The sequence below is a fragment of the Cherax quadricarinatus genome, chromosome 35 (genome assembly GCF_038502225.1).
Source record: "Cherax quadricarinatus isolate ZL_2023a chromosome 35, ASM3850222v1, whole genome shotgun sequence".
NCBI lineage: Eukaryota > Metazoa > Arthropoda > Malacostraca > Decapoda > Parastacidae > Cherax > Cherax quadricarinatus.
The window spans coordinates 23335107-23477875 of record NC_091326.1 but is presented as its reverse complement, the minus strand read 5'-3'; the positions used below and the strand labels follow the sequence as shown (position 1 = coordinate 23477875).

Below are 142769 nucleotides of genomic sequence, written 5' to 3'. Positions count from 1 at the left end.
CTGCCTCCAACCGTCTCCTCGCTGCTGCATTTACCACCCAAGCTTCACACCCATATAAGAGTGTTGGTACTACTATACTTTCATACATTCCCTTCTTTACCTCCATAGATAACGTTTTTTGACTCCACATATACCTCAATGCACCACTCACCTTTTTTCCCTCATCAATTCTATGATTAACCTCATCCTTCATAAATCCATCCGCCGACACGTCAACTCCCAAGTATCTGAAAACATTTACTTCTTCCATACTCCTCCTCCCCAATTTGATATCCAATTTTTCTTTATCTAAATCATTTGATATCCTCATCACCTTACTCTTTTCTATGTTCACTTGCACCATCTGCCACATTGCTCCCCTATCCACTAAATCCATAAATGCAATAAAAACTTCCCTGCCTTTATCTAAATACTGTTCACATATATGTTTCAATGTAAACACTTGATCTACACATCCCCTACCCACTCTGAAGCCTCCCTGCTCATCTGCAATCCTACATTCTGACTTACCTCTAATTCTTTCAATTATAACCCTACCATACACTTTTCCTGGTATACTCAATAAACTTATTCCTCTATAATTTTTACAATCTCTTTTGTCCCCTTTCCCTTTATATAAAGGGACTATACATGCTCTCCACCAATCCCTAGGTACCTTCCCCTCTTTCATACATTTATTAAACAAAAGTACCAACCACTCCAACACTATATAACCCCCTGCTTTTAACATTTCTGTCATGATCCCATCAGTTCCAGCTGCTTTACCCCTTTTCATTCTACGTAATGCCTCACGTACCTCCCCCACACTTACATTCTGCTCTTCTTCACTCCTAAAAGATGGTATACCTCCCTGACCAGTGCATGAAATTACAACCTCCCTTTCTTCCTCAACATTTAAAAGTTCCTCAAAATATTCTCGCCATCAACCAAATACCTCCCTCTCCCCATCTACTAACTCCCCTACTCTGTTTTTAACTGACAAATCCATACTTTCCCTAGGCTTTCTTAATTTGTTTAACTCCAAAATTTTTTCTTATTTTCATTAAAATTTCTTGACAGTGCCTCTTCCACTCTATCATCTGCTCTCCTTTTGCACTCTCTCACCACTCTCTTCACCTTTCTTTTACTCTCCATATACTCTGCTTTTCTTATAACACTTCTGCTTTGTAAAAACCTCTCATAAGCTAACTTTTTCTCTTTTATCACACCCTTTACTTCATCATTCCACCAATCACTCCTCTTTCCACCTGCCCCCACCCTCCTATAACCACAAACTTCTGCCCCACATTCTAATACTGCATTTTTAAAACTATTCCAACCCTCTTCAACCCCCCCACTACTCATCTTTGCACTAGCCCACCTTTCTGCCAACAGTCGTTTATATCTCCCCCGAACTTCTTCCTCCCTTAGTTTATACACTTTCACCTCCCTCTTACTTGTTGTTGCCACCTTCCTCTTTTCCCATCTACCTCTTACTCTAACTATAGCTACAACTAAATAATGATCCGATATATCAGTTGCCCCTGTATAAACATGTACATCCTGGAGCCTACCCATCAACCTTTTATCCACCAATACATAATCTAATAAACTACTTTCATTACGTGCTACATCATACCTTGTATATTTATTTATCCTCTTTTTCATAAAATATGTATTACTTATTACCAAATCTCTTTCTACACATAGCTCAATTAAAGGCTCCCCATTTACATTTACCCCTGGCACCCCAAATTTACCTACTACTCCCTCCATAACATTTTTACCCACTTTATCATTGAAATCCCCAGCCACCATTACTCTCACACTTGATTCAAAACTCCCCACGCATTCACTCAACATTTCCCAAAATCTCTGTCTCTCCTCTACACTTCTCTCTTCTCCAGGTGCATACACGCTTATTATAACCCACTTTTCACATCCAATCTTTATTTTACTCCACATAATCCTTGAATTAATACATTTATAGTCCCTCTTTTCCTGCCATAGCTTATCCTTCAATATTATTGCTACTCCTTCTTTAGCTCTAACTCTATTTGAAACCCCTTACCTAATCCCATTTATTCCTCTCCATTGAAACTCTCCCACCCACTTCAGCTTTGCTTCACTTAAAGCCAGGACATCCAGCTTCTTCTCATTCATAACATCCACAATCATCTCTTTCTTATCATTTGCACAACATCCACGCACATTCAGACTTCCCACTTTGACAATTTTCTTCTTATTCTTTTTAGTAATCTTTACAGGAAAAGGGGTTACTAGCCCATTGTTCCCGGCATTTTAGTTGACTTTTACAACACGCATGGCTTACGGAGGAAAGATTCTTATTCCACTTCCCCATGGATATAAAAGGAAAAGTAATAAGACCAAGAACTATTAAGATAAAATCAAAGAAAACTCAGATGAGCGTGTATAAATAAACGTGTACATGTATGTGTAGTGTGACCTAAGTGTAAGTAGAAGTAGCAAGACATGCCTGTAATCTTGCATATTTATGAGACAGACAAAAGACACCAGCAATCCTACCATCATGTAAAACAATTACAGGATTTTATTTTACATTCACTTGGCAGGACGGTAGTACCTCCCTGGATGGTTGCTGTCTACCAACCTACTACATATATATATATATATATATATATATATATATATATATATATATATATATATATATATATATATATATACATACATACATACATACATACATACATACATACATACATATATACATATATACATATATACATATATAGATCGAAACCTGAACAAGTAAGTTTAATTGTGATGAAACAGCCTGTTCTGAAAGAGGTCGCCAAGCAGACCTGCATTAGTCAGAGTGAAAATTGTGACATAAGCCTAAGAAAAGACAGTAGCTACTTTGCTGATGTGCGCCACGTCTGGGTGGCGATTGCAGTTGCCTTTATTGGGGTGTATCACTCTGAAATCTCCCAGAGCATTCAGGCAGTTAGTCAACCAAGATTTCAGGTGCTGGGTGAGGGCAAATAGTGTCAATAGGACTTTTTCATAACTTGTCACACCACGGTTTCCAAACCTCAATGAAAGACACTCAATCGAAAAGAAACAGAAGCTTGTTCTCCTGGCAAAAGCCAGACATGTTCTGGTCATCTCTGTTATAAGAGCCATTTTGTCGATTACGCCATTAATGAGTTTTTTCCACAATACCTTTCTGCAGCTCATGACTGTTATAGCCATTCTGCAAACTTCAAAACTGCACACAAAAGCCTCTGTGCCTGAGTGCTTTGTAGTGACCAGAGTCAACTGACTTCCAAGAGAGTATATATTAATCTTTAACACCAATTGCAAACCCATAGTAAGGCTGGGAGGAGGATCACAGCATCTGAACTGTCCGTGACAGAATGCGTAGATAAAGGGAAGGGCTTGAGGCTGTCCCCGAGGATCATGCCACTGAGTAGTTCCACAGCACAGTCTCGCTGAGGTTGCGGGGAGTGATGAAAGAGTAATATTATCCGATGAGCCGATGACCAATCTTCAAGCATAAAGAAGTCGGCATTCCGGAGCCCGAGTAGGAGAGGCAGTTAGCTGCTCACCACAAAGACCAAAAGAGTTCGCAAAGCGGCTTGAGCGCAAACCGATGAAAACACACACAGTTATTGCAAGTCGCGGTTTGGCAACTCCGCACACGATAATGCCAGAAACACTTTGTGAAGTCATAAAGACGAGAGTACACACAGATGAGGCAAAGCAAAGAAGTCCAGCGACCGAAGCCGGGATTAAAATTGTTATGCGGGGGTCCACTGTATATATACAGTGGACACCCGCATACCGATTTTAATCCATGCAAGAGGGGTCATTGTTATGCGAAATAATCGGTATGCGAATGAATTTTCCCCATAAGAAATAATGGAAATCAAATTAATCCGTGCAAGACACCCAAAAGTATGAAAAAAAATTTTTTTTACCACATGAAATGTTAATTTTAATACACACAAACTGAAAAAGGCATGCACACTTACATGACACTTACTTTTATTGAAGATCTGGTGATGATTGATGGGATGGGAGGAGGAGAGAGAAAGTGTTAGTGTTTAGAAGGGGAATCCCCTTCCATTAAGACTTGAGGTGTCGAGTCCTTTTCTGGGGTTACTTCCCTTCTTCTTTTAATGCCACTAGGACCAGCTTCAGAGTCACTGGACTTCTTTCGCACAACATATCTGTCCATAGTGGCCTGTACCTCTCGTTCCTTTATGACTTCCCTAAAGTGTTTCACAACATTGTCAGTGTACAGGTTGCCAACACGGCTTGCAATAGCTGTGTGAGGGTGATTTTCATCAAAAAAGGTTTGCACTTCAAGCCACTTTGCACACATTTCCTTAATCTTTGTAGTAGGCAACTTCTTCAATTTCTCTCTCCCCTCCTCTGAACCAGTTTCCTCAGGTCTGGCCTCTTGCTGTTGAAGTTGATCTATCAGCTCATCAGTGGTTAGTTCTTCATTGTCCTCCTCCACCAACTCTTCCACATCCTCCCCACTAACCTCCAACCCCAAGGACTTTCCCAATGCCACAATGGATTCCTCAACTGGCATAATCCTCTCAGGGTTAGCCTCAAACCCTTCAAAATCCCTTTTGTCTACACATTCTGGCCACAGTTTCTTCCAAGCAGAGTTCAAGGTCTTCTTAGTCACTCCCTCCCAAGCCTTACCTATAAGGTTTACACAATTGAGGATATTAAAGTGCTCTCTCCAAAACTCTCTTAGAGTCAGTTGAGTTTCTGAGGTCACTACAAAGCACCTTTCAAACAGAGCTTTTGTGTACAGTTTTTTGAAGTTTGCAATAACCTGCTGGTCCATGGGCTGCAGGAGAGGAGTGGTATTAGGAGGCAAAAACTTCACCTTAATGAAGCTCAAGTCCCCATAAAGTCGCTCTGCCACGTCTGTAGGATGACCAGGGGCATTGTCTAACACCAGGAGGCACTTAAGTTCTAATTTCTTTTCAGTTAGGTAATCTTTCACATTGGGGGCAAATGCATGGTGTAACCAGTCATAGAAAAAGTCCCTAGTGACCCATGCCTTACTGTTTGCCCTCCACAGCACACACAAATTCTCCTTGAGGACATTCTTTTACCTGTACGCTCTGGGAGTTTCAGAGTGATACACTAATAAAGGCTTAACTTTGCAATCACCAGTAGCATTGGAACACATCAACAAAGTAAGCCTGTCTTTCATAGGCTTATGTCCTGGGAATGCCTTTTCCTCCTGAGTAATGTAGGTCCTGCTTGGCATTTTCTTCCAAAACAGGCCTGTTTCATCACAATTAAACACTTGTTCAGGTTTCAGTCCTTCACTGTCTATGTACCCCTTGAATTCCTGCACGAACTGGCAGCCTCACCATACCTTATCACACTATGTATGCCACTACGCTTCTTAAATCTCTCAAACCAACCTTTGCTGGCCTTAAATTCACTCACATCAGCACTAGTTGCAGGCATTTTTTTTAATTAAATCCTCATGCAACTTCCTAGCCTTTTCGCTTATGATCGCTTGAGAGACGCTATCTCCTGCTAGCTGTTTTTCATTTATCCACACCAATAAGAGTCTCTCAACATCTTCCATCACTTGCGATCTTTGTTTCAAAAACACAGTTAAACCTTTGGCAAGAACAGCTTCCTTGATTGCCTTTCTGGTGCCCACAATAGTAGCGATGGTTGATTGGGGTTTCTTGTACAACCTGACCAGGTCGGCGATACGCACTCCACTTTCATACTTATCAATGATCTCTTTCTTCATTTCTATTGGAATTCTCACCATTATTGGTGTAGGGTTGGCACTAGAAGCTTTCTTGGGGCCCATGGTCACTTATTTTCCAGAAACAGCACCGAAAACACTGTAATAATACGAAATATTCCGATTGTATGCTTGGATGTTACCGCGGAGGCTGGCTGGTAAACAATGGCACGGGCGGCACATGTGAGGCTGGCTGAGGGCGCACACTGGACGCGTCTCGGACGAAAATCGGTGAGCGGGTTTTTAAGCGGTATGCGAGGCAAAATTTTTGCGATTAAAGCAAGCGGTATGCGGATTAATCGTTATGTGATGCCATCGGTATGCGGGGGTCCACTGTATATATATATATATATATATATATATATATATATATATATATATATATATATATATATATAAATATATACATATATATATTATATATATATATATATATTTATTTATTTATTTATTTATTTATTTATTAACAATTTGAGCACACATACAGAGGTACAAAAAAATACAGATAAGAGCAGCATGCCAAAGCCACTTATACTATGCATAGCATTACGGGCTGGTTTAAAATTAACTTAAGATTAACTAAGCAATGATGAAATCAGTGATAAAACATTAATGTAAACAGATTACTATAAAGCACAAGTGAGTATTACAAAGACAGGTCATATGGTTGCATGCATTGTTGTACATTCAGTCGTATGGAGTATTCTGTTAGGTAGTGTGTTTAAAAAATAATAAAGTTAAATTGGGTTTTAGGTTTAACATTTATGTGATATAATTGTGAGAAACATTTAAGATATACAATTTATAAGGTTCATTTATTCAGTATTTATTTGGTTTTGGGTGAGTAAGTGATCTTTGAGAAGAGACTTGAATTTATAAACAGGTAGTGTTTCTTTTATATTTACAGGTGGGAGACGACCGACTTGTTGACGATTCCCACCGCAGGGTGGCCCGAAAAAGAAAAACTTTCACCATCATTCACTCCATCACTGTCTTGCCAGAAGGGTGCTTTACACTACAGTTTTTAAACTGCAACATTAACACCCCTCCTTCAGAGTGCAGGCACTGTACTTCCCATCTCCAGAACTCAAGTCCGGCCTGCCGGTTTCCCTGAATCCCTTCATAAATGTTACTTTGCTCACACTCCAACAGCACGTCAAGTATTAAAAACCATTTGTCTCCATTCACTCCTATCAAACACGCTCACGCATGCCTGCTGGAAGTCCAAGCCCCTCGCACACAAAACCTCCTTTACCCCCTCCCTCCAACCCTTCCTAGGCCGACCCCTACCCCGCCTTCCTTCCACTACAGACTGATACACTCTTGAAGTCATTCTGTTTCGCTCCATTCTCTCTACATGTCCGAACCACCTCAACAACCCTTCCTCAGCCCTCTGGACAACAGTTTTGGTAATCCCGCACCTCCTCCTAACTTCCAAACTACTAATTCTCTGCATTATATTCACACCACACATTGCCCTCAGACATGACATCTCCACTGCCTCCAGCCTTCTCCTCGCTGCAACATTCATCACCCACGCTTCACACCCATATAAGAGCGTTGGTAAAACTATACTCTCATACATTCCCCTCTTTGCCTCCAAGGACAAAGTTCTTTGTCTCCACAGACTCCTAAGTGCACCACTCACTCTTTTTCCCTCATCAATTCTATGATTCACCTCATCTTTCATAGACCCATCCGCTGACACGTCCACTCCCAAATATCTGAATACGTTCACCTCCTCCATACTCTCTCCCTCCAATCTGATATTCAATCTTTCATCACCTAATCTTTTTGTTATCCTCATAACCTTACTCTTTCCTGTATTCACCTTTAAAAATACCAAAATCCACCAATCTCTGCAACTTCTCTTCAGAATCTACAGTGTCATCAGCAAAGAGCAGCTGTGACAACTCCCACTTTGTGTGTGATTCTTTATCTTTTAACTCCACACCTCTTGCCAAGACCCTCGCATTTACTTCTCTTACAACCCCATCTATAAATATATTAAACAACCACGGTGACATCACACATCCTTGTCTAAGGCCTACTTTTACTGGGAAAAAATTTCCCTCTTTCCTACATACTCTAACTTGAGCCTCACTATCCTCGTAAAAACTCTTCACTGCTTTCAGTAACCTACCTCCTACACCATACACTTGCAACATCTGCCACATTGCCCCCCTATCCACCCTGTCATACGCCTTTTCCAAATCCATAAATGCCACAAAGACCTCTTTAGCCTTATCTAAATACTGTTCACTTATATGTTTCACTGTAAACACCTGGTCCACACACCCCCTACCTTTCCTAAAGCCTCCTTGTTCATCTGCTATCCTATTCTCCGTCTTACTCTTAATTCTTTCAATTATAACTCTACCATACACTTTACCAGGTACACTCAACAGACTTATCCCCCTATATTTTTATATCCCCTTTGCCTTTATACAAAGGAACTATACATGTATCCATACATTTATAAATATGCACCAACCACTCCAAAACTTTCCCCACCTTTTTTTTTATCAACAAGTCGGCCGTCCTTCCCAAGATGTTACCGAGAAATCACAGCAGGGTGACCCAAAAAAAAAAAAGAAAGAAAATCCCCGAAAAGAAAATACTTTCATCATCATTCAACACTTTCACCACACTCGCACATTATCACTGTTTTTGCAGAGGTGCTCAGAATACAACAGTCCAGAAGCATACACATATAAAGACACACAACATATCCCTCCAAACTGCCAATATCCCAAACCCCTCCTTTAAAGTGCAGGCATTGTACTTCCCATTTCCAGGACTCAAGTCCGACTATATGAAAATAACCGGTTTCCCTGAATCCCTTCACTAAATATTACCCTGCTCACACTCCAACAGATCGTCAGGTCCCAAGTACCATTCGTCTCCATTCACTCCTATCTAACACGCTCACGCACGCTTGCTGGAAGTCCAAGCCCCTTACCCACAAAACCTTCTTTACCCCCTCTCTCCAACCCTTTCGAGGACGACCCCTACCCCGCCTTCCTTCCCCTATAGATTTATATACTTTCCATGTCATTCTACTTTGATCCATTCTCTCTAAATGACCAAACCACCTCAACAACCCCTCTTCTGCTCTCTGACTAATACTTTTATTAACTCCACACCTTCTCCTAATTTCCACACTCCGAATTTTCTGCATAATATTTACACCATACATTGCCCTTAAACAGGACATCTCCACTGCCTCCAACCGTCTCCTCGCTGCTGTATTTACCACCCAAGCTTCACACCCATATAAGAGTGTTGGTACTACTATACTTTCATACATTCCCTTCTTTGCCTCCATAGATAACGTTTTTTGACTCCACATATACCTCAACGCACCACTCACCTTTTTTCCCTCATCAATTCTATGATTAACCTCATCCTTCATAAATCCATCCGCCGACATGTCAACTCCCAAGTATCTGAAAACATTCACTTCTTCCATACTCCTCCTCCCCAATTTGATATCCAATTTTTCTTTATCTAAATCATTTGACACCCTCATCACCTTACTCTTTTCTATGTTCACTTTCAACTTTCTACCTTTACACACATTCCCAAACTCATCCACTAACCTTTGCAATTTTTCTTTAGAATCTCCCATAAGCACAGTATCATCAGCAAAAAGTAACTGTGTCAATTCCCATTTTGAATTTGATTCCCCAAAATTTAATCCCACCCCTCTCCCGAACACCCTAGCATTTACTTCCTTTACAACCCCATCTATAAATATATTAAACAACCATGGTGACATTACACATCCCTGTCTAAGACCTACTTTTACCGGGAAGTAGTCTCCCTCTCTTCTACACACCCTAACCTGAGCCTCACTATCCTCATAAAAACTCTTTACAGCATTTAATAACTTACCACCTATTCCATATACTTGCAACATCTGCCACATTGCTCCTCTATCCACTCTATCATATGCCTTTTCTAAATCCATAAATGCAATACAAACTTCCCTACCTTTATCTAAATACTGTTCACATATATGCTTCAATGTAAACACTTGATCTACACATCCCCTACCCACTCTGAAACCTCCTTGCTCATCCGCAATCCTACATTCTGTCTTACCTCTAATTCTTTCAATTATAACCCTACCGTACACTTTTCCTGGTATACTCAGTAAGCTTATTCCTCTATAATTTTTACAGTCTCTTTTGTCCCCTTTCCCTTTATATAAAGGGACTATACATGCTCTCCGCCAATCCCTAGGTACCTTCCCCTCTTTCATACATTTATTAAACAAAAGTACCAACCACTCCAACACTATATCCCCCCCTGCTTTTAACATTTCTGTCATGATCCCATCAGTTCCAGCTGCTTTACCCCCTTTCATTTTACATAATGCCTCACGTACCTTCCCCACACTTACATTCTGCTCTTCTTCACTCCTAAAAGATGGTATACCTCCGTGACCAGTGCATGAAATTACTGCCTCTGTTTCTTCCTTAACATTTAAAAGTTCCTCAAAATATTCTCGCCATCTACCTAATACCTCCCTCTCCCCATCTACTAACTCCCCTACTCTGTTTTTAACTGACAAATCCATATTTTCCCTAGGCTTTCTTAACTTGTTTAACTCACTCCAAATTTTTTTCTTATTTTCATTAAAATTTCTTGACAGTGCCTCTCCCACTCTATCATCTGCTCTCCTTTTGCACTCTCTCACCACTCTCTTTACCTTTCTTTTACTCTCCATATACTCTGCTCTTCTTATAACACTTCTGCTTTGTAAAAAGCTCTCATAAGCTACCTTTTTCTCTTTTATCACACCCTTTACTTCATCATTCCACCAATCACTCCTCTTTCCTCCTGCCCCCACCCTTCTATAACCACAAACTTCTGCCCCACATTCTAATACTGCATTTTTAAAACTATTCCAACCCTCTTCAACCCCCCCACTACTCATCTTTGCACTAGCCCACCTTTCTGCCAATAGTCGCTTATATCTCACCCGAACTTCCTCCTCCCTTAGTTTATACACTTTCACCTCCCTCTTACTTGTTGTTGCCACCTTCCTCTTTTCCCATCTACCTCTTACTCTAACTGTAGCTACAACTAAATAATGATCTGATATATCAGTTGCCCCTCTATAAACATGTACATCCTGGAGCCTACCCATCAACCTTTTATCCACCAATACATAATCTAATAAACTACTTTCATTACGTGCTACATCATACCTTGTATATTTATTTATCCTCTTTTTCATAAAATATGTATTACTTATTACCAAATTTCTTTCTACACATAGCTCAATTAAAGGCTCCCCATTTACATTTACCCCTGGCATCCCAAATTTACCTACTACTCCCTCCATAACATTTTTACCCACTTTAGCATTGAAATCCCCAACCACCATTACTCTCACACTTGATTCAAAACTCCCCATGCATTCACTCAACATTTCCCAAAATCTCTCTCTCTCCTCTACACTTCTCTCTTCTCCAGGTGCATACACGCTTATTATAACCCACTTTTCACATCCAATCTTTATTTTACTCCACATAATCCTTGAATTAATACATTTATAGTCCCTCTTTTCCTGCCATAGCTTATCCTTCAACATTATTGCTACTCCTTCTTTAGCTCTAACTCTATTTGAAACCCCTGACCTAATCCCATTTATTCCTCTCCACTGAAACTCTCCCACCCCCTTCAGCTTTGTTTCACTTAAAGCCAGGACATCCAGCTTCTTCTCATTCATAACATCCACAATCATCTCTTTCTTATCATCTGCACAACATCCACGCACATTCAGACTTCCCACTTTGACAATTTTGTTCTTCTTATTCTTTTTAGTAATCTTTACAGGAAAAGGGGTTACTAGCCCATTGTTCCCGGCATTTTAGTTGACTTTTACAACACGCATGGCTTACGGAGGAAAGATTCTTATTCCACTTCCCCATGGATATAAAAGGAAAATTAATAAGACCAAGAACTATTAAGATAAAATCAAAGAAAACTCAGATGAGTGTGTATAAATAAATGTGTACATGTATGTGTAGTGTGACCTAAGTGTAAGTAGAAGTAGCAAGACATGCCTGTAATCTTGCATATTTATGAGACAGACAAAAGACATCAGCAATCCTACCATCATGTAAAACAATCACAGGCTTTCGTTTTACACTCACTTGGCAGGACGGTAGTACCTCCCTGGGTGGTTGCTGTCTACCAACCTACTACTACTACTACTACATACATACATACATACATACATACATACATACATACATACATACATATATATATATATATATATATATATATATATATATATATATATATATATATATATATATATATATATATATATATATATATATATATATATATATATATATATATATATATATATATATATATATATATATATATATTGCATTTATGGATTTAGAAAAGGCATATGATAGAGTGGATAGAGGAGCAATGTGGCAGATGTTGCAAGTATATGGAATAGGTGGTAAGTTATTAAATGCTGTAAAGAGTTTTTATGAAGATAGTGAGGCTCAGGTTAGGGTGTGTAGAAGAGAGGGAGACTATTTCCCGGTAAAAGTAGGTCTTAGACAGGGATGTGTAATGTCACCATGGTTGTTTAATATATTTATAGATGGGGTTGTTAAGGAAGTAAATGCTAGGGTGTTTGGGAGAGGGGTGGGATTAAATTATGGGGAATCAAATTCAAAATGGGAATTGACACAGTTACTTTTTGCTGATGATACTGTGCTTATGGGAGATTCTAAAGAAAAATTGCAAAGGTTAGTGGATGAGTTTGGGAATGTGTGTAAAGGTAGAAAGTTGAAAGTGAACATAGAAAAGAGTAAGGTGATGAGGGTGTCAAATGATTTAGATAAAGAAAAATTGGATATCAAATTGGGGAGGAGGAGTATGGAAGAAGTGAATGTTTTCAGATACTTAGGAGTTGACGTGTCGGCGGATGGATTTATGAAGGATGAGGTTAATCATAGAATTGATGAGGGAAAAAAGGTGAGTGGTGCGTTGAGGTATATGTGGAGTCAAAAAACGTTATCTATGGAGGCAAAGAAGGGAATGTATGAAAGTATAGTAGTACCAACACTCTTATATGGGTGTGAAGCTTGGGTGGTAAATGCAGCAGCGAGGAGACGGTTGGAGGCAGTGGAGATGTCCTGTTTAAGGGCAATGTGTGGTGTAAATATTATGCAGAAAATTCGGAGTGTGGAAATTAGGAGAAGGTGTGGAGTTAATAAAAGTATTAGTCAGAGGGCAGAAGAGGGGTTGTTGAGGTGGTTTGGTCATTTAGAGAGAATGGATCAAAGTAGAATGACATGGAAAGCATATAAATCTATAGGGGAAGGAAGGCGGGGTAGGGGTCGTCCTCGAAAGGGTTGGAGAGAGGGGGTAAAGGAGGTTTTGTGGGTAAGGGGCTTGGACTTCCAGCAAGCGTGCGTGAGCGTGTTAGATAGGAGTGAATGGAGACGAATGGTACTTGGGACCTGACGATCTGTTGGAGTGTGAGCAGGGTAATATTTAGTGAAGGGATTCAGGGAAACCGGTTATTTTCATATAGTCGGACTTGAGTCCTGGAAATGGGAAGTACAATGCCTGCACTTTAAAGGAGGGGTTTGGGATATTGGCAGTTTGGAGGGATATGTTGTGTATCTTTATATGTGTATGCTTCTAGACTGTTGTATTCTGAGCACCTCTGCAAAAACAGTGATAATGTGCGAGTGTGGTGAAAGTGTTGAATGATGATGAAAGTATTTTCTTTTTGGGGATTTTCTTTCTTTTTTGGGTCACCCTGCCTCGGTGGGAGACGGCCGACTTGTTGAAAAAAAAAAAAAAAATATATATATATATAATATGTATATATAATATATATATAATATATATATATAATATATATATATATATATATATATATATATATATATATATATATATATATATATATATATATATATATATATATATATATATATATATATATATTTATTTATTTATTTATTTATTTATTTATTTATTAACAATTTGAGCACACATACAGAGGTACAAAAAAATACAGATAAGAACAGCATGCCAAAGCCACTTATACTATGCATAGCATTACGGGCTGGTTTAAAATTAACTTAAGATTAACTAAGCAATGATGAAATCAGTGATAAAACATTAATGTAAACAGATTACTATAAAGCACAAGTGAGTATTACAAAGACAGGTCATATGGTTGCATGCATTGTTGTACATTCAGTCGTATGGAGTATTCTGTTAGGTAGTGTATTTAAAAAATAATAAAGTTAAATTGGGTTTTAGGTTTAACATTTATGTGATATAATTGTGAGAAACATTTAAGATATACAATTTATAAGGTTCAGTTATTCAGTATTTATTTGGTTTTGGGTGAGTAAGTAATCTTTGAGAAGAGACTTGAATTTATAAACAGGTAGTGTTTCTTTTATATTTACAGGTAATGAATTCCAGATTTTAGGGCCTTTTATGTGCATTGAGTTTTTGCAGTGTGAGATGGACACAAGGAACATCAAAGAGTGATCTGTGCCTTGTGTTATGGTCATGTGTTCTGTTGAGGTTGGCAAGGAGATGTTTGAGCGGAGGGTTAATATCAGAGTTAAGTGTTCTATGTATGTAATAGGTGCAGTAATAAGTATGGATGTTTTGTATGGTGAGTAGGTTTAGTGTATTGAATATTGGTGGAGTGTGCTACCTGTAGTGAGAATTTGTTATCATTCTAACTGCAGCCTTTTGTTGGGTAATTAGTGGTCTGAGATGGTTAATTGTTGTTGAGCCCCATGCACAAATTCCATAGGTGAGATAGGGGTAAATAAAAGAGTGATATAGGGCCAGGAGGGCTGACTGTGGAGCATAGTACCGTATCTTCGATAGTATGCCTACAGTCTTGGAAATTTTCTTAGAAATTTGTTGTATATGTGTATGAAATTTGAGTCTATTATCAAGGTGGATTCCTAAGAATTTTCCCTCTGTTAGCTTTGAGATAGGTGATCCATTTATCATTATGTTAAGAGGGACATCTGTAGCTCTGTTACCAAACTGAATGAAGTAGGTTTTGTCAATGTTTAGTGTAAGTTTGTTAGTCCTCATCCAGGTAGATATTTTCTGTAATTCGGTATTTACAGTATTGGCTAGCGTGACTGGGCTCGGGTGGGAGAAGACGTATGTAGTGTCATCTGCAAATAGTGTGGGTTTGAGTAATTGCGAAGCATTTGGTAGGTCATTTATGTATAGGAGAAAGAGAAGAGGGCCAAGGACACTTCCCTGTGGGACACCAACTGTAATTGGTTGTGCAGAAGAGTTTGCCCCATTTGCGTACACATGTTGGCTTCTGTTGCTGAGGTATGACTTGAGGTAGTTGAGGGAGTGCCCTCTTATACTATAGTGTGACAATTTTACGTGGAGCAAGTCATGGTCAACTGTATCAAAAGCTTTACGTAAATCAATGAAGATCCCCAGTGGGACTTCTTTTTTCTCTATTGCAGTGTATATATGTTCTAGCATGTGTATAATAGCATCATTAGTATTTATATTAGGCCTGAATCCAAATTGGCAGGGGTTAAGTATGTTTTGGGAGATAAGGTAGGAGTAGATTCGTTTATGAATTAATTTTTCGAAGATTTTTGAGAGAGGGTGTAAGTTGGATATTGGCCTATAGTTATTCAACTCTGTTTGGTCTCCTCCTTTGTGGATCGGGGTGACCCTTGCTATTTTGAGAACTGTAGGGAAGGTGGAGGATTCAATGGATTTGTTAAAGAGGGTTGCAATGATTGGTGATAGCACTTGTGACACTTTTTTGTATATAAAGGGTGGTAAGGTATTTAAATCTCCTGCCTTGTTTTATAGTGCGTTGATAATAAGGGAGACTTCGTATGGGTTAGTCGGAGCTAGGAACAGTGTGTTCGGGTAGTTGCCGGTGAGGTAGTCATTTGGTGGGGTATCTGAGCTTGGGATTTTATTGGCAAGGTTTTGTCCTATAGTGGAGAAGAAATCATTGATTCTGTTTGCTGTTTCTGTTGGTGGGAGTTGGGGTTCATCTGATTTTGCTAATTTTATTTCGCTATTTCGTGATATCTTTTTTGTTCCCAGAATTTCTGATAGGGTTTTCCAGGTCTTTTTTATATCACCTCGTAAGTTGGATAATCTGTTCTCATAATACATATATATATATATATATGTATGTATATATATATATGTATATATATATATATGTATATATATGTATGTATATATATGTATATATATGTATGTATATATATATATGTATATATATGTATGTATATATATATGTATGTATATATATGTATGTATATATATGTATGTATATATATGTATGTATATATATGTATGTATATATATGTGTATATATATGTATATATGTATGTATATATGTATGTATGTTAGATAGGAGTGAATGGAGACGAATGGTACTTGGGACCTGACGATCTGTTGGAGTGTGAGCAGGGTAATATTTAGTGAAGGGATTCAGGGAAACCGGTTATTTTCATATAGTCGGACTTGAGTCCTGGAAATGGGAAGTACAATGCCTGCACTTTAAAGGAGGAGTTTGGGATATTGGCAGTTTGGAGGGATATGTTGTGTATCTTTATATGTATATGCTTCTAAACTGTTGTATTCTGAGCACCTCTGCAAAAACAGTGATTATGTGTGAGTGTGGTGAAAGTGTTGAATGATGATGAAAGCATTTTCTTTTTGGGGATTTTCTTTCTTTTTTTGGGTCACCCTGCCTCGGTGGGAGACGGCCGACTTGTTGAAAAAAAAAATATATACACACACACACACACACACACACACACACAGATAGAGAGACAGCCACATTCAGTCAGCCAATCACCCACCCACCTGGCCAGCCAGCCAGCCAGCCAGCCAGCCAGCCAGCCAGCCAGCCGGATACGCATTACACGTTCCAGAGTTGTTTCTCTTTACTTAGGGTAGGTTATAGTACATTCTGGCAGGATGACACTGCCAGTGGTATTCTCCCATTCCACTGTGTCAACAATACTGAAAGATAAAAGTAACATATGATACTGTATGAAATGTAAAATTTACAATACAGTTCACTACCATGTATACATATTATACAGTACATAAATAATTAAAATATCTCAATAAAAGTAAATTATGGTAAAAAGAATGAAATAATGATTGTACATTTCATTACAGTACTATGTAGGTAGTTTATACAGGAAAGGTTTGACATTATGCCCTACCCAGTATGGCGGCAATTTTCAAAGGTTCGACTTCGTCCATATTGACTTATGACTGGTTGGTCGGAACCAAACTTGGTTGTAAGTCGGATGGTACCTGTATACATAGTGTAAATTACTTAGGATAACCCAAAAAATCCAGACAACGTACTATACTCTGCTTCAAGATATGAGTAAAGGTGATGACCCAGTCTTATGGCTCTCTCTGCGACAAAGAGTTAGATGGATAGACAGGGAGCTTGACAGACATGTTTGCATACCAGCGAAAACAAAGCAAGGTCCAATGCTCATCAAATGTCATCTCTAATCTTTTCTTATCAAGTGTTATCACTGCACCCTCGCATATGCTCATCAAACGTCAGCTCTTATCAGATGTTATCTCATCTTATCATGTCACTGTCAGGGGTGGACTTTGTTTTTCATGCTTCAAGGGAACTTATTATTACCTATTATTATTACAGTATTACTTATTCTTCTTCTCCTCCTCCTCTTCCTTCTCCTCCTCCTTCTCATTATTATTATATACCTCCACATATCCAAAACAATGCTGGGATCTATAAATACTTTGTATATATTCCAGACAATAGTAAATGACCAAGGCAGGTGTAAATGTCCACCTGTCAATGTGTTTGTGACAATGCAAGTACAATTTCACTACCTAATACTAGTGTCAGAACAAAGATTGGTCATAAAATGGCAAGAACTACTATAAACTGTAATTATCAGAACATAAAAATTATATAAAATAATATGAAAATAGAAAAAAAGGTATATCGACAACACTTCTGCAAGCAGCAGGACTTCATGTTGCTGTCACGTGAGCATCCAATGCCAACTTCTCAGCTTCATATCTCTGTAAGTACTGACCCTAATTTTTTTTTTTATCCTATAACACTTAGAAAGTACAACGAAAGCCTGTAATTGTTTTACATGATGGTAGGATTGCTGGTGTCTTTTGTCTGTCTCATAAACACGCAAGATTTCAGGTACGTCTTGCTACTTCTACTTGCATTTAGGTCACACTACACATACATGTACAAGCATATATATATATGCACACACACACACCCCTCTGGGTTTTCTTCTATTTTCTTTCTAGTTCTTGTTCTTGTTTATTTCCTCTTACCTCCATGGGGAAGTGGAACAGAATTCTTCCTCCATAAGCCATGCGTGTTGTAAGAGGCGACTAAAATGCCGGGAGCAAGGGGCTAGTAACCCCTTCTCCTGTATATATTACTAAATTTAAAAAGAGAAACTTTAGTTTTTTCTTTTGGGCCACCCTGCCTCGGTGGGATACGGCTGGTACATTGACAGAAAGAACACTTAGAAAAATGTGCTCTTTATTTTCATTAAAAAAAAAAAACGATTGTTTTATTTTTCAAAATATTCGGGGCACTGGGGTAGTGAACATATATATACGTTTGGACCGTTAACAGGTTAAGGATGAAAACTGGGATATTACTGTACATCATAATCTACACCTGGAAAATCCTAGAGGGACTGATCCCTAATCTGCACACAGAAATCACCCCTTACGAAAGCAAAAGACTTGGCAGGCGATGCAACATACCCCAATGAAAAGTAGGGGCACTATTAGTACACTAAGAGAAAACACAATTTGTCTTGGGCCCAAGACTGTTTATCCCACTAGCCATAAGGGGAATTACCAATAGACTCCTGGTTGTCTTCAAGAGGAAGCTGAACAGATATCTAAAGTCAGTGCCAGATCAGCCAGGTTGTGGTTCGTATGTTGAACTACATGCGGCTAGCAGTAACAACCTAGTTGATCAGGCCCTGTGAACCGGGCCACAGGGGTGTTGATCCCCGGAATACCCTCCAGGTAGAATGAATGGAAGGTAAACAATTCAGAATGCCTCAGTACAGATATAGAACTTAGCACTTAGCAGCATTTTTAGTATTCTGTTAAGGTAATATCAATGGATAGGATACAAATAAAGAGGCTTTCTTAATACAGATCCTGAGCAAAGCCCTACATCTTTACATAGGAATAGCCGTGGACTTCTCCATATTAGGCAGTGAAGTCCTGGACATTGTATACATGCTCAGTCCATTTTTTTTTTTTTTTTCTAGATTCAACCATCCAAGCAAACTTGAATAATCACAAACAAATACCTAAGTTTCATACATGCCTGTGGAATCCATCTATGTAGACATGTGACCTCTGATTAGTTTTGGTACAATATTCCTTGGTTATCCTAATGTGGGCCACATTACACAGTTCAGACTTCACATGCAACCCAAATCACTTGCAACCATTTTAGGGTTATATTGAACTGGATGCCCGTAATATTAGTGTGAACCTGTTCATAGCCCAGCTAATGTCTATAGACCTCTTACGGAATGAAGAATTAACAATCAACTTATTTTCCAATTACAGTACATGCTTAACTTTGTATTAATAATAATAATAATAATCAAATTAAGTGCTAAACCCAACAGGGTTGTTACATTAATGAAAAATTTCAAACATTTAGTTATTTCTTTGAGGAGTGACATTATTATTGCAATCCTTGAATCTTTACCCATTCAGTCTGGAGTCACCTTGTAAGTGTATTGGTGAACCTGGAACTATTGGTAGTCAATTTTTTTTTTTTTTCAGGTTTATTATCCAGGGTGGTTCTTGATACAGGATCCCAATGCCACCAATACAGCATTGAGCATTTTACAGAAAGCCAAGATGGCTCCAACAAAATGGGTCCTAAATTTGCATCTAATACAAGTTTTTAGATGGTTCAAACACACACACCTACAAAGTTAACTTTAATACCTTTTGCAACACATACAGGGCAGAAAAACTCATAATTGAAGTTTGTATGTGTTCAAGCTGCATTTAACTTGTTACAAAATATTGTAATAATCTGGCACTGATAATGAACCTTTTCCTCAAAACAAATTGGTAACTACAATATAAAATTATAAATATGAATAGCAATAAAAATGGTTGAGATATAAACAGAAATATATATATAGTTATAAATAGTATGGTGATACCAGCAAGCTGTGGATAAAGACACTTACGTACAGTTTAGGACATTTATTAAATAAAACATTTTGCCACAAGTGGCTTCTTCAGGCCTAATACAGAGTACACTACAACAGAGCATTTTATAGAGCATCATAGGTGACTAGTACTGAGGGTGAGCTGAGGCAGGAGGTGACTCAGGTTGGTGTAAATAAGTTGGACAAATATATGAGAAAGGATTGGAGTTGAGAAGCATTGCATCAGGGGCCAAAAGGCCTGCTGCAATGCTTCTCCATTTTTATGTTCATTGTTTTTATCACATGACAACTGATCCTAATATGAGTAACAATATTTTGGCTAAATGTCTAGAAACACTGAAGCACCCACACCTCTGTGGGATTATGTTGGTGGTGGCAATTAAGGCAACTTCCATCTCTGTGTCATTTTCATGGATGACTAGTTGTTAGGCCTCATTAAACTGCATCACATGTCCACATTCATCATGTGCTGTACACAGTCATCGTTGCAGTCATCTTTGCTACAGGCATTTGTGTTTGCAAACTCTAATTTCTGAAGATCTAGCAGTCTTCCTCATGAATTTCCTGTTCCTGTTTCTTGCACTGAACAAAGATTCACTTTTGTATTTCTGCTCAGTGTTTCCAATTGATGATGAAAAGTTGGTAGCTATTCTCCAAGGGTGATTCTTAAATAGTTTAGCCACACTTCATATCACAATGCTGACTGGCAAAACAATGTACTGTCTGGTTGGTGTTGTGTTGATGTTTCACTCTGTAGAGTATATCTGTGGCATGTTTCCTGCACTCTTGTATAAAGTATAGGGGAAATTGTAGTACACTGAAAGAACATGTGAATTATACACATTCCTCCTCTTAAGAAATGTTGACTGGAGAGCCTGAAGAAAGAAGTCTATGACTACCTACCTACCTCTTCACATCATGGTCAGAGTAGGAAGTGTAATACAGTAGGGCCCCACTTATACGGGAGGTTAGGTTCTGGGCTACCGCCGCAAAGCAGAATGCCATTTTTTTTCCACTTATAAATACATATAAATGCCAGACAAAAAGTTTACCCTAACATATATTAAGCTAGCAGTAGAACTAGGAATTAAAAACAATAAAATGTAAAATACATGCAGTACATTCATTATTTAAAATATTTGTCATCTTAATGTAGGGCAAGAAGTGAGTAGTATAGTAATATTGTTGAAAGTCAGGTGTGGTAGGTATGGTAGCCCACCTGGCTACTATACCTACCCAGAGCAGTGTTATTATTATTACCATCGACATACCTTGTTCACTGAGTGTACTCATTTCAAACAACTACCTTGAGATGCATTATAAATGAAGGGAGAAGTGATGAGAACAAGTTATGCCAAGCCATACCCCCGGCCAGGATTGAACCCGCGGTCATAGAGTCTCAAAACTCCAGCCCGTCGCGCTAGCCACTAGACCAGCTAGCCACAATAAGATTCATCCAACTAGGTATATTTCTACACCATAGGAAAGTTAGCACAGGCACCTCTGTGACCACAAATGCAAGTTTTTACAGACGAATCTCCAGCTAGCGTGGCCGTGACGAACTCTAGCTCAAGTCCCTTCACTGCCGTCAACATGACTTAAGAAATCGTAATGACACGATTGCAAATAAACCATACCCCCGGCCGGGATTGAACCCGCGGTCATAGAGTCTCAAAACTCCAGCCCGTCGCGCTAGCCACTAGACCAGCTAGCCACAATAAGATTCATCCAACTAGGTATATTTCTACACCATAGGAAAGTTAGCACAGGCACCTCTGTGACCACAAATGCAAGTTTTTACAGACGAATCTCCAGCTAGCGTGGCCGTGACGAACTCTAGCTCAAGTCCCTTCACTGCCGTCAACATGACTTAAGAAATCGTAATGACACGATTGCAAATAAACCATACCCCCGGCCGGGATTGAACCCGCGGTCATAGAGTCTCAAAACTCCAGCCCGTCGCGCTAGCCACTAGACCAGCTAGCCACAATAAGATTCATCCAACTAGGTATATTTCTACACCATAGGAAAGTTAGCACAGGCACCTCTGTGACCACAAATGCAAGTTTTTACAGACGAATCTCCAGCTAGCGTGGCCGTGACGAACTCTAGCTCAAGTCCCTTCACTGCCGTCAGTGACGGCAGTGAAGGGACTTGAGCTAGAGTTCGTCACGGCCACGCTAGCTGGAGATTCGTCTGTAAAAACTTGCATTTGTGGTCACAGAGGTGCCTGTGCTAACTTTCCTATGGTGTAGAAATATACCTAGTTGGATGAATCTTATTGTGGCTAGCTGGTCTAGTGGCTAGCGCGACGGGCTGGAGTTTTGAGACTCTATGACCGCGGGTTCAATCCCGGCCGGGGGTATGGTTTATTTGCAATCGTGTCATTACGATTTCTTAAGTCATGTTGACGGCAGTGAAGGGACTTGAGCTAGAGTTCGTCACGGCCACGCTAGCTGGAGATTCGTCTGTAAAAACTTGCATTTGTGGTCACAGAGGTGCCTGTGCTAACTTTCCTATGGTGTAGAAATATACCTAGTTGGATGAATCTTATTGTGGCTAGCTGGTCTAGTGGCTAGCGCGACGGGCTGGAGTTTTGAGACTCTATGACCGCGGGTTCAATCCCGGCCGGGGGTATGGTTTATTTGCAATCGTGTCATTACGATTTCTTAAGTCAAGTTATGCCAAGAATTGTAAACAATTCCAAATGAATATGGGGAGTCACTGGATCAAACATACATTGATGAACATTTTCTGTGGTGTTGGACTAGAGAAAACAGAATTTTTTCCCTCTGCCTGGCTACATCTCATTTTTATGTGATTTTTTCTACTGTAGGTGTCTGTATTGTGGTTATATGCTAAGTAATGTGTTTCTTATAAAATTTTGAAGAAAATATCATAGATAGATTAATGAAAATGCCTATATTAACGTAAAATAAGACATTTAATGTGCCGAAGTGATTATTGTGTATTATAATCATTATTATTAATATGGCATCAAGACTAGAGGGACATTTTTGGTGAGTTTAGCCCTTGAATGGTCCAAACGTATATATACATTCACCTGCACAGTGCCCCAAATTTTTTGAGAAAAAAAAAATTATAGGAAAAAAGAGCACGTGTTACCCAGGCATCCCCAATTTTTTTCATATGGCACACATTTGAGTGCGCACACCCATTCTCTCATGTCTAGGTGACTCAGGCCTATCGTGCCAATGTTGAATGAATGACAAAGGAAACGTATATATACATTTGGACTATTTAAGGGTTAATGTGTACCTGCACTCCAGCACAGTGTGTAAGTTTATTTAGATACAGGTACAGTAGAGCCCCACTTATACGGCGGGTTAGGTTCCAGGCTGTCGCTGGAAAGCAGACATCGCCGGAAGGCTAAATGCCATTTTTTTCCATTTATAAATGCATATAAATGCCAGACAACAAGTTTACACTAAATTATATTAACTTAGTAATAGAACCAGGCATTAAAAACACAAAGTAAAATACATTTTCAGTACATTCATTACTTATCTTAAAGTATTTGTAATCTTAATGTAGGGAGAGAAGTGAGTAGTACTTATTAGGAAGTCCAAGCCCCTCGCACACAAAACCTTCTTTACCCCCTCCCTCCAACCTTTCCTAGGCTGACCCCTACCCCGCCTTCCTTCCACTACAGACTGATACACTCTTGAAGTCATTCCGTTTCGCTCCATTCTCTCTACATGTCCGAACCACATCAACAACCCTTCCTCAGCCCTCTGGACAACAGTTTTGGCAATCCCGCACCTCCTCCTAACTTCCAAACTACGAATTCTCTGCATTATATTCACACCGCACATTGCCCTCAAACATGACATCTCCACTGCCTCCAGCCTTCTCCTCGCTGCAACATTCACCACCCATGCTTCACACCCATATAAGAGCGTTGGTAAAACTATACTCTCATACATTCCCCTCTTTGCTTCCAAGAACAAAGTTCTTTGTCTCCACAGACTCCTAAGTGCACCACTCACCCTTTTCCCCTCATCAATTCTATGATTCACCTCATCTTTCATAGACCCATCCGCTGACACGTCCACTCCCAAATATCTGAATACATACACCTCCTCCATACTCTCTCCCTCCAATCTGATATCCAATCTTTCATCACCTAATCTTTTTGTTATCCTCATAACCTTACTCTTTCCTGTATTCACTTTCAATTTTCTTCTTTTACATACCCTACCAAATTCATCCACCAACCTCTGCAACTTCTCTTCAGAATCACCCAAGAGCCCAGTGTCATCAGCAAAGAGCAACTGTGACAACTCCCAATTTATGTGTGATTCTTTATCTTTTAACTCCACACCTCTTGCCAAGACCCTCACATTTACTTCTCTTACAACCCCATCTATAAATACACATATATTGAACAACCACGGTGGCATTACACATCCTTGTCTAAGGCCTACTTTTACTGGGAAATAATCTCCCTCTTTCCTACACACTCTAACTTGAGCCTCACTATCCTCGTAAAAGCTCTTCACTGCTTTCAGTAACCTACCTCCTATACCATACATCTGCAACATCTGCCACATTGCCCCCCTATCCACCCTGTCATACACCTTTTCCAAATCCATAAATGCAACAAAAACCTCTTTAGCCTTATCTAAATACTGTTCACTTATATGTTTCACTGTAAACACCTGGTCCACACACCCCCTACCTTTCCTAAAGCCTCCTTGTTCATCTGCTATCCTATTCTTCATCTTACTCAACAGACTTATCCCCCTATAATTTTTGCACTCTCTTTTGTCCCCTTTGCCTTTATACAAAGGAACTATGCATGCTCTCTGCCAATCCCTAGGTACCTTACCCTCTTCCATACATTTATTAAATAATAGCACCAACCACTCCAAAACTATATCCCCACCTACTTTTAACATTTTTATCTTTATCCCATCAATCCCAGCTGCCTTACCCCCTTTTATTTTACCTACTGCCTGACAAACTTCCCCCACACTCACAACTGGCTCTTCCTCACTCCTAGAAGATGTTATTCCTCCTTGCCCTATACACGAAATCACAGCTTCCCTATTTTCATCAACATATTTCATATTTATTATAAAAAGCACTAAACCCACAAGGGTTGTGTATTGCTATATATAGAGTAAAGGCATACAAAAAGAATATTTTTCTAAAGGTATCCCCCAGTTTGACTAGAGAAAACGTAATTCTTCCGACACTACCTATACAGCTGCTTTGTAAACAAATCTCATATTTACGTCAATTTTTATTCTGTGAGTGTATGTATCATGTTTATATGCTATGTAATAGGTTTCATATATAATTTTGAAGAAAATATCATAGATGGATTAATGAAAATGCCTATATTGATGTAAAGTAAGACATTTAGTGTGCCCAAGAGTGATTATTATTACGTAGTATTGGCGTCATGAGTAGAGAGAGACTTAGCGATTTTAATGTGTACCTGCACACCAGCACAGTGTGTAAGAATATTTAGGTACAGGTACACTTAAGTATAATTATCAGAGTACATATAAAATATGCAGTAGCTTTAAAACACTTGAAATTTTGGAAAGTTTCCTGACAAAATAGATGAGGTCACAGAAAATGTAAGCAAACCGGGTGGGGGCGCCGTATTTGAAAGACCGCTTGCCGTATAGCAAATTTTGGTCATAATTTGACATTGCCGTATTAGCAGAACGCCGTAAGGCAAAACGCCGTAAAGCGGGGCCTTACTGTACACATAAGAACATAAAATAAGAAAGGAGGAACACTGCAGCAGGCCTGTTGGCCCATACTAGGCAGGTCCTTTACAATTCATCCCACTAACAAACATTTGACCAACCCAATTTTCAATGCTACCCAAGAAATAAGCTCTGATGTGCAAGTCCCACTCAAATCCAACCCATCCCACTCATGTATTTATCCAACCTAAATTTGAAACTACCCAAAGTCCTAGCCTCAATAACCCAACTAGGTAGACTGTTCCACTCATCTACTACCCTATTTCCAAACCAATACTTTCCTATGTCCTTTCTAAATCTAAACTTATCTAATTTAAATCCATTACTGCGGGTTCTCTCTTGGAGAGATATCCTCAAGACCTTGTTAATATCCCCTTTATTAATACCTATCTTCCACTTATACACTTCGATCAGGTCTCCCCTCATTCTTCGTCTAACAAGTGAATGTAACTTAAGAGTCTTCAATCTTTCTTCATAAGGAAGATTTCTAATGCTATGTATTAATTTAGTCATCCTACGCTGAATGTTTTCTAACGAATTTATGTCCATTCTGTAATATGGAGACCAGAATTGAGCTGCATAATCTAGGTGAGGCCTTACTAATGATGTATAAAGCTGCAGTATGACCTCTGGACTTCTGTTGCTTACACTTCTTGATATAAATCCCAGTAATCTATTTGCCTTATTACGTACACTGGCCTGGTCTCAGACCGGGCCGCGGGGGCGTTGACCCCCGGAACTCTCTCTCTCTCTCCAGGTAAACACTTAGGCATTGCTGTCTTGGTTTAAGGTTGCTGCTTACCATAACCCCCAAGTCCTTTTCGCAGTCTGTATGGTTAAGTTCTACATTATTTAACTTATAAGTGCTAGGGTTATGGACACTCCCGAGCTTCAGAACCTTGCATTTATCTACATTGAACTGCATCTGCCACTTTTCTGACCAAGAGTGGAGTTTGTCTAAATCCTCCTGAAGTTCCATAACATCTACGTTTGAATCAATTATCCTACCTATCTTCGTGTCATCAGCAAATTTGCTCATATCACTAGTAATTCCTTCATCAAGATCATTGATATATATTATAAACAACAACGGGCCCAAGACTGATCCCTGTGGAACGCCACTTGTTACTGATCCCCACTTGGATTTAACCCCATTTATGGACACTCTCTGCTATCAAAGTACATAATGAATGATGAAAGTTTTTTTTCTTTTTGGGTCACCCTGCCACAGTGGGAAATGGCCGACATGAAAAAAAATATAGTATATTCAGTGGACCCCTGGATTTCGTAATATTCGAAAATAGTAACTTTTTTTTTGTCAAAATATTGGCTCGGTGATCATCATTTAGCTTGGTAATAGTCATTCATCCTGAATGCGTCCGAGCAGCCTGACCATTTACAGTCAGTGTGTCATTGTTTATCAGCCAGTGAGCACGATCCCACGCATTCATACATTTCGAATATACAGTGGACCCCCGGATAACGATCAGCTCCCAACTCGACCAATTATGTAAGTTTATTTTTGTAAGTGCTTTTGTAGGTGTATTTTTAGGGGTCTGAAATGGACTAATCTAATTCACAATATTTCTTATGGGAACAAATTCGGTCTATAACGGCACCCAAACAGACTTCTGGATTGAAATAATATCGTTATGCGGGGGTCCACTGTATTCAATTCGTTTTAGTGCTTGCAACTGCTAAATAAGCCACCATGGGCCAAAAAAAAGCTCCTAGTGCCAGCCCTTTGGTAAAGAAGGAGAATTCAAGAAAGAACATATCAGCCTGGGTACTTCCCCAAACACACCAGCCATGGCATTTTCCCACACACCAGCCAGGGTACTTCCCCACACACTAGACAGGGTACTTCCCCACACACACACGATTTTATTTGAGTGGGACTTGCACATGAGTGAATAGAATTATCAAAGCTTATTGCTTGGGAAGCATTGAAAATTGGGTTGGGCAAATATGATTCTGTTAGTGGGGTGGTTTGTGAAGGACCTGCCTAGTATGGGGCAATAGGTCTGCTGCAGTGTTCCTGCTTTCTTATGTACACCAGCCAGGGCATTTCCCCACACACATGATTTGATTTGAGTGGGACTTGTGCATGAGTGATTAGAATTATCAAAGCTTGTTGCATGGGAAGCACTGAAAATTGGGTTGGGCAAATACGAGTCTGTTAGTGGGATGGTTTGTGAAGGACCTGCCTAGTATGGTCCAATAGGCCTGCTGCAGTGTTCCTGTTTTCTTATGTACACCAGCCAGGGTACTTCCCCACTCACACCAGCCAGGGCATTTCCCCACACACATGATTTAATTTGAGTGGGACTTGTGCATGAGTGATTAGAATTATCAAAGCTTGTTGCATGGGAAGCACTGAAAATTGGGTTGGGCAAATACGAGTCTGTTAGTGGGATGGTTTGTGAAGGACCTGCCTAGTATGGTCCAATAGGCCTGCTGCAGTGTTCCTGTTTTCTTATGTTCTTATGTACACCAGCTGAGAAAATTGCTTCAGAGAAGAAGAGAGAGGGAAAAAGGTGCCTTCTTCAAAGATTAAGGACATTTGTGCAAATTGGAGTGAGGTGCAAACATTTGTGGAGGAACATCACCCTAACCCTCTCCCCTCCCCCCATCTTACATACACCAAAAAGAATTTTCAATAAAGGTAAGTGTGATATTATTGTTTTATACTCAATTTCTCATTCTTTTCTATATGTAAATCTATATTTAATCTATAAAAAATAATTTTTGTTAATACTTTTGGGTGTCTGGAATGGATTAATTGGATTTACATTATTTCAGTGAACTTGGGGTCCACTGTATTTAAAATACGCAATAACTTTAAAACACTTAAAATTTTGGAAAATTTCCAGACATGATGGAGAGACGTGGAGCTCATGGAGAGTATAAACAAACCAGGTGGTGCACGGTGACCATATTGGGGAGTCAGGTGGGAGGAGCCGTATAGCGACTTTGTCATAATTTTAAATGTCCGTATTAGCGTAATGCCACAAAATGGGGCCCTACTGTATGGACCATTTATGCAAGTAGGTTTTTGGTAAGCCTTGATTATTATTATAATCAAAAGAAGCACTAACCGGAAGGGTTATAGAGCGCAACAGGGCAGGGAAGGATGCAGGGAAAATAGGTGGCAAGAGGGAGAGGGATGATTATTAGGGTATGGAGTGCAGCAGGGCAGTGGATAGTGCAGGGGGTAGAGGGTAGCAAGAGATTTAGGTAGAAAGGATGGAGGAGAGTGCTAGAGGCATCGTCATCAGAGTTTGTGTAGCAAATCAGTCGCTGTCAAAGTCAATGAGAGAGTCTGGATTAAAGGAGGGTCCATCAGCAAGAAGGAAAGGTAAAGAAAGGGCAGCAGAGCAGAGATGATCTTGCAGGTAAATTCTGAGTGCTCGTTGATCGAGTAGACAGTCCAACAGAATGTGGCTAACAGATACTGGAACGTGACAATTCTCACAGAGGAACAGGGCACCTCTCCATGAGATACCCATGAGTAAGAAAAGTGTGGCTGATGCGAAGACGGGAGAGAGTAGTCTCCCAACCCTGACACTGATGACAAGACGACGGCGAGAAACCTATACTCGGTTTAATAGAATGGAGTTTGTTATGGAGCAGATCAGACCAACGCTGTTGCCAACGGGTGCGAAGGTGGGTAACAATTTCAGCAAAATAGTCTGCGAATGGAACACCTCTATACGAAACTGGGAGGTCATGTAATGCTGACCGTGAAGCAGTGTCTGCCTGTTCATTGCCCTGTATGTCAACATGACCAGGGACCCAGCAAAAAACAGTATCTAGTGTTTGCTAGAGATACGGCGCAGCCAAAGTTGGATATGAAGAACTAGGGGGTGAGGTGTATCAAATTTTTGTATAGCCTGTAAAGCACTAAGGGAGTCTGAAACGACCACAAATGGTGACACAGGCATAGATGCTATACTGATAAGTGCTACAAGAATGGCATACAATTCAGCCGTAAAAATGCTTGCTGAAAATAATAAATGTCCTCGCACGACACTGTCCAGAAATACTGCTGTGAATCCGACGCCATCAGATGTAGAACCATCATTGTACAGTGGACCCTCGACCAATGATGGCATCGTATAACTTTAAATCCGACTAGCGATACATTTTAATGCAAAAATTTTGCCTCGACTAGCGCTAAAAAACTCGACCAACGCGATTTGTTCCGTTCGAGACGCATCCATGTGTGGCCTGAGTGCGCCTCACTTGTCCCGTGGGTGCCAGTGTTTACAATTCAGCCACCGCGGTCGCATCCAAACATACAATTGGAACATTTCATATTATCACAGCGTTTTTAGTGATTGCACCTGCAAAATAAGTTACCATGGGCCCCAAGAAAGCTTCAATTGCCAACCCTGTGGTAAAAGGGGTGAGAATTAGTGTGGAAATTAAGAAAGATTTTCAAGGGTTTGGGGCTAACCCTGAGATGCCTATGCCAGTTGTGGAATCCATTGTGCCTACTTCAAAGATTAAGGAAATGTGTGCAAAGTGGGTTGAACTGCAAACCTTTATGGATGAAAATCACCCTAACACAGCTTTTGCAAGCCGTGCTGGTGACTATTACAATGACAACGTTATGGCCCATTTTAGACAAATCTTAAAGGAACAGGAGGTACAGAGCTCTATGGACAGATATGTTGTGCGACAGAGGTCCAGTGACTCTTAAGCTGGTCCTAGTGGCATTAAAAGAAGAAGGGAAGTAACCCCAGAAAAGGACTTGACACCTCAAGTCCTAATGGAAGGGGATTCCCCTTCTAAACACTAACACCATCCACACTCTCCCCTCCTCCCATCCCATCAATCCTCACCAGATCTTCAATAAAGGTAAGTGTCATGTAATTGTACATGTATTCTTCAGTTTGTGTGTATTAAAATTAATATTTCATGTGGTAAAATTTTTGTTTTTTCAATACTTTGGGGTGTCAGGAACGGATTAATTTGATTTCCACTATTTCTTATGGGGAAAATTAACTCGACTAACGATAATTTCGACTGACGATGAGCTCTCAGGAATGGATTAATATCGTTGGTCGAGGGTCCACTGTACACTGTGATGGCACAAGAAGAGAGCGGAAGTGGTCAAGAAAAAGAGAGCAGGAAGCCTCTGTAGGGAGTTGGGCTTTTGTGCATGGCAGTGGGAAAGAACAGACTCCAACAGCTGGAACTTCCCAAGTGGGCAGGAAAAAGTGAGATGCTACATGAACAGACAAGAGCGAATGGAGGCAGAGAGAAAAGGGACGGAATAAGCAGGGGCAACAAACAAATAAAGAACGTCTACTAATATCAGTGACCATCCTATATATGGAAGGATTGTGGAGGTCATGAGATCGAACATAATAGCAAAAGCAATGAGCATCACGGCAATCGGACAAAGATGGAATATTTGCTTCTGCATAGAGGCTCTCAACAGGGGATGAACGTAAGGCACCAAGGCACAAACGGAGACCTTGGTGATGAATGGGATCTAACTCAGAGTTGTGGGAGAGGCTGCAGAATAGATTTGGTCACCATAATCCAGCTTGGACAAGACTAGAGTGGAATGCAAACGGAGGAGAGTGCGAAGATCTGCTCCCCATGAACGATGAGTGAGTGAGCGAGAACTTTAAGGAGATTTAGCCAACCATGGCAAGTTGTCTTTAAAGAAGAAATGTGTGGTCTCCACATCAGCTGGCGATCAAAAAGCAGGCCCAGAAATTTGACTGTATCACATATTGGAATACGTGAACCGTGTAAGTACAAGGAAGTATCCGGAATAAGAGGACGTCTAGTGAAGGTAATGAACTGGGTTTTATTACTAGAAAATTGAAAGTCGTGAGAAGTGGTCCAATGGGAGACTTGGTCTATCACAACCTGAAGAGAGGCTGCTAATAATCAACAGGCAGTGCCCAAGTAAGCTATAGCGAAGTCATCAACATAAAGTGATGACCAAATATGCGAAGGAAGAACGGAAAAGAAGTTATTTATAGCCAAGAGAAAAAGAGAAGTGCTGAGGGCACAACCTCGTGGAACTCCCTCGGTTTGTACAAAGTCTGAGGAAAGTGATGGTCACATCAGTGACCATCCTATATACGGAAGGATTGTGGAGGTCATGAGATTGAACATAATAGTAAAGGCAATGAGCATCATGGCGATTGGACAAGGATGGAATATTTGCTTCTGCATAGAGGCTCTCGACAGGGGATGAACGTAAGGCACCAAGGCACAAACGGAGACCTTGGTGATGAATGGGATCTAACTCAGACAGAGTTGTGGGAGAGGCCACAGAATAGATTTGGTCACCATAATCCAGCTTGGACAAGACTAGGGTGGAATGCAAACGGAGAAGAATGCGATGATCTGCTCCCCATGAACGATGAGCGAGAACTTTAAGGAGATTTAGCCGACCATGGCAAGTTGTCTTTAAAGAAGAAATGTGTGGTCTCCACATCAGCTGGCGATCAAAGAGCAGGCCCAGAAACTTGACCGTATCACATGTTGGAATATGTACATGAACCGTGTAAGTACAAGGGAGTATTCGGAATAAGAGAACGTCTAGTGAAGGTAATGAACTGGGTTTTAGTACTAGAAAATTGAAAGCTGTGAGAAGTGGTCCAATGGGAGACTCTGACTATCACAACCTGAAGAGGGGCTGCTAATAATCAACAGTCAGCTCCCAAGTAAGCTAGAGCGAAGTCAGCAACATAAAGCGATGACCAAATATGCGAAGGAAGAACGGAAAAGAAGTCATTTATAGCTAAGAGAAAAAGAGAAGTGCTGAGGACACAACCTCGTGGAACTCCCTCAGCTTGTACAAAGTCCGAGGAAAGTGAGGCGCCAATATGGACTTGAAAATGTCTATTGGACAAGAAAGCAGCGATGAAGTTTGGTAGATTACTGCGGAGGCCTAAGGAGTGGGCTTGGGCTAAGATGTTATACAGTGGACCCCCAGTTATCGGCTGTAATCCGTTCCTGATAACCAAATTAATATTTCCCATGAGAATTAATGGAAATACAATTAATTCGTTCCAAACAAAAACATTCACAAAAAAAAAATAATTTTTTTACAATTATGTATTACATACCTTTATTGAAGTTGCTAATGCTGGCTTCTGGAAGATAGGGAGGAGGAAAGAGGGAGGAGTTAGTGTTTGGAAGGGGAATCCCCCTCCATGAAGACTTTAGGTAGCAAAGCCTTCTCTGGGGTTACTTCCCTTCTTTGTCTTTTAACCCTTTCAGGGTTTCTGACATACCAGTACGGCTTACGCACCAGGGTTTTTGATGTACTAGTACGCCTAAATTCTAGCGCCCTCAAATCTAGTGAGAGAAAGCTGGTAGTCCTACATATGAAAGAATGGGTCTATGTGGTCAGTGTGTGCAGTATAAAAATAATCCTGCAGCACACAGTGTGTAATGAGAAAAAAAAAAACTTTGACAGTGTTTTTGGTTTAAAACAGCGACTTTGCACTGTATTTTCGTATGGTATTTATGATGGTATTCTAGTTTTCCTGGTCTCATTTTATAGAATGGAAGACATATTACAGAAATTGAGACGATTTTGATTGGTTTTACAATGAAAAGTACCTTGAAATTGAACTCAAAGTAGCAGAAATCTTCGATTTTTGCCAAAGTTCAAAAGTAAACAAATCATGCTATGCGTCCAATACACGTCAACTGGTGAGTCTAATATTCTTTCACAAGTGCGTTGATATTATTTATACCATTTCTACACTAATGCAGTAGTCTGCATAACAGTAAATCTTCTATTTTTTGTGAGAAAAATTCAAAGTGGAAAGCAAATGAATGTAAGAGGGGCGTGGGGATGTGACTAATGAACAGAGGAAATGTTATTTTAGTGCCAGGAATGTCTTTCTTGTTTATTCTGGTCCCTATTTGGAAATTGGCATCTTTTGAAATTTGTGTGAAATTGGCAAAATTGCTAAATTCTGACCACTGTATTGGATAGTTGAAATCAGTAAATGGGTGGTTTCTTGTACTCATTCGATAGAAAAAATGGAGTTCTAGCGAAATAGTTATGATTTTTGTTGACTAGTACACTGGAATTGGCTGACAATAGGGCTTAAAGTGGGCAAAATCGCCGATGCATAAACATCGTCGAGACTGCTAACTTCGCGAGAGCATAATTCTGTAAGTTTTCCATCAAATTTCATACTTTTGGTGTCATTATGATCGGGAAAAGATTCTCTATCTTTTCATAAGAAAAATAATTTTTTTCTTTTTTTTGAAAATTTGTTGACCCTGAGAACAAGTCTGGGAGAGGGCCTGTCGACCCTGAAAGGGTTAATGCCACTAGGACCAGCTTGAGAGTCACTGGACCCCTGTCTCACAAAATAACTGTCCAGAGTGCTCTGTTTCTGGCATCTCTAAGATTTCCCTAAAGTGGGACAGGGTTTTGTCACTAAACATGTTGCAGTATATATGGCTTGTTTCAGCTTTGTCAGGGTGGTGTTTCTGTACAAAAGCTTGCACCCTAGTCCACATTGCACACACCTCTTTAATCTCTGAAGAAGACACCTCCTTCACTCCCTCTTCCTCCTCTGAAGCAAGTTCCTCAGCTGCAGTCTGTTGCTGTTCAAGTTGAAGCTCTTGCAGCTCATCAGTGGTAAGCTATTCCCTGTGGTCCTCTACCAATTCTTCCACATCCTCGCCACTCACCTCCAACCCCTTTTGCAGCATTAGCGTCTTTGATTTGTTCTTTCTTTGCCAGGATGGATGTACAGTGGTCCCCCGTTTTTGGTATTTAATCCGTTCCTGGAAGTGTGACTATTATCGAAATTGATGATTTTCGAATCCATTTTCCCCATAAGAAATAATGTAAATCCAATTAATTCATTCCAGACACCCAGAAGAATCAACAACAATTTTTTTTTTTTACCTTAAAGATAGATTTACATGCACAAAAGAATGAACATTCAACATGACAGTTACCTTTTTTGAAGGCTGTTGCTGATGAATGGAAGACAGTGAGGAGAGAGGGAAGAGAGGTTATTGTTTGGAAGGGGAATCCCCCTCCATAAGGACTCTAGGTCACTTCAGGGGTCACTTCCCTAACTTAAATATAGATTTACATGCAGAAAAGAATGCCAAATAAATGTAAAGCACTAATAAAATGTATAAATGAACATTTACCATCACACTTACCTTTACTGAAGACTTTTGTTGGTGTATGGCAGAAGGGGCAGAGGGAGGGGAGGCGAGTTTATTGTTGGAGAATATGACACTAATATCAACTCTACAGCTTATTTGCCCCTCAAGGAAGGTTCCTTGATGTTGGTGAGGGGCTCTTGATTTAGGGAATTAGATCTGTGCTCCAGTTCCCCGAATTAAGCCTGAATGCCTTCCACATCCCCCCCCCCCAGGCGCTGTATAATCCTCCGGGTTTAGTGCTTCCCCCTTGATTATAATAATAATAATAATAATACAGCTTATTTATCTATCACAATTCAACTAATATGACATAATAAACAATATTAATAACATAGAAACATGGAAAATACTTTAGAATGAATCAAATAAGTCATTATGTATGTCACAAGAGGTGTTGTTTTGTGTTGTTGTTGGGTATATAAGGGCCACTGAAAGTAAAGCCGTCCATAATGGTGGTGAAGCAGCAGCTGAGGCGGCGGTGTTTTCTGTAGCCCTATATAACTCCAACAACATTGGAGGAGTTAGTAGAATCACTGAATCACTGAAGAAGGCACCCTCTACCACCATCACAACCACCTTTTGCCACTAGCATAACTACCACCACCATCACTACCACCTTCTACCACCATCTACCACTATCACTACCACAATCTACTACCATCACTACCACCCACTACCACTATCACAACTGCTAGCACCCTCTACCACTGTCACAACTGCTACCACTCTACCACCACCACCTTCATATTTTTCTACAAACTTTTTCTTAAATTATGTGTTTCTCACATTCTTTACCAAAGGGCTGGCACTAGAAGCTTTCTTTGGAGCCATGGTGACTTATTTAGCAGTTGCAAGCACTAAAATGAATGGAATATTATGAATTGTATTGTATGAACTCATGGGATCATCCTCATTCACTGATAAACAATGGCACACTGGCTGGGAATAGAGTGTGAGGTGGCTCGGAGCTGTGTGTACACATCCCAGACAAACGACTATCTGCGAGTCAAACGACGATTCGCAAGTCAATGTTTTGATGAAAATAATGTTACGATTTTCAAAAATTACGACTTTCGAGCCTTACGATTATTGAGGGTCCACTGCACAGGGGTATGAGAAGAGTCGAGAGAATGAACCGACAATGAAGCCAGGTCAGAACAGGGTGTGGGATCAGAAAGGGGTCTGGGAGGATGGAGGGTTTCATTAGGGGAAGATTCCATAATAAAGGTGCTTCTTCTGTGATATCTCCTTTCTTGTTATTTTTAGAAAAAAAAAGAAAAAAGGAAAGGAAAAAAAAAGAGGGACAGTGGAGGGGCAGTCACTAGGAGGCACGGAAGAGCCGGAAGTTCACTCCCTCATCCAAGAGGGCCTCGAGCCCACAGGCAGTGACGATGCAGCGTGGAACCCGTGCCATACCCTACCCTTCACACCAGTAAACCAGTGCTCCTGGATAGCAGCCTCACATCTACCAAGCCATCTCAGTGGACAAAAGAAAGGCAGTCGGAAACCTGCCACAAAGCATACCTCCTTCGGCTGCCACCTCTCAGAACCGACAGGCAGCTGCTGGAGATACACCCATTATCTGTAGGGCACCCCATTCACTTCATGTAAATCCGGGAAGGAAGCAGGGCACCTTCAGACAATTCAGATTCCATGGCAAACCACACCACCCCCGAGGGACCCCACGGAGTGGGATGAACCACAGCACACTTCCCCCTACCTAGAAACCGTAATGCCCGAGGGGAGGACCCCAGAGACTACAAATGGGACGGGAAACAAGGGGAGGGTGAGGAGAGGAGAGGAAAGGGGGAAAAAAGGGGGAGGGCATTAGGAGGGTGGGGTAGGGAAGGGAGGATTGGTGGGGTAATTAGGTTCGGTCTGAGAAAGGAGACCAAAAGGACTAATTCCTCAGACCAAGAGCCTCTCCACCATGCCAAGGAGCCCCCATTGAAGAGGACTACTTTTACATATTTCTTGTTTCCATGATTTTCACCTGTCAAGATAGTGTGATGAGGCAACTTTTTTCCAAATGTCAGAGTTTCTGCCACATTACATGTATCAGCAATCATGACCTTGGCAATACTGTACAAATGGTCAAATGTATGACTGAGTAAATTAGAGTACAAAGTTGGTACATACTTAATTTTAGTGCTTCTCTCTTTGACTTCCTTCTTTATGGGAATCTTTTCCAGGTTCTGATGGTCTGACATATTCATATAGTGCATCAATGGCAAGGAAAAGCATTTGTCACCTTTTGACTTTCCATATCATAAGCATGTTTGTTCACCACACTGATCTCAAGACACACTGTTCTAAAAACCTCCTCTGTGTATACACATTTGTGAACCCTGAAGTAGCATCACTTCAGCATCTTCACACAACACAGTCTTCACCTCAATAAGGTGCCAAACAATATATCTAGAATAGTGTCAGTGACCTGCTTCAGAGAAATAGGGAATCATCTGTTCAAAGCAGTGCTGATCTTACCTGCTTTAGATTTTTAGACACTGTAGATAATGAGTAGATTGAGAGAACTTGTATGACAAAACAGAACATAACTGAGTATGCCATAATTGCCTAAACTCATTGTTTGGAGCATTTCATGAGTTCTCTGCAGTTGCAGTCAAACTAATACAGTTATGCTGTCTGTCCTGAACAGCTTTCTGAAAATAAAATGAGATGTAGAGTAACATTTAAACAACATTTATTATAACATATATATAGTAATGTTATAAACTGTAACATAGTTACAATTTTAACACAGGGTGTAAGAAAGGAAGAGTTGGAAGGAAGGGGTAAAGGAGGTTAAGAGTGCTAGGGGTTGAGCATCCAGCAAGCTTGTGTGTTAGATCAGACTGAGTGGAGACAAATGATTTTTATGCTTGATATGGTTTTGGACTGTGAGCAATGTAACCTTTATGAAGGGATTCAAGGAAATTGGTTAGTCAGACTTAAGGCCTGGAGGCGAGAAGTATCATGCCTGTAATCTGAGAAAGGTGGGGAATATTGCAGTTCAGAAAGTCATCTGAATTGTTATGTCCATGCACTTCAAGCAAGACAACTATTGGGCCACCCTAGCTTGGTGGGAGATGGCTGGTGTTAAAATTTTTTAAAAAAAATATAAGGTCCATGAGATATATTATTTTGTAGCACATTTATCTGTTTATCCCTGGAAAATTAAATTTACGAATACGAGATTCTATACTTTTGGCGATTGCAAATCTTTCTGATTAATTTGCAAAGATTGGAAATTTATTCCCCAGAAGGGAAAACAAGACAAAAAAATTCTGAACCATCTAAAACTTTACATTAGCAGAAGTTTTGGCCAAAAATGATACACAGCATTACTGTATACCCATTTTTGAGGTGACCATCCCGGATTTATGCAAATAATGAAAATTTCTCAGGGATTCCTAAAAATAAAAAATGGACTACCATCAATTCCAGGTTCACCCTCTTAGCTGCTGAACTAATTAGGAATTCTTTCACTCTGCAGATGCCTGAATTAACTTGTCCTTTTATATAGTGTGCTATGCTGAGGTCCCACATAAGCTATTTCACAGGCTAAAGGCACTGCAATTGTGACTCATAAAACTGTAATAACACGAATGCAAACAAATTAAGGAACGGGTGGGGTTTTAACCCTTGGCAAGTGTGCAATTTGTTTGTAAAAACCAGCATTTGTGGTCACAGTGGGGCTCCATGCTAACCTCCCTATGGTGTATATAAATGCACCTCATCAGGTGAATCTTATTAGAGCCACCCCTCAAGGAAGGTTCCTTGATGTTGGTGAGGGGCTCTTGATTTAGGGAATTGGATCTGTGCACCAGTTCCCCGAATTAAGCCTGAATGCCTTCCACATCCCCCCCCAGGCGCTGTATAATCCTCCGGGTTTAGCGCTTCCCCTTGATTATAATAATAATAATTATTAGAGCCAGCTAGCCAAGTGGTTAACATATTGGCCTGCTAGTTTTAGAACTCTCTTGCCATGGGTTCAAGTCCCACCTGTTCTGTGATCTGCATTGCACTTACACAATGGTAAAGCATGAATCAAAATACAGTGGATCCCACATAACAACCTACATAGAGACTGAAGGAATGGCTTGTTTAGCAACAAATACATTGACTGAATCTTATTTTCCAAGAGAAACTTGTGCTATAACTCAAGATTTTTACCAGGATGTTAATTTCCACATCTAATTCCTATTAAAACATTTAACATGAAATTTAAAAAATATGCACTCTACAAATGAATCCATTGAAAGGTTGCAACAGCCCTTCACAAATCCTCAGTTCAATATCACAAAACCATGCTGTGATAACTTTTTCAATATTCTAATATTTTGTTCATATTTTACATTACATACACTTACAAAATGGCTGGAAACCACCACTAGGTATCTAATAAACAATGCACTCATCTCTAGTGAAGGGAGGGAGAAGTGATGGCATCACTTCCCTCTCACAGACAGGATCAGACTTTCACCTGGGGTGATAATTTATATATATAAAAAAAAGACATACCAGTTTCTTCATATTTTGACTAATGATTTAGAGGATATGAACACACTGCATGTTGATTGCTGTTCAAGGAAACAACTGATTTAATTAGTTTATGGAGGCCTGTGAAAAATTTGAAAGTGAACATAGAAAAGAGTAAGGTGATGAGGGTATCAAATGATTTAGATAAAGAAAAATTGGATATCAAATTGGGAAGGAGGAGTATGGAAGAAGTGAATGTTTTCAGATACTTGGGAGTTGACATGTCAGCAGATGGATTTATGAAGGATGAAGTTAATCATAGAATTGATGAGGGAAAAAAGGTGAGTGGTGCGTTGAGGTATATGTGGAGTCAAAAAACGTTATCTATGGAGGCAAAGAAGGGAATGTATGAAACACTCTTATATGGGTGTGAAGCTTGGGTTGTGAATGCAGCAGCAAGGAGATGGTTGGAGGCAGTGGAGATGTCCTGTCCAAGGGCAATGTGTGGTGTAAATATTATGCAGAAAATTCGGAGTGTGGAAATTAGGAGAAGGTGTGGAGTTAATAAAAGTATTAGTGAGAGGGCTGAAGAGGGGTTGTTGAGATGGTTTGGTCATTTAGAGAGAATGGATCAAAGTAGAATGACATGGAGAGCATTTAAATCGGTAGGAGAAGGAAGACAGGGTAGGGGTCGTCCTCGAAAAGGTTGGAAGGAAGGAGTGAGGGAGGTTTTATGAGCGAGGGGCTTGGACTTCCAGCAGGCGTGCATGAGCGTGTTCGATAGGAGTGAATGGAGACGAATGGTATTTGGGACCTGACGATCTGTTGGAGTGTGAGCAGGGTAATATTTAGTGACGGGATTCAGGGAAACTGGTTATTTTTATATAGCCGGACTTGAGTCCTGGAAATGGGAAGTACAATGCCTGCACTCTAAAGGAGGGGTTTCGGGATATTAGCAGTTTGGAGGGATATGTTGTGTATCTTTATACGTATATGCTTCTAAACTGTTGTGTTCTGAGCACCTCTGCAAAAACAGTGATTATGTGTGAGTGAGGTGAAAGTGTTGAATGCTGATGAAAGTATTTTCTTTTTGGGGATTTTCTTTCCTTTTTGGGTCACCCTGCCTCGGTGGGGGACGGCCGACTTGTTGAAAAAAAAAAAAAAATTACTTGGTCATTGAACAAGGCAGCTTTTGTTAACTGAGGGAATGGGGGCAGAGACAGCCTGCAGTCTGGAATTTGGTTGTTAAAAGAACAGGAGCTGGGCATTAACAAGAGGAAACAATCCTAGATCATCTACTCCATTGCACCACCACTAAAAACTATGATGCCTGCACCTAAAATTATAATCATCCTTATCTAAATCTGCATAGGCAATGTGAAATCATTCACCACAAAAGGCACAATTAAGTGCCTTAGCATTCTTTCCAACTTTAACCTCATATATAGGACATCTATCTTTACCTCTCACAGCCATAGTTAACAAGTCCTTGACCACAACAAGCGGGGTAACCACAGAGGGCACTGCCCTTGTTTGCGCCACCCAAAGAAAGGTATTTGTGAGGTTACCAGAAGCAGGTGGAGTGCAGCTTGATTACAGTATATATTTAGTGTAACCCCAAAAAACAAAGAGCATCAATAGTGCAAAATTTTCCCTTATAAATTATTATGAACTTAAGACAAAGCAGAGGTCAACCTCATTGTTTATGATACAACACTATACAGAGGACTGAACTGATGGAAGCCTTAATTAATATTCTGTGATTTGTCAGGAAACCTGCATTCTAAAATGTACTGGTTATTGCCTTGAGAGCTATGGACATCAAGAGTGAAATCAACTACATCATTTGGACATTACTAAAATAATTGAATATTAACAAGCCCTATGACCTGAGTCTGAGATAGCCTCATAACGAACAGAGGAATACAAGAGCACTGCAGTAGGTTTACTGGCCCATGCTAGGCAAGTCCAATTCATATACCAGTCCAACGTATATTTAAAGTTACCAAAGTTACCAATAACGCTACTTAGGAGTTGGCCCCACTTTCAAAAAAAAAAACTAGTGCCAAGCCAGTACTTCCTTACACCCTTTCTAAATAGTTTTTTTTTTTTTAACACATCAGCCATTTCCCACCAAGGCAGGGTGACCCAAAAAGAAAGAAAGAAAAAACTTTCCTTATCACTGTTGTAAGTCTTATCTTTAGATACAGTGGGGCCCCACTTATACGGTAGGTTAGGTTCCAGGCTACTGCCAGAAAGCAGACATTGCCGGAAAGTAGAATGCCAGATAACAAGTTTACACTAACATTTATTTAATTCATGTTAAGCGCTAGACCCATGTGGGTCATTCAGCGCAAGACGTAATAGAGGCTCAATCCTCCGTCTGCTGAGTGCCAGACAGACGCGCTTCCTATCTGTACTCACCTATATACTTTTTAATCTTTTTATTGTAGTTCGTCCGGGTTTCGAACTCCTGACTCAAGTGGTGAGAGGTGCTACATTCACCATTAGGCTATGGAGTTGGGTACTTTTTTTTAAATAGTGTGTCCAGTTATCGTACTCTGGACACCAGTGGTGAGAGGCGTGACTCTCACCACTGGGCTATAGGTTTTTTAGTAGGGCCTCTGGTTCTTGTACCCCCGGACAACAGTGGTGAGTCGCACCTCCCTCACCACTAGCCTACAATCTTTTTATTGTAGTTCGTCCGGGTTTAGAACCCCTGACCCAAGTGGTAAAGTAAAATACACACACAGTACACCCATTACTTACCTTAAAATATCTGTAGTCGTAATGTAGAGTGAGAGGTGAGTTTTATTTGTAGGAAGTCAGGTTTGGGAGGTATGATAGCCAGCCAGGTCAGCCCACCCCACCCACACGTAATATGATACGACATTTATTTAAAGCACCCCAGAGAGATAAAATACATATACAGTACATTCATTAATTTTTTTTTAACACGTCAGTCATCTCCAACCGAGGCAGGGTGACCCAAAAAGAAAGAAAATCTCCAAAAAGAAAATACTTTCATCATCATTCAACACTTTCACCTCACTCATACATAATCACTGTCTTGGCAGAGGTGCTCAGATACAACAGTTCAGAAGTACTTCCAAACTACCAATATCCCAAACCCCTCCTTTAAAGTGCAGGCACTGTACTTCCCATTTCCAGGACTCAAGTCCGGCTAACCGGTTTCCCCAAATCCCTTCACAAAATATTACCCTGCTCACACTCCAACAGCTTGTCAGGTCCCAAAAACCATTCGTCTCCATTCACTGCTATCCAACACACTCACACATGCTGGAAATCCAAGCCCCTTGCCCACAAAATCTCCTATACCCCCTCCCTCCAACCTTTTCGAGGACGACCCCTGCCCCACCTTCCTTTCCCTACAGATTTATACGCTTTCCAAATCATTCTACTTTGATCCATTCTCTCTAAATGACCAAACCACCTCAACAACTCCTCTTCAGCCCTCTGACTAATACTTTTAGTAACCCCACACTTTCTCCTAATTGCCACACTCCAAATTCTCTGCATAATACTTACACCACACACTGCCCTTAGACAGGACATCTCCACTGCCTCCAGCTGCCTCCTCGCTGCAGCATTTGCAACCCAAGGTTCACACCCATATAAAAGTGTTGGTACCACTATACTTTCATACATTCCCTTCTTTGATTCCATGGATAACGTTTTTTGTCTCCACAGCTACCTCAATGCACCACTCGCCTTTTTTCCTTCATCAATTCAATGGTTAACCTCATCCTTCATAAACCCATCCACTGACAAGTCAACTTCCAAATATCTGAAAACATTCAATTCTTCCATACTCCCTCTCTCCAATGTGATACCCAATTTTTCTTTATCTAAATCATTTGATACCCTCATCACCTTACTCTTATCTATGTTCACTTTCAACTTTCTACCTTTACACACCCTCCTAAACTCATCTACTAACCTTTGCAACTTGTCTTTAGAATCTCCCATAAGCACAGTATCATCAGCAAAAAGTAACTGTGTCAACTCCCATTTTGTATTTGATTCCCCATAATTTAATTGCACCCTTCTCCCCAACACTCTAGCATTTATTTCTTTTACAGCCCCATCAATAAATATATTAAACAACCATGGTGACATAACACATCCCTAAAACCTGCTTTTACTGGGAAGTAATCTCCCTCTCTTCTACACACCCTAACCTGAGCCTATTTTTACAGCATTTAGTAACTAACTACCTATTCCATATATGTACTTGCAACATCTGCCACATTGCTCCCCTATCCATTCTATCATATGCCTTTTCTAAATCCAAAAATGCAATGAAAACTTACCTACCATTATCTAAATCCTGTTCACATATATGCTTCAATGTAAACACTTGATCTACAGATCCCCTACCCACTCTAAAGCCTTCTTGCTCATCTGCAATCCTACTCTCTGTCTTAAAACTAATTCTTTCAATAATAACCCTACCGTACACTTTTCCTGGTATACAGTAGGGCCCCACTTATACGGCGGGTTAGGTTCCAGGCTGTCGCCGGAAAGCAGACATCGCCAAAAGGCAGAACGCCATTTTTTCCATTTATAAATGCCAGACAACAAGTTTACACTAAATTATATTAAGTTAGTAATAGAACTAGGCATTAAAACACACAAAGTAAAATACATTCACAGTACATTCATTACTTATCTTAAAGTATTTGTAATCTTAATGTAGGAAGAGAGGTGAGTAGTACTTATTTGTAGGAAGTCAGGTGTAGGTAGCCCAGGTGTAGGTAGCTCTGGCTCCCTGTCTCATACTTAATATACGATATTTAAAACATCCTAGAGAGTTAAAATACACATACAGTACAATCATTATTTATCTTAAAATATGTGTAGCCTTAATATAGGAAGAGAGGCGAGTATTATTTATTTGTAGGAAGTCAGTGTAGGTAGCCGGTAGGTGTAGCCCGCCTGGGCTACACCTACCAGCTACCTACACTGTGGCCCAGAGCCATATTATTAGCATCGACATACCTTGTTCACTGAATTTAATCATTTCTAACAACTACCTTTAGATGCCATCATAAACGAAGGGAGAAGTAATGAATAATTCATGCCAAAAATTGTAAACAAAAGTAGAGTGGGGGAGTGGCTGGGCCAAACGCAGATTCATACACGTTTTCTCTGATGGCTGAGCAGAGAATACGTAATGTTGTCCCTCTGCCCGGCTACCACACAGGTCCACAAGTATTATTATCAGAGCACATATAAAATATGCAATAAATGCCAGACAACAAGTTTACACTAACTTATATTAAGTTAGCAATAGAAATAGGCCTTAAAAACAATAAAAGGTAAGATACACACAGAGTACACTTATTACTTGCCTTAAAATATTAATATTAATGTGTGAGAGGTAAGTGGCAGGGTGTTTATTGAATAAAATCAGAATGGCACACCATCTTCTAACTTGGCACTTAAAGCAAGAGTCTTACGACTCCACTTTTTATCACAGCTAAGCTTAGATGCCATCGTCAATGAGAGCCAACTAGTTAACGAAAGAGTAAACGAGAGAGAGAACAAGATACAGAGTTGAGACAATGTAAGAATACAAAGTGAACAGGTAGTGGACGATCACTTGGCCAGGCGAAATAAATGCGTATTAATATGTGTCTACTTTTAGTTCATTCAGGTACGTTTGTAAGAGTTTGTAAAACATTTACCTCAATATTTTTTTATTATAATAATAATTACCTCACAATACAAATACTCTTACATTGTGTACAAGTTAGTACAGAATAAACAAACAGCAACACACCATTTTTAGAGTGAATGAAGATATTATTATTATTATTATTATTATTATAATAAAAAGCACTAAACCCACGAGGGTCATGAATTGCTATATATAGTGAAGGCATACGAAAAGAATATTTTTCTACAGTTATCCCCCAGTTTGACTAGAGAAAACGTAATTCTTCCGACACTCCCTACACAGCCGCTTTGTAAACAAATCTCATATTTACGTCAATTTTTATTCTGAGTGTGTGTATCATGATTATACGCTATGTAACGGGTTTCATATATAATTTTGAGGAAAATATCATAGATGGATTAATGAAAATGCCTATATTAATGTAAAATAAGACATTTAGTGTGCCCAAGAGTGATTATTATTATGTAGTACTGGCGTCATGAGTAGAGAGACTTAGCAATTTTAATGTGTACCTGCACACCAGCACAGTGTGTAAGTATATTTAGGTACAGGTACACATAAGGATAATTATCAGAGTACATATAAAATATGCAGTAACTTTAAAACACTTGAAATTTTGGAAAGTTTTCTGACATAATAGAAGTGGTCATGGAGAATGTAAACAAACCCGGTGGGGGGGCGCCATATTTGAAAGACCGCTTGCCGTATAGCAAATTTTGGTCATAATTTGACATTGCCATATTAGCGGAATGCCGCCGTAAAGCGGGGCCCTACTGTACTCGGTAAACTTTTTTTGTTTTTTCAACAAACCAGCCATATCCCACCAAGGCAGGGTGGCCCAAAAAGAAAAATGAAAGTTTATCTTTTTAAATATAGTAATTTATACAGGAGAAGGGGTTACTAGCCCCATGCTCCCAGCATTTTAGTCACCTCATACAACACGCATGGCTTACGGAGGAAGAATTCTGTTCCACTTCCCCATGGAGATAAGAGGAAATAAGCAAGAACAAGAACTAGAACAAAAATAGAAGAAAACCCAGAGGGATGTGCATATATATGCTCGTACATGTATGTGTAGTGTGACCTAAGTGTAAGTAGAAGTAGCAAGACGTACCTGAAATCTTGCATGTTTATGAGACAGAAAAAAGACACCAGCAATCCTACCATCATGTAAAACAATTACAGGTTTCCATTTTACACTCACTTGGCAGGATGGTAGTACCTTCCTGGGCAGTTGACTCAGTAAACTTATTCCCCTATAATTTTTACAATCTCTTTTGTCCCCCTTTCCTTTATATAAAGGAACTATACATGCTCTCTGCCAATCCCTAGGTACCTTCCCCTCTTTCATACATTGATTAAACAAAAATACCAACCACTCCAACATTATATCTCCCCTTGCTTTTAACATTTCTGTCATGATCCCATCAGTTCCAGCTACTTTACCCCCTTTCATTCTATGTAATGCCTCATACACCTCCCCCACACTTCACTCCTAAAAGATGTTATACCTCCCTGGACAGTGCATGAAATTACCGCCTCACTTTCATCGACATTTAAAAATGCCTTAAAATATTCTGCCATCTTCCTAATACCTCCCGCTCCCCATCTACTAACTGCCCTACTCTGTTTTTAATTGACAAATCCATTCGTTCCCAAGGCTTTCTTAACTTGTTTATCCCACTCCAAAATTTTTTCTTATTTTCATCACAATTTCTTGACAGTGCCTCTCCCACTCTTTCATCTGCTCTCCTTTTGCACTCTCTTCACCTTTCTTTTACTCTCAATATACTCTGCTCTACTTATAACACTTCTGCTTTGCAAAAACCTCTCATAAGCTACATTTCTCTCTTATATCATACCCTTTACTTCATCATTCCACCAATCACTCCTCTTTCCTTCTGCACCCACCCTCCTATAGGCACAAACTTCTGCCCCACATTCTAATTCTGCATTTTTAAAACTATTCCAACCCTCTTCAACCCTTGTACAAATAGGAAGCGCATCTGTCTGGCGCTCAGCAGATGGAGGATCGAGCGTCTATTACGTCTTGCGCTGAATGACCCACATGGGTCTAGCGCTTAACATGAGTTAAATAAATAAATTCAACCCCCCACTACTCACACTTGCACTAGCCCACTTTTCTGCCAATAGTGCTTATATCTCACCCTAACTTCCTCATCCCTTAGTTTATGCACTTTTACCTCTCTCTTATTTGCTGTTGTTATTTTCCTTTTGTCCCATCCACCTCTTAGTCTAACCGTAGCTACAACTAGATAATGATCCGATATATCAGGTGCCCCTCTATAAACATGTACATCCTGAAGCCTACCCATCAACCTCTTATCCACCAATACATAACTTAACAAAATGCTTTCATTACATGCTATATCATACCTTGTATATTTATTTATCCTCCTCCTCATAAAATATGTATTACTTATTACCAAACCTCTTTCTACACATAGCTCAATTAAAGGCTCCCCATTTTCATTTACCCCTGGCACCCCAAATTTACCTACTACTCCCTCTACAACATTTTTACCCACTTTAGCATTAAGATCCCCAACCACAAATACTATCTCACTTGATTCAAAACTCCCCGTGCACTCACTCAACATTTAGGGCTAGTGAGTTTTATTTGTAGGAATTCAGGTTTTGGGAAGTTTGGTAGCAAGCCAGGTCAGCCCACCCCACCCACATGTAATATGCTACGACATTTAATTGAAGAGCCCCAGAGCAATGAAATACATTTACAGTACATTCATTAATTACTTTAAAATATATGTAGTCTTAATGCAGAGTGATATGTGAGTTTTATTTGTAGGAAGTCAGGTGGTAGCCAGCCAAGGGAGCGCTCCCCGCCCCACCCCATTAACACACAATGTAAACAAACCAAGCAAATGCATCAGGTTTTCGTCACTTTACATTGTGTACAAGTTGTCTCCATGCTGATACAGTAGAATAAATAGAGAAACACTTCCATTCTCCTGTAACACCATTTTTAAAAGAAATGACGCTCTGAGTGAAGGCATATGAAAGGAATAATTTTCTAGTTACCCCCAGTAATATTAACCCCTTCAGGGTCCAAGGCCAAAATCTGAAGTGGTGCTCCAGTGTCCAAGAAATTTTGAAAAAAAAAAAAAAAAAAAAAAAAAAAAAAAAATTATTTTTTCTTACAGAATTAAAGAGTATATTTTTGTGAAGGTAATAAGACAAAAAAAAATTCTGATCAGTACTTATCGAGATACAGTGCCAAGAAGTTTGTCAAAAATGATGTGGTGGCGGCAACATCGACGAATTCCACATACGCGCATTACATTATTTTGCGGTTTTTATTGTTTTTTCTTTTCTTTTCCAATTTTTTTCTATTCCTACTAACATTTGGGGCCTGAGAGACCAATACTGTATATAATGTATATATATAAACTCATTGTATTGAACACAATAACCACACTAAAGTTATTATCATATTATTGTTTACCACTGTTGTTTATTACAATAAACATGCACAAATCTTGTATAATACTAATGTTCTATCATATATTTACATATTTACAATCACTGGACATGGTTTTAGAACTGCTGGAGCTTGTGGAACTCCTTGAAACAAGGCACCATGCACAGAGGCACCTTACATTCCTCACACATAAACCGAGTGTCTTTGCGTCTTTGTTGCCGTCGTTTTGTTTGTGCACAGACGATGCATCTCTTCTGAGCAAATTTCTTCTGAGTTGAAGGAAGTTGTATTATGAAATGATCACCTTCCCTCCTCAAACGCTTGGGTATATCCTGAGGAATTCGAGGACCGTGTTGTATAGCAGGTGTTCTTACCTGGTACTTCATTATGAGTTGTCTGACAACAGACAAACAAAATTCACCATACGGTGGTCTGTTGCCAGTCTTTATTTGGTACATATTATATGCATTGAGCATTGAAATGTCCATGAGATGGAAGAAAAGTTTCATGTACCACTTGTAACTCTTACGAACACAGTCAACAAAACCAATCTGCATGTCACATTTGTCAACCAAGCGCATGTTTTGTGTATAATCAATCACTGTCACTGGTTTTCGAATACGTTCATTAGTCACTCGATCAACATTGCCACTGTCTTGCATTTCATTACGGTGAATGGTTGTCAACAATGTGACATCTCGTTTGTCATGCCACCATAATGCCATGATGTCATTGGCAGTAAACACCTGCACGTCATCACCACGAGCACCTGCGTTGAGCCTGGGCATATGTTTACGATTAGAACGCACTGTGCCACACACATCTGTCTTGTTCACTCGCATGAAATCACTGAGTAATGGGCTTGTGTACCAGTTATCGGTATATAATGTATGCCCCTTACCAAGATAAGGTGCCATCATGTTTCTCACTACGTCACCTGAGATACCCAATAACATCTTGGTATCTTTCAATGTTTTACTACCCGTGTATACAACAATATCCAACACCAGGCCACTGTCACAATCACAGAGTACAAACAGTTTCATACCAAAGCGTTTCCTCTTGCTCGGTATATACTGCTTGAATGACAGTCTACCTTTGAACAAAATCAAAGACTCGTCAATTACAAGATTCTTGAATGGATAAAAGTATATGCTGAACTTTTGTTTGATACATGAAAAGATTTCTAATCTTGTATAACCTGTCACTTCTGTCAGGCCTGGTTTTGTCAGAGAAGTGCAACATACATAAGAGTAAGATAAACCTGTTCACTGGTATGATTTCACTGAAGACCGGGGTAGAAATTAGCCGATCTGTGGACCAGTATGCTTTTATATTATGCTTATAGACGTGAGGCATAAGCATTATTGTTGCAAAAAGCAAATACATTTCTGCAACAGTCGTCTCTTTCCACCTGTGTAGTCTTGACTGTGGTGATAAGATCGTATTTGCCATGGTGTACTCAAAATACTTATTACTTTCCCTGACAATAATTTCCATCAATGGCTGGTCAAAGAATAATTCAAAGAATTCCAGTTCATTGGCCGTGGTTCCAAGGGGACAAGTAGGTAGAATTCCACTTTGAGAGTCATCAAAGTGGTGAGGCTTGGGAACAAAATTGGGATTTTGCTGCCAATTCCACATACGGTTTGCTGGTGGATACTGGACATCATAGGCTGGTTGTGCGGGTGGTTGTGGTGGGCTGGTGGCTGGCGCTCCGCTTTGTCCTTGAACTGACGAGTCAGCAGCGTGGGTCCCAGCGTGGCCTGTTGAGTCACGCATGGCGGTGCCACTACCATCACCACTAACACCATCCACTGATGTCTGTGGTCTATCCATGCCAAGTGTAGCCACATCATCCTCACTATCACTACCTAAAACTGGTGTTGGGCCACGGGATGTACTCCGGGATGTACTCCGTCCCCTGGGCACAGCATAGGGTACACTACCCGAGCGCATGCGGCGGCGAACATACCGACGCTTCACTGGTGAATATGATTCCTCACTATCACTACTCGAATGATCGTCGAGCGCAATAAAATCACAGTCCACGTCACTATCATCATCATTACTGAAGTCAGAGGCCTGGCCACGCGAAAATATTAGTTTTCTCTTGCGATGAGGAACAACCGACTGTGAGTCACGAGTGCCCACACCAGAGGTAGAAGGTTGAGGATCGTCAGGGTTTTCTGCACTATTATCGATATCCTGGTCATTCTTTTCGGTCACTAACTGATCAAAGCCGTAGAATTCGTCTTCATTTCCACTTCCATCAGTGTCAGAACTATCAGATAGGAAGAGGAGAGTCCCAATTTTCCGGGGAGTGAGAGCTGACTTGCGACGAGGCATGGTGAACAAGGGTAACTGAGCCGGCGTTCCCACAATGCTATGCGGGCGTCTAGATTTTTTGTTTATGGCGCACACCCACCATGCAGACCCGTTCTCTCACATGTAGGCCTATGAGCGTTTTCGCACTAAATTTGACGGCGCTAGAATTTTGGCATAGATCTATGGTTTGGACACTCAGCGTGAAGCCGTAGATCTATGGGACGGACCCTGAAAGGGTTAAAGTGACAAATTTTCTCTGATGTTGGACTACAAGTCGCCTGGCTACCATGTCATATATTATGTTAATTTATTCTACTGTGGGGTGTATTTATCATGTTTATATGTTACGTAGCATCTTTATTATATAATTTTGAAAAAATATCATAGATGGATTAATGAAAATGTCTATATTAATGTAATATACGACATTTATTGTGCCCAAGAGATTATGTATTACGTCAAGAGTAGAGAGACTCTTAGTGATTTTAATGTGTGCCTGCACGCCAGCACAGTGTATAAGTATATTTAGGTACAGGTACACATAAGTATAATTTTCAGAGTACATACAAAATATGCAATAACTTTAGAACACTCGAAATTTTGGAAAGTTTTAAGACATAATAGAGAGACGTGCTCACAGAGAATGTATACAAACCGAGTGGGGTGCGCCATATAGCAAGTTTTGGACATAATTTGAAATCGCTGTATTAGCGGAATGCCATAAGGCAAAACACCCTAAAGCAGTGCCCTACTGTATTTTCAGCACATTTAAAGTCCCTTTCATCGTTTTCCATCATATGCTCCCTAATTCTACATCTTTCCAGAATGCAAATTTAGTGCCTTCAGTCTATCTTCTTAGAAAAGGCTTCTGATACATGAGATGAACTCTGTCATCCTTCTCAGTATATTTTCTAGTATATCTAGATCCATTCTGTAATATTCAGACCAGAAATGAACAGCATAATCTACATAAAGCCTTACCACAGATCTATAAAGTACAGTATAACCTTATGACTTCTATTATAATTATACTTTTTGATATGAAGCCAAGAATTCTATTGGCTTTATTGCAAACACTTTTGCATTGTTATCTTGGTTTTAAATATGATAACCAAAATTCCTGAAGCTTTTCACATTCAGTTTGACTAACATCTACAATATTTGGCTTATATGTGCTAAAGTTATGTCCTAGGATTAGTTTATTCTTGTCAGAAGAAAGGTGACGTAACTGCAAAGCTCACAATGAATAGTTACATGAATGAATGCCTTGTAAAGGTTTATGAAGACTGCCAAACTTGGGTAGAGGGAGAGGAATACACAAACTTTTGAAATAAGTCTCCATCCTAAACTTTTTGTGGGGCACAAAAACATTAAGCTCTCATAAGTCCAAAATGGGACAGAACTTCTGTTTAATTAGGAATACCAGTGGAACCTCGGTTGTTGACTGCATTGCTTGTTGAACAAGTTGGTTTTCAAACAAGGAATTAGAGAAAAAAATGTCCTGGTGTCTGTACATTCTCTTGGTTGGTGAACGACAAAGCGAACAGCTCAGGTCACAAGCTCACAGAATGTGCCCTGGACAAAGAATTGACAGCATGGGTCAATGAGAGGACACAAGCCAGTGAAAGACAGGCTCACTCTGTTACTGTGTGGTAATGCAAGTGGAGACTTGAAATTGAAGCCCTTACTTGTTTATCATTCCAAAACCCCACAAATTTTAAAGAAGAACAATGTTATGAAAAACAAAATGGCTGTAATGTGGAGGGTCAACACGAAAGCTTGGGTAACGACAATTTTTTATTGAGTGAGCTCATAAGGTCTCTGTTCCCACTGTCAAAAAGTACCTCATTAACCCTTAACCCTTTCAGGGTCAGCACGCCCTCTCCTAAACTTGTTCTCAGGGTCGGAAATTTTTCGGAGAAAAAAATAATTATTTTTCTTATGAAATGATAGAGAATCTTTTCCCAATCATAATGACACCAAAAGCATGAAATTTGATGGAAAACTTACAGAATTATGCTCTCGTGAAGTTAGTGGTCTCGATGATGTTTACACATCGGCGATTTCACCCACTTTGAGCCATATTTTTGGCCAATTCCAACGTACCAGTCGACAAAAATCATACCTATTTCGCTAGAACTCCATTTTTTCTATCGAATGAGTACACGAAACCACCCATTTACCGATTTCAACTATCCAATAAAGTGGTCAGAAATTGTCAATTTTGCCAATTTCACACAAATTTCAAAAGATGCCAATTTCCAAATAGGGTCCAGAATAAACAAGACAGACATTCCTGGCACTAAAATAACATTTCCTCTGTTCATTACTCACATCCCCAGGCCTCTTACATTTCTTTTGCTTTCCACTTTGAATTTTTAGTCTCACAAAAAATAGAAGATTTATGGTATGCAGACTACTGCATTAGTGTAGAAATGGTGTAGAAATTATATAAATAATATCAGCACACTTGTGAAAGAATATTAGACTCACCAGTTGACATGTATTGAACGTATGGCATGATTTGTTTACCTTTGAACTTTGGCAAAAATGGAACATTTCTGCTACTTTGAGCTCAATTTTAAGGTACTTTTCATTGTGAAACCAATCAAAATCATCTCAATTTCTGTAATATGTCTTCCATTCTATAAAATGAGACCAGGAAAACTAGAATACAACCATAAATAGCATATGAAAATACACTGCAAAGTTGCTATTTTAAACCAAAAACACGGTCAGTTTTTTTTTTCTCATTATGCACTATGTGCTCCAGGATAGTTTTTATACTGCGCACACTGACCACACAGACCCATTCTTTCATGTGTAGGCCTACCAGCTTTCCCTCGCTAGATTTGAAGGTGCTAGAATTTGTGTGTACTAGTACGGCATCAACCCTGGCGTGCAAGCCGTACTAGTACGGCACCAACCCTGAAAGGGTTAAACTGTATACAGTAGATACACATGCACAGTGCTCTGAACGTATATCGACGTTTTATTTTTCCTTCAAATTTGGCGTGATAGGCCTGATTTGCCTAGACGTGAAAGAATGGGTCTGTGCACTCAGTGTGCACACTATAAAAAATCAGGGACCACTTAGTACCTTGTGGGAGCACCAGTTCAACTGAGCGCCAGCTAGAGCAAATAGCATAGTAAACACCAGTTATTCACTGATGTCATGTCATATTAACACTCACATTTAAAGAGGAAAGTAAAAATAGGTTAGATAAATGAATGAGTGGTTGTGGGTAGGTGTGAGTTAGACCTGACTAGCTTGTGCTGCTATGTCAGATGCAGTGCTCCTTCTTTCAGTGGATGTGACCTGACTAGGTGGGTCACTGGTCTAAGCTGGGGGTGACACGGACCTGCCTCGCATCGGCTAGTAAGCCTCCTGCAGTGTTCCTTCTTTCTTATGTTCTTATGTATTTGGCTGGCTAGCTGGCTTTGACTGGCTTTGGCTGTCTGTGTCTGACTATATCTCTGTCTATCTATATGTCTGTCTGTCTATATCTCTATCTATATCTCTGTCTGTATCACTGTCTATCTGTCTATATCTCTATCTCTCACATGTACTCATATATATAACTATACATAATGTAAATTACCTAGGATAACCCAAAAATTCCATGCCAAGTGCTATACAGCATTTGTAGATATAAGACATAAATAAACATGATGCAAGTAATAGCAGTGTCACTTGCTCAGCAATCAGGGAGCAGCACATAAACCACAAACCAACAGGTTTACCAGCCCTCCCTGAGACGGAGACAAGCAGATGGAAAGACACACACACACACACACACACACACACACACACACACACACACACACACACACACACACACACACACACACACACACACACACACACAGGCAGACAGAATGACAGATAAGCAGAGCTAGACAGACAAACAGATACAGATAGACAGACATACAGAGACATGTTTGTGTGCAAGAGTAAAAACATATAAAGGCAAGGTTCCCTCCTCCAGCAGTGCACATTCATCAAATGTCACTTGTTATCTGATGCTTGTCATAACACCATTCTTCAAGGAGTTCATATTATATGCCAGGCACACACACAAGACAGAAGGACAGATAAGCTGAACTAGACAGACAGATAAGCAGAGCTAGGCAGACAGACAGATAGATGTACAGATAGACAGGCAGACAGACTGACAGACAGACATACAAAGACATGTTTGTATGCAAGAGTAAAAACATATAAAGGCAAGGTTCCCTCCAACAGCTCACATTCATCAAATGTCACTGGCTTTCACTTATCTGACCCTTGTCATAACACCATTCTTCAAGGAGTTTCATACTCCAGCATGTCTAAAACATTGCTGGGACCTATAAATACTTTGTATATATTTCTAGACAATAGTCGATGACCAGAACAGGTGAAAATGTTCACCTGTCAGTGTGATTGTTACTATTCAAGTACTATTTCAGTACATAATATTAGTGTTAGAACAAAGATTGGCTATGAAATCACAAGAACTATTATAAATTGTAATTATCAAAACATAAAAATTATATAAATTAAAATAAAAAGGAGAAAAAAAGGTAAATTGGCAACACTTCTGCAAGCGGCAGGACTGGATGTTGCCGTCAGGTGAGCATCCAGAACCAACTTTGAGGTCTTATATCTCGGTAAGTATTGGTCCTAAAAAAAATTTTTTTTTTGGTCTTATACCACACGGAAAACTGCCCTCTTTAATTTAAAAACAAAAAACAATTTTTTTATTTCTCAAAATATTCGGAGCGCCACACAGGTAAACATGAATCTACATTTGGACAGTTTAACCTCTAGAGGATCCGTGCCGTAGATCTACGTTGAGGGTCCAAACCGTAGATCTACGTCATTAGCTCAGCTCACTCTGATAAGCTGTGAGCAGTAAATTTTGACCTTGATATGAGAGAATACATCTATGTGGTATGTATGCACCACATAAAACAAATCCTGTAGCACACAGTGCATAATGAGAGAAAAAAACTGAGACCGTAATTTTCGATTAAAACAGTGGCTTTGCAGTGTTTTTTCGTATGTTTTTTATACTTGTATTTGCAATTTCTTGATCTCATTTGATAGAATGGAAGACATATTACAGAAATAGAGATTATTTTGATTGGTTTTAGTACTGGAAATGGCTTGTAACTGAGCTCAAAGTAGCGGAAATGTTAAAATTTTGCCGATGTTCAAGAGTAAACAAATGACCTCACATGTCTAATACATGCCTGCTGGTGGGTCTAATATACATTCATAAATGTGCTGATATTATTTATACAATTATTACAATACTGCATAACAGTAAATCTTCTATTTTTTGGTTTGAATAAAAATTCATTATATGAATAAAAAATCAAAATGGAATTCATTAGTAAAGCCTGAAAACATAACTAATGAACAGAGGAAATGTTAGTTTAGAGCCAGAAATGCCTGAATTGTTTATTCTGGACCCTATTTTGAAATTGGAGTATTTTGAACTTTGCATTAAATTGGCCAAATTACCAATTTCCCATCATTTTATTTTGTAGTTGAAACAGTTGACTTGGTGAATTCTTGTGCTCAGTCGATAGAATAGAAGTAATACTAGTGAAATAGCTAAGAATTTGGTCGACTGGAATAATGTAATTGACCTAAAATGGGAGTCAAAGTCTGCAAAATCGCCGATGCGTAAATATCGCTGACACATCAAAATTTGCAAGAGCATAATTTCATCAATTTTCCATCAAATTTCGTACTTTTTGTTTTATTACCTTCAGAAAAAGATTCTCTACCATTTCATAAGAAAAAATAACAAAATTATTTTTTGAAAATTCTTGGACACTGGTGCACCCTTTGAAATTTGGGCTCTGGACCCTGAAAGGGTTAAGGGTTAAAAAAAAATTGCCACTTATGGACCTTTACTCATGGATAATGCTCCTGCTCACCCTCCTAGCTTAAAAAACAAGTTGCTGGAGGAGTTCAGTGATATAAATGTGAAGTTCTTGCCTCCTAACACCACTCCTCTCATCCAGCCCATGGACCAGCAGGTCATTTATAGCTTCAAGAAACTCTACACCAAAGCACTTTTTGAGAGGTGCTTTGAAATCACTTTAGAAACAAATTTAACCCTCAAAGTTCTGGAAGGACCATTTCAATATCCTCACCTGCTTGAGGCTTATAGACAATGCCTGCGGAAATGTGTCTTCCAGGACCATGTAGTCAGAATGGAAGAAACTGTGACCTGACTTTGTGGCAGCCAGGGATTTTGAAGGCTTTGAAGATGACCCTGAGCTGGTAGAGGATATTGTGTCCCTGGAGAAGATCTTGGACCTAGAGGTAACTGAAAATGATATGGAGGAGTTGTATAGGAGCATAAAACTGAACTCACCACAGAAGAACTTGTAGACCTTCAAAGAGAGAGCAGCACAAGATTGAAGCAGAGGAACTGTCATCAGAGGAAGATGAGGGAAGAGATGATGTGCCCACTGCACTTGTTAAGGAAATGTGTGCTAAATGGCATGAAGTGCAGGAATTTTCTGAAAAATACCATCCAGACAAAGCAGTGGCCATCCATCTCTCTAACATGTACAATGACAGTGTATAATTTCTCAATTTAGAAAAGTGTTAAAACGAAGCCTGAAAAAACCTCACTGGAAAAAGTTTTTAGTGAGACAAAAACTAGTGAGCCAGACCAGAACAAGGTGTTAGTGGTGAAAAAAGACAAAGAGAAACAACACCAGGACAGTTGCCTGACATTAATAGGTGACTCTCCTTCCAAGCAGTAACATACCCCCTCCTCTCCTCCACCTCCTGCTTCCAGCATGCCATTTGCTCTCCTCTGACAGGTAAGAGGCAGTTAAATTTTCATTTAATGTACAGTATCCCAGCTAGTTTCTTTTAGTATTGCCTTATATACTGTAGTCAGGTGAGGCGAAGCAGGAGGCGGGGTCATAGTGGAACCATCCACTAGTCTAAATAGGTCTTCATCCTAAGATTGGACAAGTTTTGAAGAATTCTTTGTATCAAGATCCCATGATGATGCAGTGTCTGACATGTGATGAATGGTTTTCAAAACCGACAAGTTGAAGAATTGAGACACTTATGCAACATATGGGAATCTTTATTAAAGAAACTTTTTACCACACAGTGGCTTCATCAGTCTTATACAAAGCAGGAAGGTATAAGGAGAGGAGGAGTTTGAGGTAATCAGTCCCTCAGCCTGGAGTCGATGTGTTCAGTTCATCAATCTTGTAGAAAGTACAACACAGGGCCATAGCAGTGGCTTATATACTGTAGTCAGGTGAGGCAAAGCAGGAGGAGGCAGGGTCATAGTGGAACCATCCACTAGTCTAAGTAGGTCTTCGTCCTAAGATTTGACAAGTTTTGAAGAATTCATCACATCTGTCAAGACACTGCATCATCATGGGATCTTGATACAAAGAATTCTCCAAAACTTGTCCAATCTTAGGACGAAGACCTACTCAGACTAGTGGATGGTTCCACTGTGACCCCGCCTCCTCCTGCTTCACCTCACCTGACTACAGTATATAAGCCACTGTTATGGCCCTGTGCTGTTCTTTTAGTATTCATTTATAGTTTTATGTAGTAGTTAGTACATTTTTAATAAATTATTATGCTGCCATTTGGGGACTGGAATGGATTAACCCTTTGAGGGTCGACAGGCCCTCTCCGAAACTCGTTCTCAGGGTCGGCCAAATTTCAAAAAAAAAAAATTATTTTTTCTTATGAAAAAATAGAGTATTTTTTTCTAAACATTATAGGCTAAACAAAAAAATTTTAACGTCAATACTTACCGAGATATGGAGGTGTGAAATTTGCCAAAATTGAACAACATATGGTAACATCGCCGACTGCCGTCACCCGGTATTTTTCTATTTACTTTTTTATGTACTATTTTCAATTTTTTTTCAATTTTTCTTTTTCTGAGTAACTTTTATGGCCTCTGAGGCCAACATGATCAGTATTTTGTAAGTTATTTCTTTTTCAATACTACACAATAAGGGCGTAAACACTGTTGTCATTATTTTGTTTACAGAAAATATTTACACAAACAAACAATATGAAATGTTGTTTATTACTATTTTTCTATATTTTATATACACATATACAGTCACAGGACATGTTTCTAGAAGTTCTGCAGCCTGTGGAACTCTTTGAAACATGGTGTCATGCACAGTGGAGTTTTGCACTCCTCACACATAAAACGAGTGTCTCTGCGTTGTCGTGGGCGTTTTTTTGTATGTGAACAGACGTAACACCTCTTCTGAGCCTTTTTCTTCAAAGCAGTAGCAGGCAGTTTTACCAGGAAGTGATCACCATGCTTCAGACGAGCAGGTAGTTGTTGATAATTTGGTGGGCGGTCAATTGCAGGTGCATTTCCTTGGTACTTGAATACTATTTGTCTGATGACAGACAAACAGAATTCGCCGTACTGTGGTTTGTTTCTGGTGCTCATCTTATACATATTATAAGCATTGAGCATGGAAATGTCCAGAAGATGGAAAAACAGTTTGATGTACCACTTATAACTCTTGCGAACACAATCAGCAAACCCAATCTGCATGTCACATTTGTCCACTGAATGCATGTTGAAGGTGTAATCAATCACAGCTGCAGGTTTTAGAATGGGTTCATTTCTCTCTCTATGCTGCCTGCCACTGTCTGCCATTTCATTAGGGTGAATTGATGACAACAGTGTGACATCTCGTTTGTCATGCCACCGAAATGCCATGATGTCATTGGCAGCAAACGCCTGCACCTCACCTCTGCGAGTGCCAGCATCAAACCTGGGCATATGTTTTCGATTTGCACGCACTGTGCCACACACATCTGTCATGTTCACTCGCAAAAAATCACTGAGTGAGGGGCTTGTGTACCAGTTATCTGTATATAATATATGCCCCTTACCAAGGTATGGTTCTATCATTGTTCGAACCACATCACCTGAGATGCCCAATAACTTCCTGGTATTTTGCAATGTATAACTTCCAGTGTACACAATAATATCCAATACCAGACCACTGTAACAATCACAAAGCACAAACAACTTTATACCAAAGCGTTTCCTCTTGCTTGGTATGTACTGCTTGAAAGAGAGTCTTCCTTTGAACAGAATCAAAGACTCGTCAATTACAAGCTTCCTGAAGGGATAAAAATGAGTACTGAATTTCTGTTTCAGATACACAAACACATTCCTAATCTTATATAACCTGTCAGTTCTGTCAGGCCTGGTTTTATCTGAGAAGTGAAGCATACGTAACATTAGCACAAATCGATTCACTGGCATTATATCACTGAAACCTGGTGTTGCAATCAGGGGGTCTGTTGACCAGTATGATTTCACTTTGTGCTTATACACATGTGGCATAAGCATTATTGTGGCAAAGAAAAGATACATCTCAGCCACAGTTGCCTCCTTCCATTGGTGTAGACGTGATTTTGGTGAAAGTATTGTGTTTGCCATGGTGTACTCGTAGTATGTGTTGCTTTCCATGACAATACTTTTCATCAGTGGTTCGTCAAAGAATAACTCGAAACATTCCAGTTCAGTGGCATTGTTCCCAAGTGCACAAGATGGCCGTATTCCACTTTGGCTGCCATCAAACTGGTGGGGATTTGGAACAAAATTGACAGCTTCCTGCCAATCCCAGGTGCGGTCTGCTGGTGGGTACTGGACAATGACAGGTGGTTGTGGTTGTGGAGGTTGTGGTTGTGGAGGTTGTGGTTGTGGAGGTTGTGGTTGTGGAGGCTGGTGTGGTGGGGGAGTGGGGGATGGTGGCCTTTGTTCTAGATCAGCTGAGGCAGCGGCGTGGCTGGCAGCGTGGGTGGCAGCATGACCCACTGCTGGTGCCTCACCGCCGGCACCACTACCACCACGCACATTTTCCATCCCAATTGCAACAGTATCTTCGTCATTTTCACTGTCTGTTCCTGTTGTACAGCCACGGGATGTACTCCGAGATACACTCCTTCCCCTTGGTATAACATATGGCACACTTCCAGAGCGCATATATCGTCGTATATACTGACGCTTCACTGGGGAATATTGCACTTCACTATCACTACTGGAACTAGTTTGAAGAGCTTGTAGTTCATATTCACTATCACTATCATTACCCATGCTCTCATCTGAGTCTGGGATTTGGGAAAATAGAAGTTTCCTCTTGGGTTCTGGAACAACTGAACGTGAACACGAGGGCCCAGCACCAGAGGTGGAAGGCTGAGGGTCGTCTGGGTTTTCTTCACTATTACCGATATTATGGTCATTAGTTTCTGTCAAAACCTCACTAAAACCACGAAACTCATCTTCACTGGCACTTCCATCACTATTAGAACTGTCACTGGGGAACAAAAGTGTCCCAATTCGCCGAGGAGTGAGGAGCTTCTTACCGCGAGGCATGGTGGACATTGTTTACTAAGAGGGCATTCCCACAATGCACCACTGGGTCACAGATTTTTTTTCTACCGCGCACACTGACCACGCAGACCCATTCTCTCACACCTAGGCCTATCAGCCTTTTCGCGCGAGATTTGAGGCTGCTAGAATTTATGCGTACTAGTACGTCAAAAACCCCTACGCGTAAGACGTACTAGTACGACGAAAACCCTCAAAGGGTTAATTCTATTTACATTATTTTTTATGGGAAAAACTGCTTTGGTTGTTGTCCATTTTGGCTGTCAAATCGACATCTGGAATGAATCAAACTGAACAACCGAGGTTCCACTGTACGAGTTAGAAAATCTTAAGGAGTATGTCTAGCACACTCAAGTCATTTTTTTTCCCTGTATCAGTTCCTGTACGACCAGTAACAAATGGTTCAGTGCAGTTATGTGAGGAAGTGATTATCCGTGGAAAGTTTGCCTTCAAATAATAACTTTAGTCCCTAATGAGATACTGATAGAGCAAGGGGAACATTTAATAACTTCTAAAATGTGTGGTGCCTCCCTAGTCACCCTTCTATATCATCTCATGACCTCAATCTTTAGGGGTAACTACTTTATGTGGGGCCCCTGACAGATGCCCCTAGTACCCACAAATGGTACAGTGTGTTCTGAAATGTAGACAAAACTAGTGTATTCAGGTTAAAATTATTCACTAGCCAAACTGCAGCTGTGACCCTGAACTTGCATGTTACAAGACTGTTCTATCTGTCTGAATAATCTTAGCTCTAGATTAGAAGAGCCTTTGTGTCATCAATGAAACCGTGCCAAATAAATCACTTGACAAAACAGGGGCACTATTGTTTAAAGCATCTTTAACTTGAAGTTTACAATGGCTCAAACAAATACCATAAATGCACCACACAAAGATTTGATACAACAAACCACATCCACTGTGTCAAGATTTTGTCAGCTAGTGGTGAAATATGTCTGGTAGGCTCCCCATGTCTGGTATGTCAGGATTTTTGTCCGTAGCAGAGGTGTGTGCCCAGAAGGCTCCTTATACAATGGACTATGTCTGCAGTCCTACCTGCCTAAGCTCTTGGGAGTTAGCGTGGGCTGTTACCAAGCACCATGGTTTGTTGTAGTGTTTTAGAATCTCAGGTTCAAGTGTTGAAGGAGATTCTACTTCTTCAGGAGGAAAATAGGAGGCTGAAGCTTCGCATAGATGAGTTTGGGAGCGAGTGTGAGAAGGATTTAGCTGGTAAGGAAGGAATGGTCTCCAGCAGTGATAGTGGCAGCTGCTCTAAGTGGCAAGTGGTTCACAGTTCAGGAAGAAGGAAGATGAGGAGAGTTAACAGAGAAGATGTGAAGGTAGGAAATCGATTCTCTGTTCTCCAAGACGAGTGTACTTCAGTGGTTAGTGAGGTTGAAGGTACCACTGATTCCCCTGCTAATCAAGGTAAGAATATTTTAATAGTAGGCGATTCTCAGGTAAGATATATGGACCGTGCATTTTGTAACAGAGACAGAAAGGTCAGACAAAGAGTGTGTCTTCCTGGAGCTGGTGTTGGTGACATAGTCAGCAGGTTGGATAATATTACGGCAGGTGACTTAAGAAATCGTAATGACACGATTTGCAATCGTGTCATTACGATTTCTTAAGTCATGTTGACGGCAGTGAAGGGACTTGAGCTAGAGTTCGTCACGGCCACGCTAGCTGGAGATTCGTCTGTAAAAACTTGCATTTGTGGTCACAGAGGTGCCTGTGCTAACTTTCCTATGGTGTAGAAATATACCTAGTTGGATGAATCTTATTGTGGCTAGCTGGTCTAGTGGCTAACGCGACGGGCTGGAGTTTTGAGACTCTATGACCGCGGGTTCAATCCCGGCCGGGGGTATGGTTTGATTACGGCAGGTAATGGGATCAAGCCCATTATCTGTCTTAGTGCTGGGGGTAATGACATTGGGAAGGGTAGGAGAGAGGAGCTGCTGGATAAGTACAGGTCAGCCATAGAAGTAGTTAGGTCTAAGGGAGGGATCCCAGTCATATGTAGCATCTTGCCTAGAAAGGGAGTGGGCAATGAATGGATGTCTAGGGCAATTGGTATAAATTGCTGGCTAGACAGGTACTGCAATGAACTTGCAATCCCATTCATTGATAACTGGGACCTATTCTTTGACAAACGTGATATGTATACAAGGGATGGGGTTCATCTCTCTGGGGATGGAGTGGTTGCATTAGCCAATTCAAATGAGAGGGTAATTGATGACTTGTCTAGGAATTTAAACTGATAGATTATAGAGGTATGGGTGTTTGTGGGAAACAATCAGGCAGCAGCATTAGGGTTAAAAACAGTAGTTATTACCGGGATACCTCAGGGATACGTTTAAAAGACAATATTCAAAATAAAGTTGCTAATAATGGCAAATCTATTGATCAACAAACAAAGAGGGATAGTAGAGGGCAACAAGTGACTAGCTCCCTTAAAGTTTACTATACAAATAGTAGGAGTCTAAGAAATAAGATAGATGAGCTAAGATTACTTGCAAGTGTAGGTAATATAGATATTATTGGTATAACAGAGACCTGGTTCAACCTGAAAGATACAGGGTTATAAACTATTCCACATTGACAGGGTCAACAGGAAGGGTGGTGGGGTGGCGATGTATGTCAGAGAAAATTTAAATTGTTGTCTTAGACATGATATAAGATTAGAGACATCGAACATAGAATCTGTTTGGCTACAGTTTCTCGAGGGATATGACAAATTAATTTTGAGTGTGATTTATAGGCCCCCAAACCTTGATAGGGAGGGCAGTAAGCTGTTATGGGACGAAATTCATAAGGCATCTAGATATGAAAATGTTGTTATAATGGGAGATTTTAACTTTAGACAAATTGATTGGAACAATATGACAGGAAATCTTGAGTCTAGTGACTTTCTTGATACGGTTCAGGATTGCTTTTTAGAACAGGTTGTGACAGAACCAACTAGAGGAAACAATCTGCTTGACTTGGTTCTTGCCAACAAAGATTCACTAATTAATAATCTTGAGGTTAATGATGAGCTTGGGGAAAGTGATCGCAAATTACTTAGTTTTAGTATATCATGGAATTACCCAGATAACTGCAATCAAATCTCTGTCCCAGATTTTCGCTTGGCCGACTTCATGGGACTGAAAAATTACCTGGGTGGGCTAAATTGGGATGTCCTGACTATGGGCCAGGTAGGTGATCTTGGTTGCCAATATGACGTTTTTCAGAGCATAGTTCTAGCTGCCCAGACAACTTTTGTTCTGAGTAGGGAAATTAGATCTAACAAAAATGATCCCAAATGGATGAACAATAGATTAAAACATCTCACTGGTCAAAAGAGAGGCATATATAGGCATATCAAAAGAGGGGATGGGCAGTTAAGAAATCAATATACAGTGGACCCCCGCATACCGATGGCATCACATAGCGATTAATCCGCATACCGCTTGCTTTAATCGCCAAAATTTTGCCTCACATACCGCTTAAAAACCCGCTCACCGATTTTCGTCCGAGACGCGTCCAATGTGCGGCCTGAGCCACGCTCACATGTTCCGCCGGTGGCATTGTTTACCAGCCAGCCTCCGCGGTAACATCCAAGCATACAATCAGAATATTTCGTATTATTACAGTGTTTTCGGTGCCTTTTCTGGAAAATAAGTGACCATGGGCCCCAAGAAAGCTTCTAGTGCCAACCCTACAGCAATAAGGGTGAGAATTACAATAGAGATGAATATAATAGCTTGTTTTGTAGGTTGTAGAGCGGTGTTAATGATATACGTCTTCGGAGGCTTCTTACTTTATTGTTAAGTAGTGGTGGGTTACACAGGCTTGTGTGTTTGTGCCCATGGCCCGGGAGGGCCATGCCCACGAGAGAGAGCTGGGAGTACTTGTGTCTTGATGCCAGGCCGCTGTGTGAGTGAGAGCGAGGCAAGTCTGGGCATACTGAAGTGGCAAGGCCTATAGGTGGCAGCACCAGCATGGCGCGAAATATGAACTAAGCTGGCAGACAGCATGGGCTGTCTGTGCAGACAGTACAGGCTGTCTACATACGCTCGGCCACCTACCGCGCGTCGTCCCGACGCGACAATACTGGTAGTAAAAGAAACTCGGTCTCTCTCTCGTAGGAACAGGGCACAGAACACAAAATAAAAACATATATATACATATGGACATGGAAAAAAAACTTCCTACAGGGAGGGAAGAAAAAACATGGGGTGTGCTAAACATCGTGGTCAAAGGCAATGAGCGTCGAAGGGCATCACTGCACGCCTTCCTGCGTCTGGACACGTACTGCAACACGGGAGACATCGCTGCGGCTGAGCTGTGACGTAACAGGGTATGGTCTCCTCTGGAACGGTGAAGCAGACATCGTAGGAGTCGCTGCAGGTTTTCACTCAACCTGGGGCACGACATGCTGGTGCCCTCGAGTGAGGCGTCGACAAAACTCGGCAACTGGGCAGGACTTCTGGCAAGCGACTCAGGAGGACACTTCTCGACTGGTACTGTCGCTGGGCTGTCACTGCCGGCGAGCGTGGAGCGAGTTGTGGAGCGAGTCGTGGCAGAGACGACTGGGCGAAACATCTGGGAGTCGTAACATCATACACCAGACTGCAGTGAGAGAGCTAGCAGTCAAAGTGACATCTTCTTTGTGCAGGCTGCTCACTGAAGCTTGTGACACGAGGCTGACACAGCGCCTGCCGACAGGGCTGACTGCGGCTTGGCGAGTATCATCTCTCGACAGTTGGAGTTATAGCAGAGGTTAGTCTAAGCGTCCCCAGACTTGTTTCTCTACATATAACTGCACTCTGAAGGTCTGGAGGTGAAGTGAAACAAATCTCGATGGGAATCGTAGCAGGTACGATTCTGCAGAACAACACGAGCGACGAGCATAAAAGCTTTCTGTACAAGAGGGCTCGTACGCTCAGGGCTGAGTAATCAGCTGTCAAACACTGGTCACGCGGGTGACAGCACAGTGGTGCAACTCAAGGGTCTGACCACAGACCTCACTGGACACACGGAAACCTTACAAACACACCGCTGTACATACGGTACAACATGGCTTAACTAGCAAATGATGCTTTTCTGTGCACAAAACTGACACTAAGACATACTAAAATGTGAGAACACTGACTGCGAGGAATTAATTAACACACGACATATATCTTCTCTCAATCTTCTCGACAATACTGAAATAATTACTAGAACACTCGATGTGACATCATGTGATGTCAGGCGTGATGTCGCAAGGTGACGTCAGCAGCAGTGACGTCAACAGACATCTCGAGGTGACGTCAGGCAGACATCGTGAGGTGACGTCAACAGACATCGTGACGTCATGAAGTCGGGCAGCATCGTGGGTGGCGTCGATGTGATGCGGGCAGCAGACCACAGCATGTGGCCTTGGGACATCTGGTAACTCACGTGGCTTTGTAGGTCTACGTGACATCGGCCACACCCACGTGACGTCGTAATCCACGTAGCTTCGAGTGGCCTCGGGCACTCGGATACACAGCACTGGCAATGAATTCATACGAAAAAAACAGAAAACACAGCAGAGGGAGTGGGCAGTGGTGAGTGTATGGTAGTGTGGTGGCGAGGAGTGTGCGTGAGTGTATGGCAGGGCGAGCATCTGGCCATTCCTCCTCCTCCTCCACCCACAAACACGTGGAGAAGCTCACACTGGACGCAGAAATCACCACAAAACTCACCTCTGGCTTGCTGAAACAGCTGTGCTGAGCTGAACAACAACAGCAACATACAAGTGACGCTGAACACGTGACTTGAGAGACAGCGTGGGGTCACTGGGACGCCACTTACAATTCTCGGAGAATTTCGACAAATTTCGGCTGGATCCTGCTAGTACCTGTGTCTGGATGCTCAAAAGTGCAGACACGACATCAGGATAACTCGTTGAGAGACGGATGCTTCTTGTGTAGGGTGATGAAGTGAAGATGACTTCATACCTCTTCCTTCCTCGCGGGGCAAACACAACTGCTGCGGAGCACCGCTGTCACCATTTATAATAGCTTGTTTTGTAGGTTGTAGAGCGGTGTTAATGATATACGTCTTCGGAGGCTTCTTACTTTATTGTTAAGTAGTGGTGGGTTACACAGGCTTGTGTGTTTGTGCCCATGGCCCGGGAGGGCCATGCCCACGAGAGAGAGCTGGGAGTACTTGTGTCTTGATGCCAGGCCGCTGTGTGAGTGAGAGCGAGGCAAGTCTGGGCATACTGAAGTGGCAAGGCCTATAGGTGGCAGCACCAGCATGGCGCGAAATATGAACTAAGCTGGCAGACAGCATGGGCTGTCTGTGCAGACAGTACAGGCTGTCTACATGAAGAAAAAGATCATTGATAAGTATGAAAGTGGAGTGCATGTCTCCGAGCTGGCCAGGTTGTATAATAAACCCCAATCAACCATCGCTACTATTAGTGGTACAGCTGCTGCTGCTGCTGCTGCACTGTCAGCTGCTGCTGCTGCTGCTGCACTGTCAGCTGCTGCTGCTGCTGTAGCATCGTCTGCTGCTGCTGTAACATCGTCTGTTGCTGCTGTAGCATCGTCTGTTGCTGCTGTACCACCGTCAGCTGCTGCTGCTGTAGCATCGTCTGCTGCTGCTGTAACATCGTCTGTTGCTGCTGTAGCATCGTCTGTTGCTGCTGTACCACCGTCAGCTGCTGCTGCTGTAGCATCGTCTGCTGCTGCTGTAACATCGTCTGTTGCTGCTGTAGCATCGTCTGTTGCTGCTGTACCACCGTCAGCTGCTGCTGCTGCTGTAGCATCGTCTGCTGCTGCTGTAACATCGTCTGTTGCTGCTGTAGCATCGTCTGTTGCTGCTGTACCACAGTCAGCTGCTGCTGCTGCTGCTGTAGCATCGTCTGCTGCTGCTGTAACATCGTCTGTTGCTGCTGTAGCATCGTCTGCTGCTGCTGTAGCATCGTCTGCTGCTGCTGTACCACCGTCAGCTGCTGCTGCTGCTGCTGTAGCATTGTCTGCTGCTGCTGTAGCATCGTCTGTTGCTGCTGTAGCATCGTCTGTTGCTGCTGTACCACCGTCAGCTGCTGCTGCTGCTGTAGCACCGTTGTTGGTGTGGCTTATTGAGAATACCAAGAAACAATTAACCCCAGAGGATTTGCCACCCAGGATAACCCAAAAAAGTCAGTGTCATCGAAGACTGTCTAACTTATTTCCATTGGGGTCCTTAATCTTGTCTCCCAGGATGCAACCCACACCAGTCGACTAACACCCAGGTGAACAGGGAAAAATGCCTGGAACTAGTGCTCATATTGGTGAATTTAAAGCCAGCAAAGGTTGGTTTGAGAGATTTAAGAATTGTAGTGGCATACACAGTGTGATAAGGCCTGTTCTGGAAGAAAATGCCAAACAGGACCTACAGTACTCAGGAGGAAAAGGCACTCCCAGGACACACTGTCTCAACAGTCATTGCTGCATCTTCAATAAAGGTAAGTGTCATTTATTCTTCATTTAGTAGACTAGTACATGCACAATATATACTGTGCATGTACTACTCTACTATTGTGCATGTATCCTTCTCTTTGTGTGTGGGAAAATGTATATTTCATGTGGTAAAAATTTTTGTTTTTCATACTTTTGGGTGTCTTGCACGAATTAATTTTATTTCCATTATTTCTTATGGGGAAAATTCATTCACATACCGATTATTTCGCATAACAATTACCCCTCTTGCACGGATTAAAATCGTTATGCGGGGGTCCACTGTATTCAATTAATGAGAGAAATAAAGAAAGGAATAAGAAAAGCAAAAAGGGATTATGAGGCTAAGGTTGCAAGGGATTCAAAGATTAACCCTAAAGGATTCTTTCAGGTATACAGAAGTAAGATTAGGGACAAGATTGGCCCACATAAGAGTAACTCTTGTCAGATCACTGACAGTGATAAGGATATGTGTGAAATTCTAAATACCTACTTCCTCTAAGTTTTCACCCAGGAAAATACTAGCGATATTCCTGAAATAATAGATTATGTAGAACAGGACGTTAATAAACTATGTATGATTGCAGTAACAAGTGACATGGTCCTCAGACAAATAGAGAAACTAAAACCTAACAAATCCCCAGGCCCTGATGAACTGTTTGCAAGGTTGTTAAAGGAATGTAAAGATGAACTTAGCATACTTTTGGCTAATCTTTTTAACATATCACTACAAACTGGCATAGTGCCTGATAAGTGGAAAATGGCAAATGTAATACCTATTTACAAGGCAGGTGACAGGTCCTTGGCTTCGAACTATAGACCAATAAGCCTTACCTCCATAGTGGGAAAATTTATGGAATCAATAATTGCCGAAGCAATTCGTAGCCATCTTGACAGGCACAGATTGATTAATGAATCTCAACACTGTTTTACAAAGGGGCGTTCCTGTCTTACGAATTTACTAACTTTTTTCACTAAGGTGTTTGAGGAGGTAGATCAAGATAGGCAGGATAATTGATAAGATAGGTAGGATAATTGATTCAAACGTAGATATTATGGAACTTCAGGAGGATTTAAACAAACTCTATTCTTGGTCAGAAAAGTGGCAGATGCAGTTCAATGTAGATAAATGCAAGGTTCTGAAGCTCGGGAGTGCCCATAACCCTAGTACTTATAAGTTAAATGATGTAGAACTTAGCCATACAGATTGCGAAAAGGACTTGGGGGTTATGGTGAGCAGCGACCTTAAACCAAGACAGCAATGCCTAAGCGTACGTAATAAGGCAAATAGATTACTGGGATTTATATCAAGAAGTGTAAGCAACAGAAGTCCAGAGGTTATACTGCAGCTTTATACATCATTAGTAAGGCCTCACCTAGATTATGCAGCTCAATTCTGGTCTCCATATTACAGAATGGACATAAATTCGTTAGAAAACATTCAGCGTAGGATGACTAAATTAATACATAGCATTAGAAATCTTCCTAATGAAGAAAGATTGAAGACTCTTAAGTTACATTCACTTGTTAGACGAAGAATGAGGGGAGACATGATCGAAGTGTATAAGTGGAAGATAGGTATTAATAAAGGGGATATTAATAAGGTCTTGAGGATATCTCTCCAAGAGAGAACACGCAGTAATGGATTTAAATTAGACAAGTTTAGATTTAGAAAGGACATAGGAAAGTATTGGTTTGGAAACAGGGTAGTTGATGAGTGGAACAGTCTACCTAGTTGGGTTATTGAGGCTAGGACTTTGGGTAGTTTCAAATTTAGATTGGATAAGTACATGAGTGGGAGGGGTTGGATTTGAGTGGGACTTGCACATCAGAGCTTATTTCTTGGGTAGCATTGAAAATTGGGTTGGGCAAATGTTTTGTTAGTTGGATGAATTGTAAAGGACCTGCCTAGTATGGGCCAACAGGCCTCCTGCAGTGTTCCTCCTTTCTTATGTTCTTATGAATATGATATTGTGTATATGGACTTCAGTAAGGCTTTCGATAGAGCTCCACACCAGAGGCTATTGAGGAAACTTAAGGCACACAGAATATGAGGAGAAATTTTTCCTGGGTGGAGGCATGGCTGACAAATAGACAGCAGAGTGTTTGCATAAATGGGGAGAAATCAGAATGGGGGCACGTCACAAGCGGTGTTCCTCAGGGGTCAGTGTTGGGCCCGTTGTTGTTCACAATTTACATAAACGACATAGATGTGGGAATAAATAGCGACATAAGCAAATTTGCTGATGACACCAAAATAGGCTGTCCAATTCATTCTAATGAGGACACTAGAGCACTCCAGGATGATTTGAATAGACTGATGCAATGGTCAGAGAAGTGGCAGATGCAGTTTAATATTGACAAATGCAAAGTTCTAAATGTTGGACAGGTAAATAACCATGCCACATATAAACTAAATAATGCAGATCTTAATACTACTGACTGCAAAAAGGATTTAGGAGTTCTGGTTAGCAGTAATTTAAAACCAAGACAACAGTGCATTAGTGTTCGCAATAAAGCTAACAGAATTCTTGGCTTCATATCTATTTAGAAGTATAAATAATAGAAGTCCTCAGGTTGTTCTTCAACTCTATATATCCTTGGTTAGGCCTCATTTAGACTATGCTGTTCAGTTCTGGTCACCGTATTACAGAATGGATATAAATGCTCTGGAAAACGTACAGAGGAGGATGACAAAGATGATCCCATGTATCAGAAATCTTCCCTACGAGGATAGACTGAGGGCCCTGAATCTGCACTCTCTCAAAAGGCGTAGAATTAGGGGGGATATGATCGAGGAGTATAAATGGAAAACAGGAATAAATAAAGGGGACGTAAATAGCGTGCTGAAAATTTCCAGCCAAGACAGGACTCGCAGCAATGGTTTCAAGTTGGAAAAATTCAGATTCAGAAAGGATATAGAAAAGCACTGGTTTGGTAATAGAGTTGTGGATGAGTGGAACAAACTCCTGAGTACAGTTATTCAGGCTAAAACGTTGTGTAGTTTTAAAAATAGGTTAGATAAATACATGAATGGGTGTGGGTGGGTGTGAGTTGGACCTGACTTGCTTGTGCTGTTGAGTCTGGCGCAGTGCTCCATCCCTGAGTGGAGATGGTCAGACTGGGTGGGTCATTGGGCTAATCCGGGGATGGGGGGGGGGTCATGGACCTGCTCCACATGGGTCAGTAGGCCTGTTGCAGTGTTCCTTCTTTCTTATTTTCTTCTTATGTTGTACTGAGATTTTGTCCATTAGTTGTCTGTTAGTAGAAGTATGTGTCCAAAAGCCTCCTCATACAATGGACTATGTCTGCTGTACTGAGATTTTACCCATTAGCTGTAGTGTGTCCAGTAGGCTCCCCATACAATGAACGAAGTCACTTGCATCGAGATTTTGCCCATTAGTTATAATGCGTGTCTGGTAGGCACCCCATACAACAAACCAAGTCTGCTGCATCAGGAGTATGTCTATTACTAGTGTGTGTCTGGTAGGCTCCTCATACAACAGACCAAATCCAGTACAGTAGGGCCCCACTTACATGGCAGGTTAGGTTCCAGGTTACCGCAGGAAAGTGGACATCGCTAGAAAGCTGAATGCCATTTTTTTGCACTTATAAGTGCATACAAATGCCAGATAAGTTTGCATTAACATGTACATATTAACCCTTAAAGTGTCCAAATGTAGATCTACATTCACCTGCGTGGCACTCCAAATATTTTGAAAAATATTTTTTTTTTTTTTTTTTAAATTAAAGAGGGTAATTTTCTGTGTGGTATAAGACCAAAACAAAATTTTAGTACCAGTACTTACCAAGATATATGACCACAAAGTTGGCTCTGGATGCTCACCTGACGGCAACATCCAGTCCTGCCGCTTGCATAAGTGTTGCCGATTTACCTTTCTTTACCGTTTTTATTTTAATTTATATAATTTTTATGTTCTGATAATTACAATTTAAAATAGTTCATGTGATTTCATAGCCAATCTTTGTTCTGACAATAATATTATGTACTGAAACAGTACTCAAATTGTAACAATCACACTGACAGGTGAACATTTTCACCTTCCCTGGTCATTTACTATTGTCTAGAAATATATACAAAGTATTTATAGGTCCCAGCGATGTTTTAGACATGCTGGAGTATGAAACTCCTTGAAGAATGGTGTTATGACAAAGGTCAGATAAGTGACAGCCAGTGACATTTGATGAATGTGAGCTGTTGGAGGGAACCTTGCCTTTATATGTTTTTACTCTTGCACACAAACATGTCTTTGTATGTCTGCCTGTCAGTCTGTCTGTCTGCCTGTCTATCTGTCTGTACATCTATCTCTGTCTATCTGTACAGCTATCTGTCTGTCCACCTAGCTCTGCTTATCTGTCTGTCTAGTTCAGCTTATCTGTCCTTCTGATTCTGTGTGTGCCTGGAGTATAATATGAACTCCTTGAAGAATGGTGTTATGACAAGCATCAGATAACAAGTGACATTTGATGAATGTGCACTGCTGGAGGAGGGAACCTTGCCTTTATATGTTTTTACTCTTGCACACAAACATGTCTCTGTATGTGTCTGTCTGTCTGTCTAGCTCTGCTTATCTGTCTAGTTCTGCTTATCTGTCTTTCTGTCTGCCTGTGTGTGTCTGTCTTTCCATCTGCTTGTCTCTGTCTCAGGAAGCGGCTAGTAAACCTGTTGGTTTGTGGTTTATGTGCTGCTCCCTGATTGCTGAGCAAGTGACACTGCTATTATTTGCATCATGTTTATTTATGTCTTATATCTACAAACATTGTATAGCACTTGGCATGGATTTTTGGGATATCCTAGGTAATTTACATTATGTATAATAACTGTATTTATGAGTACATGTGAGAGACAGAGATATAGACAGACATACAGATAGGCAGTGATATAGACAGATAGACAGAGGTATAGACAGACATATAGATAGAGATATAGATAGACAGAGATATAGACATATAGACAGATACAGCCAAGGCCAGCCAGCCAAATGCATAAGAAAGAAGGAACACTGCAGCAGGCCTACTGGCCCATGTAAGGCAGGTCCATGTCACCCCCCCAGCTTAGACCAATGACCTACCTAATCAGGTCACATCCACTGAAAGAAGGAGCATGACATCTGACCTAGAAGCACAAGCTAGTCAGGTCCAACTCACACCCACCCACACTTACTCATGCATTTATCTAATCTATTTTTACTTTCCTTTTAAAATGTGAGTGTTAATATGACATGACATCAGTGAATCACTAGTGTTTGCCTGGCTATTTGCTCTAGCTGGCACACAATTGAACTGGTGCTCCCACAAGGTACTAAATGGTCCCCAATTTTTTTCATAGTGCACACACTGAGTGCACAGACCCATTCTTTCATGTCTAGGCAAATCAGGCCTATGCACCAAATTTGAAGGAATGAAAAATAAAAGGTTGATATACATTCGGAGCGCTGCGCACGTGCACATATATCTACGTGTAGACAGTTTAAGGGTTAAGCTAACAGTAGAACTAAGCATAAAAAAAACAATAAAAAGTAAAATACATGCACAGTACATTCATTACTTACCTTAAAATATTTGTAGTCCTCATGTAAGGCAAGAGGTAAGTTTTTTTTTTTTTTTTTTTTCAACAAGTCGGTCGTCTCCCACCGAGGTAGACAGCAACCGCCCAGGGAGGTACTACCGTCCTGCCAAGTGAGTGTAAAACGAAAGCCTGTAATTGTTTTACATGATGGTAGGATTGCTGGTGTCCTTTTTTCTGTCTCATAAATATGCAAGATTACAGGTACGTCTTGCTACTTCTACTTACACTTAGGTCACACTACACATACATGTACACGTTTATTTATACACACTCATCTGAGTTTTCTTTGATTTTATCTTAATAGTTCTTGGTCTTATTACTTTTCCTTTTATATCCATGGGGAAGTGGAATAAGAATCTTTCCTCCGTAAGCCATGCGTGTTGTAAAAGTCAACTAAAATGCCGGGAACAATGGGCTAGTAACCCCTTTTCCTGTAAAGATTACTAAAAAGAATAAGAAGAAGAAAGAGGTAAGTATATGTAGATAATCAAGTGTAGGTAGCCTGGTAGGTGTTGGCAGGTACGATATTTAAAGTGGCCCAGAGCGATAAAATACACAAAGTACACTCATTACTTACCTTAAAATATGTATAATATTATGTAGGGTAAGAGAATAGTATTTATTTTTTTTTTATTAACACATTGGCCGATTCCCACCAAGGCAGTGTGGCCTGAAAAAGAAAAACTTTCATCATCATTCACTCCATCACTGTCTTGCAAGAGGGGTGCTTTATACTACAGTTATAAAACTGCAACACTAACACCCCTTCTTCAGAGTGTAGACACTGTACTTCCCATCTCCAGGACTCAAGTCCGGCCTGCCGGTTTCCCTGAATCCCTTCATAAATGTTACTTTGCTCACACTCCAACAGCATGTCAAGTATTAAAAACCATTTGTTTCCATTCACTCCTATCAAATACGCTCATGCACGCTTGCTGGAAGTCCAAGCCCCGCACACAAAACCTCCTTTACCCCCTCCCTCCAACCCTTCCTAGGCCAATCCCTACCCTGCCTTCCCTCCACTACAGATTTATACTCTCCAAGTCATTGTTTTCTTCCATTCTCTTTATATGCCCAAACCACCTCAACAACCCCTCCTCAGCCCTCTGGATAATAGTTTTGGTAATCCCACACCTTCTCCTAATTTCCAAACTACGAATTCTTTGCATTATATTCACACCACACATTGCCCTCAGACATGACATCTCCACTGCCTCCAGCCTTCTCATCATTGCAACATTCCTCACCCATGCTTCACACCCATACAAGAGTGTTGGTACAACTATACTCATACATTCCCCTCTTTGCTTCCACGGACAAAGTTCTTTGTCTCCACAGACTCCTAAGTGCACCACTCACCCTTTTCCCCTCATCAATTCTGTGATTCACCTCATCTTTCACAGACCCATCTGCTGACATATCCACTCCTAAATATCTGAATACATTCACCTCCTCCTCACTCTCTCCCTCCAATCTGATATCCAATCTTTCATCACCTAATCTTTTTGTTATCCTCATAACCTTACTCTTTCCTATATTCACTTTTACTTTTCTTCTTTTACATACCTACCAAATTCATCCACCAACCTCTGCAACTTCTCTTCAGAATCTCCCAAAAGCATCGTGTTATCAGCAAAGAGCAACTGTGACAACTCTCACTTTGTGTTTGATTCTTTATCTTTTAACTCCACACCTCTTGCCAAGACCCTAGCACTCACTTCTCTTACAACCCCATCTATAAATATATTGAACAACCATGGTGACATCACACATCCTTGTCTAAGGCCTACTTTTACTGGGAAATAATCTCCCTCTCTCCTACATACTCTAACCTGAGCCTCACTATCCTCATAAAAACTCTTCACTGCTTTCAGTAACCTACCTCCTATACCATACACCTACAACATCTGCCACATTGCCCCCCTATCCACCCTGTTTTACGCCTTTTCCAAATTCATAAATGCCACAAAAACCTCTTTACCCTTATCTAAATACTGTTCACATATATGTTTCACTGTAAACACTTGGTCCACACACCCCCTACCTTTCCTAAAGCCTCCTTGTTCATCTGTTATCCTACTCTCTGTCTTACTCTTAATTCTTTCAATAATAACTCTACCACTTTACCAGGTATACTCAAAAGACTTATTCCCCTATAATTTTTGCACTCTCTTTTATCCCCTTTGCCTTTATACAAAGGTACTATGCATGGTATCTGCCAATCCTTAGGTACCTTACCCTCTTCCATACATTTATTAAATAATAGCACCAACCACTCCAAAACTATATCCCCTCCTACTTTCAACATTTCTATCTTTATCCCATCAATCCCAGCTGCCTTACCCCCTTTCATTCTACCCACTGCCTCACGAACTTACCCCACACTCACAACTGGCTCTTCCTCACCCCTACAAGATATTATTCCTCCTTGCCCTATACACAAAATCACAGCTTCCCTATCTTCATCAGCATTTAACAATTCTTCAAAATATTCCCTCTATCTTCCCGATACCTCTATCTCTCCGTTTAATAATCTCCTCTCCTATTTTTAACTCTCAAATCCATTTCTTCCTTAGGCTTCCTCAACTTATTAATCTCACTCCAAAACTTTTTCTTATTTTCAACAAAATTTGTTAATAACATCTCACCCACTCTCTCATTTGCTCTCTTTATACATTGCTTCACCACTCTCTTAACCTCTCTTTTTCTCTCCATATACTCTTCCCTCCTTGCATCACTTCTACTTTGTAAAAACCTCTCATATGCTAACTTTTTCTCCCTTACTACTCTCTTTACATCATCATTCCACCAATCGCTCTTCTTCCCTCCCGCGCCCACTTTCCAGTAACTACAAACTTCTGCTGAACACTCTAACACTACATTCTTAAGCCTACCCCTTACATCTTCGACCCCATTGCCTATACTCTCACTAGCCCATCTATCCTTCAATAGTTTTTTATATCTTACCCTAACTGCCTCCTCTTTTAGTTTATACACCTTCACCTCTCTCTTACTTTCTGCTTCTAGTTTCCTTGTATCCCATCTACCTTTTACTCTCACTGTAGCTACAACTAGAAAGTGATCTGACATATCTGTGGCCCCTCTATAAACATGTACTTCCTGAAGTGTACTCAATAGTCTTTTATCTACCAATACATAGTCCAACAAACTACTGTCATTACACCCTACATCATATCTTGTATACTTATTTTTCCTCTATTTCTTATAATACATATTAATTATAACTAAACCCCTTTCTATACAAAGGTCAATCAAAGAGCTCCCATTATCATTTACACATGGCACCCCAAACTGACCTACCACACCCTCTCTAAATGTTTCTCCTACTTTAACATTTAGGTTCCCTACTACAATACTCTCTCATTTGGTTCAAAGGTTCCCATACATTTGCTTAACATCTCCCAAAATTTACACATTTATATTCCCTCTTCTCCTTCCATAACTGGTCCTTCAACATTATTTCTACCCCTTCGTTAGCTCTAACTCTCTCAGCTACTCCTGACTTAATCCCATTTATTTCTCCCCACGGAAACTCGCCTACCCCCTTCAGCTTTGTTTCACTTAGGGCAGGACATCCAACTTCTTTTCATTCATAACATCAGCAATCATCTCTTTCTTATCATCTGCACTACATCCAAGCACATTCAAGCATCCCAGTTTTAAAAAGTTTTTCTTCTTCTGATTTTTAGTAAATCTGTAAAGGAGCAGGGGTTACTAGCCCATAGTAGTACGTATTTATTTGTAGGAAGTCAGGTGTAGGTACCTGGTAGGTGTAACACGTAGCTGCCTGGCTACAACACCTAAATGTAATATGCGATATTTAAAGTGCCCCAGAGCGATATTATTATTATTATTATTATTATTATTATTATTATTATTATTATTATTACCATCGACATACCTTGTTCACTTGAGTTTAATTATTTCTAACAACTATCCTTAGATGCATCATAAATGACCGAAAAGTGATGAGAAATCATGCCCACAACTGTAAACAAACCCGAGTGCATTAAAGATGCATTGATACACATTATCTATGGTGCTGAACCAGAGAAAATGGAATTCTTTCCCTTTGCCCAGTACCATGTCTCATATTTATGTGAAATTTATTGTACTTTGGGTATATGTATCATGTCTATATGCTATGTAACACATTTCTTATACTATAATTTTGAAAAAAATATCATATATGGATTAATGAAAATGCCTATATTAATGAAAAATAAGGTATTTAACATGCTCAAGAGTGATTATTATTACAGCCTATCCGCACTTAACGACAGAGTTCTGTTCCTAAGACCACATCAGTAAACGAATTCCTCGCTATGTGAAGGGCATACTATGCTTATCACTTGACTGTACAGCAATTTTTACAGTAAACAGTCTTTCACACTTGACAAGCTTAAGGTTTTTTAATGAGAACATCAGCTGATTAAATGGCTCTCGGTGCTGGAAAATTTTCCAGACATACAAATACTATACATGCAAAGAAAAAGGCAGAAGGTAGAGGAGCTAAAAAAAAAAAAAAGTGAAAATGGTAAGGAGATCCTGAAACCAGTCATTTAGCAGGCAATACTGGTAAAATGAATTCCTAGTGGTTCATCAGAACCCATACACAAAATCTAATATCTAGTAAACAATATAATAAATGAATAAAACAATGAAATGTAAATACATACCCTTTCATGAAGAAGTGTTGAAATCACACAGAATAGTAAATTCATATTATCTTCTGAACATCCTTTGCAACTGAATAATTTATAGTTACTGGCACTCAGATAGTCTCAACACACTTCACTCTTGTACTGTTTCTTTGGTCCATTACAGTAGATGATGGGAAACTCAATGGAAGAAGGGTCCACTGAGGAGTTCTGGCAGCTCAGACATTGCACCCTGGCTGGAACACTTAGGTGCTTTACCACCCAGTAGTTGATGCTATTGTCACATGTACTGGTGCCACCCAGCCACATGAGGATCACTGTTGAGATAACACGAGAAGTCACTACACAGTTTTGGTAATATGGCCACAACCAACTTACCATACAAATACTCTAAACATTCCACACTGGCTAGGCTATGTCTACTGAACAATTTTGTCACGGCTTTGCAAGACAGTTAAGTTTGAGAATCGATTTATAGCACATTAAATTTTGTACACAGAGCACTGTTACTCTTGAGCAATATTAACTTTGTACTTTACTTTTCTTTTTTAAGCAAGAGATAACACACAAGACTGTATTGAGAAGAACATGATCAGCATAAAGCTGGTGAAACAAGTCAGCCAGAGCTGATGGGTAACTTTACCTGCTGAGCCACAGACCGATGCTGATTCCGGCAGCTAAGATTCTTGACAGTTTTGGGGGCATATTTTGTTATGCCACTATATGATTAATAGTGATCAACCCATGTCACCGTTGTGCAAAAATATTCTAATAAGGAAAGTTAACTCTTGGAATGTTTGTGCATTTCTAAACCAAAGTGGTAGACAAAATTGTTTTTAGGAATTCAAAATTTATTACAGCACATAGGTGACAGGGTTTTGTAAACCAGTGCTTACTAATTGTATTGAAAATCAACTAAAATAACAAAAATAAAAGTGATGGAAATAATAAGGTGAGAAATGAGCTGGTACATTGATGCCTTAGCCTGTAAGATGAGTCAAGTGTATCAGCCCCTGGGGATTTGACAATGCCTTAGTCCAGAGAGGAGAGGATCTGTCATCCAGAGGAACATGTGATTCAGGACCTGACATCACCCTAAGCAATGGCTACAAGTCTAGAACCACTGGGAGACGGGAGACGGGAGACACAAAGCATAGGCTGGGTAGAGACATGTTCGTCGTGAGCTGGGATGAATTGGAAGGTCCACTTGTGTGTGTGGTGTGTGAGACTGACCTCATGACAAGTTCTCTTCCTTAAGACAATGTGAAGCAGTCGCCACTAAGGTTGCATGAACGAAAAATTTTACTAATTACAATTTATAGACTCATATGATCTATATTATTGTTCAATTTGTCATGCAACCTTTAAAAAAAAAGGTGTGAAAACTGAGCCACTGAGAGTTATATACTGCCATAAGCATGCTACTTTTTTCTTTTATTTAAACACCCATGTCATTTACTATAAATTTATTTCCTTAACCTAAGTGAAAACATATTTAAGATGAGCCAATGGTCTCAATTGCACAAAAAATTCACTAATCATATAAGAGATATTGATACAAGATCTCATAACCTTAAGTTAAAATTAATGACTTGATCTGGACATTGAAAATAAATTCATTATTTGTGAACACAGTCATATTAATAGAAATTTAGAGCAAGACTGATTTTTTTAATTTTTTCTTTAAAACATTTACTTTCTAAGTCTAAAAAAGTATGGAGCATAACCCTATTTCAAAAATACAGTTTGAATATAAAGTAGATTTTAGCTATGATAGCAGGACAAAGTGGCAGGGTGGGTGGTGGTCACGGCTCAGAGCCTATTGACCAGGTGCTTTAACATCCACTTGGCTGACCCCATTGGTCTCCGATTTTATGCCCCCCACTATTTCTGGGGCCAGGGGAGCCATTGGTACATCGGTGTTTAACTCTTTCTGATCCACTATAGACTCCCCGTTCTCCTCTGCCTGGTCCATGGATTGGGGTTTTGCCCCACCCCCCTCGGGGGCGTCCGAACTGTCCGCATTAGCTTCACTAGTGGCTGACGCCTCCCCTTTATTTTCCTCATCTTTAATGTTGCCTTGCATGGCTGCTTCCGCCAATATTTTATCCACATCCTGTAAATTGTGTGAAATATAATGTTAATATGGCGTGGGTTGGGCCTGGGCCTGGTCCACTACCGAAAGAGCAACAGGAGGGACCACTTACATCACAACCAACACAACCACAACTAAATTTTGTCTTTAAAGCAAGGTTGAGATGATAACACGTAAGTTATGCAATACAGCTTCATGCTGAGAATTAAGAAAACATTATACTGCATTTAAATTTAATTACTTTTTATTGAGCAAAGCCTATGAATTTAAGGCAATTTAAAAAAATTAACTTGCATCTAAATTAAATTTAACCCAAATGACAAAGAGCGATTCAGCTCATGCATCAGTGGTTCAGGCAAAATTTTAAATTTGACTATACCAGACCGGTTCCCACAAGTCAGCTCAGAAGGTGATGTTCTCAATAGTTCAAGAAATCATTCCAAGTTGAAAGGAAACTTTAAGAGAGATGTCACGTGTTTTCTAATTGACTATTATTAATTGGCGAATGATTGCAATTTTAACAGTATGTGACAACATCACCTCGTATGCAGGTTGTCATGTTTCTTCTCCTCCCCAACGATGACCAATAAGTCACAGGAGAAGGATGGTGGGTGTCCCAGATATTGTAAGCTACACAATGGCATGATAGTCATATACAATCATCCCTACCCAAAACCCTTGAGATGTGGGGACACAAGGCAAAGAACAATGTATCATCTAAATTCCCAACAATTCTGAAATTCTCCCTCTAAATGTCCCTAACCAAATTTTTTTAAATCACTGAACCATACACCACTGCACTATTTCAATGACTCCCACACTAACTTCCCAAGTGCTGAGTCCACCACACCATGCCTTCCCTAAAGACTTTTTCCAGAGGTTTCAGGATCACCAACCCAAAATGCTACCTACCTCTTCTGGGTGTGCTCCTATGTACTCCAGCTTGGCTTCACGCAGCATGGTCGTCACCTTATTCCGTTGTTCCTTAAACTCATCCCAGTCTGCTTTACTTTTTGTCTTTTTGGCCTTCTGGTGCAATTTATGCTTCTTCATAATTTCATTTTTCATTCCTTCTGTTACCCATGGTTTATTCATTTCTCCCTGTAATTAATAAAATTGCAGTTAGTATTAACCTTCATTTATGTTTTGTATCATAAACTTCTGCTCTTATATATATATATATATATATATATATATATATATATATATATATATATATATATATATATATATATATATATATATATATATATATATATATATTATATATATATATACACACACACACACACACCTACCATCCGACTTACAACCACTCGACTTACGACCGTGTTTTTTATGCCAAATTTCTGGAAAATAAACAACTATTTGTGTTGTACACAGTGTTTATCCTAAACCTTACAGTATAAAATACAGCACTAACAACATAAAAAGTAAAGTAAAACATGAAATACCAAAATAAAACAATAAAATAAAGTCATTACAAAAATGTTCTGTTGATATTCAGTAGTAAAGTTCGACTTACGACCATTTCGACTTACGACCGGTTTCTTGGAACCGAACTCGGTCGTAAGTCGGATAGTAGGTGTATGTATATATATATACAGTGGACCCTCAACCAGCGATATCAATCCGTTCCTGAGAGCTCATCGTTACTCAAAATAATCGTTAGTCAAGTTAATTTTCCACATAAGAAATAATGGAAATCAAATTAATCCATGCAAGACACCCCAAAGTATTGAAAAAAAAAATTTTTACCACATGAAATATTAATTTTAATACACACAAACTGAAGAAGACATGCACAGTTACATGACACTTACCTTTATTGAAGATCTGGTGATGATTGATGGGATGGGAGGAGGGGGAGACCGTTGATCTTGTTAGTGTTTAGAAGGGGAATCCCCTTCCATTAGCACTTGAGGCAGCAAGTCTTTTTCTGGGGTTACTTCCCTTGTTCTTTTAATGCCACTAGGACCAGCTTCAGAGTCACTGGACTTCTATCGCACAACATATCTGTCCATAGAGGCCTGTACCTCTCGTTCCTTTATCCTAAAGTGTTTCACAACATTGTCAGTGTAATAGTCACCAGCACGGCTTGCAATAGCTGTGTGAGGGTGATTTTCATCAAAAAAGGTTTGCACTTTAAGCCACATTGCACACATTTCCTTAATCTTTGAAGTAGGCAACTTCTTCAATTTCTCTCTCCCCTCCTCCGAAGCAGTTTTCTCAGGTGTGGCCTCTTACTGTTGAAGATGATCTAGCAGCTCATCAGTGGTTTGTAATTCATTGTCCTCCTCCACCAACTCTTCCACATCCTCCCCACTAACCTCACCAGTATGAGCACTAGTTCCAGGCATTTTTTCCTGTTCACCTGGGTGTTAGTCAACTGTTGTGGGTCGCATCCTGGGGGACAAGATTAAGGACCCCCAATGGAAATAAGTTAGACAGTCCTCGATGATGCACTGACTTTCTTGGGTTATCCTGGGTGGCTAACCCTCCGGGGTTAATTGTTTCTCGGTAATTGTTTCACGTTAAGCCACACCAACAACACTCTCTCCACATCTTCGAGTAATACAGCTGATGGTGGTGCAGCAACAACAACAGCTGACTGTGGTGCAGCAGCAGCTGCACCTTTGGCAAGAACAGCTTCCTTGATTGCCGTTTTCTTACCCACAATAGTAGTGATGGTTGATTGGGGTTTATTATACAACCTGACCAGCTCAGAGACACGCACTCCACTTTCATACTTAGCAATGATCTCTTTCTTCATCTCCATAGTAATTCTCACCCTTTTTGCTGTAGGGTTGGCACTAGAAGCTTTCTTGGGGCCCATGGTGACTTATTTTGCAGGTGCAATCACTACAAAGGCTGTGATATGAAATGTTCCAGTTGTTGTATGTTTGGAAGCAACTGCGGTGGCTGGCTGGCTTGTAAACACTGACACCGAAGGGACAAGTGAGGCGCGCTCAGGCCAAAGTGGACGCGTATGGTATGGAACGAATAGCGCTGGTCGGGTTTTTAAGTGCTAGTTGAGGCAAAATTTTTGCGTTTAAATGTATCGCTAGTCAGATTTATCGTTAATCGATGCCATCGCTGGTTAAGGGTCCACTGTATATATATATATATATATATATATATATATATATATATATACACACCTACCATCCGACTTACGACCTGCTCGACTTACGACCACTCGACTTACGACCGTGTTTTTTATGCAAAATTTCTGGGAAATAAACAACTATTTGTGTTGTACACAGTGTTTATCCTAAACCTTACAGTATAAAATACAGTACTAACAACATAAAAAGTAAAGTAAAACATGAAATACCAAAATAAAACAATAAAATAAAGTCATTACAAAAATGTTTTTTTGATATTCAGTAGTAAAGTTCGACCTACGACCATTTCGACTTACAACCAGTTTCTCGGAACTGAACTCAGTCGTAAGTCGGATGGTAGGTGTATATATATGTTTTTGTCAATTATTATACTCACCCAAGTGACTAAACATAAAATTCCTAATATAGTTATTCCCTATTAAATCTTAAGTTAGTTCTAAGTTTGCCTAAGATACTCTTCCAATCTATGAGCTTTAATAGAAACTGTGTATCATGCCAAGACAAATCCAATCCCATTATTAAATCTACCATTTGTAATATTGTTATATGTTTTGTACTACCTCACTATTATAAATCTAATTATGTATGTACCTAATTATGTATGTATCTAATTATGTATGTATCTAATTATGTACCTGTAATGTATGTTAAAACGTACTGCTCCATAACCTATATCAATACATACAGTTTATAAGCCACGTCTACGGCCCTATGCTGTACATTCTACAAGATTGATGGACTGAGCACATCGACTCCAGGCAGAAAGACTGATTACCTCAAACTCCTACTCTCCTTACACCTTTCTGCTTTGTATTGGACTGATGAAGCCACTGTGTGGTGAAGCGTTTCCTGAATAAAGATTCCTATATGTTGCATAAGTGTCTCAATCTTCAACTTGTTGGTTTTTCAAACCATTCATCACATTTTTTGTGTTGCAATTGATTCAAAATGGAGGGAAAGTGTACTGGAGAGGCCTGGGGATGTGATCAATGAACAGGGGAAAGGTTGCTTAAGTGGCTGGAATGCCTACAGTATTTGTTTTTGACTAATTGGAATTTGTTGAAAAGAAGTTGAAACAGGCCAAATTATCAGCTTCTGGCTTTTTAATAAGATAGTTTCTTGCAATCAATGGATATTATGGAGGGCATACTAACAAATAGCCAGGAACTGGTTCACTTCAAAAGCAAAGAAATTGGCCTAAAACAAGTTTCAGACTCGGCCAAATCACTGTTGCATAATGTGTTACCTGATCAACCCTGACCAAATTCATGCCAGTGTAATTCCATAAGTTCATATTACATAAAATTTTGCATCTTAAAAGAAATTCCCTATCATTTTAGAAGATACTGTACTTATTTTATTTAACCCTTTGACCGTTTCAGTCGTATATATGTCTTACGCGCCACTGTTTCGGACGTATTTATACGCATAAATTCTAGCGGCTTCAAATCAAGCGGGAGAAAGCTGGTAGGCCTACATGAGAGAGAATGGGTCTGAGTGGTGGGTGTGCACCCTGTGAAAAAATCTGGGACTCAGTGGTGCATCGTGGGAACACCATCTTGGTACTCCATTTTCACCATTCCTCGCGGTAAGAAGTACCTCACTCATCGGCGGATTGGAGGTCTTTTGTTCCCAAGTGATAACTCTAACAGCAATGGAAGTGCAAGTGAAAGTGAATTCCATGGTTTTCAAGTAGGTGTGACCGAAAACAGTGCCCAGAATAATGTAATTAGTGATGAAAACCCAGATGACCCACAACCTTCCACCTCTGGTGCTGGCCCGGCTCGTTCACGTTCACCTGTACCCGGACGAAAGAGGAAACTATTTGCCCGTGTACAAGACTCAGATGTGAGCAGTGAGAGTGATAGTGATTTCAAAGCTATTGAAAGCAGTTCTAGTTGCGACAGTGAGGGTGAATATTCCCCAGTGAAGCAGCAGTATATACGATGTAGCATGCAGTCTGGTAGTGTGTCATGTGCTGTTCCAAGGGGAAGGAATAAATCTCGGAGCACATCCCGTGGCCCTACACTACGACCTGATAGTGAAGATGACGATATTCTTACGATGGGTATGATTGATGTGAGTGAGGCAGCAGGTGGTGGTGGTGACAGTGAAGGTGCACCAAGTCATGTGGCACCAGCAGCGGGCCACGCTACTACCAAAGCTGCTGACTCTGCACAACTACAACCAGCCTCACCCAACCCCACACTCCCACAACCACAACCACGTTTCAATATCCAGAATCCACCAGCTGACCGCATCTGGGATTGGCAGCAAGGTGACGAGTTTGTTCCCAGTCCCCATGACTTTGATGAAACACAAAGTGGAATACGGCCATCGTGTACACTTGCGAACAATGCTACTGAACTGGAATGCTTTCAGTTATTCTTCGATGAACCCCTGATGGACATTACTGTCAGGGAAACCAACACCACATACTATGAGCACACCATGGCAAATACAATACTTTCACCAAGATCACGGCTACACCAGTGGAAGGACAGAACTGTGGCAGAGATGTACCTGTTCTTTGCCACAATAATGCTTATGCCACATGTGTATAAGCACACTGTCACCACATACTGGTCAGCAGAAAGCCTGATTTCAACCCCAGGTTTTAGTGACATTATAGGAGTAAATCGTTTTTTGATACTGTTACGTATGTTACACTTTTCAGACAAAACAAGGCCTGACAGAAGCGACAGGTTATATAAGATCAGAAATGTGTTTATGTACCTGAAACAAAAGTGTTTCATGTATTTTTATCCCTTCAGGAAGCTTGTTATTGATGAGTCTCCTCTTCAAGGGGGGCTCCTTGGCGTGGTGAAGAGGCTCTTGGTCTGAGGAATTAGACCTGTCGGTCTTCTTCCTCAGACCGAACCTAATTACCCCCCCAATCTCCCCTCCCCTATCCCATCCTCCCCTTTTTCCTTTCCTCCTCCTCCTCCCCACCCCTCCCTTTTGCCCTTCCTCTTTTCGGCCTTTGGGATTTCTCCCACAGGCGCGCTAGTTCCTAGGTAGGGGAAAGGATACCGGGGTCCATCCCATTCCGTTGAGGTTCTTGGCGGTGGCGTAGTTTGCCGTGGAATCTGGATCGCCTGGGGATGTCCCGATCCCTCTCCGGTATCCCGGAGTAGCTTTGGATGTCTTTCGGGCGACGGGCGTATCTCTGGAAGCCACCTTTCGGATTCCGGGGGTGGTGGCCGAAGGAGGTATGCTTTGTGGCGGATATCCGGCCGCCCTCTCTTTTGTCCACCAAGGTAGCTCGGCAGATGTGAGGTTGCTATCCCGGATTGTTAGTTTACTAGCATGATGGGTAGGGTATGGCACGGGTTCCATGCTGCATCTGCGCTACTTGCGGTGCTGAGGGCCACTTGGGCGCGGAGGGAGATTTCTGGCCCTTTCATTCCTCCTAGGAACTATCCCTCCCCGGTCCCCCTTTTTTTTATTCTTTTTTTTATTTTTATTTTCTTTTCTTTCTTTTTTTTTTCTTAAAAACAAAAAGAAAGAAGTAACCTAACCATGGCAGCCCTAGTCCATGAACCTCCTACCCCCGGGCCCCTTCTTGATACCGCACCCCGTTCTGACCCCGCCTCGTCTTTGGACCACTCTTCAGACACTCCTCATGCCTCTGTACCTCTTGCCGGTGCTGTTTCCTCACCCGCTTCAGGTACTGAGGCCTCGACTGACTCCTTCGATTTATTGGACCTTCGCTCTCCTCTGACTATGCTTCCGGCCTCTCCCTCTACGGTGCGGCAATTTTCAAATCGTCGACCCGTTCCACGTCGGACCAACTCTGGTCCCACGCCTAAACGCCAACGACAATTACCTGCTGATGATACTTCTCCACCTTCTCGTTCTTCTCAGAAACGATCGACACATCCTTCACTACCTTTCCATGCTCAGTTTCAGACTGAACAATGGGCTAAATTCTTCACTTTACGACCGACTTCCTCTACTGCCTATCTTTCTGACCACAGTATTGGCAAGGCACTCCTACGCCATGTTGGTAAAGATATTTCTTTTCATGCTCTTAAGAGCGGTACGCGCATCATCACTGTACAGAATGCTACCCAGGCTCATGAGCTCTCTCGTCTTTCCCATATCGATACTGTTCCTGTCACTCTTGAAAAACATCATTCCCTCAATTCTTGTAGTGGTACCGTCATTCTGCCCCATACCATAGTTCAACAAAATTTCCGGACATGTGGCACTGACATTCTTGAACAGCTGGAACTCCAAGATCTCCCAATCCTCAAGGTAGACACTTACGTTCTTCCTGCCCACGGGCGGAGACGATACCCTAGCAATGTGGCTCGTTTAACTTTTGACAGCCAAGAACTCCCATCCTCAGTTTATATAGCAGGACATCGGTTACAAGTCCGAAAGGTGATCCCTACACCGCAAGTGTAGAAATTGCTGGCGATTTGGCCATCCAGCGAAATATTGCAGATCTATCGCCGAATGCCCAGTCTGTGGTGCCGATGACCATTCTCATACGTCTTGCAATCGATCTCCCTCTTGCCTTAACTGTCATGAGGCTCACCCTTCGTACTCTCGCCGTTGTCAAGTCTATTTAAACGAGCGGGAAATCCGTTACCTCAAAGAGACAGAAGGTCTCCCTTATGCCATGGCAGTTTCTCATCTCCGCCTCCAAGGGAGACTCCCACGTGTTTCTTATTCCCGTGTTTCAAAACGTCCCCCCACTTCTGGTATCCCATCTTCTACACCCACCTCTGTGGTTACCTCTCCCATAGTCACTCCTGTATCTAATCCTTTTGCTGTCCTCGGCTCAGACGTCCCTACTTCAACGCTTCAGTCTGATCTCGCTTCTTCGTGTTCTCTCTCAGAAGCCTCAGTAACGACAAGATCTCGTATGACACCTCCTCCCAATCGTCCCTCTACTTCTCAAAAGTCAAAAAAAGTGCGTTAACACCTACCCATCTTCCACCTCCTCATTTTACCCTCCCTGTCTCTGTCCCTGGTTCTCCCCCTCTCACTGGCTCTGTTACAAGTGTAGAGGTTCACCCTCCTCCTCGTACTGTACCTTCCTCCCCTGTTCCCTCCCAGGTTTCTTCCTCTTCTGCCACCTCCCAGGTTTCTGCCTCTTCTGTCTCCTTCCACGCTTCTCCAGTTCCCTCCACCCTTTCGCCCCCCCCCCCCTACCTTGGTACAGTCCAATACAGTTCCAATCTTTACTCATCCTCCCCCTACCATTTCCAATATTGTCTCCCATACGACGTCTCTGAATTCCGAAACACTTGAAGCAATCTCTGAATATATTGCAGAGACCAAACCATCAATGGACACTGATCCACCCTCTGTTCCTTCTCTCTCCTCTCCTCCATCTGCGCAACTCCTTTCTTCACAGCGCACCGTTCCTTCGCTGCTTGAACGTTTTCCACTGCCTCCGCATGTGGACTTTTCTAACCCCTCTAGTCCATAGGAACCCTTACCTGCGGATTTCAAGTATCTTTATCATTGCCAATCATGGCCTATTTACAGTGGAATATACACGGCCTCAGGGGTAATCGGAGTGAGCTTCAGATGTTACTCTCCCAGTTTGCCCCTGTTGGTGTTTGCTTACAGGAACCAAAATTACACTCTGCTGTTATCTCTCCCATCTCAGGCTATAATTTATTGTATTCTTCAGATCCTTTTCCTGATGGGACCTTTAATGAAAGTGCCCTTCTTCTACGCACTGATATTCCGTACCATCAGCTGTTTGTTCATACTTCGCTGCATTACACAGCAGCCCGTATCCACTTGCATAGGTGGTATACGCTCTGTTCTTTATATCTCTCTCCTTCTCGGGCATTATCTATTCCGGATATTACCTTTCTTGTTTCGTCATTACCGCCACCGATTCTGTTACTTGGTGATTTTAATGCCCACCATTTCCTCTGGGGGGGGTCTCACTGTGATTCCCGTGGAATTCAGTTAGAGACTTTTCTTGCCACCCACCCCCTCCATGTTTTAAATACAGGTACGCACACCCATTTTGATCCTCGGACTCATACTCTCTCTTGCATCGATCTCTCAGTCTGCTCTTCCTCCACCGCATTAGACTTCACTTGGTCTGTTCTCCCGGACTTACATGACAGCGATCATTTCCCAATCATTCTTACTTCCCCTTCATATTCACCACCTCTTCGCATCCCACGCTGGCAATTTGATCGGGCAAATTGGAACCATTACTCACACCTAACTGTTTTTAGAGAGGTTCCTTCTTCGTCCTCCATCGATGAGCTTTTACACCTCTTCTCGTCCTCCGTTTTAACCGCAGCTTCTCATTCTATACCCCAAACTTCGGGCAGGCATTCTCAGAAATGCGTGCCTTGGTGGTCTCCTGCTTGTGCTCGTGCAGTACGTTTGAAACGCGCTGCATGGGGCAGGTACCGGTACAATAGAACCACAGAGAGACTCCTTGATTTTAAACAGAAGCGTGCGATCGCTCGCCGTGTCATCCGTGACGCTAAACGTACTTGCTGGCGAGATTATGTCTCCACCATCACCTCTGCTTCCTCTATGAGTGCAGTCTGGAAAAAAGTACGAAAACTGAGTGGTAAATATTCTCCTGACCCGGCTCCTGTTCTGCGGGTTGCCGGTGTTGATATAGCAAACCCACTAGATGTTGCCAATGAAATTGGCAATCATCTGGTCCGTATTTCTCAGGGACTCCATCTATGCCCCTCATTTCTTTCCTCAAAGTCTGCCAGAGAGTTAGCACCCTTGGACTTTTCTTCTCTCAGAGAAGAACAGTATAATGTGCCTTTTACACTTCAAGAACTGGAGGCAACACTCTCAGCTTGCCGATCATCGGCAGCTGGGCCCGACGACATTCATATTCGTATGCTACAACATTTACATCAGTCAGCCCTTGCAGTCCTATTATGCCTTTACAATCTTATTTGGTCACAAGGAGTTCTTCCACAGCTGTGGAAATCTGCCATTGTTCTCCCTTTCCGCAAACCAGGCACTATGGGACATGAAACCTCCCACTATCATCCCATTGCTCTTACCAGTGCAGTTTGCAAAGTAATGGAACGCCTAGTAAATAGACGTTTAGTGTGGTATTTAGAGACACATAACAGTCTCTCCACTCGTCAATATGGCTTTCGTAAGGGACGTTCTACCATAGACCCCTTACTACGCTTGGATACGTATGTTCGTAATGCCTTTGCGAATAACCACAGTTATTGCCATATTTTTTGACCTTGAGAAGGCATATGACACAACTTGGAGGTATAATATTTTAGCCCAAGCCCACTCCTTAGGCCTTCGAGGCAATCTACCATCCTTCCTTAAGAACTTTTTAACTGACAGGCATTTCCGTGTTCGGGTTAATAATGTGCTCTCCCCGGACTTTATCCAAGCTGAAGGTGTCCCCCAGGGATGTGTTCTGAGCACAACACTTTTTCTCCTTGCTATTAATGATTTGGCCTCTAGTCTTCCATCAAATATTTGGTCATCACTCTATGTTGATGACTTCGCTATTGCCTGTGCAGGCGCTGACTGTCACCTCATTACAGTTTCTCTCCAACATGCAGTCGACAGTGTTTCCAATTGGGCCACCACACGTGGGTTTAAATTTTCCAGCACTAAAACCCACCAAATTACTTTCACTAGACGCTCTGTCATCTCCGATCATCCTTTGTACCTCTATGGCTCCCGTATCCCTGAACGTGATACAGTCAAGTTTCTGGGCCTCCTCTTTGATCATAGGTTATCCTGGAAACCTCACATTACCTCTCTGAAGGCAACTTGTCACAGCCGGCTGAACCTTCTTAAAACCCTTGCTCATCTTTCATGGGGAGCTGATCGTCGAACCCTCCTCCGCCTACATTCCACCCTTATTTTATCGAAACTTGATTATGGTGACCAGATCTATTCAGCGGCATCTCCTGCTACTCTCTCTAGCCTTAACCCCATTCATCACCAAGGATTACGTTTATGCCTTGGTGCTTTTCGCTCTTCCCCTGTCGAAAGCCTCTATACAGAAGCGAACGTTCCATCCTTATCCGATCGCCGTGATGCCCATTGCCTGTGCTACTATGTACGCTCTCATGATCTCCGCAATCCTTCCATTTATAGAATGGTCACTGATATTAGCAGACATTCTTTATTTGTTCGCCGCCCCTGTTTACTCCGTCCCTTCTCTCTTCGCCTTCATTCGCTCTTGTCTTCTCTTCAACTACCACCTTTCTATGTACATGTAGCATCTCACTTTTCCCTACCCCCCTGGGAAGTTCCAGCTGTTCGAGTCTGTTCTTTCTCCCTCCCTTGCTCGAAAGCCCAACTGTCTATGGTCGCTTCCCGCTCTCTTTTTCTTGACCACTTTCACTCTCATTCTCATGCCATTGCCGTGTACACAGATGGCTCTAAGTCTTCTGACGGCGTAGGATTCGCAGCAGTGTTTCCGGACAGCGTCGTACAAGGGCATTTACTATCTTCGGCTAGTATTTTTACTGCTGAATTGTATGCCATCCTTACAGCACTTATCCGTATTGCATCTATGCCTGTGTCATCATTTGTGGTTGTCTCAGACTACCTTAGTGCTTTACAGGCTATACAAAAATTTGATACACCTCACCCCTTAGTCCTCCGTATCCAACTTTGGCTATGCCGCATCTTTACCAAGCATAAAGATATTGTTTTTTGTTGGGTCCCTGGTCATGTTGACGTACAGGGCAATGAACAGGCAGACACTGCTGCGCAGTCAGCAGTACATGACCTACCAGTTTCTTATAGAGGTATTCCATTTACGGACTATTTTGCTGCAATATCTTCCCACCTTCACACCCATTGGCAACAACGTTGGTCTACTATGCTCGGCAACAAACTTCAATCTATTAAACCGAGTATAGGTTACTGGCCGTCTTCTTATCACCAGTGTCGAGGTTGGGAGACTACTCTCTCCCGTCTTCGCATTGGCCATACTCGTCTTACTCATGGATATCTCATGGAGAGGTGTCCTGCTCCTCTCTGTGAGAATTGCCAAGCTCCATTATCAGTCAGCCACATTCTGTTGGACTGCCCACTTTATCAACGAGCACGCAGAATTTACCTCTGTTGTCGTCTTCACTCCGCTACTCTCTCTTTACCTTCCCTTCTCACTGATGGACCCACCTTTCATCCGGACTCTCTCATTGACTTTTTGACAACAACTGACTGACTTCACAAATTCTGATACCTTCAGCCCTTTCTACTTCAATCTCTTGCTACCCTCTACCCCCGTACTATCCCCTGCCCCGCTGTTTTCTGTAACCTGCTAATCATCCCTCCTCCCTTCTGTCATCCAATACCCTCGCTTCCTTCCCTACCCTGCAGCGCTGTATAGCCCTTGTGGCTTAGCGCTTCTTTTTGATTATAATAATAATAATATTGATGAGTCTTTGATTTTGTTCAAAGGAAGACTCTCTTTCAAGCAGTACATACCAAGCAAGAGGAAACGCTTTGGTACAAAGTTATTTGTACTGTGTGATTGCAAAATTGGTCTTGTTTTGGATATCATTGTGTACACTGGCAGTAATACATTGAGATACCAGGAAGTTATTGGGTATCTCTGGTGATGTGGTTCGAACAATGATGGAACCATATCTTGGTAAGGGGCATATATTATATACTGATAGCTGGTACGTAAGCCCCATACTCAGTGATTTCTTGCGAGTGAACATGACAGATGTGTGTGGCACAGTTCATGGTAATCGTAAGCATATGCCAAGGTTCGGCGCTGACACTCACAGAGGCGAGGTGCAGGCCTTTGCTGCCAATGACATCATGGCATTTCAGTGGCATGACAAATGTGATGTCACATTGTTGACATCAGTTCACCAAAATGAAATGGCACACACTGGCAAGCACAATAGTGAGACCAATGAACCCATTCTAAAGCCTGCAGCTGTCATGGACTACAACCTCAATATGCGTTTAGTGGACAAATGTGACATGCAGATTGGGTTTGCTGACTGTGTATGCAAGAGTTATAAGTGGTATATAAAACTTTTTTTCCATCTTCTTGATATTTCCATGCTAAATGCTTATAACATATACAAGTTGAGGATCAACAACAAACCAAAATACGGTGAATTTTGTTTGTCAGTCATCAGACAAATAATCGTCAAGTACCAAGGAGCAACACCTACAATAGACCAGCACCCACGAAATTACCAACACATGCCATCTCATTTGAGGCCTGGCGATCACTACCCCATACAACTGCCTCCTTCTGCTTTCAAGAAAAGTGCTCAGAAGAGGTGTTTTGTATGTGGACATACCACAAAACGCCCACAAACATGCAGAGACACTCGTTTTATGTGTGAGGAGTGTCAAGTACCACTCTGCATATACCCATGTTTCAAAGAGTTCCACAAGCTGCAGCAGTTCTAGGAAAGTGTTCAGTGACTGTACATATGTACAGTGGACCCCCAGTTTACGATATTTTTTCATTCCAGAAGTATGTTCAGGTGCCAGTACTGACCGAATTTGTTCCCGTAAGGAATATTGTGAATTAGATTAGTCCATTTCAGACCCCCAAACATACACGTACAAACGCACTTACATAAATACACTTACATAATTGGTCGCATTGGGAGGTGATCGTAAAGCGGGGGTCCACTGTATATATATTATGGACCAATAGTAATAAACAATGTTTTGTATTGTTTGTTTGTGTAAACAAGTTTTATACACAATCTAATAGTGATAATGTTTGTTCAGTTATTGTGTTGTAAATAATGAGTGTATATACTTTCATCTCACAGGCCACATAAGTTACTTAGAAAAGAAAAATATTGGAAAGTACAAGAAACTTTCGAATTAGAGTAAATAAAAGAATACTGGGTGGGCGGCATTCGCCGCTGTTGCCATACGCCGCTCATTTTCTGCCTACTTTGTGTCTATATCTCGGTAAGTACTGATGGCAAAACTTTTTTTAGGCTTAAAACACTCAGTAAAATAATCCTAACATTTGGGTAAGAATTTTTTTTTTTTTTTTCAAATATTTTGCGACACAGAATGACAGTTTCAGAAAGGGGCCTGCGACAGTCAAAGGGTTAATGCAGATACAAAAGGGCCTTTCAATGGGAGGGTAGGGTCAACAGTGACAGGGTTAAGTAACAAACCATCTATTTGACAACTACAGTAGTTTACCCGCATAATTGTATCTCAAGAGAAAATTCAAAGGTGTGAGAATCAATGAAATGTAATGTTCACTACACAGTACATAGTAGAAGCACCAAAACTAGCAATGTTCACTACACAGTACATAGTAGAAGCACCAACACTAGCAATGTAATGTTCACTACACAGTACATAGTAGAAGCACCAACACTAGCAATGTAATGTTCACTACACAGTACATAGTAGAAGCACCAACACTAGCAATGTCAGATATGGTTACAGTTTCAAGACAAAATTAACTAAGGTAGTATTTTGCAAAAAACCTTTTCTGTACTTTTTTTACCAGTACAGTATTTTCAAAGGGTGCACAACTACAAATTACTATGATTTACTGTCATTTATATTTTTCATTTAAGAATATTTATTGTCTTTCTTATTTTAATTTTATAGTGCTGCACTAGTGCCTTTATACCTTTGATGGGTTTTGAGTTTTTCTACTCCTGCCTTGGGTCAGGCTTTTCTGGTACCTACCTAGTCAACCAGGCTGTTGCTGCTAGCAGTCCATTGGCTCACAAATCAATCTCAACCTGGCTGATCCAGTGCCTGGCAGAGGCATTTGTTGCGTTTCCTCCTGAAGACCTACGTTGTTCCAGCAGGCTATGTTTCTGATATTTTCTGATAAGATGTTACATAGTCTGAGCTCATGAATGCTGATACAATGTTATCTTACTGTGCCCATGGCACCCTTGCTATTCACTGGGTTTATTTTATATTTTCTCCTGTCTCTCTCACTATTATGTTATGGCAGTGCAGATTTGAGACTAGCCCCTCAAATACCTTCCACATATATATTATGTCTTTCTTTACTTTGGTGATTACATATTTAACTTAAATGCTTTTTTTTGACTATGCAGGGTGTAAATGATCTCTATCTGTTCCAGCTCTGAGCTCTCTACCTGCCCTGAATGGAGGCATCAAAACATAAAGTGATTTTGATTGGTTTTACTATGAAAAGGATCTGAAATGGAGCTCAAATTGGAAGAAATGTTTGATTTTTGCCAATGTTCAAGAGTAAACAAATGACGTCATTGTCCAATAAATGTCCAACTAGCCATTCTAATATGCTGTCATGAATGGGTTGACGTTATTTATACAATTATTACAATATTGCAGTAGTCTGCACAACAGTAAATCTCCTAATTTTTGTGTGAATAAAAAATCAAAATAGAAAGCAAGAGTATTATAACAGGGGCCTGGAGATGTGACTGATGAACAGAAAAAAATTTTATTTTAGTGCCAGGAATGTCTGCATTATTCATTCTGGACCCTATTTTAAAATTTACATTTTTTAATTTGCATGAAATTGGTCAAATTGCCAATTTCTGACCACTTTATTAGGTAGTTGAAATCGGTAAATGAGTGGTTTCTTGTACTCAATCAACAGAACAAATGGAGTTCTAAAGAAATAACCATGAGTTTGGTGGACTGGAACAATGGAACTGACCAAAAATAGGGCTCAAAGTGGACGAAATCGCCAATGCATAAATGTTGTCAAGGTCGCTAACTTCGTGAGAGCGTAATTCCCTAAGTTTTCCATCAAATTTCATAATTTTGGTGTCATTACCATCAGGAAAAGATTCTCTATCATTTAATATGATTTTTTTTTTTTTCAAATATTTTGTGACACCAGGAGGCATCTCAGGATTTGGGGTTGTGACAGTCAAAGGGTCAGCTGAGATTAGTGCACCCAGGTCCTTCACATGTTTTCTTCTTTTTTGTTCCATTTGGTGATCTTGCATTTTGTATACAGCATTTTGCAATCATTTGTAAATATTAAACTGTGTTGATTGTTTTTACCTATATCCACTATGAGGCTCAGAAACAGAAAAAGCACCAGGACTGTGCCTTGGAGTACTCGGCTTTTTACTTTGCTACTACTGGATTTTGCTGTTTACAACTACTCTGTGTTCTATTTGTCAAAGTCAAATATCTATTTGCCTACTTTTCCCATTATACCTACTGCCCTCACTGTGTGTACAATTACCCCATGATTGCATTTGTCAAATGCTTTTGAGAACTCTATACATACCAAATCTGCATTTTGGTTTTCATCTATCATCTCCATAATTATTAAAGTGGTTTAGTAGTTGTGACAAGCATGATCTTCCCACTCTAAATCCACAATACAGCGGGTCCTTCAATAATGCTATGCATATAAGTGGCTTTGGCATGCTGCTCTTACCTGTATTTTTTTTGTACCTCTGTATGTATGCTAAAATTACTAAATAAAATAAAATAAAAAAAAAATAAAAAAATAAGGTTGATGAGAAAAAAAATTGAACGAATACAATAAATACAAATTGTAAAATAAATATTCGTATATAATAATCACACAAGTGCATGACACTAAACGCTGCGGTACGAAAGCTCTTAGTGAGCTGCCATTTTTGTTATTGCTTGTTTTTGAACTGTGTGGTGGGAAGGGGTGCTCCTTACAATTTTCATTTTGGAAACATTTATTCCTTGAATTAACCTTGTTGCAATGAGTGTTAATGGTGCATTGTGCACCCATGATGTCTATGGCCACAAAAAATGCAGAAAAAGTGTGACATTTGAAACAAAATTAAGTTTCAGGGGTTTGATGATGGACAGTGAGGTGTGGTTTTGTTATACGTTGTTTCACTTAAAAGTTGCAATTTCCAAGAACCTATCGACAACATTGAGGACTTACTGTATTCTGGTTTGGGTAATTTCAATAGATAAAGAAATCAAATTACCATACTGCATCCTCACAGTCTTGATGAAAATGAAGTGTGTTGCTTGTACTGTCTGTTCAGACACAAGATGCTACCTTACCATGCATTATTCTACATGCACATACTTAGCAGTATGCTTCAGTAATGTGGTTCCTGACATAAACGAGTAGACACATTTGCAGTGCTCATCAGGAAGAGCTGGTGTTCAATGCCCAGAAGGATCAAGCCTTCATTGTTTCACAATTATACACATATTTAAAAAAATTGTTTCAGCACATTTTGGCTAGTACAGAGAGCAGATCCTTGTGTGAACTTGGGCATTTTCTTTTTAAATATATTATATAATCATGGGGAAGTGCTAAACCCAAAGGATTATACAGTTTTTAAATACAAGCATGCTATCTATACCCCAGTAACAATTCTTACTTGTTGTATAAATTATTGTGGGAGATATTAGCAAAAATAATGCACATATTTTGGTACAAGCAGTAAACCAGAGCCAATTAATAGTTAGTACTGAATTTTTATGCAAATGTAAACAAAGGCGCAGTGAATGTATCCAAAGATAAGCCATTCTCATTTCTACTAATGGCAAAATATGGTTAAGTTACATTTTGTTATTATAGGTTAGATTGTTTCTTACAATATAAACAAAATAAAACTAGTATGTCCTTGGCAAAATCCACATATTAAACATTCTTAGGAATAAACTTGCTCAACTTACACAAGGACTTTATCACAATAATTACTTATGCTTTAGCTAATGATAGTACCAACAGCCTAATTGATCAGGCCAACCACCAGAAGGCCTGGTCTGGGAACAGACCAGTGGGCTGTTAACCCTAGGAACTCTCTCCAGGTAGGAATGTTGCTATAAAGTAAAACAAAAAAGTACTTTAAGTTTGTAGTTTTGTTCTTCATAATGTGTGCAAGATAACATTTATTAAAATGGCAGACCCATGTCGTGGTAACTTGTCCTGCTGGAAGGAAGCTGTTATGGTTGTATAGTAATAAACAACCAAAGTTCCTGCATTATCCTTGTAAATCATGCAGGTCAGGGTAGCCATACAATATCTTTAATTTGAATAGAAAAAAGAAAACTATGGACTATAGATGCATTAATAAACCACAATTTCCAAATTTGTGCAAGTACTCACCTCACAGTATTTCAAGGCAAAACCCTTCAACTATAAAATTGCTTTGCTTTTTCATTCCACCTAATTACATTTTTTATATAATCATGTTTATTTGGCTAAGAGTAAAGATAGGATGACATGTTTATTTAGGTTTCAATAAGCATTACAAATGTTTTGAAGAGTTACATCATACACAAATGTTTTAGGGATACAAGTGACAAACTATATTTATTTAATTCAACTCCTTGGAAATGTATTACAGTACATACAAGTTATATTCAGCTGTCAGTAGCATTGTATACTGCTTATCCATAGATGTGTGTGTGACATTTTATGACAGCTTAACCTAGAATATCCCTAAAATGCTTAAAAATGGCCATTTATACCTAAAATGGAATCAGTTATCACTGAGCATCAAGTTTAATGGAACAAAACCAGTACAGTATCTTGTTACTCCTATAGAGGATGTTCATTAAGTATTCAATAAGGATTTGTTAGTATTCATATCATATACAAGTAGTCTGCACGTCATATTTTCTTAAATGTAAAGTAAATTCTATTAAAGTACCACCATACTAAAATTGTAAAGGTGATAAAACCTGAGTAGTTCATGTATAATCACCCAGTTAGATTTTACATCTACAACAGACCAATTCTTATAATCATGGGGAGGCACTAAACCCACTGGGGTTATACAGCAAGTAGGCAATGGGCGGTAATCAGGTTTGATCCAAGGATAGGGAGACTAGCTCCTATTACTTAGACAAGAGCCCTTCACCTGCCTGAAGGAACCCAACACGAGGTTACTACTTAATCTTAACGTAAATGTGACAAAGTAAGAGTTGATATACCTGCTTGTCTTTGCTCTTGATCATGGTAATCCCAGTGCCCCGCCCCCTTGCCACGCCCCTACCCCGTGTGACTGGCCCCCGCCCACGCCCACGCCCTCTCATGGGCATCCTGGGGGGACCCATCATACCCGGGCCCGGGGGTCTGAAAGGTGGTCCCATGGGCGGCGGGGGCAACATGCCTCTTCCTCTGGGGCCCATGCCCCCTCTTGGTGGTGGCGGACCCATGCCTCTACTAAGTCCTAGAGGCCCGGGTCCTGGGGGACCTAATCGTCCAGGACCCAGAGGCCCCATTCGTACATGCCCACCCATGGGTGCTCCAACCATTCGCCCAGGAGGGCCCATGTGATTAGGTCTTCGGCCTGGTCCTGGGGGACCCATACGGCCTAGAGGCGGTCCCATCCCCATGGGTGGGGGAGGGCCCATAGGGCCACGGGGGGGCCCCATTATAAGGGGCCGTCGCATGCCTGGTGGGGGTGGCATGGGACGAGACATGAGAGGTGGTGGCTTGTGTATCCCACCTCCACGACCTCCAGCACCGCCTCGCTGGCCTCCTCGTCCTCGACCCATGTTCCCTCGTCCTCGGCCGCCTCCGCCACGCCTCTCCACGTACCCGTTCACCTGACGTCGCATTATCACTGTTATTTAGCGTCGTTAACGTGAAACAACGAAGTAAATATACAAAACGAGCGAGTCACAAGAGGCAGAGAGAAGCCTGAACAGAGGTACTCGGCTCCCTCGCTGGAGACGCGATGGCGATCGATCCCGCCAATGACCGTGCGCCTTGCAGCCCACCTAGGCCGCTCACTGGCCAATCAGCGGCGACGTCTCTCTCACTTAGTCACCGTAAGGGAGAGTGGCTATAGCCTCTTATTGATTTTCTCATCTCTCTCTCTCTGTCTCTGTCTGTCTCTCTCTCTCTCTCTCTCTGTCTGTCTGTCTCTCTCTCTCTCTGTCTCTCTCTCTTTCTTCCTGTCTCTTTCTGCCTCTCTCTCTCTCTTCCTGTTTCTCTCTGCCTCTCTCTCTCTCTCTCTCTCTCTCTCTCTCTCTCTCTCTCTCTCTCTCTAACCTGGAAATAAGTCACTGACTTTTTTTGTGTGGTTATCCTAGGTAATTTACACTATTGTACGTATGGGTACTTATACCTTAATAAACTTCCTTTCCCCTATTTTCTAAGAGTTTACAAAAGCTACATATGCATTAGTTATAAATGCAGTAGTTACAATACAGTAGCTACAATACAGTAGTTACAATACAGTAGCTACAATACAGTAGTTACAATACAGTAGCTACAATACAGTAGTTACAATACAGTAGCTACAATACAGTAGTTACAATACAGTAGTTACAATACAGTAGCTACAATACAGTAGTTACAATACAGTAGCTACAATACAGTAGTTACAATACAGTAGCTACAATACAGTAGTTACAATACAGTAGCTACAATACAGTAGTTACAATACAGTAGCTACAATACAGTAGTTACAATACAGTAGCTACAATACAGTAGTTACAATACAGTAGCTACAATACAGTAGCTACAATACAGTAGTTACAATACAGTAGTCACATTTGTAAAGTCATTAATCATGCAGAATATTTCGAGCATGTTAAAATTACGATTTATCAATAGGTTTTATCTTCCAGAGGCCTTCGTGTGTGAAGTGCCATGATGCCTGTGAGGGGCTCTCGATCCAAGGAATTGGGCTTGTCCTCCCCTTCACTGGATCAAGCCTGAATGTTTCTCATTACCCAGGTTCTGATCCCTACGGAATTAACGCTTACCTCTGATTAAAGTATCTCCTTTCAATGGGTAATGCCTTAACTGGTAAATTATTATTATTATTATTATTATTATTATTTATATTAGTAAGAAGCCCAAAAACCCATAAGGGTCATACAGCGCATAGGGAATTTGAGGAAATCAGGTTTGATCCAAGGATGCGGAGAGTAGCCCAATTCATTTAACTAAGATAATTTCACCAGCTTCAACCCCTCTCTCTTCCCTTTCAATGAAGAGATCTTGATCTGAGGAAATGGAATTACTCTTCCATTCCTCAGATCAAACCTGACTGACTTACACTACCCAGGAGCTATAGTACAACCATGTTAATACTCTGTCTCATTGATCGTTACGTCCTGCTCTCACCGTCATGGCGACCCTCACCATCCATGGGCCACCAAGGTCACCATCACCTTCAGTTTACTGCATCTACATCCAGACAAAAAAAAAATGCATTATGGCACAAACAGTGTGACATATAGGTGTCTCTATGAGCCTGTTAATTGAGAGATAAATAAGAGGATTTTCACCTATTTGTTTACTTCGCAAATTATGAAGCATTAAGATTAGTTTTGTTTCAGGAAAGTACTAATGATTTTCCAGACACTGATGTGTGTACGATGATTGTGAGAGTTTATATATGTTGTTAGCAAACATTAGTGGTACGTACATTATGTATTGTTAAGTCAAGATAATTTTATCTTGGCTATAATGTGGTTATCCATAGGTAATTTAGGATAAACCTTGGTAAATGGTAGTGCAAGTGGTTTAAAAGGGGTTAGAAGTGATCAAATTCCTAGGTCCGAAATGTTTTCTAGTAAATATACCCTAGTGATTTTTCACTTGTCTAGTTAAACAACTATCTGAAGATAAAGATATATTTTGGTTATATAAGTTCATATTAATATTATAGAAATATATTGCAGGTATTTTAATATCCACGTGGACACTTTCAAGCAAAAAAAAATTGATTCAAGGTGATTTATTTGTTGTAATGTGTGTTGACCAGATCTACCTGGAGTTCATTACCTTTGTAACTAGTTCATCTACCATAGCTTTGGGGTCCAGTCCCTGGACCCATTATGTACCTTTGTAATCTTTTGACTACCGCCCACAGGATGGGTATGGGGTGCATAATAAAGATATTAAACTAACTGTTGGTGAGGTGGAGTGAGGTGCTGAGACCTGGCGAGCTGTCTGGGTCTTTGGGTCGATGAAACCCTGCACGGGCGGGGTGGCGGGTGGGGTTCCTTCACGCTGGTCAAGGGCTATTGATCCAAGGAATTGTTCTTCCCTTTCTTGCATCAAACCTGATTGCTATCCATTGGCCAGGCGTGGCTTCACTTTGAATATAAGAACATTTCTGAATATTAACCTCCAGAGGTGGCCCGGTGGTCTGGTGGCTAAAGCTCCCGCTTCACACACGGAGGGCCCGGGTTCGATTCCCGGCGGGTGGAAACATTTCGACACGTTTCCTTACACCTATTGTCCTGTTCACCTAGCAGCAAATAGGTACCTGGGTGTTAGTCGACTGGTGTGGGTCGCATCCTGGGGGACAAGATTGAGGACCCCAATGGAAATAAGTTAGACAGTCCTCGATGACGCACTGACTTTCTTGGGTTATCCTGGGTGGCTAACCCTCCGGGGTTAAAAATCCGAACGAAATCTTATCTTATCTTAACCCAAGAAAATAAGGAATATCCACTAGGAATTTTTATTGACCTAAGAAAAGCTTTTGACACAGTAAACCACGAAATCCTACTCCACAAACTTGACCACTACGGTATAAGAGGCCATGCGCTTGCTTATTTCAAATCTTACATTACTAATAGGTATCAGTACGTCACCATTAAAGACACAGCATCAGCAACACGGCCACTTGATACTGGAGTTCCGCAGGGAAGTGTCCTTGGTCCCCTGCTCTTCCTCATATACATCAATGACCTACCAAACGTATCCCAACACCTAAAACCCATTCTCTTTGCTGATGACACGACTTATGTCATCTCTCACCCTAATCTTGCCACCCTTAACACCATTGTGAATGAGGAGCTGACTAAAATATCGACTTGGATGACAGCCAACAAACTTACGCTTAACACTGACAAAACTTACTATATTATGTTTGGTAGCAGAGCAGGAGATGCACAAATTAACATTAAGATTGACAACACTCTAATTACCAGAAATAATGGGGGAAAATTCTTAGGCTTATACCTTGACAATAACCTGAATTTCAGCACCCATATCCAGCATATAGCCAAAAAAGTATCCAAAACGGTTGGGATCCTCTCCAAGATACGATACTACGTGCCGCAAAATGCCCTTCTCACACTATACCACTCGCTTATTTATCCATACCTCACCTATGCTATTTGTGCTTGGGGATCAACTGCAGCAACACACCTAAAGCCAATAATAACCCAACAAAAAGCTGCAGTAAGAATAATCACTAAATCCCATCCCTGGCAGCACACCCCCCCACTCTTCAAAGATCTAAACTTACTCCCAGTTCAGTACATCCACACTTACTACTGTGCAATCTATATCTACAGGGCCTTAAACTCTAATATCAACCTTGACCTTAAACGCTTTCTTGATAGTTGTGACAGAACCCACAGGCATAACACCAGAAACAAACATCTCTACGACATTCCCCGTGTCCGACTAAACCTTTACAAAAATTCAATGTATGTCAAAGGCCCTAAAATCTGGAATACCCTACCTGAGAACTCTAGAACTGCAGACACATTCATCACCTTCAAAACTACCATTAGAAAACATCTTATCTCCCTGATACACCCCGTCAACTAACTTCACAAATACCACCTGGTGGTTCACACTTACACTCGCACACTCATTTGACCATAAACAGAAATATTAATCTCAGTCTTAATATAATGAATCCTGTGATACTCCAATACTGAAACTATATACTGTGCCAAAACAAAAGCATTCACACTGCTAAACTCACAAAATAGTATTTAGTCACTTAGCCATAATACCAACTTACCTCATAATTTGTAATATTTTACATTTAAGAATAAAACTAAGTATGCCCGAAATGCCTAGCCATGCTAAGCGTTCTAGTGGTACACTCTGTAATCTCAATTTTACTACATGTTAAACCAAACAATAACCAAATTTCTGTAAACTCAGCATTGTAATCCTTATAGAGAATAAACGTTGAATTTGAATTTGAAAAAAAGTAAGCCAAGCCCTGTGAGTCTGTGACTTATATTTCTGCTGGGATCTTAGGTTCTCTGCCCGAAGATGCAACTAACTTCTGTGTATCTTTTTGCTGCTAGGTAAACAATGGCAGGTATAAAGAAACTTGACTGTGTATGTTTTGGAAGAATTACCGACAATATGTAAAGTAAAAGAATACAAGTGCAACTAATGTGACATTTTATTGTGGCAAACAAACAACAAATTTACTCTGCAGATCATAAAGGACCAAACAAGTGTTATTGTACCAGAGTCAGAAATAAAAGAAGCCAGGTTACTAGGATCCCATGGTAGAAAAAGTGTTATGCTTAGATTCCACTCACATGACAGGAAAAAAGACTTAATTATTGCATCTATTAAAGTAAAGAAAGAGGTATACATAAACGAGTGTCTTACCAAAAAACGTCAGAACCTCCTGTATAGAGTCAGAAAACTTAAGCGGGAGAATAATGACACAATACACCAATGCTTCACACGACCAATTATGTACCTCTGTAATCTTTTGACTACCGCCCACAGGATGGGTATGGGGTGCATAATAAACATATTAAACTACTTCACACGGGATGGGAAAATTCTTGTTAGGAAAACAAATGTAGGTCAACTGTACACAATCACGAACGAGAATGATCTATCACGATTTCTCAGGGATACTAATCTTACAGAGAATAACTAAACAATGTCCAACTTAAAAGCCTACGTAGTGTAGTGTATGTTTTGCTCCATTATTGTTCAAATTTCATTGTACAATCTCTTAGTAATTAAATAATCAACTACCTCATTTTGTGATTTGACTAGTAAGCATAAGTCACCTTATGTAATTTTCTTATTTACTATTGTTTGCTTAAACATTAGCTGAATTGATACTTTCTCTGTCCATATTACTACCTCATATTTTTTTTAAATACTATCATTTGATATTACTTGCTAAAATTAATAATTATCATTTTTACTATAATTTCAATTTACTCTTAACATTTTTGACATTTAATAACCATTACTTGTCTAATTACCTTTACCTGTTTTAATACCACATTTACTATCTTAGAGTACTCTTAATTACCTTGTACTGCCATATAACCTCTAGTATAACTACCAGTGCAATATTGAATGAAATAAACATTACTTTTTCACTTTTTTGTAATCATTATTACTTACTAAAATTTTATTAAACACCATATTTACTACCAGTCAATTTTACTTTTGTACATTAAACATTATTTTATACTTCCCATAACATTTTGTTGCCAAATTTTCAAGTTTGTATATTCAACTCTAACCTTTATATTATCCTTTGTACCTGTGTACCTGTCTACCATCTTACTATCATATTATAACCAAGACATTACCATTGTTATTTTTTACTATTATTCTTTTGGTACTTTAATTGTGAATTTTATTTTGTCAATTTAAATCTAGTTATACTCTTGATCTTGTCAACAACCTATACCAGACCCTAGTGCAATTGCAAGTACCATTTCAATTTGTATTTTTATATTATAAGTTTATATTATAATTCCTACTCTAAGATTGTTTTCATATCTTAGTGACTATATTGTGTGTGCAATTAGTGTATATTTCAATTATATTATTGTTCAAGGCCCTTAACTATCTTTTGCTAACTAGTACCAACTACCTCATATATTTTTTTTTCTACTTTTTTTTTATTCTTTTGCTACCTTAACTTGTATATTTTATCTTGTCAATTTAAATCTAGTTATACTCTAATTCTTGTAAACAACTTATATAACACCTTAGTGCAATTACATTAGCTGCCTGACTGCGGTGGAGTGCGGTTGTGCACAGCACCCCTCTGCTGTTTGTCAGGAGAGCTCTCATAGCAACAATATGGCGCTGAGTATCCGACGTAGGGTGAACACTGTCGGCGTTGAGCTGCTTCGTGGGGCGATTTCCCCCTCTACGGCGCAGGTGTTACTTCCGGCAATCATCCGGGAAACGTACGGAGTGCAGGATGATGAGGTTTATGGTGTGGCCCTGAATGGGGCCTATCGTCTATTCGTCAAGTTAAATTCGACGGCTGTGTGAGTCGTTAGTGACGAAATTTGAGCATGTGAGTATTGATGTAACTCCAGCTGTCAAAGTGCGACTCATAGACGTCTCTCGCCACTATACGTGGGTGAAGTTGCGAAATGTCCCCTTCGAGGCTGATGAGGAGGACTTACGGAAGGTGTTTGCAGCTTATGGTACCGTGCATCTGGCAACCCAAGGCAAGTGGGCGGCAGGTGCGTACATGGGACGTCCGGAGGGTACATTCTCCCTCAAAATGACACTGAGGCACCCGATCCCGTCATACGTCGTGATGCCGGAGTTTAGGACCCAGATTCTAGTGGCGTATGCTGGGCAGCGACGGACATGCAGGTTGTGTGGGGAGTATGACCATATGGCAGCGACGTGTGGGAGGCAGTGGAGGGCGCCGGCGCAAACAGGTGGAGCACCAGTTACAGGTGTGGATGTCATTGAGGAGAATTCCAAAGGAAACCGAGGAGATGGCCGTCTGTGGAGTGAAATTGTAGAAGAGTCTCTTGTGGTGCATGATGGGCGAGGCACGAGTTGTGTGGAGCCAAAAATGGCCACTTTGCCAGTGACGGGGGAGGAAGTGCTAATTCAGCAGGAGGTGCAAGAGCTGGAGGAGCTCGACGAGGTATTGAAAACTTTACCTTCTTCGGGCGAGGATAATGGCTTGGTCCGTGAAATGGTGCCTGAGTTGAAAGGAGAGTGTGGCAGGACAGGCACGAGAAGGAAGGAGGACAACTGCAGGCACAGAGAGGAGTCACCGAGCTCTGTGCGACAGGTCACAGTAGAGGTTGATGTTCACTGTGAGGAATCTTCGGAAGACAGTATGGCGGTAGAGAGTGGCACGAGGAAGAGGGCGGCTGCGTCAGACTCAGATGATGTCCTGACGCCTGCGCAGAGGTCTGGGAGGAAGGATGTATATTCTCGTGACAGCCAGGATAAGAGGCATCGAAAAGGGGGGGGGATGGTGACAAACCACATGTTGACCCTGGGGCAAGAGGCCCTGGGAAGGGTGAGAGGAGAAAGGGTTGGAAGCTTTAGAAAGGCCTTAAGTGCATGACTGTGAATGTGAATGGACTGTGTACTGGTGTGAAGAGGGAATGCTTTCGTATGCTCTTACGTCGATACAGAGTGGACGTAGTCTTTCTACAGGAGCATAATTTCAGGGAGGGTAGAGTGCTCGAGGTGGAAGGGTATACGGTGTTGACTCTGCCATCGGCACGTTTGAAAGGTGGTGTGGGTTTATTGATAAAGGAGGCGAGCCCGTTTGTGTTGCAAAGACGTGAAGGGGGTGGGGGGGGAGGGTGTTGCGTGTGGATGGGTGGTGGATGGGGCAGAGGGTAACCTTTGTAAGTGTGTATGCACCAGCTGAAAATGATATGAAAGTAAAGAGGGATTTTGTGTGTGATGATCTAGTTTTTGCTTTCCGTGGTTTACCTGAAGTGGCCATCGTAGGTGGGGACTGGAATTGTGTGATCAGGAGAGCGGATGTGGAACCACGAGGGGCGGGGCATATGTTGACAGCATTATGCAATCTATTGGTGGACGTTCAGTTGAGGGATGTGGTAGGTGGGGGAGCGTGGGAGGTGGAGCATACTTTCGTGAGGCGAGGTTACGCGGCTAGGTTAGACAGGTTGTATATATCTCATAAGGTATTGTCAAAGTCTGTCCGTACTATTGACCTAGCTTTTTCAGATAGGGCGGTTGTCGCAGAAGTAGAGTGGGATTCTCTAGCTTGTATCTCTAGGGGATATTGGAAATTAAATACGAGTCTGTTGGAAGATGAGGAGGGGTTGGGGGGTTTTCGGGAGCTGTGGGAGAGATTAACTGAGGAGGTACAAGGTGTGGAGGACGTGGTGACGTGGTGGGATGGTGTGGCTAAGGACCGGATTCGGCATTATTATGTGAGGGAGGGGAAAAGGATTAATTCTTTAAAATTTGGGTTGATTAATTATTTGGAGGACAGGTTACGGGGTTGTTATGTAAAAGGGACAGTAGAGGGTGTCTATCCGATGGACAACATTATGATACTTAAAGAGCGGTTGCGGGAAATTCAGGACGAGCGGTTCCAAGCGGTGAGAGTAATGGCGGGGGTGGAGGAGGTGTTATGGGGAGATAGGCCGTCTTCGTGTGTGTTGCGCAGACAAAAACAACGTCAGCAGGCAACAGCTATTCCATGTTTGGAGGTTCTTGAGTCGGTGGGAGGGTATAGGGCGGGTCAGGTTATCCACACTACGGATGGGATGGGGTTGTTTGCGGATACGTGGTACGAAAAGTATTGGCGGGAGGAAGGGGTAGGATTAGGGGATTTAGAGAGGGTGTGTGGAAGTGTGCCATGTAGGTTAGGACACAGTGATAGGGAAGCTTTGGGGGGGGACATAACTGAGGGGGAAATATGGAGAGCTTTGAGTGCCATGCGAAAGGGCAAAGCACCGGGAATCGATGGACTGCCGGCGGAGTTTTATCAACAGCATTGGGAGTTAATAAAAGGTTTTTTGGTGAGGTTACTGAACTTGATGAAGGTAAGGGGAAGGTTGGGTGAAAGACAGGCAACAGCTGTAGTTGTTTTGGTACCGAAGGGTAAGGAACAGCGTTCGCTCAGGGACTATAGAACAATATCGTTGTTATGCGCGGATTATAAGTTATTTGCAAAAATTTTAGGAAATAGGCTCAAGTGTGTTGTAGGGAGGGTTGTATCGGAAACCCAGTTTGGGTTGCCAGGTAGGTCTATGGGGGTGGGACATGGTCTTTTAAGGGATTTCGTGGAAGAAAAAGGGGGGGAAGGGGGGGGTTTGGTTGCACTAGACTGGCAAGGAGCTTATGATAGGGTGGAGCGAGAGGCGTTGAGAGCTATCCTTAGGAAACAGGGCTATGGGGAAGAAATAGTGGGATGGGTAGAGGCATTATATAGAGGGACAATGGTGAGAGTACAGATTAATGGAAGATTAGGGGGGAGGATTGTAATGGGCAGAGGTCTTAGACAGGGGTGTCCTATGTCACAGCTTTTATTTGCATGCATACAGGACCCCTTTTATAGAATGGTGGAGCGCCATATGGGCGTTAGTGAAGGGGTTGGGGGGGGTACTGGGGGCGTTTGGCCTGTTCTCATAGGGTATGTAGATGATACCACTGTATTGGTTAGAGAGGGGATGTCCATAAACGCCTTAGATGGAGTGGTCGACACGTTTGCATGTACAACTGGTATGAGGGTAAATTCGGAGAAGTCCATGGTTATGGGGCTAGGAACTTGGGGGGAGCGGGTCGAGTGGGGTAGTGCAGTCGTAAAGAAGCGGGTGATGTCATTAAAAATTTGTGGTCTAATCTATGCAGATGATCTTGAGGTTGCACGTGTTAATAATTCGGTCAGGTTGGTAGAAAGGATACTGGGTCGATTGGGAGCATTGCGGCCTTATCATTTGACCCTTGTGCAGCGTGCCATTGTAATTAACGTTTTATTGTATAGCAAGGTTTGGCATGTGGCTGCCGTGTTCCCTTTAACAGGGACGGCAATTGCAACTATACTTAGAGGGGTTTTTAAATTTTTGTGGGGTTCAGGTTGTGATTGGCTTAGAAGGGATGTAGTAATGTTACCTGTGCGTCAGGGGGGTTGGGTTTAATGAACTTAAAGAGGAGGGTCAAATGTATCTTCATTAAAAGGGAGGTGATGAGGGAGGGTGTGAGTGGGGGGGGTTGGTTAAGGTACACAATAAATTGAAACGCATGTTTTCTGGGACGGAGTTGAGGGAGTGTGAAACTATTTTGAGGGCAGTGGTGATGGTTAGGGATCTGGGTAAGGTAAAAATAAGTAGGCTGTGTAGGATGTCGGCGGAAAGGGTTGTGGCTCCGGTGGAGGGGATTTTCCCCATGTATGACTGGGGATGTATATGGAGAAGGTTTGGTAGGTTAAGGTTACAACCCCGTGGACGTGAGGTGATGTATCGGTTTTTGCATGGGATTTTACCATCGGGAGTGGTCTTACGAGCTAGACGGGTGGTTGAGGGGGGGGGGGTATGTGGAATATGTGGCGGGGAGGATCCTGCATTCCATGTAGTGTATTTTTGTGAGGGGTTGGGGAGCGTCAGGGGTTGGTTGAGCAGGGTGTTGCATAAGATAAGTGGTCAATACTTCTCTGTTCTGCGGGCATTGAGTCTTGATGTGGGGGGTATGGATGAAAGTATTATTAGGGCTGTGGGGTACATTATGGTAGATTATGTCTACATTATGTGGGGAATGAGGGGGAAAGGGGTAAGTGAGGTGAAGAGGAGGGTATTGGCTGTTACGTTTTATAAAACGTTGTGCCGTAATAGAGAACTTTATGGGAGGAGGTGGGAGCGGGATTTCTCTGAGGGATATAGAGACCTTACATTAGAGGTTTTATTAAATTTGTAAATTAGGTGGGTGAGGCAGGGTAGGGATGGTACAATGTGTTATGTTGATGGGCTGTCAGGGGTGGAAACGGGGTCGCCTCCTGGTATGTAGCGGGTGAATGTGTATGAACTTGGGCGTATGATGTGTATTCATGGTTTGTGACGAGTATACTCAATATATGTGTTTGATTTTGCAGTAGGACATTGTTCTATGTATGTTACTCATATGCATGTTTTTAGATGCTTGTAGAGGTGTCAGTGTGTTGGATCCTTGTTTATTAATATATTCTGTGTTTGATGAACATATTGTTTTTACCTTATTCTCAATACATTACGTTAATTGTATTTAACGTATACGGTGTCCTACTTTATAATTTACAAAGTGACAATATATGCATATTATGGTGTGTTTTGTTAATCATATATCAATGCAATTGGAATTAGTCGTTTATTGGTTATCATAGGTGTAGGGGTTTTCATGTATGGGTGAGGAGGGTTATTTGTGTTATCTGAAGTTCATGTTTGTGTGGTTGTTAATGATTTATTCTGTGTAAGACCTGTTTTTGTCTTTATCTATCTCTTGTATTGTATTGTTCTAAATAAAATATAAAAAAAAAGTGCAATTACAATTGAGAGTCTTGTGCCTTTTTTATATTATTAGATTAAACTCAGTTGTACTATAGTCAATACCAAATTCATTATATTAGACCATGTTGCAATTACTAGTGAGAGACTGGTGCTATTTTTAATTTGTATTATTATATTATTAGATTAAATCTAGTTGTACTATAGCTCATTCTAGCTCAAAACATAGACTCCACAAAAGTCATTATATTAGACCTTAGTGCAATTATTTGATTACCACTTTATTGTTCACCACAACTTATATTAGTCCCTTTTATATTATAATTTTATATTATAATTCTAACTTTAAAGAATTACCTTTAAAGTACTACCTACTATCATATTCCCAAGCTCCATTATTTGATCATCACTTTATTTGTTCACCACAAATTATTTTAGTCCCTTTTATATTGTCTCCTTTATTTTAGCTTTAAAAAACTACCTTAGCTCATTATTTTTACATTTGTTAAATAATTCAGGTGCTATTTTTTTAGCTTTAGAATATTTACTTTGTTTTATACTTAATTCTAACTATAGACTCACTACAGATCTTATGATTACAAGCATTGATCCTGATACCAACCTCTTATTTAATGACTTAAATGATTCAAACAGTTACTGTAATTACTACACAGCAGAACAATCAAAGGCGCTTCTCAGAGCCAACAACAACATAACTGTCTTTAACTACAATATCAGATCTTTAAGCAAGCATTACGATGACCTCATATAGCATTACTAAATTCCTTGCATGCCAATATGTCCATCATAACACTAACTGAAACCTGGCTAAAGCCTGATACTACAGATGTCTATGCCATTCCTGGTTACACAGCCATACACAACTGTAGGCCAGACCAACAAGGGGGTGGCACAGCTATATACTACTCAGATCAACTAGAATGTATCACTAATACTTGCACAAGGGATGAACATGGGGAATATATAATAGCTAAATTCAAATCCAAATACCTACAAAAACCTCTCACAGTGATAAACATCTACAGTTCCACAATCAAACATTAGCCAATTTAGTCAAAACCTAGGAAGTATGATTGATGCACGCATGAACAAAGATCACTTACTACTCTCAGGTGACTTCATTATAAATCTCCTGCAAGACCAGGACCCACACGTTGCTGAATTCACAAACACAATGAGTAACTGCATGTTGCTACCAGCAGTAACAAAACCTACAAGAGTTACAGAGACTAGTGTTTCCCTACTTGACCACATCTGGACCAACACCATATCCCCTTTAAAATCAGACCTGGAGAGACCTGGAGAGAGTTTCGGGGGTCAATGCCCCCGCGGCCCGGTCTGTGACCAGGCCTCCTGGTGGATCAGCGCCTGATCAACCAGGCTGTTGCTGCTGGCTGCACGCAAACCAACGTACGAGCCACAGCCCGGCTGATCAGGAACTGACTTTAGGTGCTTGTCCAGTGCCAGCTTGAAGACTGCCAGGGGTCTGTTGGTAATCCCCCTTATGTGTGCTGGGAGGCAGTTGAACAGTCTCGGGCCCCTGACACTTATTGTATGGTCTCTTAACGTGCTAGTGACACCCCTGCTTTTCATTGGGGGGATGGTGCATCGTCTGCCAAGTCTTTTGCTTTCGTAGTGAGTGATTTTCGTGTGCAAGTTCGGTACTAGTCCCTCTAGGATTTTCCAGGTGTATATAATCATGTATCTCTCCCTCTGCGTTCCAGGGAATACAGGTTTAGAAACCTCAAGTGCTCCCAGTAATTGAGGTGTTTTATCTCCGTTATGCACGCCGTGAAAGTTCTCTGTACATTTTCTAGGTCGGCAATTTCACCTGCCTTGAAAGGTGCTGTTAGAGTGCAGCAATATTCCAGCCTAGATAGAACAAGTGACCTGAAGAGTGTCATCATGGGCTTGGCCTCCCTAGTTTTGAAGGTTCTCATTATCCATCCTGTCATTTTTCTAGCAGATGCGATTGATACAATGTTATGGTCCTTGAAGGTGAGATCCTCCGACATAATCACTCCCAGGTCTTTGACGTTGGTGTTTCGCTCTATTTTGTGGCCAGAATTTGTTTTGTACTCTGATGAAGATTTAATTTCCTCATGTTTACCATATCTGAGTAATTGAAATTTCTCATCGTTGAACTTCATATTGTTTTCTGCAGCCCACTGAAAGATTTGGTTGATGTCCGCCTGGAGCCTTGCAGTGTCTGCAATGGAAGACACTGTCATGCAGATTCGGGTGTCATCTGCAAAGGAAGACACGGTGCTGTGGCTGACATCCTTGTCTATGTCGGATATGAGGATGAGGAACAAGATGGGAGCTAGTACTGTGCCTTGTGGAACAGAGCTTTTCACCGTAGCTACCTCGGACTTTACTCTGTTGACGACTACTCTCTGTGTTCTGTTAGTGAGGAAATTATAGATCCATCGACCGACTTTTCCTGTTATTCCTTTAGCGCGCATTTTGTGCGCTATTACGCCATGGTCACACTTGTCGAAGGCTTTTGCAAAGTCTGTATATATTACATCTGCATTCTTTTTGTCTTCTAGTGCATTTAGGACCTTGTCGTAGTGATCCAGTAGTTGAGACAGACAGGAGCGACCTGTTCTAAACCCATGTTGCCCTGGGTTGTGTAACTGATGGGTTTCTAGATGGGTGGTGATCTTGCTTCTTAGGACCCTTTCAAAGATTTTTATGATATGGGATGTTAGTGCTATTGGTCTGTAGTTCTTTGCTGTTGCTTTACTGCCCCCTTTGTGGAGTGGGGCTATGTCTGTTGTTTTTAGTAACTGAGGGACGACCCCCGTGTCCATGCTCCCTCTCCATAGGATGGAAAAGGCTCGTGATAGGGGCTTCTTGCAGTTCTTGATGAACACAGAGTTCCATGAGTCTGGCCCTGGGGCAGAGTGCATGGGCATGTCATTTATCGCCTGTTCGAAGTCATTTGGCGTCAGGATAACATCGGATAGGCTTGTGTTAATCAAATTTTGTGGCTCTCTCATAAAAAATTCATTTTGATCTTCGACTCTCAGTCTGGTTAGCGGCTTGCTAAAAACTGAGTCATATTGGGACTTGAGTAGCTCACTCATTTCCTTGCTGTCATCTGTGTAGGACCCATCTTGTTTAAGTAGGGGCCCAATACTGGGCGTTGTTCTCGATTTTGATTTGGCATAGGAGAAGAAATACTTTGGGTTTCTTTCGATTTCATTTATAGCTTTTAGCTCTTCCCGCGATTCCTGACTCCTAAAGGATTCTTTTAGCTTAAGTTCGATGCTTGCTATTTCTCTGACCAGTGTCTCCCTGCGCCTTTCAGATATATTGACCTCTTTTAGCCGCTCTGTTATTCTTTTCCGTCGCCTGTAAAGGGAGCGCCTGTCTCTTTCTATTTTACATCTACTCCTCCTTTTTCTTAGAGGAATAAGCCTTGTGCATACATCGAGTGCCACCGAGTTAATCTGTTCTAGGCATAAGTTTGGGTCTGTGTTGCTTAGTATATCTTCCCAGCTTATATCGGTTAGGACTTGGTTTACTTGGTCCCACTTTATGTTTTTGTTATTGAAGTTGAATTTGGTGAATGCTCCCTCGTGACTAGTCTCATTTTGTCGGTCTGGGGCTCCTCGCATACATGTCTGAACCTCAATTATGTTGTGATCTGAGTATATTGTTTTTGATATGGTGACATTTCTTATCAGATCATCATTGTTAGTGAATATGAGGTCTAGTGTATTCTCCAGTCTAGTAGGCTCTATTATTTGCTGGTTTAAATTGAATTTTGTGCAGAGATTTAAAAGCTCGTGTGAGTGTGAGTTTTCATCAGAGCTGCCTCCTGGTGTTATTACTGCAACAATATTATTTGCTATATTCCTCCATTTTAGGTGCCTTAAGTTGAAATCCCCCAGGAGCAAGATGTTGGGTGCAGGAGCTGGAAGATTTTCCAGACAGTGGTCAATTTTTAACAGCTGTTCCTGGAATTGCTGGGATGTTGCATCCGGAGGCTTGTAGACTACCACAATGACTAGGTTTTGGTTCTCGACCTTTACTGCTAAAACTTCCACTACGTCATTTGAGGCATTAAGCAGTTCTGTGCAAACAAGTGACTCTGCAATGTACAGGCCAACCCCCCCCTTTTGCCTGTTCACTCTGTCACATCTGTATAGGTTGTAACCTGGGATCCATATTTCATTGTCCAAGTGATCCTTTATGTGGGTCTCAGTGAAAGCCGCGAACATTGCCTTTGCCTCTGCAAGCAGTCCACGGATGAAAGGTATTTTGTTGTTTGTTGCTGGCTTTAGACCCTGTATATTTGCAAAGAAGAATGTTATCGGACTGGTGGTATTGTTGGTACTGGGGGGGGATTTTTTTTCCGGCATTAGTATCTGTATCTGTTGGTTTGGAGTGGAGGCCATCGACTGTGGTTCCACTCCAGGAATGACTGGATTTGGTGTACGATTTCTGCCATTTCCTGCCAGTTTTTTTTCCTTCCTGGCACTAAAAAACCTCTCCCTCTTGAGTGGCTGTGGCTACCCAGGTTTTCCCATGGCCTGGATGTTTTGTATCTTTTTGTCCCCTTTAGATGGTATGCCTGGCAATTTAAGTTATAGCACAGTCTTTCCTGTACTGAAGAGGTATAATTACAAATAATACCACAGACCACTACCCTACTTTCCTCATAACAACTCTTGGTAAAATACCCCAAGACACTACTAAAGTCACTTTCAGACTTCACAATGAGGCAGCCATTAATAACTTCACAACAGCAGTAACAAACATTGACTGGCACACTGAGCTAGAAATCTATACAGATATTGACGAATGTTTTAATAATTTTCTAAAAAGACCCAATACCTCTATAACAAGCACTGCCCTAAAAAAAACTAAACAGATGACAGCTAAGAGACTGAACAGTCCCTGGCTAACACCCAGCATTCTCAAATCCATAAATACAAAACACCGATATGAAAAACAGTACAGAATGGGTCACATAACCAGAGACCAAACAAAACGTTACTCGTCAATCCTAACCAGCCTGATAAGAAGGGCAAAAAAACTGTATTATGAGAACAGATTATCCAACTTACGAGGTGATATAAAAAAGACCTGGAAGACCCTATCAGAAATACTGGGAACAAAAAAGATATCACGAAATAGCGAAATAAAATTAGCAAAATCAGATGAACCCCAACTCCCACCAACAGAAACAGCAAACAGACTCAATGATTTCTTCTCCACTATAGGACAAAACCTTGCCAATAAAATCCCAAGCTCAGATACCCCACCAAATGACTGCCTCACTGGCAACTACCCGAACGCACTGTTCCTAGCTCCGACTAACCCATACGAAGTCTCCCTTATTATCAACACACTAAAAAACAAGGCAGGAGATTTAAATACCTTACCACCCTTTATATACAAAAAAGTGTCACAAGTACTATCACCAATCATTGCAACACTCTTTAACAAATCCATTGAATCCTCCACCTTCCCTACAGCTCTCAAAATAGCAAGGGTCACCCCGATCCATAAAGGAGGAGACCAAACCGAGTTGAATAACTATAGGCCAATATCCAATTTACACCCTCTCTCAAAAATCTTCGAAAATTAATTCATAAACGAATCTACTCCTACCTCATCTCCCAAAACATTCTCAACCCCTGCCAATTTGGATTCAGGCCTAATAAAAATACTAATGATGCTATTATACACATGCTAGAACATATATACACTGCAATAGAGAAAAAAGAAGTCCCACTGGGGATCTTCATTGACTTACGTAAAGCTTTTGATACAGTTGACCATGACTTGCTCCACGTAAAATTGTCACACTATGGTATTAGAGGGCACTCCCTCAACTACCTCAAGTCATACCTCAGCAACAGAAGCCAATATGTGTACGCAAATGGGGCAAGCTCTTCCGCTCAACCAATTACAGTTGGTGTCCCACAGGGAAGTGTCCTTGGCCCTCTTCTCTTTCTCCTATACATAAATGACCTACCAAATGCTTCGCAATTACTCAAACCCACACTTTTTGCAGATAACACTACATACGTCTTCTCTCACCCGAGCCCAATCACGCTAGCCAATACTGTAAACACCGAATTACAGAAAATATCTACCTGGATGAGGACTAACAAACTTACACTAAACATTGACAAAACCTACTTCATTCAGTTTGGTAACAGAGCTACAGATGTACCTCTTAACATAACAATAAACGGATCACCTATCACAAAGCTAACAGAGGGAAAATTCTTAGGAATCCACCTTGATAATAGACTCAAATTTCATACACATATACAACAAATTTCTAAGAAAATTTCCAAGACTGTAGGCATACTATCGAAGATACGGTACTATGTTCCACAGTCAGCCCTCCTGGCCCTTTATCACTCTCTTATTTACCCCTATCTCACCTATGGAATTTGTGCATGGGGCTCAACAACAATTAACCATCTCAGACCACTAATTACCCAACAAAAGGCTGCAGTTAGAATGATAACAAATTCTCACTACAGGCAGCACACTCCACCAATATTCAAAACACTCAACCTACTCACCATACAAAACATCCATACTTATTACTGCACCTATTACATACATAGAACACTTAACTCTGAGATTAACCCTCCCCTCAAACATCTCCTTGCCAACCTCAACAGAACACATGACCATAACACAAGGCACAGATCACTCTTCGATGTTCCTCGTGTCCATCTCACGCTATGCAAAAACTCAATGCACATAAAAGGCCCTAAAATCTGGAATTCATTACCTGTAAATATAAAAGAAACACTACCTGTTTATAAATTCAAGTCTCTTCTCAAAGATCACTTACTCACCCAAAACCAAATAAGTACTGAATAATTGAACCTTATAAATTGTATAGCTTAAATGTTTCTCACAATTATATCACATAAATGTTAAACCTAAGACCCAATCTAACTTTGTTATTTTTTAAATACATTACCTAACAGAATACTCCATTCGACTGAATGTACAACAATGCATGCAACCATATGACCTGTCTTTGTAATACTCATTTGTGTTTTATAGTTATCTGTTTACAATAATGTTTTATCACTGATTTCATCATTGCTTAGTTAATCTTAAGTTAATTTTAAGCCAGCCCGTAATGCTATGCATATAAGTGGCTTTGGCATGCTGCTCTTACCTGTATTTTTTTGTACCTCTGTATGTATGCTAAAATTACTAAATAAATAAATAAATAAATAAATAAATAAACGGTTCGCTCTCCAGGAGCTTTGCCAAGTCGTTACCGTGACAAAGCTCCTGGAGAGCGAAACGTTGCCACAATAAAATGTCACATTAGTTGCATTTGTGTCCTTTTACTTTCCAGAAACTTGACTACAAATCTCACCTCGCCCAGGAAATGAATTCGGGTTCTTTTGGTTGTGAGTTAAACATTACTATTGAGACACAAGTAATTAGTAAAATACTAAATTGTTTCTGTTCGTGTTGCTCAACCTGGGAAGACAGTTAAGTTACTACAAGTCGATCAGGCTTCCATCCCAGCCAGTATTCTTCATCCAGTCACCACTTGATTTCCTCCGTAACTCTTCAATGTCCCTGCCAAATATACCTGCCTGTAAGGATTTGTTTTTTTTAGTTTCAAAGAAGGCGTGATTATAATCGAAGCTCATGGTTTCCAGCTTTGGGACCAATCTAGTAGCAAACCTATTATTCAAGTTTATTCATGTCCACGAGGAAGGCCCATACTGGTGTAACACTCGAAATTGATCTCATGTACATAATTGACCAAGGTTCTTGGTAAATGTTACGTCGGTTAGTGCACGTAACTACCAAAGGAAGGAGGGAGCCATAGCTCATGGGTCATCCTCTTAAATTTCGATTGCCTAATGGGAATTTGATGCCACAGTTACGTTGGAGCCCCTTTGTGAAGGTAACTACTGTTGTCATTATCTACCTGGTTCCAGGTCTTTATTTCTTTTACGCTAAGGTAGTAATGTCTCTGACACTAGACGCTATTCAGATCTGTACACATGTCACGGAAGGTGTTGGGAGGAGTTACTGACACATGAGTCTGCACTTTCCATGTCCCCTTGTGTATTCACTCTCTGGTCAACAAAAATGTCCTTGTCTATTTGTTTCTATGCTATATAATATTTTGTTTTGTTGCGTATCTATGGTCTGTTCATCTGGCTTCCTAAAGGGATTATATTTTATTTTATTTTATATTCTCCGGGCGGGTAGCTCCAATTCCTTGTGTCAAGAGCCCTGGATGATCATGAAAACATTTCCCTTGAAGGGTAGTCCAAAGATAAGCTGCAGTTCTTCCAGTTCTTGATCGTACCTCATGCCCCACAGCGGCATTAGTTTGGATGCATACCTTTATACTTTATAAAGTTTAGAGTTGTATAAGGCTAGGCGAGGGTTCCTCACTAACCCTGCATACTAATGGATTGGTCGCACATGTGAAATGAAGAGTGACTTGAAGGAACACTTATATATGTGTCTAAAGACCATTCTTAGGTGTGCCGCTGATATTTTTATGCCAGCTTAATTTAAAAGGAATCAAGTTTGGTGTGTTGTCATATTATTGTCTTCATAAGATCCTCAGGAGGTCAGACTTGGTATTAATATTACATTCATGGAGAAGCACTAATGTCCTGCGTGTGTCTCCTTTAGCGGGTAATTTTTTGAAGGGGTGGAAAGGAGATGGCGTCCATAATATACTATCCGCTTTTCTTGTTCATAACTGCAACATAACTGTTTTGGCAACCGTGTAATAAAAAAACTTTACACGTTCTCGGTCATCACATTCACGGTCTTGAGAATGTGAATTATTATAATAAAAAAAGATGCGCTCAACCTACTAGGGTCATTTGAGAATGCGAAGACGTATACCTGGAGATGATTTCGGGGGTCAACGCCCCCGCGGCTTGTTCTGAGACAAGGCCTCGTGATGGATCAGGGTCTGATCAACCAGGCTGCTACTGCTGGCCAAACGCAAACAGACGTACGAACCACAGCCCGGCTGGTCAGATACTGACTTCAGGTGCCTGTCCAGCGCCTTCTTGAAGACAGTCAGGGATCTACTGGTAATCTCCCTTATGTATGCTGGGAGGCAATTGAACAGTCTTGGGTCCCTGACACTTATTCTGTTGTCTCTCAGTGTACTTGTGGAGCCCTTGTTTTTTATTGGGGGGAATGTTGCATCTCCTGCCGAGTCTTTTGCTTTCATACCTGGAGAGAGTTCCGGGGGTCAACGCCCCCGAGGCCCGGTCTGTGACCAGGTCTCATGGTGGAGCAGGGCCTGATCAACCAGGCCGGATCAGCCGGGCTGTGGTTCGTACATTGGACTACGTGCGGCCAGCCGTAACAGCTTGGTTGATCAGGCCCTGATCCACCAGGAGGCCTGGTCACAGACCGGGTCGCGGGGGCGTTGATCCCCGGAATACCCTCCAGGTAGACTCCAGGTGGCCACACGCAGTCCAACGTACGAGCCACAGCCCAGCTGGTCAGGTACTGAATTTAGGTGCCTGTTCAGTGCCTGCTTGAAGACAGCCAAGGGTCTATTGGTAATCCCCCTGATGTTTGCTGGGAGGCAGTTGAACAGTCTTGGGCCCATGACACTTATTGTGTTGTCTCATCGTGCTAGTGGCACCCCTGCTTTTCATTGGGGGAATGTTGCACCGTCTGCCGAGTCTTTTGCTTTCGTAGGGAGTGATTTTCGTGTGCAAGTTTAGTACTATTCCCTCTAGAATTTTCCAGGCGTGTATAATCATGTATCTCTCCCTCCTGCGTTCTAGGGAGTACAGGTTTAGGAACTTCAAGTGTTCCCAGTAATTGAGGTGTTTTATCGCAGTTATGCACGCCGTGAAGGTTCTCTGTACATTTTCTAGGTCAGCAATTTCACCAGCCTTGGAAGGTGCTGCTAGTGTGCTGCAATATTCCAGCCTAGATAGAACAAGCGACCTGAAGGATTTCATCATGGGCTTGGCATCCCTAGTTTTGAAGGCTCTCATTTTCCATCCTATCATTTTTCTAACAGATGCGATTGATACAATGTTATGATCCTTGACGGTGAGACTCTCTAGGATTTTTCAAGTGTATATTATCACGTTTCTTTCTCACCTGCATTCCAGGGAACACAAACCAAGGGACTTCAACCGTTTCCAATAATTTAGCTACTTTATCATATTTATGAGGGCCATGAAATTTCTTTGTACACTCTCCAGGTCAGCAATTTTGCCTGCTTTGAAAGGGGCAGTTAGTGTACAGCGGTATTCCACCCTAGAGAAGCAAACAATTTGAAGAGAATCATCATGGGCTTGGCATCCCTAGTTTTGAAGGTTCTCATTATCCATCCTATCATTTTCTAATATGTGGTAGATACATTGTTGTGGTCTTTGAAGGCGAGATCCTCTGACATTATCACTCCCAGGCCCTTCACATTACTTTTTCGCTGTATTGTATAGTTAGAATTTGTTGTATACCCTGATACAGTTTTAATTTCCTGAAGTTTTCCATATCTGAGTATTGATATTTCTCTTCATTGAACTTCATATTGTTTTGAGTGGCCCATTTGAAGATTTGGTTGATGTCTGCTTGGAATATAGCGGTGTCTTCGATGAATGACACTGTCATGGCAATTCGGGTGTCATCTGCTGCAAAAGAAGACACGGAGCTATGGCTTACGTCTCTGTCTATGTTAGAAATGAGGATGAGGAACAGGATGAGAGCGAGTACTGTGCCTTGTGGAACAGAGCTTTTCACCGCAACTGCCCCAGACTTTATTCTGTTTACTATCACTCTCTGTGTTCTTCATCTTTTGATTTATGTTTCCATACCGTCACCATATGAGTCACAACTAACTCGCTCCAAGGGAACGTAAGAGTATATTAGAAGAGGATCAATGGGTAGTTACAAGCCGGGCAGTCTCTCCACGCTACTCCAGCATATATCGATGTTTACTGTTGATGCTGCAGCCACACCTTCCCTCTCACACTACTCGTAGTACCAGGCAATCAATTCCTGCCTGATAATACATCGTCCAGAGCTGCATTTTTTGATATAGACTGAAAAACTCATTGAAGGATTTCCACCCAGAATAATGCATATGCGTAGACATGATTGATATCAATGGTAATTAAAAACAAGGATCGAGAGAGACTAAGAAAAGTAAAATATGTGATTACAAGTAAATTTAGTGAGGATGATGAGAAAGGAAGTTAGTGTGGATGATGAGAAGTGAAGATAGTTTGAACGATGAGTAATGAAGATAGTATGAATGATGAATAGTGAAAACTGTCATTCTATTTACAATTTTACAGTTTGTGTCGTCCAATGCATGACTGGTGTTCGTCAATGAGGTGTTGACTTACAGGGAGATGTAGTGAGACGCTTTCTCATTTTATTATAACCACAGACGTGTTAAACAGTAACTTGCTCTCTAACTTATTATGGACAAGTTTGTGATCAAAAACATGAAGATTATTGTGGTGAGCGCGAGAAAGGAAGAGAAAGGTGTAAATATAAGTGAAAAAGAATTAACAGTTCCCACTTCCGGTAAAAGTGGTGCCTGGAGTTTACCTGGAGTTTACCTGGAGAGAGTTCCGGGGGTCAACGCCCCCGCGGCCCGGTCTGTGACCAGGCCTCCTGGTGGATCAGAGCCTGATCAACCAGGCTGTTGCTGCTGGCTGCACGCAAACTAACGTACGAGCCACAGCCCGGCTGGTCAGGAACCGACTTTAGGTGCTTGTCCAGTGCCAGCTTGAAGACTGCCAGGGGTCTGTTGGTAATCTCCCTTATGTATGCTGGGAGGCAGTTGAACAGTCTCGGGCCCCTGACACTTATTGTATGGTCTCTTAACGTGCTAGTGACACCCCTGCTTTTCATTGGGGGGATGTTGCATCGTCTGCCAAGTCTTTTGCTTTCGTAGTGAGTGATTTTCGTGTGCAAGTTCGGTACTAGTCCCTCTAGGATTTTCCAGGTGTATATAATCATGTATCTCTCCCGCCTGCGTTCCAGGGAATATAGGTTTAGGAACCTCAAGCCCTCCCAGTAATTGAGGTGTTTTGTCTCCGTTATGCGCGCCGTGAAGGTTCTCTGTACATTTTCTAGGTCAGCAATTTCACCTGCCTTGAAAGGTGCTGTTAGTGTGCAGCAATATGGTGCGATTAGAAGAACGAAAAGTCGTCTAAATTTGGACAGTTACTTAGATCTGGGATTTACGTGGTGTGGTGATGACGTTGTTCCAACGCCAGAATGTGTTGTTTGTGGTGATGAAGAATGAGAGAGACACTTGTGTAATATTTGGAAATTTTTACTGAGGAAACGTTTCGCCAGACGGTGGCTTCTTCAGTCCAATACAGAGAAGAACGGTGGAAGATGAGGATAATGATGTAATCAGTCCCCCAATCTCCTCATCTTCCACTGTTCTTCTCTGCATTGGACTGAAGCAGCCACTAGATGGCAAAACGTTTCCTCAGTATAGATCCCCAATGTTGCACAAGTTTATCATTTCTTAACATCACATTTGTGGTGATAAACGGGTCAATAAAGTCATGGTACTCAAGAAATTAAAGAGACATTTCACCATGAAACATGGTCATTTAACAAGCCTCGAACATACTATGAGAGACTTAAATGAGCGAAGACAACAGAGCTGATATTTTCTAAAACAGTAAGTTATTAATAAAGCTCAAGAGGTCAGCTACTTAGTCGAAGAATTACTCTTTAAAAAACATGAAGCCTCATGCAGAAGTAAACATTTATTCTCCCTACTTGCAGTGCCAGAGTATAAATAATGTTTGGCAGTAAAGCGGAGACAGAAGATTCAACTCTCAGACAATAGCAGAGGTATACATGTGTCAGCAGACATCATATCACCTGTGTGAGATAAGATATTCTGTGCTCACAAACACAGGAACTAACAAGAGGGAAAGGCTACAATCGGTCGAGGAAGAAATAAGGGTCTATGTCTGTCCGATATTCCACCTAAGAGCAAAAGGATCTGCCAGTGACACCAAGCTCAAATATCTCACTAAAAACTTACAAAAGATAAGTTAGTTTCTGTTAGTTTTGTTCATTTTATTTTATTGTGATCTATACTGCTTGTGTATTACACTAACAGGATTGTATATTATATATTTACTATGTGGAAACGTTTTATGCCCTTGTATATTTTTAATAATAATAATAATAATAATAATAATAATAATAATAATAATAATAATAATAATAATAATAATAATATTATTATTATTATTATTATTATTATTATTATTATTATTATTATTATTATTATTATTATTATTATTATTATTATTATTATTAAGACTTAAGTACTATTGGGAAGCGGTTCTAGTAGAAAATTAAGTAAGGGACCAGAGAGTAAGATGTAACTTGAGGATGCCATCATTGAGGAAAGGTTGAAAAGCACTGTTGTAATGGTTATATTTTTATTATTATAATCAAGACTAAGCTGTATGACCCACAAGGGTCATACAGCTCTGCTGTAACGGTTATTTACCTGGAGTTTACCTGGAGAGAGTTCCGGGGGTCAACGCCCCCGCGGCCCGGTCTGTGACCAGGCCTCCTGGTGGATCAGAGCCTGATCAACCAGGCTGTTACTGCTGGCTGCATGCAAACTAACGTACGAGCCACAGCCCGGCTGATCAGGAACCGACTTTAGGTGTTGTCCAGTGCCAGCTTGAAGACTGCCAGGGGTCTGTTGGTAATCCCCCTTAAGTATGCTGGGAGGCAGTTGAACAGTCTCGGGCCCCTGACACTTATTGTATGGTCTCTTAACGTGCTAGTAACACCCCTGCTTTTCATTGGGGGGATGGTGCATCGTCTGCCAAGTCTTTTGCCTTCATTGTGAGTGATTTTCGTGTGCAAGTTCGGTACTAGTCCCTCTAGGATTTTCCAGGTGTATATAATCATGTATCTGTACCTAAATAAACTTTCTAAAACTCTGTGGTACTATCTCAGGAATACCTAATTAAGTACTCCTCTCAGAATACCTAATTCCCTTCTACTCTGGTTTTTTTCGCAACATTAAAATTATTAAGATGATTCCTTTGTGGGTGTGTCATTTTCAACCAATCAACGACAAGCAACGGTGGGTGGAAGCCGGTCCAAGAGCCAATAAAAACCCGACGATACTAGCACATTAGCCTCGCCTGGTGTTCCTCTTATCTTCGCATGATTTTAAAACAGTGTGGACATGTAATTCCTGGTTACTTGTAGATAACACGTTTACGAGTACACAGACACGAGAGAAAATAACGTGAAAGAGAAGAAGAAAAGGAGAGAGCCAATAATGCGTGACCAGGAGAAAAGAAGTTAGGAATCTTGCCTGAGCGAAGCATAGGAGTGCAAACAATGAGGAGAGACAGGGCGCCATTATCAGTAGTGGTATGACAGGTTTGACCAGAGACCCTCACCACTACCACCCTCACAAACACTTCTTCCACTAGATACAGTTACATGACCACCACCACTTGATAGTTACATTACCACTACCACTTGATAATGTTATATTACCACCACCACTTGATAATGTTACATTACCACCACCACTTGATAGTTACATTACCACCACCACTTGATAATATTATATTACCACCACCACTTGATAATGTTACATTACCACCACCACTTGCTAGTTACATTACCACTACCACTTGATAATGTTATATTACCACCACCACTTGATAATGTTACATTACCACCACCACTTGATAGTTACATTACCACCACCACTTGATAATATTATATTACCACCACCACTTGATAATGTTACATTACCACCACCACTTGATAGTTACATTACCACTACCACTTGATAATGTTATATTACCACCACCACTTGATAATGTTACATTACCACCACCACTTGATAGTTACATTACCACCACCACTTGATAATATTATATTACCACCACCACTTGATAGTTACATTACCACTACCACTTGATAATGTTATATTACCACCACCACTTGATAATGTTATATTACCACCACCACTTGATAATGTTATATTACCACCACCACTTGATAATGTTATATTACCACCACCACTTGATAATGTTACATTACCACCACCACTTGATAGTTACATTACCACTACCACTTGATAATGTTATATTACCACCACCACTTGATAATGTTACATTACCACCACCACTTGATAGTTACATTACCACTACCACTTGATAATGTTATATTACCACCACCACTTGATAATGTTATATTACCACCACCACTTGATAATGTTACATTACCACCACCACTTGATAGTTACATTACCACTACCACTTGATAATGTTATATTACCACCACCACTTGATAATATTACATTACCACCACCACTTGATAATGTTACATTACCACCACCACTTGATAGTTACATTACCACTACCACTTGATAATGTTATATTACCACCACCACTTGATAATATTACCACCACCACTGATGATAATGTTATATTACCACCACCACTTGATACCACCACCACTTGATGTTACATTACCACTACCACTTGATAATGTTATATTACCACCACCACTTGATAATGTTACATTACCACCACCACTTGATAGTTACATTACCACTTGATAATATTATATTACCACCACCACTTGATAATGTTACATTACCACCACCACTTGCTAGTTACATACCACTTGATAATGTTATATTACCACCACCACTTGATAATGTTACATTACCACCACCACTTGATAGTTACATTACCACTACCACTTGATAATGTTATATTACCACCACCACTTGATAATGTTATATTACCACCACCACTTGATAATGTTATATTACCACCACCACTTGATAATGTTATATTACCACCACCACTTGATAATGTTATATTACCACCACCACTTGATAATGTTACATTAACACCACCACTTGATAGTTACATTACCACTACCACTTGATAATGTTATATTACCACCACCACTTGATAATGTTACATTACCACCACCACTTGATAGTTACATTACCACCACCACTTGATAATGTTATATTACCACTACCGCTTGATAATGTTACATTACCACCACCACTTGATAGTTACATTACCACCACCACTTGATAGTTACATTACCACCACCACTTGATAATGTTATATTACCACTACCGCTTGATAATGTTACATTACCACCACCACTTGATAGTTACATTACCACTACCACTTGATAATGTTATATTACCAAAACCACAACCACTCATAAAGTTATGTTGCCACCATCACCCACCACTAGATAAGGTTACATTGCCACCACTAATACCCACTAAAAAAACTTAACATACCACCACCAGCATTACATAACTTTATAGTACAACATTATCACTACTACCACTAAATAAGGAAAAATTAACTTCACGCACACTAGATAAAGTTACATTAACACTGCCACATAAGGTTACAGTACCATCACCACTAGATAAAGTTACATTAACACCACTGCCACAAGCACTGTTACATCACAAGATACGATTACATTAACATTACTATCATCACAACTCTGTAAGGTTAGTCAAGAACATCAGTGGAAATAAGTCACTTTAACATTTTTGGTTATTCTAGAATAATTTACACTGTGTATAATAATTATACATATATGTACCTGTGCCTAAACAAACTTAACACCACCACCATCAGAGGTGCACTCGTCTACCTACGTCAGGATCTACGACGCTCTGGTTGTCGCAATATTTTTGCACATATTGCAGAGTTTCTTTACTGGTTTATTTTTTTTTCGGTTTCTAGTTGCTATATCTTGAAGTTAATAAACCTTGGTGGTTTATCTCCACATTTAATTATCTTTCTTTTACGTCTCACACTAACATATATAGATGGTTGGTTAGTTAATAATAATAACAACAATAATAATAATAATAATAATAATAATAATAATAATAATAATAATAATAATAATAACAATGATAATAAAATTTGCCTTGTATGGGCCAGTAGGCCTTCTGCAGTGTTCGATACGATACGATAGATTCTAGGTAAGACCCCAAGAAGGGGTGAGTGGGGATAAAGGAAGAATAGGTTGGTTAGAGGAAGGGTTATTGTAAGAGGGAAAGAACCAGGGCTTAACCCAGTAGCTGAGCTGAAAGCGATACAAGAGTTTTTAGTGTTCCTCCATTTTTACGTTCTTATGTTACGTTTGATGCATTTGAAATTACAATACTGTCATACGCTGCTTTACGTCATCTCGGTGTACGTCAAATTCGCCTTTACGTCACTTTCCTGGAGTAAATTTCAGTTCAGTGAAGTTCATTACGTCCGACTTTACGTCACTCAAAACAACGTCACCTGCGTCATAATTTTTTTTAATTGTGTTCATTATTCTTTAAAATAATGAATAAAATGTGTTTTTAGTGTTCTTTAAGGTTTAACAATAGTTATTTTCTTTCGCGAGTTATTTACGTAAGTTTTACTGTGTTTGTCGTCATTTTAAAGCATTATATCCGGTTTATGTCAAAAACCGGGTCATGTCACGGTTCTTGGAAGCAATTAATGACGTAGGGCGGGTATGACTATATGCAAACTTAAGGCCTATCTGCACATTCTGAAAGAAAACTATATATGCAGATCATTCCGGTCAGAACTATTTAGTATCAGAGTTAATTTTAAATGCATTAAGATACAACTGCACAAGATACAAGCAGCTGCCAGGTATCTTAACATATATATGCATATATATATAGGCGGGTGTTAATGATACTTAGCCTGCTGGCAGGGTCCCAGGAGCCGGCACACTGCAACCTCCACCAGTCTGTTACTATGGCAACCCGGGATCAAGGTCAATGGGTTTTTTTTTCTAAGCAGGTTCCTTTTTTTATTTTAGGTAGAATTGGATGTATCAGCAGTGTGCTGCTACACAATTCTATCTGATAGTTCCATTGTAGGAATAAAAGTTAGCTCTGTTTTCCTGTAACATTCCATCACGCAGGTCGGGTTAGGTAAGGTTTGTTAGGAAACACGACAAGTGTTTCCTGACGCAGGTCTTAGTCATATGATGACCCACAGCTGGAGCTTTTGGTCATCTGACCGAGGCCTTCCACTGGCTTACCAGTCCACCCTTTGAAAAATATGGCCTGGTTTCAGTAGTGTCAGCCTGAGCTGGGAGACTTCAGTAGTGTCAGCCTGAGCTGGGAGATTTCAGTAGTGTCAGCCTGAGCTGGGAGACTTCAGTAGTGTCAGCCTGAGCTGGGAGACTTCAGTAGTGTCAGCCTGAGCTGGGAGACTTCAGTAGTGTCAGCCTGAGCTGGGAGACTTCAGTAGTGTCAGCCTGAGCTGGGAGACTTCAGTGGTGTCAGCCTGAGCTGGGAGACTTCAGTAGTGTCAGCCTGAGCTGGGAGACTTCAGTAGTGTCAGCCTAAGCTGTGAGACTTCAGTAATGTCAGTCAGACCTGGCAGACTTCAGTAGGACAATGAGGATATAGTCAAGTATTCCATTAAAGGTTCATCAGCTACGGCAGCATCAAAGGTCACCTTCCAGCAGAGCTGCAGTTACTGTCACTTCAATAAGTGTAAATTGTCACATCTACATTGCATTCACATATGTGTGTCTGCTGGGTTGATCTCCAGCTCTTGGGACTTTGGTGTGGTTCAGTCTGGGGTTCTGTCATATCTGCTAGTGATTCCAGGTATTGAGTTGACCTCCACTACGTGGAGGTCAACTCAATACCTATTAAATGACTATTAAATAGGTATTAATAGATCATCTCTCATGATGATTTATTAAATAAGTGAGAGAAGTGGAATTTTTACCAGGTGAGGGGGTGGGGGTCGAGGGGTCTACCTCCCCCTGTCTAGACAAAGGGAATCATATAAATTTAGTCCACCGTGAGGCTGCCTGTGTCTCTCCCAGGAGGAGTTTTGATACAGGTGGAAAACTCTTGATCCAAGGAATCGGAGTTCCCCCTTCATGTGACTCACTTATATTACAAACGTTTATACTGCACATATCACATTTTTTCAACACTAATAAATAACTGAAATTATAATTGTCACATCCATGGGAAGGGAGGAGCGTTAAACCCGTAGTGGTATACAAACGCTCACATTTGAATGTTGCCTTTTTTTTAATAATTTGTGTGTAAATATACTTTTATAGGTTTATGCAAGGTAAGATAGTGTTGAAACCTGAAGCTTCATCCCCACCTCGGCTGGTGATACAAAATCCCTTACAGTTTTAGTATTATATTTAAAAGTGCAATTAAAGTTCATGATGGTTATTCAGCAGGTAAATCAACTGTGTTGCCTGAAGAGCAGAGAATAACATATGAGACAGTTCCATCAGAGTCCAAGCACTGTACTACCCGCCTCCAGGACTCAAGTCTGGTTAACCATCATACAGGATGATTTTCTTGTTAAACTCCATCACACGGGATGATTTTCTTGTTATACTCCATCACACGGGATGATTTTCTTGTTATACTCCATCACACAGGATGATTTTCTTGTTATACTCCATCACACAGGATGATTTTCTTGTTATACTCCATCACACAGGATGATTTTCTTGTTATACTCCATCACACAGGATGATTTTCTTGTTATACTCCATCACACGGGATGATTTTCTTGTTATACTCCATCACACAGGATGATTTTCTTGTTATACTCCATCACACAGGATGATTTTCTTGTTATACTCCATCACACAGGATGATTTTCTTGTTATATTCCATCACACATGAAGATTTTAGCCTGTAATGGATGGAAATATTATGGAGGTACCGTGGGAAGGATGGAGGAGAGTATTAGTTGAGGGTCAGTTTGGGTGGGCCAGCAGTAACAGCCTGGTTGATCAGACCCTGATCCACCATGAGGCCTGGTCTCAGACCGAGCCGCGGGGGAATTGACCCCTGAAACCCTCTCCAGGTATACTCCAGGTAGAATGTGTGGAGGTGGAGAAGCGGAAAGGTGTGGAAATGTGAAACTTGGAGAGTGGGGAAGCTGGGAGGTGTGGAATTGGGAAAGTGCGGTGGTGGGAGGGGTAACAGTGTGGAGGTGGGGGAGGTGTGGAGGTGGGGGAGGTGTGGAGGTGGGGGAGGAGTGGAGGTGGGGTAGGTGTGGAGGTGGGGTAGGTGTGGAGGTGGGGAGGTGTGAAGGTGGGGGAGGTGTGGAGGTGGGGGAGGTGTGGAGGTGGGGAAGATTAGTGTAGTAGTGGTAGGGAGGTATGTACGTGTATATGCCTCATACTGTACTACATGTGGTGTCTCACGTAGCCTGACATTCAAGGTATTAACACTACCGTCATGTGTAATTATATTAAATACTCTTAAATGTTTCCATCACAGTAACATAGTGTTTAAACAAGTTAAGATGTTTGCTCTGGTATATAAAGTACTGTAATGGTTTCTTTAGTCAGCGCTTTAAACACATGTTGTTACTAACGTTATCCAAGTTATACTATCATTATCAACTAGTAAGCCAGCGGAAGTTCTCCGTCAGATGACTTAAAGCTCCAGTGGCGGGTCGTCACATGGCTAAAACACTAACGTTATAAATCAATGGAATTTATGCAATAACTGGAGAATGACTGCATGGCTTCATGCATGGAAGGAGTGTGCATCATTGCATTGCCATCTTTCTCACTCTGCACACTGACAGCTCATACACTACGTTCCTTGACCTTAAATCCGCTTTTGATGTAGCCAACCGACATGTAATCATTAGTGAACTTGCCAGAATGGATGTTGGAAGATGGCTTCTCCGCTGGATTAAAGGTTACCTGTCCAACAGAAAGTCGTCTGTGTTGTTCCAGGGACAAAGAAGTGTAACTAAAGATTTTGAATTAGGAACCCCACAGGGAGGTGTGCTCAGTCCCACCCTTTTCAATATTCTGATTAATGCCTTACTTAATGCTATACCTAGCCAGCCCCATCATTATATGGTTAGTTTTGCTGATATAATGATTCACACCACCGGATTCTCCAACTCCCAAAACATTCTTAATTATGTACTAGCCTCGTGTCAGGACCTGGGGTTAATAATCTCAGGGGATTAAACAAAGATACTCAACAGGCGTCCTCCTCGACAGAGAGGCACAGTTCGTCAGATCCAGTTGCATGATGGGTCTCTTCTAGAATATGTAAGCAGATACAGGTATCTAGGCTTTGAGGTTCCACTACTTGAACCTGTTGTAACGAGACTTTGTCGCCAATACAAAGAAAGGCTGAGAGCACTTAGAGTTGTGGCAGGGTTTCACCCGAGGTATGGTGCTAATGTTAAAAGTGTGAAAATGATGTATCTTGCTTATATTAGATCATTGGTTGATTATGCGGCGCCACTACTTGCACTCGTGTCTGACTAGAAGCTTGGAGGGCTGGAAAAACTGCAAAATGAAGCAATGAGGATCATCCTAGGATGCCCTCGTACTGCCAAAATTTTAAATATGCGGAAAGAACTTAATATTCCAAGCATTAGAGATCGTGTTACTGAAAGAAATATCCTTATTGGGGTCAATATGCTTAGATTAGCCCATTCAAACCCCTGCACAGAAGCCCTCCAAACTTTCCTCAGCACTGGTGAACATCCTTCCAGATGGATCGAAAAAACTGGAACTGACCTCCGCATGAACCAACTACGTGATCTATGTCAAGTTAGACAACAGAGACATTTCCCTGCTCCATGGGATGTTACCCCATTCCAAACTATCATTCCCCCATTTCCCCCCAAAACTCTTCTTAAATCACAACCAAAGCTTCGTATTGAAGCCAAACATGATGCCTTAAGCTGTATTGATAACTTAGTCACACAGAACACTCTTTCACAAATTACTTACGTTGATGGTTCTGTTCACCAGTCCACTGGTGCAGGTGGTAGTGCTGCTGTTGTCTACAGAGTGATGGCTCTCATAACGAAATTGGAACACGCATCAATAACTGGGCCTCTACCCTTCAAACAGAACTGTTTGCCATACTCCTTGCACTCAAATGCATCCATGTATCTAAGGTTGACACTTTAATTGTAATTGATTCTCTGTCATCCATAAATGCTCTCAACTCATTAAGTATAAATTGTGGCATGCTTGTGTCAGAAGCCAGACACAGGTATGGTAAGATTGTGGACAGTGGAGTCAGGCTCTATGTAATGTATCTTGGGCAAGAGTCACAGGAATACTGGCATGCCAGGCTCTATGTAATGTATCTTGGGCAAAAGTCACGGGAATGCTGACATGCCAGGCTCTATGTAATGTATCTTGGGCAAGAGTCACAGGAATACTGGCATGCCAGGCTCTATGTAATGTATCTTGGGCAAGAGTCACAGGAATACTGGCATGCCAGGCTCTATGTAATGTATCTTGGGCAAGAGTCACAGGAATACTGGCATGCCAGGCTCTATGTAATGTATCTTGGGCAAGAGTCACAGGAATACTGGCATGCCAGGCTCTATGTAATGTATCTTGGGCAAGTCACAGGAATACTGGCATGCCAGGCTCTATGTAATGTATCTTGGGCAAGAGTCACAGGAATACTGGCATGCCAGGCTCTATGTAATGTATCTTGGGCAAGAGTCACAGGAATACTGGCATGCCAGGCTCTATGTAATGTATCTTGGGCAAGAGTCACAGGAATACTGGCATGCCAGGCTCTATGTAATGTATCTTGGGCAAGAGTCACAGGAATACTGGCATGCCAGGCTCTATGTAATGTATCTTGGGCAAGAGTCACAGGAATACTGGCATGCCAGGCTCTATGTAATGTATCTTGGGCAAGAGTCACAGGAATACTGGCATGCCAGGCTCTATGTACAGGAATACTGGCATGCCAGGCTCTATGTAATGTATCTTGGGCAAGAGTCACAGGAATACTGGCATGCCAGGCTCTATGTAATGTATCTTGGGCAAGAGTCACAGGAATACTGGCATGCCAGGCTCTATGTAATGTATCTTGGGCAAGAGTCACAGGAATACTGGCATGCCAGGCTCTATGTAATGTATCTTGGGCAAGAGTCACAGGAATACTGGCATGCCAGGCTCTATGTAATGTATCTTGGGCAAGAGTCACAGGAATACTGGCATGCCAGGCTCTATGTAATGTATCTTGGGCAAGACTCACAGGAATACTGGCATGCCAGGCTCTATGTAATGTATCTTGGGCAAGAGTCACAGGAATACTGGCATGCCAGGCTCTATGTAATGTATCTTGGGCAAGAGTCACAGGAATACTGGCATGCCAGGCTCTATGTAATGTATCTTGGGCAAGAGTCACAGGAATACTGGCATGCCAGGCTCTATGTAATGTATCTTGGGCAAGAGTCACAGGAATACTGGCATGCCAGGCTCTATGTAATGTATCTTGGGCAAGAGTCACGGGACTACTGGCATGCCAGGCTCTATGTAATGTATCTTGGGCAAGAGTCACAGGAATACTGGCATGCCAGGCTCTATGTAATGTATCTTGGGCAAGAGTCACAGGAATACTGGCTCATGCCAGGCTCTATGCCAGGCTCTATGTAATGTATCTTGGGCAAGAGTCACAGGAATACTGGCATGCCAGGCTCTATGTAATGTATCTTGGGCAAGAGTCATAGGAATACTGGCATGCCAGGCTCTATGTAATGTATCTTGGGCAAGAGTCACAGGAATACTGGCATGCCAGGCTCTATGTAATGTATCTTGGGCAAGAGTCACAGGAATACTGGCATGCCAGGCTCTATGTAAATGGGCAAGAGTATCTTGGGCAAGAGTCACGAGACTACTGGCATGCCAGGCTCTATGTGTAATGTATCTTGGGCAAGAGTCACAGGAATACTGGCATGCCAGGCTCTATGTGTAATGTATCTTGGGCAAGAGTCACGAGACTACTGGCATGCCAGGCTCTATGTGTAATGTATCTTGGGCAAGAGTCACGGGATTACTGGCATGTCAGGCTCTATGTAATGTGTCTTGGGCAAGTCACAGGAATACTGGCATGCCAGGCTCTATGTGTAATGTATCTTGGGCAAGAGTCACAGGAATACTGGCATGCCAGGCTCTATGTAATGTATCTTGGGCAAGAGTCACAGGAATACTGGCATGCCAGGCTCTATGTAATGTATCTTGGGCAAGAGTCACGGGACTACTGGCATGCCAGGCTCTATGTAATGTATCTTGGGCAAGAGTCACAGGAATACTGGCATGCCAGGCTCTATGTGTAATGTATCTTGGGCAAGAGTCACGAGACTACTGGCATGCCAGGCTCTATGTGTAATGTATCTTGGGCAAGAGTCACAGGAATACTGGCATGCCAGGCTCTATGTAATGTATCTTGGGCAAGAGTCACGAGACTACTGGCATGCCAGGCTCTATGTGTAATGTATCTTGGGCAAGAGTCACAGGAATACTGGCATGCCAGGCTCTATGTAATGTATCTTGGGCAAGAGTCACAGGAATACTGGCATGCCAGGCTCTATGTGTAATGTATCTTGGGCAAGAGTCACGAGACTACTGGCATGCCAGGCTCTATGTGTAATGTATCTTGGGCAAGAGTCACGGGATTACTGGCATGTCAGGCTCTATGTAATGTATCTTGGGCAAGTCACAGGAATACTGGCATGCCAGGCTCTATGTGTAATGTATCTTGGGCAAGAGTCACAGGAATACTGGCATATCAGGCTCTATGTAATATATCTTGGGCAAGAGTCACAGGAATACTGGCATGCCAGGCTCTATGTAATGTATCTTGGGCAAGTCACAGGAATACTGGCATGCCAGGCTCTATGTAATGTATCTTGGGCAAGAGTCACAGGAATACTGGCATGCCAGGCTCTATGTAATGTATCTTGGGCAAGAGTCACAGGAATACTGGCATGCCAGGCTCTATGTAATGTATCTTGGGCAAGAGTCACGGGACTACTGGCATGCCAGGCTCTATGTGTAATGTATCTTGGGCAAGAGTCACGAGACTACTGGCATGCCAGGCTCTATGTGTAATGTATCTTGGGCAAGAGTCACGGGATTACTGGCATGTCAGGCTCTATGTAATGTATCTTGGGCAAGAGTCACAGGAGGCTCTATGTAATGTATACTGGCATGCCAGGCTCTATGTGTAATGTATCTTGGGCAAGAGTCACAGGAATACTGGCATATCAGGCTCTATGTAATATATCTTGGGCAAGAGTCACAGGAATACTGGCATGCCAGGCTCTATGTAATGTATCTTGGGCAAGTCACAGGAATACTGGCATGCCAGGCTCTATGTAATGTATCTTGGGCAAGAGTCACAGGAATACTGGCATGCCAGGCTCTATGTAATGTATCTTGGGCAAGAGTCACAGGAATACTGGCATGCCAGGCTCTATGTAATGCATCTTGGGCAAAAGTCACAGGAATACTGGCACGCCAGGCTCTATGTAATGTATCTTGGGCAAGAGTCACAGGAATACTGGCATGCCAGGCTCTATGTAATGTATCTTGGGCAAGAGTCACAGGAATACTGGCATGCCAGGCTCTATGTAATGTATCTTGGGCAAGAGTCACAGGAATACTGGCATGCCAGGCTCTATGTAATGTATCTTGGGCAAGAGTCACAGGAATACTGGCATGCCAGGCTCTATGTAATGTATCTTGGGCAAGAGTCACGGGACTACTGGCATGCCAGGCTCTATGTGTAATGTATATTGGGCAAGAGTCACGAGACTACTGGCATGCCAGGCTCTATGTGTAATGTATCTTGGGCAAGAGTCACGGGATTACTGGCATGTCAGGCTCTATGTAATGTATCTTGGGCAAGTCACAGGAATACTGGCATGCCAGGCTCTATGTGTAATGTATCTTGGGCAAGAGTCACAGGAATACTGGCATATCAGGCTCTATGTAATATATCTTGGGCAAGAGTCACAGGAATACTGGCATGCCAGGCTCTATGTAATGTATCTTGGGCAAGTCACAGGAATACTGGCATGCCAGGCTCTATGTAATGTATCTTGGGCAAGAGTCACAGGAATACTGGCATGCCAGGCTCTATGTAATGTATCTTGGGCAAGAGTCACAGGAATACTGGCATGCCAGGCTCTATGTAATGTATCTTGGGCAAGAGTCACGGGACTACTGGCATGCCAGGCTCTATGTGTAATGTATCTTGGGCAAGAGTGGACTACTGGCATGCCAGGCTCTATGTGTAATGTATCTTGGGCAAGAGTCACGGGATTACTGGCATGTCAGGCTCTATGTAATGTATCTTGGGCAAGTCACAGAATACTCATGCCAGGCTCTATGGAATACTGGCATGCCAGGCTCTATGTGTATCTTGGGCAAGAGTATCTTGGGCTCAATCTTGGGCAAGAGTCACAGGAATACTGGCATGCCAGGCTCTATGTAATGTATCTTGGGCAAGAGTCACAGGAATACTGGCATGCCAGGCTCTATGTAATGTATCTTGGGCAAGAGTCACAGGAATACTGGCATGCCAGGCTCTATGTAATGTATCTTGGGCAAGAGTCACAGGAATACTGGCATGCCAGGCTCTATGTAATGTATCTTGGGCAAGAGTCACAGGAATACTGGCATGCCAGGCTCTATGTAATGTATCTTGGGCAAGAGTCACAGGAATACTGGCATGCCAGGCTCTATGTAATGTATCTTGGGCAAGAGTCACAGGAATACTGGCATGCCAGGCTCTATGTAATGTATCTTGGGCAAGAGTCACAGGAATACTGGCATGCCAGGCTCTATGTAATGTATCTTGGGCAAGAGTCACGGGAATACTGGCATGCCAGGCTCTATGTAATGTATCTTGGGCAAGAGTCACGGGACTACTGGCATGCCAGGCTCTATGTAATGTATCTTGGGCAAGAGTCACAGGAATACTGGCATGCCAGGCTCTATGTAATGTATCTTGGGCAAGAGTCACGGGACTACTGGCATGCCAGGCTCTATGTAATGTATCTTGGGCAAGAGTCACAGGAATACTGGCATGCCAGGCTCTATGTAATGTATCTTGGGCAAGAGTCAGGAATACTGGCATGCCAGGCTCTATGTAATGTATCTTGGGCAAGAGTCACGGGACTACTGGCATGCCAGGCTCTATGTAATGTATCTTGGGCAAGAGTCACAGGAATACTGGCATGCCAGGCTCTATGTAATGTATCTTGGGCAAGAGTCACAGGAATACTGGCATGCCAGGCTCTATGTAATGTATCTTGGGCAAGAGTCACAGGAATACTGGCATGCCAGGCTCTATGTAATGTATCTTGGGCAAGAGTCACAGGAATACTGGCATGCCAGGCTCTATGTAATGTATCTTGGGCAAGAGTCACAGGAATACTGGCATGCCAGGCTCTATGTAATGTATCTTGGGCAAGAGTCACAGGAATACTGGCATGCCAGGCTCTATGTAATGTATCTTGGGCAAGAGTCACGAAACTACTGGCATGCCAGGCTCTATGTGTAATGTATCTTGGGCAAGAGTCACGGGATTACTGGCATGTCAGGCTCTATGTAATGTATCTTGGGCAAGTCACAGGAATACTGGCATGCCAGGCTCTATGTGTAATGTATCTTGGGCAAGAGTCACAGGAATACTGGCATGCCAGGCTCTATGTAATGTATCTTGGGCAAGAGTCACAGGAATACTGGCATGCCAGGCTCTATGTAATGTATCTTGGGCAAGAGTCACGGGACTACTGGCATGCCAGGCTCTATGTGTAATGTATCTTGGGCAAGAGTCACGGGACTACTGGCATGCCAGGCTCTATGTAATGTATCTTGGGCAAGAGTCACGGGACTACTGGCATGCCAGGCTCTATGTAATGTATCTTGGGCAAGAGTCACAGGAATACTGGCATGCCAGGCTCTATGTAATGTATCTTGGGCAAGAGTCACAGGACTACTGGCATGCCAGGCTCTATGTAATGTATCTTGGGCAAGACTCACAGGAATACTGGCATGCCAGGCTCTATGTAATGTATCTTGGGCAAGTCACAGGTATACTGGCATGCCAGGCTCTATGTAATGTATCTTGGGCAAGAGTCACAGGAATACTGGCATGCCAGGCTCTATGTAATGTATCTTGGGCAAGAGTCACAGGAATACTGGCATGCCAGGCTCTATGTAATGTATCTTGGGCAAGAGTCACAGGAATACTGGCATGCCAGGCTCTATGTAATGTATCTTGGGCAAGAGTCACAGGAATACTGGCATGCCAGGCTCTATGTAATGTATCTTGGGCAAGTCACGGGACTACTGGCATGCCAGGCTCTATGTGTAATGTATCTTGGGCAAGAGTCACGAGACTACTGGCATGCCAGGCTCTATGTGTAATGTATCTTGGGCAAGAGTCACGGGATTACTGGCATGTCAGGCTCTATGTAATGTATCTTGGGCAAGTCACAGGAATACTGGCATGCCAGGCTCTATGTGTAATGTATCTTGGGCAAGAGTCACAGGAATACTGGCATATCAGGCTCTATGTAATATATCTTGGGCAAGAGTCACAGGAATACTGGCATGCCAGGCTCTATGTAATGTATCTTGGGCAAGTCACAGGAATACTGGCATGCCAGGCTCTATGTAATGTATCTTGGGCAAGAGTCACAGGAATACTGGCATGCCAGGCTCTATGTAATGTATCTTGGGCAAGAGTCACAGGAATACTGGCATGCCAGGCTCTATGTAATGTATCTTGGGCAAGAGTCACGGGACTACTGGCATGCCAGGCTCTATGTGTAATGTATCTTGGGCAAGAGTCACGAGACTACTGGCATGCCAGGCTCTATGTGTAATGTATCTTGGGCAAGAGTCACAGGAATACTGGCATATCAGGCTCTATGTAATATATCTTGGGCAAGAGTCACAGGAATACTGGCATGCCAGGCTCTATGTAATGTATCTTGGGCAAGTCACAGGAATACTGGCATGCCAGGCTCTATGTAATGTATCTTGGGCAAGAGTCACAGGAATACTGGCATGCCAGGCTCTATGTAATGTATCTTGGGCAAGAGTCACAGGAATACTGGCATGCCAGGCTCTATGTAATGTATCTTGGGCAAGAGTCACAGGAATACTGGCATGCCAGGCTCTATGTAATGTATCTTGGGCAAGAGTCACAGGAATACTGGCATGCCAGGCTCTATGTAATGTATCTTGGGCAAGAGTCACAGGAATACTGGCATGCCAGGCTCTATGTAATGTATCTTGGACAAGAGTCACGGGAATACTGACATGCCAGGCTCTATGTAATGTATCTTGGGCAAGAGTAACAGGAATACTGGCATGCCAGGCTCTATGTAATGTATCTTGGGCAAGAGTCACAGGAATACTGGCATGCCAGGCTCTATGTAATGTATCTTGGGCAAGAGTCACAGGAATACTGGCATGCCAGGCTCTATGTAATGTATCTTGGGCAAGAGTCACAGGAATACTGGCATGCCAGGCTCTATGTAATGTATCTTGGGCCAGAGTCACGGGACTACTGGCATGCCAGGCTCTATGTAATGTATCTTGGGCAAGAGTCACAGGAATACTGGCATGCCAGGCTCTATGTAATGTATCTTGGGCAAGAGTCACAGGAATACTGGCATGCCAGGCTCTATGTAATGTATCTTGGGCAAGAGTCACAGGAATACTGGCATGCCAGGCTCTATGTAATGTATCTTGGGCAAGAGTCACGGGACTACTGGCATGCCAGGCTCTATGTAATGTATCTTGGGCAAGAGTCACGGGACTACTGGCATGCCAGGCTCTATGTAATGTATCTTGGGCAAGAGTCACAGGAATACTGGCATGCCAGGCTCTATGTAATGTATCTTGGGCAAGAGTCACAGGAATACTGGCATGCCAGGCTCTATGTAATGTATCTTGGGCAAGAGTCACAGGAATACTGGCATGCCAGGCTCTATGTAATGTATCTTGGGCAAGAGTCACGGGAATACTGGCATGCCAGGCTCTATGTAATGTATCTTGGGCAAGAGTCACAGGAATACTGGCATGCCAGGCTCTATGTAATGTATCTTGGGCAAGAGTCACAGGAATACTGGCATGCCAGGCTCTATGTAATGTATCTTGGGCAAGAGTCACAGGAATACTGGCATGCCAGGCTCTATGTAATGTATCTTGGGCAAGAGTCACGGGAATACTGGCATGCCAGGCTCTATGTAATGTATCTTGGGCAAGAGTCACAGGAATACTGGCATGCCAGGCTCTATGTAATGTATCTTGGGCAAGAGTCACAGGAATACTGGCATGCCAGGCTCTATGTAATGTATCTTGGGCAAGAGTCACAGGAATACTGGCATGCCAGGCTCTATGTAATGTATCTTGGGCAAGAGTCACAGGAATACTGGCATGCCAGGCTCTATGTAATGTATCTTGGGCAAGAGTCACGGGACTACTGGCATGCCAGGCTCTATGTAATGTATATTGGGCAAGAGTCACGGGAATACTGGCATGCCAGGCTCTATGTAATGTATCTTGGGCAAGAGTCACAGGAATACTGGCATGCCAGGCTCTATGTAATGTATCTTGGGCAAGAGTCACAGGAATACTGGCATGCCAGGCTCTATGTAATGTATCTTGGGCAAGAGTCACAGGAATACT

The 142769-nt window shown here is 41.3% G+C and overlaps 1 protein-coding gene across 6 annotated transcripts; it reads right to left on the bottom strand.

The window, feature by feature from the left end:
- Positions 1–22672: 22672 nt before the first annotated feature.
- Positions 22673–100993, bottom strand: LOC128695087 (DNA-binding protein K10). Of its 6 annotated transcripts, none has more exons than XM_070091449.1 (4): positions 82120–82259; positions 79131–79429; positions 75008–75100; positions 22673–37648 (listed from the first exon to the last, which is right to left on the bottom strand). In XM_070091449.1, the coding sequence occupies exon 4, from the start codon at positions 25146–25148 to the stop codon at positions 23580–23582; it is 1569 nt and encodes a 522-aa protein (XP_069947550.1). In that variant the 5' UTR covers positions 25149–37648; positions 75008–75100; positions 79131–79429; positions 82120–82259; the 3' UTR covers positions 22673–23579. The 6 variants fall into 6 exon arrangements, with proteins under 6 accessions (XP_069947550.1, XP_069947551.1, XP_069947548.1 ...); XM_070091450.1 differs by lacking the exon at positions 75008–75100 and adding an exon at positions 57113–57288; XM_070091447.1 differs by lacking the exon at positions 75008–75100.
- Positions 100994–142769: the final 41776 nt, after the last annotated feature.

Coding starts and splice junctions, on each gene's coding strand:
- LOC128695087 (XM_070091449.1), bottom strand. CDS start 25,148: ATGAAATATGTTGATGAAAATAGGGAAGCTGTGATTTCGTGTATAGGG.